The following is a 144,179-nucleotide window of genomic DNA, read 5'->3' on the forward strand; positions in this document are numbered from 1 at the left end:
ACATGTAACCCGCACCTTACATAAGCTTGCACCAATTTGCAAACATTCAGACTCAGTCCAGCCAATCACGAATGAGAATTTCCAGGTAAAAAATCTTTTGATAGCATGCCCAGTGTTTCTTGTTCCCGAGTTCTGGGCCACCCCATACGTCTGCTGTGCAGGTCTGCTGTCCTCGGCTCTGCTCACCTAATGCTCGCCTCCCTTGCGGCCTCCTCTTTGTGTATATTCCCCAATGATTAACACCTGATCAGAAATCACAAGATTTTGGGGGTAACACCCTGGAAAATCAGCCACGGAATGTGTCCTGATTCTTCCCTGTCAATAATCTATTGCCACTAGTTGCTCTAATGGATTGAAGTTCTCTTCAGTTACTTTAGGGAGACAACTCACAATCATACTAAAGAATGAAGAAACAGTTTAGACAACCAAGACATTGGGGGCGGGGTGACTAGAGGGGATTCTGATTCTGGGGTAACTGTAACTGCACGACCTAATGAAAGCAGGAAGAAATCGCCTCATCCCCGCAACACCAGGTACAATATCAGAGAGACTAACCACTGATGGAGCAAGCGATCAGATGATGAGAATGTTTATCATCCCTTCTGGATTTTGGCTTGGTGATACTCTTAGTTATTGCCTAACTAACCAGAAAGCCATGTGCACTGCTTCCAAAGGCCAGTAGTTGGAGTCAGCCCTCCTCTGATGTCACATCAAAGAACCTCTAATACAGCAATACAGCAAGCAACTCTGGCCGGGTGCTGTGGCGTGTGCCTGTAATCCCAGCCACTTGGGAGGCTGAGGCTGTCGGATCACTTGAGTCCAGGAGTTCTGGGCTGCTGTGTGCTATGTCGATCGGGTGTCCACACTAAGTTTGGCATCGATATGGTGATTCTGTGGGAGCACTGAATAACCAGGTTGTCTAAGGCGGGGTGAATCGGCCCAGGTCGGAAACGGAGCAGGTCAAAACCCCCGTGCTGATCAGTAGTGGGTTCGCGCCTGTGAATAGCCACTGTAAACCAGCCTGGGCAAGACAGTGAGACACAGTCTTTTTTTTGTGCTCTATGAAGTCAGTTCATCCCAAACACACCTTACAAAGAAAATCACAGAGAATTCCACATTCAGCACACGCCAGAATAAATATACTCTTAAAGCGTGCATCTTATGATTGCTTGCCTATACATTATATTATCTGTAAACAAGATTATCCATTTAAATTTAAAAAAGCACTCTCAATGCCTGCATTTCGGGCTTTCGTGTAGGCAAGGGAAAAGCACTTGCCAGGCAGATCCATGGTGGTATTAACTGCCCATTGATGGTAGCGGGTGCAAAAATGCTGCACTACCTGGTTATATAATAGCAGTACCTTGCAAATGCTTAAAACTTAGACACAAGTCAAAACCAGTGACTTTGCCAATGCTTGTTTTTAACCCGACTTATTTCATTTATTTATTTATTGTGCATTGCGCTTATACAGCAAAAAAATGTGTTTCAAAGCGCTCACATGGAACATGGGAACAAAGGCAGTAGAATACAATAATGAACACAATAGAGATGGTCCTACTAGGCCTTGTGAGCATTCGGATCGTGCAAGTGCAGAGAGAGAGAGGGGGGGGGTTTGGGGGGGGGGTAACTTCTGAGGAGATCCCCCTGGGAGCGGGGGGGGGGGGCGAAGTGCCATGGGGTGAGTTCCAGTAAAGTGCTAGGCAGGGGTCGCATAGAAAGAATGCTCATCTGCCGACACAAATTGCAGTCCTGTGTGGGAACACAGACCAATGGGTGCCCAAGGGCAAGTGCTAGGAGTGGGAGGGGCTGCAGGTGACTGGTAAAATGGCCATGAGGCAAGAGGACACATGAGGGCCAAGGCCACCAATCTCAGTGACTGAAGGGTTTAGCAAGGGAGGGGAAGGTGGAAGGAGGTGAAGAGGAGAGTCTTAAGGCGCTACTGGAATTTGAGGAGAGCCGGCTCACGACAGAGAGGGAGGGGGAGGCTGTTCCAGAGGAGGGAGCCAACCGAGGAAAGAGATCACTCCTCAAATGACATTTCTCCCTATCTGTACTCTAATGCCATAATTTTGGCTTATAGGTGTCGCAAACGCCAAACCTATTAGTCCAAACTAAAAATATATAGAAACATGTAACCCGCACCTTACATAAGCTTGCACCAATTTGCAAACATTCAGACTCAGTCCAGCCAATCACGAATGAGAATTTCCAGGTAAAAAATCTTTTGATAGCATGCCCAGTGTTTCTTGTTCCCGAGTTCTGGGCCACCCCATACGTCTGCTGTGCAGGTCTGCTGTCCTCGGCTCTGCTCACCTAATGCTCGCCTCCCTTGCGGCCTCCTCTTTGTGTATATTCCCCAATGATTAACACCTGATCAGAAATCACAAGATTTTGGGGGTAACACCCTGGAAAATCAGCCACGGAATGTGTCCTGATTCTTCCCTGTCAATAATCTATTGCCACTAGTTGCTCTAATGGATTGAAGTTCTCTTCAGTTACTTTAGGGAGACAACTCACAATCATACTAAAGAATGAAGAAACAGTTTAGACAACCAAGACATTGGGGGCGGGGTGACTAGAGGGGATTCTGATTCTGGGGTAACTGTAACTGCACGACCTAATGAAAGCAGGAAGAAATCGCCTCATCCCCGCAACACCAGGTACAATATCAGAGAGACTAACCACTGATGGAGCAAGCGATCAGATGATGAGAATGTTTATCATCCCTTCTGGATTTTGGCTTGGTGATACTCTTAGTTATTGCCTAACTAACCAGAAAGCCATGTGCACTGCTTCCAAAGGCCAGTAGTTGGAGTCAGCCCTCCTCTGATGTCACATCAAAGAACCTCTAATACAGCAATACAGCAAGCAACTCTGGCCGGGTGCTGTGGCGTGTGCCTGTAATCCCAGCCACTTGGGAGGCTGAGGCTGTCGGATCACTTGAGTCCAGGAGTTCTGGGCTGCTGTGTGCTATGTCGATCGGGTGTCCACACTAAGTTTGGCATCGATATGGTGATTCTGTGGGAGCACTGAATAACCAGGTTGTCTAAGGCGGGGTGAATCGGCCCAGGTCGGAAACGGAGCAGGTCAAAACCCCCGTGCTGATCAGTAGTGGGTTCGCGCCTGTGAATAGCCACTGTAAACCAGCCTGGGCAAGACAGTGAGACACAGTCTTTTTTTTTGTGCTCTATGAAGTCAGTTCATCCCAAACACACCTTACAAAGAAAATCACAGAGAATTCCACATTCAGCACACGCCAGAATAAATATACTCTTAAAGCGTGCATCTTATGATTGCTTGCCTATACATTATATTATCTGTAAACAAGATTATCCATTTAAATTTAAAAAAGCACTCTCAATGCCTGCATTTCGGGCTTTCGTGTAGGCAAGGGAAAAGCACTTGCCAGGCAGATCCATGGTGGTATTAACTGCCCATTGATGGTAGCGGGTGCAAAAATGCTGCACTACCTGGTTATATAATAGCAGTACCTTGCAAATGCTTAAAACTTAGACACAAGTCAAAACCAGTGACTTTGCCAATGCTTGTTTTTAACCCGACTTATTTCATTTATTTATTTATTGTGCATTGCGCTTATACAGCAAGAAAATGTGTTTCAAAGCGCCCACATGGAACATGGGAACAAAGGCAGTAGAATACAATAATGAACACAATAGAGATGGTCCTACTAGGCCTTGTGAGCATTCGGATCGTGCAAGTGCAGAGAGAGAGAGGGGGGGGGGGGTAACTTCTGAGGAGATCCCCCTGGGAGCGGGGGGGGGGCGAAGTGCCATGGGGTGAGTTCCAGTAAAGTGCTAGGCAGGGGTCGCATAGAAAGAATGCTCATCTGCCGACACAAATTGCAGTCCTGTGTGGGAACACAGACCAATGGGTGCCCAAGGGCAAGTGCTAGGAGTGGGAGGGGCTGCAGGTGACTGGTAAAATGGCCATGAGGCAAGAGGACACATGAGGGCCAAGGCCACCAATCTCAGTGACTGAAGGGTTTAGCAAGGGAGGGGAAGGTGGAAGGAGGTGAAGAGGAGAGTCTTAAGGCGCTACTGGAATTTGAGGAGAGCCGGCTCACGACAGAGAGGGAGGGGGAGGCTGTTCCAGAGGAGGGAGCCAACCGAGGAAAGAGATCACTCCTCAAATGACATTTCTCCCTATCTGTACTCTAATGCCATAATTTTGGCTTATAGGTGTCGCAAACGCCAAACCTATTAGTCCAAACTAAAAATATATAGAAACATGTAACCCGCACCTTACATAAGCTTGCACCAATTTGCAAACATTCAGACTCAGTCCAGCCAATCACGAATGAGAATTTCCAGGTAAAAAATCTTTTGATAGCATGCCCAGTGTTTCTTGTTCCCGAGTTCTGGGCCACCCCATACGTCTGCTGTGCAGGTCTGCTGTCCTCGGCTCTGCTCACCTAATGCTCGCCTCCCTTGCGGCCTCCTCTTTGTGTATATTCCCCAATGATTAACACCTGATCAGAAATCACAAGATTTTGGGGGTAACACCCTGGAAAATCAGCCACGGAATGTGTCCTGATTCTTCCCTGTCAATAATCTATTGCCACTAGTTGCTCTAATGGATTGAAGTTCTCTTCAGTTACTTTAGGGAGACAACTCACAATCATACTAAAGAATGAAGAAACAGTTTAGACAACCAAGACATTGGGGGCGGGGTGACTAGAGGGGATTCTGATTCTGGGGTAACTGTAACTGCACGACCTAATGAAAGCAGGAAGAAATCGCCTCATCCCCGCAACACCAGGTACAATATCAGAGAGACTAACCACTGATGGAGCAAGCGATCAGATGATGAGAATGTTTATCATCCCTTCTGGATTTTGGCTTGGTGATACTCTTAGTTATTGCCTAACTAACCAGAAAGCCATGTGCACTGCTTCCAAAGGCCAGTAGTTGGAGTCAGCCCTCCTCTGATGTCACATCAAAGAACCTCTAATACAGCAATACAGCAAGCAACTCTGGCCGGGTGCTGTGGCGTGTGCCTGTAATCCCAGCCACTTGGGAGGCTGAGGCTGTCGGATCACTTGAGTCCAGGAGTTCTGGGCTGCTGTGTGCTATGTCGATCGGGTGTCCACACTAAGTTTGGCATCGATATGGTGATTCTGTGGGAGCACTGAATAACCAGGTTGTCTAAGGCGGGGTGAATCGGCCCAGGTCGGAAACGGAGCAGGTCAAAACCCCCGTGCTGATCAGTAGTGGGTTCGCGCCTGTGAATAGCCACTGTAAACCAGCCTGGGCAAGACAGTGAGACACAGTCTTTTTTTTGTGCTCTATGAAGTCAGTTCATCCCAAACACACCTTACAAAGAAAATCACAGAGAATTCCACATTCAGCACACGCCAGAATAAATATACTCTTAAAGCGTGCATCTTATGATTGCTTGCCTATACATTATATTATCTGTAAACAAGATTATCCATTTAAATTTAAAAAAGCACTCTCAATGCCTGCATTTCGGGCTTTCGTGTAGGCAAGGGAAAAGCACTTGCCAGGCAGATCCATGGTGGTATTAACTGCCCATTGATGGTAGCGGGTGCAAAAATGCTGCACTACCTGGTTATATAATAGCAGTACCTTGCAAATGCTTAAAACTTAGACACAAGTCAAAACCAGTGACTTTGCCAATGCTTGTTTTTAACCCGACTTATTTCATTTATTTATTTATTGTGCATTGCGCTTATACAGCAAAAAAATGTGTTTCAAAGCGCCCACATGGAACATGGGAACAAAGGCAGTAGAATACAATAATGAACACAATAGAGATGGTCCTACTAGGCCTTGTGAGCATTCGGATCGTGCAAGTGCAGAGAGAGAGAGGGGGGGGTTTGGGGGGGGGGTAACTTCTGAGGAGATCCCCCTGGGAGCGGGGGGGGGGGGCGAAGTGCCATGGGGTGAGTTCCAGTAAAGTGCTAGGCAGGGGTCGCATAGAAAGAATGCTCATCTGCCGACACAAATTGCAGTCCTGTGTGGGAACACAGACCAATGGGTGCCCAAGGGCAAGTGCTAGGAGTGGGAGGGGCTGCAGGTGACTGGTAAAATGGCCATGAGGCAAGAGGACACATGAGGGCCAAGGCCACCAATCTCAGTGACTGAAGGGTTTAGCAAGGGAGGGGAAGGTGGAAGGAGGTGAAGAGGAGAGTCTTAAGGCGCTACTGGAATTTGAGGAGAGCCGGCTCACGACAGAGAGGGAGGGGGAGGCTGTTCCAGAGGAGGGAGCCAACCGAGGAAAGAGATCACTCCTCAAATGACATTTCTCCCTATCTGTACTCTAATGCCATAATTTTGGCTTATAGGTGTCGCAAACGCCAAACCTATTAGTCCAAACTAAAAATATATAGAAACATGTAACCCGCACCTTACATAAGCTTGCACCAATTTGCAAACATTCAGACTCAGTCCAGCCAATCACGAATGAGAATTTCCAGGTAAAAAATCTTTTGATAGCATGCCCAGTGTTTCTTGTTCCCGAGTTCTGGGCCACCCCATACGTCTGCTGTGCAGGTCTGCTGTCCTCGGCTCTGCTCACCTAATGCTCGCCTCCCTTGCGGCCTCCTCTTTGTGTATATTCCCCAATGATTAACACCTGATCAGAAATCACAAGATTTTGGGGGTAACACCCTGGAAAATCAGCCACGGAATGTGTCCTGATTCTTCCCTGTCAATAATCTATTGCCACTAGTTGCTCTAATGGATTGAAGTTCTCTTCAGTTACTTTAGGGAGACAACTCACAATCATACTAAAGAATGAAGAAACAGTTTAGACAACCAAGACATTGGGGGCGGGGTGACTAGAGGGGATTCTGATTCTGGGGTAACTGTAACTGCACGACCTAATGAAAGCAGGAAGAAATCGCCTCATCCCCGCAACACCAGGTACAATATCAGAGAGACTAACCACTGATGGAGCAAGCGATCAGATGATGAGAATGTTTATCATCCCTTCTGGATTTTGGCTTGGTGATACTCTTAGTTATTGCCTAACTAACCAGAAAGCCATGTGCACTGCTTCCAAAGGCCAGTAGTTGGAGTCAGCCCTCCTCTGATGTCACATCAAAGAACCTCTAATACAGCAATACAGCAAGCAACTCTGGCCGGGTGCTGTGGCGTGTGCCTGTAATCCCAGCCACTTGGGAGGCTGAGGCTGTCGGATCACTTGAGTCCAGGAGTTCTGGGCTGCTGTGTGCTATGTCGATCGGGTGTCCACACTAAGTTTGGCATCGATATGGTGATTCTGTGGGAGCACTGAATAACCAGGTTGTCTAAGGCGGGGTGAATCGGCCCAGGTCGGAAACGGAGCAGGTCAAAACCCCCGTGCTGATCAGTAGTGGGTTCGCGCCTGTGAATAGCCACTGTAAACCAGCCTGGGCAAGACAGTGAGACACAGTCTTTTTTTTTGTGCTCTATGAAGTCAGTTCATCCCAAACACACCTTACAAAGAAAATCACAGAGAATTCCACATTCAGCACACGCCACAATAAATATACTCTTAAAGCGTGCATCTTATGATTGCTTGCCTATACATTATATTATCTGTAAACAAGATTATCCATTTAAATTTAAAAAAGCACTCTCAATGCCTGCATTTCGGGCTTTCGTGTAGGCAAGGGAAAAGCACTTGCCAGGCAGATCCATGGTGGTATTAACTGCCCATTGATGGTAGCGGGTGCAAAAATGCTGCACTACCTGGTTATATAATAGCAGTACCTTGCAAATGCTTAAAACTTAGACACAAGTCAAAACCAGTGACTTTGCCAATGCTTGTTTTTAACCCGACTTATTTCATTTATTTATTTATTGTGCATTGCGCTTATACAGCAAGAAAATGTGTTTCAAAGCGCCCACATGGAACATGGGAACAAAGGCAGTAGAATACAATAATGAACACAATAGAGATGGTCCTACTAGGCCTTGTGAGCATTCGGATCGTGCAAGTGCAGAGAGAGAGAGAGGTGGGGTTGGGGGGGGGGTAAGTTCTGAGGAGATCCCCCTGGGAGCGGGGGGGGGGCGAAGTGCCATGGGGTGAGTTCCAGTAAAGTGCTAGGCAGGGGTCGCATAGAAAGAATGCTCATCTGCCGATACAAATTGCAGTCCTGTGTGGGAACACAGACCAATGGGTGCCCAAGGGCAAGTGCTAGGAGTGGGAGGGGCTGCAGGTGACTGGTAAAATGGCCATGAGGCAAGAGGACACATGAGGGCCAAGGCCACCAATCTCAGTGACTGAAGGGTTTAGCAAGGGAGGGGAAGGTGGAAGGAGGTGAAGAGGAGAGTCTTAAGGCGCTACTGGAATTTGAGGACAGCCGGCTCACGACAGAGAGGGAGGGGGAGGCTGTTCCAGAGGAGGGAGCCAACCGAGGAAAGAGATCACTCCTCAAATGACATTTCTCCCTATCTGTACTCTAATGCCATAATTTTGGCTTATAGGTGTCGCAAACGCCAAACCTATTAGTCCAAACTAAAAATATATAGAAACATGTAACCCGCACCTTACATAAGCTTGCACCAATTTGCAAACATTCAGACTCAGTCCAGCCAATCACGAATGAGAATTTCCAGGTAAAAAATCTTTTGATAGCATGCCCAGTGTTTCTTGTTCCCGAGTTCTGGGCCACCCCATACGTCTGCTGTGCAGGTCTGCTGTCCTCGGCTCTGCTCACCTAATGCTCGCCTCCCTTGCGGCCTCCTCTTTGTGTATATTCCCCAATGATTAACACCTGATCAGAAATCACAAGATTTTGGGGGTAACACCCTGGAAAATCAGCCACGGAATGTGTCCTGATTCTTCCCTGTCAATAATCTATTGCCACTAGTTGCTCTAATGGATTGAAGTTCTCTTCAGTTACTTTAGGGAGACAACTCACAATCATACTAAAGAATGAAGAAACAGTTTAGACAACCAAGACATTGGGGGCGGGGTGACTAGAGGGGATTCTGATTCTGGGGTAACTGTAACTGCACGACCTAATGAAAGCAGGAAGAAATCGCCTCATCCCCGCAACACCAGGTACAATATCAGAGAGACTAACCACTGATGGAGCAAGCGATCAGATGATGAGAATGTTTATCATCCCTTCTGGATTTTGGCTTGGTGATACTCTTAGTTATTGCCTAACTAACCAGAAAGCCATGTGCACTGCTTCCAAAGGCCAGTAGTTGGAGTCAGCCCTCCTCTGATGTCACATCAAAGAACCTCTAATACAGCAATACAGCAAGCAACTCTGGCCGGGTGCTGTGGCGTGTGCCTGTAATCCCAGCCACTTGGGAGGCTGAGGCTGTCGGATCACTTGAGTCCAGGAGTTCTGGGCTGCTGTGTGCTATGTCGATCGGGTGTCCACACTAAGTTTGGCATCGATATGGTGATTCTGTGGGAGCACTGAATAACCAGGTTGTCTAAGGCGGGGTGAATCGGCCCAGGTCGGAAACGGAGCAGGTCAAAACCCCCGTGCTGATCAGTAGTGGGTTCGCGCCTGTGAATAGCCACTGTAAACCAGCCTGGGCAAGACAGTGAGACACAGTCTTTTTTTTGTGCTCTATGAAGTCAGTTCATCCCAAACACACCTTACAAAGAAAATCACAGAGAATTCCACATTCAGCACACGCCAGAATAAATATACTCTTAAAGCGTGCATCTTATGATTGCTTGCCTATACATTATATTATCTGTAAACAAGATTATCCATTTAAATTTAAAAAAGCACTCTCAATGCCTGCATTTCGGGCTTTCGTGTAGGCAAGGGAAAAGCACTTGCCAGGCAGATCCATGGTGGTATTAACTGCCCATTGATGGTAGCGGGTGCAAAAATGCTGCACTACCTGGTTATATAATAGCAGTACCTTGCAAATGCTTAAAACTTAGACACAAGTCAAAACCAGTGACTTTGCCAATGCTTGTTTTTAACCCGACTTATTTCATTTATTTATTTATTGTGCATTGCGCTTATACAGCAAAAAAATGTGTTTCAAAGCGCCCACATGGAACATGGGAACAAAGGCAGTAGAATACAATAATGAACACAATAGAGATGGTCCTACTAGGCCTTGTGAGCATTCGGATCGTGCAAGTGCAGAGAGAGAGAGGGGGGGGGTTTGGGGGGGGGGTAACTTCTGAGGAGATCCCCCTGGGAGCGGGGGGGGGGGGCGAAGTGCCATGGGGTGAGTTCCAGTAAAGTGCTAGGCAGGGGTCGCATAGAAAGAATGCTCATCTGCCGACACAAATTGCAGTCCTGTGTGGGAACACAGACCAATGGGTGCCCAAGGGCAAGTGCTAGGAGTGGGAGGGGCTGCAGGTGACTGGTAAAATGGCCATGAGGCAAGAGGACACATGAGGGCCAAGGCCACCAATCTCAGTGACTGAAGGGTTTAGCAAGGGAGGGGAAGGTGGAAGGAGGTGAAGAGGAGAGTCTTAAGGCGCTACTGGAATTTGAGGAGAGCCGGCTCACGACAGAGAGGGAGGGGGAGGCTGTTCCAGAGGAGGGAGCCAACCGAGGAAAGAGATCACTCCTCAAATGACATTTCTCCCTATCTGTACTCTAATGCCATAATTTTGGCTTATAGGTGTCGCAAACGCCAAACCTATTAGTCCAAACTAAAAATATATAGAAACATGTAACCCGCACCTTACATAAGCTTGCACCAATTTGCAAACATTCAGACTCAGTCCAGCCAATCACGAATGAGAATTTCCAGGTAAAAAATCTTTTGATAGCATGCCCAGTGTTTCTTGTTCCCGAGTTCTGGGCCACCCCATACGTCTGCTGTGCAGGTCTGCTGTCCTCGGCTCTGCTCACCTAATGCTCGCCTCCCTTGCGGCCTCCTCTTTGTGTATATTCCCCAATGATTAACACCTGATCAGAAATCACAAGATTTTGGGGGTAACACCCTGGAAAATCAGCCACGGAATGTGTCCTGATTCTTCCCTGTCAATAATCTATTGCCACTAGTTGCTCTAATGGATTGAAGTTCTCTTCAGTTACTTTAGGGAGACAACTCACAATCATACTAAAGAATGAAGAAACAGTTTAGACAACCAAGACATTGGGGGCGGGGTGACTAGAGGGGATTCTGATTCTGGGGTAACTGTAACTGCACGACCTAATGAAAGCAGGAAGAAATCGCCTCATCCCCGCAACACCAGGTACAATATCAGAGAGACTAACCACTGATGGAGCAAGCGATCAGATGATGAGAATGTTTATCATCCCTTCTGGATTTTGGCTTGGTGATACTCTTAGTTATTGCCTAACTAACCAGAAAGCCATGTGCACTGCTTCCAAAGGCCAGTAGTTGGAGTCAGCCCTCCTCTGATGTCACATCAAAGAACCTCTAATACAGCAATACAGCAAGCAACTCTGGCCGGGTGCTGTGGCGTGTGCCTGTAATCCCAGCCACTTGGGAGGCTGAGGCTGTCGGATCACTTGAGTCCAGGAGTTCTGGGCTGCTGTGTGCTATGTCGATCGGGTGTCCACACTAAGTTTGGCATCGATATGGTGATTCTGTGGGAGCACTGAATAACCAGGTTGTCTAAGGCGGGGTGAATCGGCCCAGGTCGGAAACGGAGCAGGTCAAAACCCCCGTGCTGATCAGTAGTGGGTTCGCGCCTGTGAATAGCCACTGTAAACCAGCCTGGGCAAGACAGTGAGACACAGTCTTTTTTTTTGTGCTCTATGAAGTCAGTTCATCCCAAACACACCTTACAAAGAAAATCACAGAGAATTCCACATTCAGCACACGCCAGAATAAATATACTCTTAAAGCGTGCATCTTATGATTGCTTGCCTATACATTATATTATCTGTAAACAAGATTATCCATTTAAATTTAAAAAAGCACTCTCAATGCCTGCATTTCGGGCTTTCGTGTAGGCAAGGGAAAAGCACTTGCCAGGCAGATCCATGGTGGTATTAACTGCCCATTGATGGTAGCGGGTGCAAAAATGCTGCACTACCTGGTTATATAATAGCAGTACCTTGCAAATGCTTAAAACTTAGACACAAGTCAAAACCAGTGACTTTGCCAATGCTTGTTTTTAACCCGACTTATTTCATTTATTTATTTATTGTGCATTGCGCTTATACAGCAAGAAAATGTGTTTCAAAGCGCCCACATGGAACATGGGAACAAAGGCAGTAGAATACAATAATGAACACAATAGAGATGGTCCTACTAGGCCTTGTGAGCATTCGGATCGTGCAAGTGCAGAGAGAGAGAGAGGTGGGGTTGGGGGGGGGGTAAGTTCTGAGGAGATCCCCCTGGGAGCGGGGGGGGGGCGAAGTGCCATGGGGTGAGTTCCAGTAAAGTGCTAGGCAGGGGTCGCATAGAAAGAATGCTCATCTGCCGATACAAATTGCAGTCCTGTGTGGGAACACAGACCAATGGGTGCCCAAGGGCAAGTGCTAGGAGTGGGAGGGGCTGCAGGTGACTGGTAAAATGGCCATGAGGCAAGAGGACACATGAGGGCCAAGGCCACCAATCTCAGTGACTGAAGGGTTTAGCAAGGGAGGGGAAGGTGGAAGGAGGTGAAGAGGAGAGTCTTAAGGCGCTACTGGAATTTGGGGAGAGCCGGCTCACGACAGAGAGGGAGGGGGAGGCTGTTCCAGAGGAGGGAGCCAACCGAGGAAAGAGATCACTCCTCAAATGACATTTCTCCCTATCTGTACTCTAATGCCATAATTTTGGCTTATAGGTGTCGCAAACGCCAAACCTATTAGTCCAAACTAAAAATATATAGAAACATGTAACCCGCACCTTACATAAGCTTGCACCAATTTGCAAACATTCAGACTCAGTCCAGCCAATCACGAATGAGAATTTCCAGGTAAAAAATCTTTTGATAGCATGCCCAGTGTTTCTTGTTCCCGAGTTCTGGGCCACCCCATACGTCTGCTGTGCAGGTCTGCTGTCCTCGGCTCTGCTCACCTAATGCTCGCCTCCCTTGCGGCCTCCTCTTTGTGTATATTCCCCAATGATTAACACCTGATCAGAAATCACAAGATTTTGGGGGTAACACCCTGGAAAATCAGCCACGGAATGTGTCCTGATTCTTCCCTGTCAATAATCTATTGCCACTAGTTGCTCTAATGGATTGAAGTTCTCTTCAGTTACTTTAGGGAGACAACTCACAATCATACTAAAGAATGAAGAAACAGTTTAGACAACCAAGACATTGGGGGCGGGGTGACTAGAGGGGATTCTGATTCTGGGGTAACTGTAACTGCACGACCTAATGAAAGCAGGAAGAAATCGCCTCATCCCTGCAACACCAGGTACAATATCAGAGAGACTAACCACTGATGGAGCAAGCGATCAGATGATGAGAATGTTTATCATCCCTTCTGGATTTTGGCTTGGTGATACTCTTAGTTATTGCCTAACTAACCAGAAAGCCATGTGCACTGCTTCCAAAGGCCAGTAGTTGGAGTCAGCCCTCCTCTGATGTCACATCAAAGAACCTCTAATACAGCAATACAGCAAGCAACTCTGGCCGGGTGCTGTGGCGTGTGCCTGTAATCCCAGCCACTTGGGAGGCTGAGGCTGTCGGATCACTTGAGTCCAGGAGTACTGGGCTGCTGTGTGCTATGTCGATCGGGTGTCCACACTAAGTTTGGCATCGATATGGTGATTCTGTGGGAGCACTGAATAACCAGGTTGTCTAAGGTGGGGTGAATCGGCCCAGGTCGGAAACGGAGCAGGTCAAAACCCCCGTGCTGATCAGTAGTGGGTTCGCGCCTGTGAATAGCCACTGTAAACCAGCCTGGGCAAGACAGTGAGACACAGTCTTTTTTTTTGTGCTCTATGAAGTCAGTTCATCCCAAACACACCTTACAAAGAAAATCACAGAGAATTCCACATTCAGCACACGCCACAATAAATATACTCTTAAAGCGTGCATCTTATGATTGCTTGCCTATACATTATATTATCTGTAAACAAGATTATCCATTTAAATTTAAAAAAGCACTCTCAATGCCTGCATTTCGGGCTTTCGTGTAGGCAAGGGAAAGGCACTTGCCAGGCAGATCCATGGTGGTATTAACTGCCCATTGATGGTAGCGGGTGCAAAAATGCTGCACTACCTGGTTATATAATAGCAGTACCTTGCAAATGCTTAAAACTTAGACACAAGTCAAAACCAGTGACTTTGCCAATGCTTGTTTTTAACCCGACTTATTTCATTTATTTATTTATTGTGCATTGCGCTTATACAGCAAGAAAATGTGTTTCAAAGCGCCCACATGGAACATGGGAACAAAGGCAGTAGAATACAATAATGAACACAATAGAGATGGTCCTACTAGGCCTTGTGAGCATTCGGATCGTGCAAGTGCAGAGAGAGAGAGAGGTGGGGTTGGGGGGGGGTAAGTTCTGAGGAGATCCCCCTGGGAGCGGGGGGGGGGCGAAGTGCCATGGGGTGAGTTCCAGTAAAGTGCTAGGCAGGGGTCGCATAGAAAGAATGCTCATCTGCCGATACAAATTGCAGTCCTGTGTGGGAACACAGACCAATGGGTGCCCAAGGGCAAGTGCTAGGAGTGGGAGGGGCTGCAGGTGACTGGTAAAATGGCCATGAGGCAAGAGGACACATGAGGGCCAAGGCCACCAATCTCAGTGACTGAAGGGTTTAGCAAGGGAGGGGAAGGTGGAAGGAGGTGAAGAGGAGAGTCTTAAGGCGCTACTGGAATTTGGGGAGAGCCGGCTCACGACAGAGAGGGAGGGGGAGGCTGTTCCAGAGGAGGGAGCCAACCGAGGAAAGAGATCACTCCTCAAATGACATTTCTCCCTATCTGTACTCTAATGCCATAATTTTGGCTTATAGGTGTCGCAAACGCCAAACCTATTAGTCCAAACTAAAAATATATAGAAACATGTAACCCGCACCTTACATAAGCTTGCACCAATTTGCAAACATTCAGACTCAGTCCAGCCAATCACGAATGAGAATTTCCAGGTAAAAAATCTTTTGATAGCATGCCCAGTGTTTCTTGTTCCCGAGTTCTGGGCCACCCCATACGTCTGCTGTGCAGGTCTGCTGTCCTCGGCTCTGCTCACCTAATGCTCGCCTCCCTTGCGGCCTCCTCTTTGTGTATATTCCCCAATGATTAACACCTGATCAGAAATCACAAGATTTTGGGGGTAACACCCTGGAAAATCAGCCACGGAATGTGTCCTGATTCTTCCCTGTCAATAATCTATTGCCACTAGTTGCTCTAATGGATTGAAGTTCTCTTCAGTTACTTTAGGGAGACAACTCACAATCATACTAAAGAATGAAGAAACAGTTTAGACAACCAAGACATTGGGGGCGGGGTGACTAGAGGGGATTCTGATTCTGGGGTAACTGTAACTGCACGACCTAATGAAAGCAGGAAGAAATCGCCTCATCCCCGCAACACCAGGTACAATATCAGAGAGACTAACCACTGATGGAGCAAGCGATCAGATGATGAGAATGTTTATCATCCCTTCTGGATTTTGGCTTGGTGATACTCTGAGTTATTGCCTAACTAACCAGAAAGCCATGTGAACTGCTTCCAAAGGCCAGTAGTTGGAGTCAGCCCTCCTCTGATGTCACATCAAAGAACCTCTAATACAGCAATACAGCAAGCAACTCTGGCCGGGTGCTGTGGCGTGTGCCTGTAATCCCAGCCACTTGGGAGGCTGAGGCTGTCGGATCACTTGAGTCCAGGAGTACTGGGCTGCTGTGTGCTATGTCGATCGGGTGTCCACACTAAGTTTGGCATCGATATGGTGATTCTGTGGGAGCACTGAATAACCAGGTTGTCTAAGGTGGGGTGAATCGGCCCAGGTCGGAAACGGAGCAGGTCAAAACCCCCGTGCTGATCAGTAGTGGGTTCGCGCCTGTGAATAGCCACTGTAAACCAGCCTGGGCAAGACAGTGAGACACAGTCTTTTTTTTTGTGCTCTATGAAGTCAGTTCATCCCAAACACACCTTACAAAGAAAATCACAGAGAATTCCACATTCAGCACACGCCACAATAAATATACTCTTAAAGCGTGCATCTTATGATTGCTTGCCTATACATTATATTATCTGTAAACAAGATTATCCATTTAAATTTAAAAAAGCACTCTCAATGCCTGCATTTCGGGCTTTCGTGTAGGCAAGGGAAAGGCACTTGCCAGGCAGATCCATGGTGGTATTAACTGCCCATTGATGGTAGCGGGTGCAAAAATGCTGCACTACCTGGTTATATAATAGCAGTACCTTGCAAATGCTTAAAACTTAGACACAAGTCAAAACCAGTGACTTTGCCAATGCTTGTTTTTAACCCGACTTATTTCATTTATTTATTTATTGTGCATTGCGCTTATACAGCAAGAAAATGTGTTTCAAAGCGCCCACATGGAACATGGGAACAAAGGCAGTAGAATACAATAATGAACACAATAGAGATGGTCCTACTAGGCCTTGTGAGCATTCGGATCGTGCAAGTGCAGAGAGAGAGAGAGGTGGGGTTGGGGGGGGGTAAGTTCTGAGGAGATCCCCCTGGGAGCGGGGGGGGGGGGCGAAGTGCCATGGGGTGAGTTCCAGTAAAGTGCTAGGCAGGGGTCGCATAGAAAGAATGCTCATCTGCCGATACAAATTGCAGTCCTGTGTGGGAACACAGACCAATGGGTGCCCAAGGGCAAGTGCTAGGAGTGGGAGGGGCTGCAGGTGACTGGTAAAATGGCCATGAGGCAAGAGGACACATGAGGGCCAAGGCCACCAATCTCAGTGACTGAAGGGTTTAGCAAGGGAGGGGAAGGTGGAAGGAGGTGAAGAGGAGAGTCTTAAGGCGCTACTGGAATTTGGGGAGAGCCGGCTCACGACAGAGAGGGAGGGGGAGGCTGTTCCAGAGGAGGGAGCCAACCGAGGAAAGAGATCACTCCTCAAATGACATTTCTCCCTATCTGTACTCTAATGCCATAATTTTGGCTTATAGGTGTCGCAAACGCCAAACCTATTAGTCCAAACTAAAAATATATAGAAACATGTAACCCGCACCTTACATAAGCTTGCACCAATTTGCAAACATTCAGACTCAGTCCAGCCAATCACGAATGAGAATTTCCAGGTAAAAAATCTTTTGATAGCATGCCCAGTGTTTCTTGTTCCCGAGTTCTGGGCCACCCCATACGTCTGCTGTGCAGGTCTGCTGTCCTCGGCTCTGCTCACCTAATGCTCGCCTCCCTTGCGGCCTCCTCTTTGTGTATATTCCCCAATGATTAACACCTGATCAGAAATCACAAGATTTTGGGGGTAACACCCTGGAAAATCAGCCACGGAATGTGTCCTGATTCTTCCCTGTCAATAATCTATTGCCACTAGTTGCTCTAATGGATTGAAGTTCTCTTCAGTTACTTTAGGGAGACAACTCACAATCATACTAAAGAATGAAGAAACAGTTTAGACAACCAAGACATTGGGGGCGGGGTGACTAGAGGGGATTCTGATTCTGGGGTAACTGTAACTGCACGACCTAATGAAAGCAGGAAGAAATCGCCTCATCCCCGCAACACCAGGTACAATATCAGAGAGACTAACCACTGATGGAGCAAGCGATCAGATGATGAGAATGTTTATCATCCCTTCTGGATTTTGGCTTGGTGATACTCTTAGTTATTGCCTAACTAACCAGAAAGCCATGTGCACTGCTTCCAAAGGCCAGTAGTTGGAGTCAGCCCTCCTCTGATGTCACATCAAAGAACCTCTAATACAGCAATACAGCAAGCAACTCTGGCTGGGTGCTGTGGCGTGTGCCTGTAATCCCAGCCACTTGGGAGGCTGAGGCTGTCGGATCACTTGAGTCCAGGAGTACTGGGCTGCTGTGTGCTATGTCGATCGGGTGTCCACACTAAGTTTGGCATCGATATGGTGATTCTGTGGGAGCACTGAATAACCAGGTTGTCTAAGGTGGGGTGAATCGGCCCAGGTCGGAAACGGAGCAGGTCAAAACCCCCGTGCTGATCAGTAGTGGGTTCGCGCCTGTGAATAGCCACTGTAAACCAGCCTGGGCAAGACAGTGAGACACAGTCTTTTTTTTTGTGCTCTATGAAGTCAGTTCATCCCAAACACACCTTACAAAGAAAATCACAGAGAATTCCACATTCAGCACACGCCACAATAAATATACTCTTAAAGCGTGCATCTTATGATTGCTTGCCTATACATTATATTATCTGTAAACAAGATTATCCATTTAAATTTAAAAAAGCACTCTCAATGCCTGCATTTCGGGCTTTCGTGTAGGCAAGGGAAAGGCACTTGCCAGGCAGATCCATGGTGGTATTAACTGCCCATTGATGGTAGCGGGTGCAAAAATGCTGCACTACCTGGTTATATAATAGCAGTACCTTGCAAATGCTTAAAACTTAGACACAAGTCAAAACCAGTGACTTTGCCAATGCTTGTTTTTAACCCGACTTATTTCATTTATTTATTTATTGTGCATTGCGCTTATACAGCAAGAAAATGTGTTTCAAAGCGCCCACATGGAACATGGGAACAAAGGCAGTAGAATACAATAATGAACACAATAGAGATGGTCCTACTAGGCCTTGTGAGCATTCGGATCGTGCAAGTGCAGAGAGAGAGAGAGGTGGGGTTGGGGGGGGGTAAGTTCTGAGGAGATCCCCCTGGGAGCGGGGGGGGGGGCGAAGTGCCATGGGGTGAGTTCCAGTAAAGTGCTAGGCAGGGGTCGCATAGAAAGAATGCTCATCTGCCGATACAAATTGCAGTCCTGTGTGGGAACACAGACCAATGGGTGCCTAAGGGCAAGTGCTAGGAGTGGGAGGGGCTGCAGGTGACTGGTAAAATGGCCATGAGGCAAGAGGACACATGAGGGCCAAGGCCACCAATCTCAGTGACTGAAGGGTTTAGCAAGGGAGGGGAAGGTGGAAGGAGGTGAAGAGGAGAGTCTTAAGGCGCTACTGGAATTTGGGGAGAGCCGGCTCACGACAGAGAGGGAGGGGGAGGCTGTTCCAGAGGAGGGAGCCAACCGAGGAAAGAGATCACTCCTCAAATGACATTTCTCCCTATCTGTACTCTAATGCCATAATTTTGGCTTATAGGTGTCGCAAACGCCAAACCTATTAGTCCAAACTAAAAATATATAGAAACATGTAACCCGCACCTTACATAAGCTTGCACCAATTTGCAAACATTCAGACTCAGTCCAGCCAATCACGAATGAGAATTTCCAGGTAAAAAATCTTTTGATAGCATGCCCAGTGTTTCTTGTTCCCGAGTTCTGGGCCACCCCATACGTCTGCTGTGCAGGTCTGCTGTCCTCGGCTCTGCTCACCTAATGCTCGCCTCCCTTGCGGCCTCCTCTTTGTGTATATTCCCCAATGATTAACACCTGATCAGAAATCACAAGATTTTGGGGGTAACACCCTGGAAAATCAGCCACGGAATGTGTCCTGATTCTTCCCTGTCAATAATCTATTGCCACTAGTTGCTCTAATGGATTGAAGTTCTCTTCAGTTACTTTAGGGAGACAACTCACAATCATACTAAAGAATGAAGAAACAGTTTAGACAACCAAGACATTGGGGGCGGGGTGACTAGAGGGGATTCTGATTCTGGGGTAACTGTAACTGCACGACCTAATGAAAGCAGGAAGAAATCGCCTCATCCCCGCAACACCAGGTACAATATCAGAGAGACTAACCACTGATGGAGCAAGCGATCAGATGATGAGAATGTTTATCATCCCTTCTGGATTTTGGCTTGGTGATACTCTTAGTTATTGCCTAACTAACCAGAAAGCCATGTGCACTGCTTCCAAAGGCCAGTAGTTGGAGTCAGCCCTCCTCTGATGTCACATCAAAGAACCTCTAATACAGCAATACAGCAAGCAACTCTGGCCGGGTGCTGTGGCGTGTGCCTGTAATCCCAGCCACTTGGGAGGCTGAGGCTGTCGGATCACTTGAGTCCAGGAGTACTGGGCTGCTGTGTGCTATGTCGATCGGGTGTCCACACTAAGTTTGGCATCGATATGGTGATTCTGTGGGAGCACTGAATAACCAGGTTGTCTAAGGTGGGGTGAATCGGCCCAGGTCGGAAACGGAGCAGGTCAAAACCCCCGTGCTGATCAGTAGTGGGTTCGCGCCTGTGAATAGCCACTGTAAACCAGCCTGGGCAAGACAGTGAGACACAGTCTTTTTTTTTGTGCTCTATGAAGTCAGTTCATCCCAAACACACCTTACAAAGAAAATCACAGAGAATTCCACATTCAGCACACGCCACAATAAATATACTCTTAAAGCGTGCATCTTATGATTGCTTGCCTATACATTATATTATCTGTAAACAAGATTATCCATTTAAATTTAAAAAAGCACTCTCAATGCCTGCATTTCGGGCTTTCGTGTAGGCAAGGGAAAGGCACTTGCCAGGCAGATCCATGGTGGTATTAACTGCCCATTGATGGTAGCGGGTGCAAAAATGCTGCACTACCTGGTTATATAATAGCAGTACCTTGCAAATGCTTAAAACTTAGACACAAGTCAAAACCAGTGACTTTGCCAATGCTTGTTTTTAACCCGACTTATTTCATTTATTTATTTATTGTGCATTGCGCTTATACAGCAAGAAAATGTGTTTCAAAGCGCCCACATGGAACATGGGAACAAAGGCAGTAGAATACAATAATGAACACAATAGAGATGGTCCTACTAGGCCTTGTGAGCATTCGGATCGTGCAAGTGCAGAGAGAGAGAGAGGTGGGGTTGGGGGGGGGTAAGTTCTGAGGAGATCCCCCTGGGAGCGGGGGGGGGGGGCGAAGTGCCATGGGGTGAGTTCCAGTAAAGTGCTAGGCAGGGGTCGCATAGAAAGAATGCTCATCTGCCGATACAAATTGCAGTCCTGTGTGGGAACACAGACCAATGGGTGCCCAAGGGCAAGTGCTAGGAGTGGGAGGGGCTGCAGGTGACTGGTAAAATGGCCATGAGGCAAGAGGACACATGAGGGCCAAGGCCACCAATCTCAGTGACTGAAGGGTTTAGCAAGGGAGGGGAAGGTGGAAGGAGGTGAAGAGGAGAGTCTTAAGGCGCTACTGGAATTTGGGGAGAGCCGGCTCACGACAGAGAGGGAGGGGGAGGCTGTTCCAGAGGAGGGAGCCAACCGAGGAAAGAGATCACTCCTCAAATGACATTTCTCCCTATCTGTACTCTAATGCCATAATTTTGGCTTATAGGTGTCGCAAACGCCAAACCTATTAGTCCAAACTAAAAATATATAGAAACATGTAACCCGCACCTTACATAAGCTTGCACCAATTTGCAAACATTCAGACTCAGTCCAGCCAATCACGAATGAGAATTTCCAGGTAAAAAATCTTTTGATAGCATGCCCAGTGTTTCTTGTTCCCGAGTTCTGGGCCACCCCATACGTCTGCTGTGCAGGTCTGCTGTCCTCGGCTCTGCTCACCTAATGCTCGCCTCCCTTGCGGCCTCCTCTTTGTGTATATTCCCCAATGATTAACACCTGATCAGAAATCACAAGATTTTGGGGGTAACACCCTGGAAAATCAGCCACGGAATGTGTCCTGATTCTTCCCTGTCAATAATCTATTGCCACTAGTTGCTCTAATGGATTGAAGTTCTCTTCAGTTACTTTAGGGAGACAACTCACAATCATACTAAAGAATGAAGAAACAGTTTAGACAACCAAGACATTGGGGGCGGGGTGACTAGAGGGGATTCTGATTCTGGGGTAACTGTAACTGCACGACCTAATGAAAGCAGGAAGAAATCGCCTCATCCCCGCAACACCAGGTACAATATCAGAGAGACTAACCACTGATGGAGCAAGCGATCAGATGATGAGAATGTTTATCATCCCTTCTGGATTTTGGCTTGGTGATACTCTTAGTTATTGCCTAACTAACCAGAAAGCCATGTGCACTGCTTCCAAAGGCCAGTAGTTGGAGTCAGCCCTCCTCTGATGTCACATCAAAGAACCTCTAATACAGCAATACAGCAAGCAACTCTGGCCGGGTGCTGTGGCGTGTGCCTGTAATCCCAGCCACTTGGGAGGCTGAGGCTGTCGGATCACTTGAGTCCAGGAGTTCTGGGCTGCTGTGTGCTATGTCGATCGGGTGTCCACACTAAGTTTGGCATCGATATGGTGATTCTGTGGGAGCACTGAATAACCAGGTTGTCTAAGGTGGGGTGAATCGGCCCAGGTCGGAAACGGAGCAGGTCAAAACCCCCGTGCTGATCAGTAGTGGGTTCGCGCCTGTGAATAGCCACTGTAAACCAGCCTGGGCAAGACAGTGAGACACAGTCTTTTTTTTGTGCTCTATGAAGTCAGTTCATCCCAAACACACCTTACAAAGAAAATCACAGAGAATTCCACATTCAGCACACGCCAGAATAAATATACTCTTAAAGCGTGCATCTTATGATTGCTTGCCTATACATTATATTATCTGTAAACAAGATTATCCATTTAAATTTAAAAAAGCACTCTCAATGCCTGCATTTCGGGCTTTCGTGTAGGCAAGGGAAAAGCACTTGCCAGGCAGATCCATGGTGGTATTAACTGCCCATTGATGGTAGCGGGTGCAAAAATGCTGCACTACCTGGTTATATAATAGCGGTACCTTGCAAATGCTTAAAACTTAGACACAAGTCAAAACCAGTGACTTTGCCAATGCTTGTTTTTAACCCGACTTATTTCATTTATTTATTTATTGTGCATTGCGCTTATACAGCAAAAAAATGTGTTTCAAAGCGCCCACATGGAACATGGGAACAAAGGCAGTAGAATACAATAATGAACACAATAGAGATGGTCCTACTAGGCCTTGTGAGCATTCGGATCGTGCAAGTGCAGAGAGAGAGAGGGGGGGGGGGTTGGGGGGGGGGTAACTTCTGAGGAGATCCCCCTGGGAGCGGGGGGGGGGGCGAAGTGCCATGGGGTGAGTTCCAGTAAAGTGCTAGGCAGGGGTCGCATAGAAAGAATGCTCATCTGCCGACACAAATTGCAGTCCTGTGTGGGAACACAGACCAATGGGTGCCCAAGGGCAAGTGCTAGGAGTGGGAGGGGCTGCAGGTGACTGGTAAAATGGCCATGAGGCAAGAGGACACATGAGGGCCAAGGCCACCAATCTCAGTGACTGAAGGGTTTAGCAAGGGAGGGGAAGGTGGAAGGAGGTGAAGAGGAGAGTCTTAAGGCGCTACTGGAATTTGAGGAGAGCCGGCTCACGACAGAGAGGGAGGGGTAGGCTGTTCCAGAGGAGGGAGCCAACCGAGGAAAGAGATCACTCCTCAAATGACATTTCTCCCTATCTGTACTCTAATGCCATAATTTTGGCTTATAGGTGTCGCAAACGCCAAACCTATTAGTCCAAACTAAAAATATATAGAAACATGTAACCCGCACCTTACATAAGCTTGCACCAATTTGCAAACATTCAGACTCAGTCCAGCCAATCACGAATGAGAATTTCCAGGTAAAAAATCTTTTGATAGCATGCCCAGTGTTTCTTGTTCCCGAGTTCTGGGCCACCCCATACGTCTGCTGTGCAGGTCTGCTGTCCTCGGCTCTGCTCACCTAATGCTCGCCTCCCTTGCGGCCTCCTCTTTGTGTATATTCCCCAATGATTAACACCTGATCAGAAATCACAAGATTTTGGGGGTAACACCCTGGAAAATCAGCCACGGAATGTGTCCTGATTCTTCCCTGTCAATAATCTATTGCCACTAGTTGCTCTAATGGATTGAAGTTCTCTTCAGTTACTTTAGGGAGACAACTCACAATCATACTAAAGAATGAAGAAACAGTTTAGACAACCAAGACATTGGGGGCGGGGTGACTAGAGGGGATTCTGATTCTGGGGTAACTGTAACTGCACGACCTAATGAAAGCAGGAAGAAATCGCCTCATCCCCGCAACACCAGGTACAATATCAGAGAGACTAACCACTGATGGAGCAAGCGATCAGATGATGAGAATGTTTATCATCCCTTCTGGATTTTGGCTTGGTGATACTCTTAGTTATTGCCTAACTAACCAGAAAGCCATGTGCACTGCTTCCAAAGGCCAGTAGCTGGAGTCAGCCCTCCTCTGATGTCACATCAAAGAACCTCTAATACAGCAATACAGCAAGCAACTCTGGCCGGGTGCTGTGGCGTGTGCCTGTAATCCCAGCCACTTGGGAGGCTGAGGCTGTCGGATCACTTGAGTCCAGGAGTTCTGGGCTGCTGTGTGCTATGTCGATCCGGTGTCCACACTAAGTTTGGCATCGATATGGTGATTCTGTGGGAGCACTGAATAACCAGGTTGTCTAAGGCGGGGTGAATCGGCCCAGGTCGGAAACGGAGCAGGTCAAAACCCCCGTGCTGATCAGTAGTGGGTTCGCGCCTGTGAATAGCCACTGTAAACCAGCCTGGGCAAGACAGTGAGACACAGTCTTTTTTTTTGTGCTCTATGAAGTCATTTCATCCCAAACACACCTTACAAAGAAAATCACAGAGAATTCCACATTCAGCACACGCCAGAATAAATATACTCTTAAAGCGTGCATCTTATGATTGCTTGCCTATACATTATATTATCTGTAAACAAGATTATCCATTTAAATTTAAAAAAGCACTCTCAATGCCTGCATTTCGGGCTTTCGTGTAGGCAAGGGAAAAGCACTTGCCAGGCAGATCCATGGTGGTATTAACTGCCCATTGATGGTAGCGGGTGCAAAAATGCTGCACTACCTGGTTATATAATAGCAGTACCTTGCAAATGCTTAAAACTTAGACACAAGTCAAAACCAGTGACTTTGCCAATGCTTGTTTTTAACCCGACTTATTTCATTTATTTATTTATTGTGCATTGCGCTTATACAGCAAAAAAATGTGTTTCAAAGCGCCCACATGGAACATGGGAACAAAGGCAGTAGAATACAATAATGAACACAATAGAGATGGTCCTACTAGGCCTTGTGAGCATTCGGATCGTGCAAGTGCAGAGAGAGAGAGGGGGGGGGTTGGGGGGGGTAACTTCTGAGGAGATCCCCCTGGGAGCGGGGGGGGGGGGGCGAAGTGCCATGGGGTGAGTTCCAGTAAAGTGCTAGGCAGGGGTCGCATAGAAAGAATGCTCATCTGCCGACACAAATTGCAGTCCTGTGTGGGAACACAGACCAATGGGTGCCCAAGGGCAAGTGCTAGGAGTGGGAGGGGCTGCAGGTGACTGGTAAAATGGCCATGAGGCAAGAGGACACATGAGGGCCAAGGCCACCAATCTCAGTGACTGAAGGGTTTAGCAAGGGAGGGGAAGGTGGAAGGAGGTGAAGAGGAGAGTCTTAAGGCGCTACTGGAATTTGAGGAGAGCCGGCTCACGACAGAGAGGGAGGGGGAGGCTGTTCCAGAGGAGGGAGCCAACCGAGGAAAGAGATCACTCCTCAAATGACATTTCTCCCTATCTGTACTCTAATGCCATAATTTTGGCTTATAGGTGTCGCAAACGCCAAACCTATTAGTCCAAACTAAAAATATATAGAAACATGTAACCCGCACCTTACATAAGCTTGCACCAATTTGCAAACATTCAGACTCAGTCCAGCCAATCACGAATGAGAATTTCCAGGTAAAAAATCTTTTGATAGCATGCCCAGTGTTTCTTGTTCCCGAGTTCTGGGCCACCCCATACGTCTGCTGTGCAGGTCTGCTGTCCTCGGCTCTGCTCACCTAATGCTCGCCTCCCTTGCGGCCTCCTCGTTGTGTATATTCCCCAATGATTAACACCTGATCAGAAATCACAAGATTTTGGGGGTAACACCCTGGAAAATCAGCCACGGAATGTGTCCTGATTCTTCCCTGTCAATAATCTATTGCCACTAGTTGCTCTAATGGATTGAAGTTCTCTTCAGTTACTTTAGGGAGACAACTCACAATCATACTAAAGAATGAAGAAACAGTTTAGACAACCAAGACATTGGGGGCGGGGTGACTAGAGGGGATTCTGATTCTGGGGTAACTGTAACTGCACGACCTAATGAAAGCAGGAAGAAATCGCCTCATCCCCGCAACACCAGGTACAATATCAGAGAGACTAACCACTGATGGAGCAAGCGATCAGATGATGAGAATGTTTATCATCCCTTCTGGATTTTGGCTTGGTGATACTCTTAGTTATTGCCTAACTAACCAGAAAGCCATGTGCACTGCTTCCAAAGGCCAGTAGTTGGAGTCAGCCCTCCTCTGATGTCACATCAAAGAACCTCTAATACAGCAATACAGCAAGCAACTCTGGCCGGGTGCTGTGGCGTGTGCCTGTAATCCCAGCCACTTGGGAGGCTGAGGCTGTCGGATCACTTGAGTCCAGGAGTACTGGGCTGCTGTGTGCTATGTCGATCGGGTGTCCACACTAAGTTTGGCATCGATATGGTGATTCTGTGGGAGCACTGAATAACCAGGTTGTCTAAGGTGGGGTGAATCGGCCCAGGTCGGAAACGGAGCAGGTCAAAACCCCCGTGCTGATCAGTAGTGGGTTCGCGCCTGTGAATAGCCACTGTAAACCAGCCTGGGCAAGACAGTGAGACACAGTCTTTTTTTTTGTGCTCTATGAAGTCAGTTCATCCCAAACACACCTTACAAAGAAAATCACAGAGAATTCCACATTCAGCACACGCCACAATAAATATACTCTTAAAGCGTGCATCTTATGATTGCTTGCCTATACATTATATTATCTGTAAACAAGATTATCCATTTAAATTTAAAAAAGCACTCTCAATGCCTGCATTTCGGGCTTTCGTGTAGGCAAGGGAAAGGCACTTGCCAGGCAGATCCATGGTGGTATTAACTGCCCATTGATGGTAGCGGGTGCAAAAATGCTGCACTACCTGGTTATATAATAGCAGTACCTTGCAAATGCTTAAAACTTAGACACAAGTCAAAACCAGTGACTTTGCCAATGCTTGTTTTTAACCCGACTTATTTCATTTATTTATTTATTGTGCATTGCGCTTATACAGCAAGAAAATGTGTTTCAAAGCGCCCACATGGAACATGGGAACAAAGGCAGTAGAATACAATAATGAACACAATAGAGATGGTCCTACTAGGCCTTGTGAGCATTCGGATCGTGCAAGTGCAGAGAGAGAGAGAGGTGGGGTTGGGGGGGGGTAAGTTCTGAGGAGATCCCCCTGGGAGCGGGGGGGGGGGCGAAGTGCCATGGGGTGAGTTCCAGTAAAGTGCTAGGCAGGGGTCGCATAGAAAGAATGCTCATCTGCCGATACAAATTGCAGTCCTGTGTGGGAACACAGACCAATGGGTGCCCAAGGGCAAGTGCTAGGAGTGGGAGGGGCTGCAGGTGACTGGTAAAATGGCCATGAGGCAAGAGGACACATGAGGGCCAACGCCACCAATCTCAGTGACTGAAGGGTTTAGCAAGGGAGGGGAAGGTGGAAGGAGGTGAAGAGGAGAGTCTTAAGGCGCTACTGGAATTTGGGGAGAGCCGGCTCACGACAGAGAGGGAGGGGGAGGCTGTTCCAGAGGAGGGAGCCAACCGAGGAAAGAGATCACTCCTCAAATGACATTTCTCCCTATCTGTACTCTAATGCCATAATTTTGGCTTATAGGTGTCGCAAACGCCAAACCTATTAGTCCAAACTAAAAATATATAGAAACATGTAACCCGCACCTTACATAAGCTTGCACCAATTTGCAAACATTCAGACTCAGTCCAGCCAATCACGAATGAGAATTTCCAGGTAAAAAATCTTTTGATAGCATGCCCAGTGTTTCTTGTTCCCGAGTTCTGGGCCACCCCATACGTCTGCTGTGCAGGTCTGCTGTCCTCGGCTCTGCTCACCTAATGCTCGCCTCCCTTGCGGCCTCCTCTTTGTGTATATTCCCCAATGATTAACACCTGATCAGAAATCACAAGATTTTGGGGGTAACACCCTGGAAAATCAGCCACGGAATGTGTCCTGATTCTTCCCTGTCAATAATCTATTGCCACTAGTTGCTCTAATGGATTGAAGTTCTCTTCAGTTACTTTAGGGAGACAACTCACAATCATACTAAAGAATGAAGAAACAGTTTAGACAACCAAGACATTGGGGGCGGGGTGACTAGAGGGGATTCTGATTCTGGGGTAACTGTAACTGCACGACCTAATGAAAGCAGGAAGAAATCGCCTCATCCCCGCAACACCAGGTACAATATCAGAGAGACTAACCACTGATGGAGCAAGCGATCAGATGATGAGAATGTTTATCATCCCTTCTGGATTTTGGCTTGGTGATACTCTTAGTTATTGCCTAACTAACCAGAAAGCCATGTGCACTGCTTCCAAAGGCCAGTAGTTGGAGTCAGCCCTCCTCTGATGTCACATCAAAGAACCTCTAATACAGCAATACAGCAAGCAACTCTGGCCGGGTGCTGTGGCGTGTGCCTGTAATCCCAGCCACTTGGGAGGCTGAGGCTGTCGGATCACTTGAGTCCAGGAGTTCTGGGCTGCTGTGTGCTATGTCGATCGGGTGTCCACACTAAGTTTGGCATCGATATGGTGATTCTGTGGGAGCACTGAATAACCAGGTTGTCTAAGGTGGGGTGAATCGGCCCAGGTCGGAAACGGAGCAGGTCAAAACCCCCGTGCTGATCAGTAGTGGGTTCGCGCCTGTGAATAGCCACTGTAAACCAGCCTGGGCAAGACAGTGAGACACAGTCTTTTTTTTGTGCTCTATGAAGTCAGTTCATCCCAAACACACCTTACAAAGAAAATCACAGAGAATTCCACATTCAGCACACGCCAGAATAAATATACTCTTAAAGCGTGCATCTTATGATTGCTTGCCTATACATTATATTATCTGTAAACAAGATTATCCATTTAAATTTAAAAAAGCACTCTCAATGCCTGCATTTCGGGCTTTCGTGTAGGCAAGGGAAAGGCACTTGCCAGGCAGATCCATGGTGGTATTAACTGCCCATTGATGGTAGCGGGTGCAAAAATGCTGCACTACCTGGTTATATAATAGCAGTACCTTGCAAATGCTTAAAACTTAGACACAAGTCAAAACCAGTGACTTTGCCAATGCTTGTTTTTAACCCGACTTATTTCATTTATTTATTTATTGTGCATTGCGCTTATACAGCAAGAAAATGTGTTTCAAAGCGCCCACATGGAACATGGGAACAAAGGCAGTAGAATACAATAATGAACACAATAGAGATGGTCCTACTAGGCCTTGTGAGCATTCGGATCGTGCAAGTGCAGAGAGAGAGAGAGGTGGGGTTGGGGGGGGGTAAGTTCTGAGGAGATCCCCCTGGGAGCGGGGGGGGGGGCGAAGTGCCATGGGGTGAGTTCCAGTAAAGTGCTAGGCAGGGGTCGCATAGAAAGAATGCTCATCTGCCGATACAAATTGCAGTCCTGTGTGGGAACACAGACCAATGGGTGCCCAAGGGCAAGTGCTAGGAGTGGGAGGGGCTGCAGGTGACTGGTAAAATGGCCATGAGGCAAGAGGACACATGAGGGCCAAGGCCACCAATCTCAGTGACTGAAGGGTTTAGCAAGGGAGGGGAAGGTGGAAGGAGGTGAAGAGGAGAGTCTTAAGGCGCTACTGGAATTTGGGGAGAGCCGGCTCACGACAGAGAGGGAGGGGGAGGCTGTTCCAGAGGAGGGAGCCAACCGAGGAAAGAGATCACTCCTCAAATGACATTTCTCCCTATCTGTACTCTAATGCCATAATTTTGGCTTATAGGTGTCGCAAACGCCAAACCTATTAGTCCAAACTAAAAATATATAGAAACATGTAACCCGCACCTTACATAAGCTTGCACCAATTTGCAAACATTCAGACTCAGTCCAGCCAATCACGAATGAGAATTTCCAGGTAAAAAATCTTTTGATAGCATGCCCAGTGTTTCTTGTTCCCGAGTTCTGGGCCACCCCATACGTCTGCTGTGCAGGTCTGCTGTCCTCGGCTCTGCTCACCTAATGCTCGCCTCCCTTGCGGCCTCCTCTTTGTGTATATTCCCCAATGATTAACACCTGATCAGAAATCACAAGATTTTGGGGGTAACACCCTGGAAAATCAGCCACGGAATGTGTCCTGATTCTTCCCTGTCAATAATCTATTGCCACTAGTTGCTCTAATGGATTGAAGTTCTCTTCAGTTACTTTAGGGAGACAACTCACAATCATACTAAAGAATGAAGAAACAGTTTAGACAACCAAGACATTGGGGGCGGGGTGACTAGAGGGGATTCTGATTCTGGGGTAACTGTAACTGCACGACCTAATGAAAGCAGGAAGAAATCGCCTCATCCCCGCAACACCAGGTACAATATCAGAGAGACTAACCACTGATGGAGCAAGCGATCAGATGATGAGAATGTTTATCATCCCTTCTGGATTTTGGCTTGGTGATACTCTTAGTTATTGCCTAACTAACCAGAAAGCCATGTGCACTGCTTCCAAAGGCCAGTAGTTGGAGTCAGCCCTCCTCTGATGTCACATCAAAGAACCTCTAATACAGCAATACAGCAAGCAACTCTGGCCGGGTGCTGTGGCGTGTGCCTGTAATCCCAGCCACTTGGGAGGCTGAGGCTGTCGGATCACTTGAGTCCAGGAGTACTGGGCTGCTGTGTGCTATGTCGATCGGGTGTCCACACTAAGTTTGGCATCGATATGGTGATTCTGTGGGAGCACTGAATAACCAGGTTGTCTAAGGTGGGGTGAATCGGCCCAGGTCGGAAACGGAGCAGGTCAAAACCCCCGTGCTGATCAGTAGTGGGTTCGCGCCTGTGAATAGCCACTGTAAACCAGCCTGGGCAAGACAGTGAGACACAGTCTTTTTTTTTGTGCTCTATGAAGTCAGTTCATCCCAAACACACCTTACAAAGAAAATCACAGAGAATTCCACATTCAGCACACGCCACAATAAATATACTCTTAAAGCGTGCATCTTATGATTGCTTGCCTATACATTATATTATCTGTAAACAAGATTATCCATTTAAATTTAAAAAAGCACTCTCAATGCCTGCATTTCGGGCTTTCGTGTAGGCAAGGGAAAGGCACTTGCCAGGCAGATCCATGGTGGTATTAACTGCCCATTGATGGTAGCGGGTGCAAAAATGCTGCACTACCTGGTTATATAATAGCAGTACCTTGCAAATGCTTAAAACTTAGACACAAGTCAAAACCAGTGACTTTGCCAATGCTTGTTTTTAACCCGACTTATTTCATTTATTTATTTATTGTGCATTGCGCTTATACAGCAAGAAAATGTGTTTCAAAGCGCCCACATGGAACATGGGAACAAAGGCAGTAGAATACAATAATGAACACAATAGAGATGGTCCTACTAGGCCTTGTGAGCATTCGGATCGTGCAAGTGCAGAGAGAGAGAGAGGTGGGGTTGGGGGGGGGTAAGTTCTGAGGAGATCCCCCTGGGAGCGGGGGGGGGGCGAAGTGCCATGGGGTGAGTTCCAGTAAAGTGCTAGGCAGGGGTCGCATAGAAAGAATGCTCATCTGCCGATACAAATTGCAGTCCTGTGTGGGAACACAGACCAATGGGTGCCTAAGGGCAAGTGCTAGGAGTGGGAGGGGCTGCAGGTGACTGGTAAAATAGCCATGAGGCAAGAGGACACATGAGGGCCAAGGCCACCAATCTCAGTGACTGAAGGGTTTAGCAAGGGAGGGGAAGGTGGAAGGAGGTGAAGAGGAGAGTCTTAAGGCGCTACTGGAATTTGGGGAGAGCCGGCTCACGACAGAGAGGGAGGGGGAGGCTGTTCCAGAGGAGGGAGCCAACCGAGGAAAGAGATCACTCCTCAAATGACATTTCTCCCTATCTGTACTCTAATGCCATAATTTTGGCTTATAGGTGTCGCAAACGCCAAACCTATTAGTCCAAACTAAAAATATATAGAAACATGTAACCCGCACCTTACATAAGCTTGCACCAATTTGCAAACATTCAGACTCAGTCCAGCCAATCACGAATGAGAATTTCCAGGTAAAAAATCTTTTGATAGCATGCCCAGTGTTTCTTGTTCCCGAGTTCTGGGCCACCCCATACGTCTGCTGTGCAGGTCTGCTGTCCTCGGCTCTGCTCACCTAATGCTCGCCTCCCTTGCGGCCTCCTCTTTGTGTATATTCCCCAATGATTAACACCTGATCAGAAATCACAAGATTTTGGGGGTAACACCCTGGAAAATCAGCCACGGAATGTGTCCTGATTCTTCCCTGTCAATAATCTATTGCCACTAGTTGCTCTAATGGATTGAAGTTCTCTTCAGTTACTTTAGGGAGACAACTCACAATCATACTAAAGAATGAAGAAACAGTTTAGACAACCAAGACATTGGGGGCGGGGTGACTAGAGGGGATTCTGATTCTGGGGTAACTGTAACTGCACGACCTAATGAAAGCAGGAAGAAATCGCCTCATCCCCGCAACACCAGGTACAATATCAGAGAGACTAACCACTGATGGAGCAAGCGATCAGATGATGAGAATGTTTATCATCCCTTCTGGATTTTGGCTTGGTGATACTCTTAGTTATTGCCTAACTAACCAGAAAGCCATGTGCACTGCTTCCAAAGGCCAGTAGTTGGAGTCAGCCCTCCTCTGATGTCACATCAAAGAACCTCTAATACAGCAATACAGCAAGCAACTCTGGCCGGGTGCTGTGGCGTGTGCCTGTAATCCCAGCCACTTGGGAGGCTGAGGCTGTCGGATCACTTGAGTCCAGGAGTACTGGGCTGCTGTGTGCTATGTCGATCGGGTGTCCACACTAAGTTTGGCATCGATATGGTGATTCTGTGGGAGCACTGAATAACCAGGTTGTCTAAGGTGGGGTGAATCGGCCCAGGTCGGAAACGGAGCAGGTCAAAACCCCCGTGCTGATCAGTAGTGGGTTCGCGCCTGTGAATAGCCACTGTAAACCAGCCTGGGCAAGACAGTGAGACACAGTCTTTTTTTTTGTGCTCTATGAAGTCAGTTCATCCCAAACACACCTTACAAAGAAAATCACAGAGAATTCCACATTCAGCACACGCCACAATAAATATACTCTTAAAGCGTGCATCTTATGATTGCTTGCCTATACATTATATTATCTGTAAACAAGATTATCCATTTAAATTTAAAAAAGCACTCTCAATGCCTGCATTTCGGGCTTTCGTGTAGGCAAGGGAAAGGCACTTGCCAGGCAGATCCATGGTGGTATTAACTGCCCATTGATGGTAGCGGGTGCAAAAATGCTGCACTACCTGGTTATATAATAGCAGTACCTTGCAAATGCTTAAAACTTAGACACAAGTCAAAACCAGTGACTTTGCCAATGCTTGTTTTTAACCCGACTTATTTCATTTATTTATTTATTGTGCATTGCGCTTATACAGCAAGAAAATGTGTTTCAAAGCGCCCACATGGAACATGGGAACAAAGGCAGTAGAATACAATAATGAACACAATAGAGATGGTCCTACTAGGCCTTGTGAGCATTCGGATCGTGCAAGTGCAGAGAGAGAGAGAGGTGGGGTTGGGGGGGGGTAAGTTCTGAGGAGATCCCCCTGGGAGCGGGGGGGGGGCGAAGTGCCATGGGGTGAGTTCCAGTAAAGTGCTAGGCAGGGGTCGCATAGAAAGAATGCTCATCTGCCGATACAAATTGCAGTCCTGTGTGGGAACACAGACCAATGGGTGCCCAAGGGCAAGTGCTAGGAGTGGGAGGGGCTGCAGGTGACTGGTAAAATGGCCATGAGGCAAGAGGACACATGAGGGCCAAGGCCACCAATCTCAGTGACTGAAGGGTTTAGCAAGGGAGGGGAAGGTGGAAGGAGGTGAAGAGGAGAGTCTTAAGGCGCTACTGGAATTTGGGGAGAGCCGGCTCACGACAGAGAGGGAGGGGGAGGCTGTTCCAGAGGAGGGAGCCAACCGAGGAAAGAGATCACTCCTCAAATGACATTTCTCCCTATCTGTACTCTAATGCCATAATTTTGGCTTATAGGTGTCGCAAACGCCAAACCTATTAGTCCAAACTAAAAATATATAGAAACATGTAACCCGCACCTTACATAAGCTTGCACCAATTTGCAAACATTCAGACTCAGTCCAGCCAATCACGAATGAGAATTTCCAGGTAAAAAATCTTTTGATAGCATGCCCAGTGTTTCTTGTTCCCGAGTTCTGGGCCACCCCATACGTCTGCTGTGCAGGTCTGCTGTCCTCGGCTCTGCTCACCTAATGCTCGCCTCCCTTGCGGCCTCCTCTTTGTGTATATTCCCCAATGATTAACACCTGATCAGAAATCACAAGATTTTGGGGGTAACACCCTGGAAAATCAGCCACGGAATGTGTCCTGATTCTTCCCTGTCAATAATCTATTGCCACTAGTTGCTCTAATGGATTGAAGTTCTCTTCAGTTACTTTAGGGAGACAACTCACAATCATACTAAAGAATGAAGAAACAGTTTAGACAACCAAGACATTGGGGGCGGGGTGACTAGAGGGGATTCTGATTCTGGGGTAACTGTAACTGCACGACCTAATGAAAGCAGGAAGAAATCGCCTCATCCCCGCAACACCAGGTACAATATCAGAGAGACTAACCACTGATGGAGCAAGCGATCAGATGATGAGAATGTTTATCATCCCTTCTGGATTTTGGCTTGGTGATACTCTTAGTTATTGCCTAACTAACCAGAAAGCCATGTGCACTGCTTCCAAAGGCCAGTAGTTGGAGTCAGCCCTCCTCTGATGTCACATCAAAGAACCTCTAATACAGCAATACAGCAAGCAACTCTGGCCGGGTGCTGTGGCGTGTGCCTGTAATCCCAGCCACTTGGGAGGCTGAGGCTGTCGGATCACTTGAGTCCAGGAGTTCTGGGCTGCTGTGTGCTATGTCGATCGGGTGTCCACACTAAGTTTGGCATCGATATGGTGATTCTGTGGGAGCACTGAATAACCAGGTTGTCTAAGGTGGGGTGAATCGGCCCAGGTCGGAAACGGAGCAGGTCAAAACCCCCGTGCTGATCAGTAGTGGGTTCGCGCCTGTGAATAGCCACTGTAAACCAGCCTGGGCAAGACAGTGAGACACAGTCTTTTTTTTGTGCTCTATGAAGTCAGTTCATCCCAAACACACCTTACAAAGAAAATCACAGAGAATTCCACATTCAGCACACGCCAGAATAAATATACTCTTAAAGCGTGCATCTTATGATTGCTTGCCTATACATTATATTATCTGTAAACAAGATTATCCATTTAAATTTAAAAAAGCACTCTCAATGCCTGCATTTCGGGCTTTCGTGTAGGCAAGGGAAAAGCACTTGCCAGGCAGATCCATGGTGGTATTAACTGCCCATTGATGGTAGCGGGTGCAAAAATGCTGCACTACCTGGTTATATAATAGCAGTACCTTGCAAATGCTTAAAACTTAGACACAAGTCAAAACCAGTGACTTTGCCAATGCTTGTTTTTAACCCGACTTATTTCATTTATTTATTTATTGTGCATTGCGCTTATACAGCAAAAAAATGTGTTTCAAAGCGCCCACATGGAACATGGGAACAAAGGCAGTAGAATACAATAATGAACACAATAGAGATGGTCCTACTAGGCCTTGTGAGCATTCGGATCGTGCAAGTGCAGAGAGAGAGAGGGGGGGGGGGGGTTGGGGGGGGGGTAACTTCTGAGGAGATCCCCCTGGGAGCGGGGGGGGGCGAAGTGCCATGGGGTGAGTTCCAGTAAAGTGCTAGGCAGGGGTCGCATAGAAAGAATGCTCATCTGCCGACACAAATTGCAGTCCTGTGTGGGAACACAGACCAATGGGTGCCCAAGGGCAAGTGCTAGGAGTGGGAGGGGCTGCAGGTGACTGGTAAAATGGCCATGAGGCAAGAGGACACATGAGGGCCAAGGCCACCAATCTCAGTGACTGAAGGGTTTAGCAAGGGAGGGGAAGGTGGAAGGAGGTGAAGAGGAGAGTCTTAAGGCGCTACTGGAATTTGAGGAGAGCCGGCTCACGACAGAGAGGGAGGGGGAGGCTGTTCCAGAGGAGGGAGCCAACCGAGGAAAGAGATCACTCCTCAAATGACATTTCTCCCTATCTGTACTCTAATGCCATAATTTTGGCTTATAGGTGTCGCAAACGCCAAACCTATTAGTCCAAACTAAAAATATATAGAAACATGTAACCCGCACCTTACATAAGCTTGCACCAATTTGCAAACATTCAGACTCAGTCCAGCCAATCACGAATGAGAATTTCCAGGTAAAAAATCTTTTGATAGCATGCCCAGTGTTTCTTGTTCCCGAGTTCTGGGCCACCCCATACGTCTGCTGTGCAGGTCTGCTGTCCTCGGCTCTGCTCACCTAATGCTCGCCTCCCTTGCGGCCTCCTCTTTGTGTATATTCCCCAATGATTAACACCTGATCAGAAATCACAAGATTTTGGGGGTAACACCCTGGAAAATCAGCCACGGAATGTGTCCTGATTCTTCCCTGTCAATAATCTATTGCCACTAGTTGCTCTAATGGATTGAAGTTCTCTTCAGTTACTTTAGGGAGACAACTCACAATCATACTAAAGAATGAAGAAACAGTTTAGACAACCAAGACATTGGGGGCGGGGTGACTAGAGGGGATTCTGATTCTGGGGTAACTGTAACTGCACGACCTAATGAAAGCAGGAAGAAATCGCCTCATCCCCGCAACACCAGGTACAATATCAGAGAGACTAACCACTGATGGAGCAAGCGATCAGATGATGAGAATGTTTATCATCCCTTCTGGATTTTGGCTTGGTGATACTCTTAGTTATTGCCTAACTAACCAGAAAGCCATGTGCACTGCTTCCAAAGGCCAGTAGTTGGAGTCAGCCCTCCTCTGATGTCACATCAAAGAACCTCTAATACAGCAATACAGCAAGCAACTCTGGCCGGGTGCTGTGGTGTGTGCCTGTAATCCCAGCCACTTGGGAGGCTGAGGCTGTCGGATCACTTGAGTCCAGGAGTTCTGGGCTGCTGTGTGCTATGTCGATCGGGTGTCCACACTAAGTTTGGCATCGATATGGTGATTCTGTGGGAGCACTGAATAACCAGGTTGTCTAAGGCGGGGTGAATCGGCCCAGGTCGGAAACGGAGCAGGTCAAAACCCCCGTGCTGATCAGTAGTGGGTTCGCGCCTGTGAATAGCCACTGTAAACCAGCCTGGGCAAGACAGTGAGACACAGTCTTTTTTTTTGTGCTCTATGAAGTCAGTTCATCCCAAACACACCTTACAAAGAAAATCACAGAGAATTCCACATTCAGCACACGCCAGAATAAATATACTCTTAAAGCGTGCATCTTATGATTGCTTGCCTATACATTATATTATCTGTAAACAAGATTATCCATTTAAATTTAAAAAAGCACTCTCAATGCCTGCATTTCGGGCTTTCGTGTAGGCAAGGGAAAAGCACTTGCCAGGCAGATCCATGGTGGTATTAACTGCCCATTGATGGTAGCGGGTGCAAAAATGCTGCACTACCTGGTTATATAATAGCAGTACCTTGCAAATGCTTAAAACTTAGACACAAGTCAAAACCAGTGACTTTGCCAATGCTTGTTTTTAACCCGACTTATTTCATTTATTTATTTATTGTGCATTGCGCTTATACAGCAAAAAAATGTGTTTCAAAGCGCCCACATGGAACATGGGAACAAAGGCAGTAGAATACAATAATGAACACAATAGAGATGGTCCTACTAGGCCTTGTGAGCATTCGGATCGTGCAAGTGCAGAGAGAGAGAGGGGGGGGGTTGGGGGGGGTAACTTCTGAGGAGATCCCCCTGGGAGCGGGGGGGGGGGGGCGAAGTGCCATGGGGTGAGTTCCAGTAAAGTGCTAGGCAGGGGTCGCATAGAAAGAATGCTCATCTGCCGACACAAATTGCAGTCCTGTGTGGGAACACAGACCAATGGGTGCCCAAGGGCAAGTGCTAGGAGTGGGAGGGGCTGCAGGTGACTGGTAAAATGGCCATGAGGCAAGAGGACACATGAGGGCCAAGGCCACCAATCTCAGTGACTGAAGGGTTTAGCAAGGGAGGGGAAGGTGGAAGGAGGTGAAGAGGAGAGTCTTAAGGCGCTACTGGAATTTGAGGAGAGCCGGCTCACGACAGAGAGGGAGGGGGAGGCTGTTCCAGAGGAGGGAGCCAACCGAGGAAAGAGATCACTCCTCAAATGACATTTCTCCCTATCTGTACTCTAATGCCATAATTTTGGCTTATAGGTGTCGCAAACGCCAAACCTATTAGTCCAAACTAAAAATATATAGAAACATGTAACCCGCACCTTACATAAGCTTGCACCAATTTGCAAACATTCAGACTCAGTCCAGCCAATCACGAATGAGAATTTCCAGGTAAAAAATCTTTTGATAGCATGCCCAGTGTTTCTTGTTCCCGAGTTCTGGGCCACCCCATACGTCTGCTGTGCAGGTCTGCTGTCCTCGGCTCTGCTCACCTAATGCTCGCCTCCCTTGCGGCCTCCTCTTTGTGTATATTCCCCAATGATTAACACCTGATCAGAAATCACAAGATTTTGGGGGTAACACCCTGGAAAATCAGCCACGGAATGTGTCCTGATTCTTCCCTGTCAATAATCTATTGCCACTAGTTGCTCTAATGGATTGAAGTTCTCTTCAGTTACTTTAGGGAGACAACTCACAATCATACTAAAGAATGAAGAAACAGTTTAGACAACCAAGACATTGGGGGCGGGGTGACTAGAGGGGATTCTGATTCTGGGGTAACTGTAACTGCACGACCTAATGAAAGCAGGAAGAAATCGCCTCATCCCCGCAACACCAGGTACAATATCAGAGAGACTAACCACTGATGGAGCAAGCGATCAGATGATGAGAATGTTTATCATCCCTTCTGGATTTTGGCTTGGTGATACTCTTAGTTATTGCCTAACTAACCAGAAAGCCATGTGCACTGCTTCCAAAGGCCAGTAGTTGGAGTCAGCCCTCCTCTGATGTCACATCAAAGAACCTCTAATAAAGCAATACAGCAAGCAACTCTGGCCGGGTGCTGTGGCGTGTGCCTGTAATCCCAGCCACTTGGGAGGCTGAGGCTGTCGGATCACTTGAGTCCAGGAGTTCTGGGCTGCTGTGTGCTATGTCGATCGGGTGTCCACACTAAGTTTGGCATCGATATGGTGATTCTGTGGGAGCACTGAATAACCAGGTTGTCTAAGGCGGGGTGAATCGGCCCAGGTCGGAAACGGAGCAGGTCAAAACCCCCGTGCTGATCAGTAGTGGGTTCGCGCCTGTGAATAGCCACTGTAAACCAGCCTGGGCAAGACAGTGAGACACAGTCTTTTTTTTTGTGCTCTATGAAGTCAGTTCATCCCAAACACACCTTACAAAGAAAATCACAGAGAATTCCACATTCAGCACACGCCACAATAAATATACTCTTAAAGCGTGCATCTTATGATTGCTTGCCTATACATTATATTATCTGTAAACAAGATTATCCATTTAAATTTAAAAAAGCACTCTCAATGCCTGCATTTCGGGCTTTCGTGTAGGCAAAGGAAAGGCACTTGCCAGGCAGATCCATGGTGGTATTAACTGCCCATTGATGGTAGCGGGTGCAAAAATGCTGCACTACCTGGTTATATAATAGCAGTACCTTGCAAATGCTTAAAACTTAGACACAAGTCAAAACCAGTGACTTTGCCAATGCTTGTTTTTAACCCGACTTATTTCATTTATTTATTTATTGTGCATTGCGCTTATACAGCAAAAAAATGTGTTTCAAAGCGCCCACATGGAACATGGGAACAAAGGCAGTAGAATACAATAATGAACACAATAGAGATGGTCCTACTAGGCCTTGTGAGCATTCGGATCGTGCAAGTGCAGAGAGAGAGAGGGGGGGGGGGTTTGGGGGGGGTAACTTCTGAGGAGATCCCCCTGGGAGCGGGGGGGGGGGGGGGGCGAAGTGCCATGGGGTGAGTTCCAGTAAAGTGCTAGGCAGGGGTCGCATAGAAAGAATGCTCATCTGCCGACACAAATTGCAGTCCTGTGTGGGAACACAGACCAATGGGTGCCCAAGGGCAAGTGCTAGGAGTGGGAGGGGCTGCAGGTGACTGGTAAAATGGCCATGAGGCAAGAGGACACATGAGGGCCAAGGCCACCAATCTCAGTGACTGAAGGGTTTAGCAAGGGAGGGGAAGGTGGAAGGAGGTGAAGAGGAGAGTCTTAAGGCGCTACTGGAATTTGAGGAGAGCCGGCTCACGACAGAGAGGGAGGGGGAGGCTGTTCCAGAGGAGGGAGCCAACCGAGGAAAGAGATCACTCCTCAAATGACATTTCTCCCTATCTGTACTCTAATGCCATAATTTTGGCTTATAGGTGTCGCAAACGCCAAACCTATTAGTCCAAACTAAAAATATATAGAAACATGTAACCCGCACCTTACATAAGCTTGCACCAATTTGCAAACATTCAGACTCAGTCCAGCCAATCACGAATGAGAATTTCCAGGTAAAAAATCTTTTGATAGCATGCCCAGTGTTTCTTGTTCCCGAGTTCTGGGCCACCCCATACGTCTGCTGTGCAGGTCTGCTGTCCTCGGCTCTGCTCACCTAATGCTCGCCTCCCTTGCGGCCTCCTCTTTGTGTATATTCCCCAATGATTAACACCTGATCAGCAATCACAAGATTTTGGGGGTAACACCCTGGAAAATCAGCCACGGAATGTGTCCTGATTCTTCCCTGTCAATAATCTATTGCCACTAGTTGCTCTAATGGATTGAAGTTCTCTTCAGTTACTTTAGGGAGACAACTCACAATCATACTAAAGAATGAAGAAACAGTTTAGACAACCAAGACATTGGGGGCGGGGTGACTAGAGGGGATTCTGATTCTGGGGTAACTGTAACTGCACGACCTAATGAAAGCAGGAAGAAATCGCCTCATCCCCGCAACACCAGGTACAATATCAGAGAGACTAACCACTGATGGAGCAAGCGATCAGATGATGAGAATGTTTATCATCCCTTCTGGATTTTGGCTTGGTGATACTCTTAGTTATTGCCTAACTAACCAGAAAGCCATGTGCACTGCTTCCAAAGGCCAGTAGTTGGAGTCAGCCCTCCTCTGATGTCACATCAAAGAACCTCTAATACAGCAATACAGCAAGCAACTCTGGCCGGGTGCTGTGGCGTGTGCCTGTAATCCCAGCCACTTGGGAGGCTGAGGCTGTCGGATCACTTGAGTCCAGGAGTACTGGGCTGCTGTGTGCTATGTCGATCGGGTGTCCACACTAAGTTTGGCATCGATATGGTGATTCTGTGGGAGCACTGAATAACCAGGTTGTCTAAGGTGGGGTGAATCGGCCCAGGTCGGAAACGGAGCAGGTCAAAACCCCCGTGCTGATCAGTAGTGGGTTCGCGCCTGTGAATAGCCACTGTAAACCAGCCTGGGCAAGACAGTGAGACACAGTCTTTTTTTTTGTGCTCTATGAAGTCAGTTCATCCCAAACACACCTTACAAAGAAAATCACAGAGAATTCCACATTCAGCACACGCCACAATAAATATACTCTTAAAGCGTGCATCTTATGATTGCTTGCCTATACATTATATTATCTGTAAACAAGATTATCCATTTAAATTTAAAAAAGCACTCTCAATGCCTGCATTTCGGGCTTTCGTGTAGGCAAGGGAAAGGCACTTGCCAGGCAGATCCATGGTGGTATTAACTGCCCATTGATGGTAGCGGGTGCAAAAATGCTGCACTACCTGGTTATATAATAGCAGTACCTTGCAAATGCTTAAAACTTAGACACAAGTCAAAACCAGTGACTTTGCCAATGCTTGTTTTTAACCCGACTTATTTCATTTATTTATTTATTGTGCATTGCGCTTATACAGCAAGAAAATGTGTTTCAAAGCGCCCACATGGAACATGGGAACAAAGGCAGTAGAATACAATAATGAACACAATAGAGATGGTCCTACTAGGCCTTGTGAGCATTCGGATCGTGCAAGTGCAGAGAGAGAGAGAGGTGGGGTTGGGGGGGGGTAAGTTCTGAGGAGATCCCCCTGGGAGCGGGGGGGGGGGGCGAAGTGCCATGGGGTGAGTTCCAGTAAAGTGCTAGGCAGGGGTCGCATAGAAAGAATGCTCATCTGCCGATACAAATTGCAGTCCTGTGTGGGAACACAGACCAATGGGTGCCCAAGGGCAAGTGCTAGGAGTGGGAGGGGCTGCAGGTGACTGGTAAAATGGCCATGAGGCAAGAGGACACATGAGGGCCAAGGCCACCAATCTCAGTGACTGAAGGGTTTAGCAAGGGAGGGGAAGGTGGAAGGAGGTGAAGAGGAGAGTCTTAAGGCGCTACTGGAATTTGGGGCGAGCCGGCTCACGACAGAGAGGGAGGGGGAGGCTGTTCCAGAGGAGGGAGCCAACCGAGGAAAGAGATCACTCCTCAAATGACATTTCTCCCTATCTGTACTCTAATGCCATAATTTTGGCTTATAGGTGTCGCAAACGCCAAACCTATTAGTCCAAACTAAAAATATATAGAAACATGTAACCCGCACCTTACATAAGCTTGCACCAATTTGCAAACATTCAGACTCAGTCCAGCCAATCACGAATGAGAATTTCCAGGTAAAAAATCTTTTGATAGCATGCCCAGTGTTTCTTGTTCCCGAGTTCTGGGCCACCCCATACGTCTGCTGTGCAGGTCTGCTGTCCTCGGCTCTGCTCACCTAATGCTCGCCTCCCTTGCGGCCTCCTCTTTGTGTATATTCCCCAATGATTAACACCTGATCAGAAATCACAAGATTTTGGGGGTAACACCCTGGAAAATCAGCCACGGAATGTGTCCTGATTCTTCCCTGTCAATAATCTATTGCCACTAGTTGCTCTAATGGATTGAAGTTCTCTTCAGTTACTTTAGGGAGACAACTCACAATCATACTAAAGAATGAAGAAACAGTTTAGACAACCAAGACATTGGGGGCGGGGTGACTAGAGGGGATTCTGATTCTGGGGTAACTGTAACTGCACGACCTAATGAAAGCAGGAAGAAATCGCCTCATCCCCGCAACACCAGGTACAATATCAGAGAGACTAACCACTGATGGAGCAAGCGATCAGATGATGAGAATGTTTATCATCCCTTCTGGATTTTGGCTTGGTGATACTCTTAGTTATTGCCTAACTAACCAGAAAGCCATGTGCACTGCTTCCAAAGGCCAGTAGTTGGAGTCAGCCCTCCTCTGATGTCACATCAAAGAACCTCTAATACAGCAATACAGCAAGCAACTCTGGCCGGGTGCTGTGGCGTGTGCCTGTAATCCCAGCCACTTGGGAGGCTGAGGCTGTCGGATCACTTGAGTCCAGGAGTACTGGGCTGCTGTGTGCTATGTCGATCGGGTGTCCACACTAAGTTTGGCATCGATATGGTGATTCTGTGGGAGCACTGAATAACCAGGTTGTCTAAGGTGGGGTGAATCGGCCCAGGTCGGAAACGGAGCAGGTCAAAACCCCCGTGCTGATCAGTAGTGGGTTCGCGCCTGTGAATAGCCACTGTAAACCAGCCTGGGCAAGACAGTGAGACACAGTCTTTTTTTTTGTGCTCTATGAAGTCAGTTCATCCCAAACACACCTTACAAAGAAAATCACAGAGAATTCCACATTCAGCACACGCCACAATAAATATACTCTTAAAGCGTGCATCTTATGATTGCTTGCCTATACATTATATTATCTGTAAACAAGATTATCCATTTAAATTTAAAAAAGCACTCTCAATGCCTGCATTTCGGGCTTTCGTGTAGGCAAGGGAAAGGCACTTGCCAGGCAGATCCATGGTGGTATTAACTGCCCATTGATGGTAGCGGGTGCAAAAATGCTGCACTACCTGGTTATATAATAGCAGTACCTTGCAAATGCTTAAAACTTAGATACAAGTCAAAACCAGTGACTTTGCCAATGCTTGTTTTTAACCCGACTTATTTCATTTATTTATTTATTGTGCATTGCGCTTATACAGCAAGAAAATGTGTTTCAAAGCGCCCACATGGAACATGGGAACAAAGGCAGTAGAATACAATAATGAACACAATAGAGATGGTCCTACTAGGCCTTGTGAGCATTCGGATCGTGCAAGTGCAGAGAGAGAGAGAGGTGGGGTTGGGGGGGGGTAAGTTCTGAGGAGATCCCCCTGGGAGCGGGGGGGGGGCGAAGTGCCATGGGGTGAGTTCCAGTAAAGTGCTAGGCAGGGGTCGCATAGAAAGAATGCTCATCTGCCGATACAAATTGCAGTCCTGTGTGGGAACACAGACCAATGGGTGCCTAAGGGCAAGTGCTAGGAGTGGGAGGGGCTGCAGGTGACTGGTAAAATGGCCATGAGGCAAGAGGACACATGAGGGCCAAGGCCACCAATCTCAGTGACTGAAGGGTTTAGCAAGGGAGGGGAAGGTGGAAGGAGGTGAAGAGGAGAGTCTTAAGGCGCTACTGGAATTTGGGGAGAGCCGGCTCACGACAGAGAGGGAGGGGGAGGCTGTTCCAGAGGAGGGAGCCAACCGAGGAAAGAGATCACTCCTCAAATGACATTTCTCCCTATCTGTACTCTAATGCCATAATTTTGGCTTATAGGTGTCGCAAACGCCAAACCTATTAGTCCAAACTAAAAATATATAGAAACATGTAACCCGCACCTTACATAAGCTTGCACCAATTTGCAAACATTCAGACTCAGTCCAGCCAATCACGAATGAGAATTTCCAGGTAAAAAATCTTTTGATAGCATGCCCAGTGTTTCTTGTTCCCGAGTTCTGGGCCACCCCATACGTCTGCTGTGCAGGTCTGCTGTCCTCGGCTCTGCTCACCTAATGCTCGCCTCCCTTGCGGCCTCCTCTTTGTGTATATTCCCCAATGATTAACACCTGATCAGAAATCACAAGATTTTGGGGGTAACACCCTGGAAAATCAGCCACGGAATGTGTCCTGATTCTTCCCTGTCAATAATCTATTGCCACTAGTTGCTCTAATGGATTGAAGTTCTCTTCAGTTACTTTAGGGAGACAACTCACAATCATACTAAAGAATGAAGAAACAGTTTAGACAACCAAGACATTGGGGGCGGGGTGACTAGAGGGGATTCTGATTCTGGGGTAACTGTAACTGCACGACCTAATGAAAGCAGGAAGAAATCGCCTCATCCCCGCAACACCAGGTACAATATCAGAGAGACTAACCACTGATGGAGCAAGCGATCAGATGATGAGAATGTTTATCATCCCTTCTGGATTTTGGCTTGGTGATACTCTTAGTTATTGCCTAACTAACCAGAAAGCCATGTGCACTGCTTCCAAAGGCCAGTAGTTGGAGTCAGCCCTCCTCTGATGTCACATCAAAGAACCTCTAATACAGCAATACAGCAAGCAACTCTGGCCGGGTGCTGTGGCGTGTGCCTGTAATCCCAGCCACTTGGGAGGCTGAGGCTGTCGGATCACTTGAGTCCAGGAGTACTGGGCTGCTGTGTGCTATGTCGATCGGGTGTCCACACTAAGTTTGGCATCGATATGGTGATTCTGTGGGAGCACTGAATAACCAGGTTGTCTAAGGTGGGGTGAATCGGCCCAGGTCGGAAACGGAGCAGGTCAAAACCCCCGTGCTGATCAGTAGTGGGTTCGCGCCTGTGAATAGCCACTGTAAACCAGCCTGGGCAAGACAGTGAGACACAGTCTTTTTTTTTGTGCTCTATGAAGTCAGTTCATCCCAAACACACCTTACAAAGAAAATCACAGAGAATTCCACATTCAGCACACGCCACAATAAATATACTCTTAAAGCGTGCATCTTATGATTGCTTGCCTATACATTATATTATCTGTAAACAAGATTATCCATTTAAATTTAAAAAAGCACTCTCAATGCCTGCATTTCGGGCTTTCGTGTAGGCAAGGGAAAGGCACTTGCCAGGCAGATCCATGGTGGTATTAACTGCCCATTGATGGTAGCGGGTGCAAAAATGCTGCACTACCTGGTTATATAATAGCAGTACCTTGCAAATGCTTAAAACTTAGACACAAGTCAAAACCAGTGACTTTGCCAATGCTTGTTTTTAACCCGACTTATTTCATTTATTTATTTATTGTGCATTGCGCTTATACAGCAAGAAAATGTGTTTCAAAGCGCCCACATGGAACATGGGAACAAAGGCAGTAGAATACAATAATGAACACAATAGAGATGGTCCTACTAGGCCTTGTGAGCATTCGGATCGTGCAAGTGCAGAGAGAGAGAGAGGTGGGGTTGGGGGGGGGTAAGTTCTGAGGAGATCCCCCTGGGAGCGGGGGGGGGGGCGAAGTGCCATGGGGTGAGTTCCAGTAAAGTGCTAGGCAGGGGTCGCATAGAAAGAATGCTCATCTGCCGATACAAATTGCAGTCCTGTGTGGGAACACAGACCAATGGGTGCCCAAGGGCAAGTGCTAGGAGTGGGAGGGGCTGCAGGTGACTGGTAAAATGGCCATGAGGCAAGAGGACACATGAGGGCCAAGGCCACCAATCTCAGTGACTGAAGGGTTTAGCAAGGGAGGGGAAGGTGGAAGGAGGTGAAGAGGAGAGTCTTAAGGCGCTACTGGAATTTGGGGAGAGCCGGCTCACGACAGAGAGGGAGGGGGAGGCTGTTCCAGAGGAGGGAGCCAACCGAGGAAAGAGATCACTCCTCAAATGACATTTCTCCCTATCTGTACTCTAATGCCATAATTTTGGCTTATAGGTGTCGCAAACGCCAAACCTATTAGTCCAAACTAAAAATATATAGAAACATGTAACCCGCACCTTACATAAGCTTGCACCAATTTGCAAACATTCAGACTCAGTCCAGCCAATCACGAATGAGAATTTCCAGGTAAAAAATCTTTTGATAGCATGCCCAGTGTTTCTTGTTCCCGAGTTCTGGGCCACCCCATACGTCTGCTGTGCAGGTCTGCTGTCCTCGGCTCTGCTCACCTAATGCTCGCCTCCCTTGCGGCCTCCTCTTTGTGTATATTCCCCAATGATTAACACCTGATCAGAAATCACAAGATTTTGGGGGTAACACCCTGGAAAATCAGCCACGGAATGTGTCCTGATTCTTCCCTGTCAATAATCTATTGCCACTAGTTGCTCTAATGGATTGAAGTTCTCTTCAGTTACTTTAGGGAGACAACTCACAATCATACTAAAGAATGAAGAAACAGTTTAGACAACCAAGACATTGGGGGCGGGGTGACTAGAGGGGATTCTGATTCTGGGGTAACTGTAACTGCACGACCTAATGAAAGCAGGAAGAAATCGCCTCATCCCCGCAACACCAGGTACAATATCAGAGAGACTAACCACTGATGGAGCAAGCGATCAGATGATGAGAATGTTTATCATCCCTTCTGGATTTTGGCTTGGTGATACTCTTAGTTATTGCCTAACTAACCAGAAAGCCATGTGCACTGCTTCCAAAGGCCAGTAGTTGGAGTCAGCCCTCCTCTGATGTCACATCAAAGAACCTCTAATACAGCAATACAGCAAGCAACTCTGGCCGGGTGCTGTGGCGTGTGCCTGTAATCCCAGCCACTTGGGAGGCTGAGGCTGTCGGATCACTTGAGTCCAGGAGTTCTGGGCTGCTGTGTGCTATGTCGATCGGGTGTCCACACTAAGTTTGGCATCGATATGGTGATTCTGTGGGAGCACTGAATAACCAGGTTGTCTAAGGTGGGGTGAATCGGCCCAGGTCGGAAACGGAGCAGGTCAAAACCCCCGTGCTGATCAGTAGTGGGTTCGCGCCTGTGAATAGCCACTGTAAACCAGCCTGGGCAAGACAGTGAGACACAGTCTTTTTTTTGTGCTCTATGAAGTCAGTTCATCCCAAACACACCTTACAAAGAAAATCACAGAGAATTCCACATTCAGCACACGCCAGAATAAATATACTCTTAAAGCGTGCATCTTATGATTGCTTGCCTATACATTATATTATCTGTAAACAAGATTATCCATTTAAATTTAAAAAAGCACTCTCAATGCCTGCATTTCGGGCTTTCGTGTAGGCAAGGGAAAAGCACTTGCCAGGCAGATCCATGGTGGTATTAACTGCCCATTGATGGTAGCGGGTGCAAAAATGCTGCACTACCTGGTTATATAATAGCAGTACCTTGCAAATGCTTAAAACTTAGACACAAGTCAAAACCAGTGACTTTGCCAATGCTTGTTTTTAACCCGACTTATTTCATTTATTTATTTATTGTGCATTGCGCTCATACAGCAAAAAAATGTGTTTCAAAGCGCCCACATGGAACATGGGAACAAAGGCAGTAGAATACAATAATGAACACAATAGAGATGGTCCTACTAGGCCTTGTGAGCATTCGGATCGTGCAAGTGCAGAGAGAGAGAGGGGGGGGGGGGGTTGGGGGGGGGGTAACTTCTGAGGAGATCCCCCTGGGAGCGGGGGGGGGGGGCGAAGTGCCATGGGGTGAGTTCCAGTAAAGTGCTAGGCAGGGGTCGCATAGAAAGAATGCTCATCTGCCGACACAAATTGCAGTCCTGTGTGGGAACACAGACCAATGGGTGCCCAAGGGCAAGTGCTAGGAGTGGGAGGGGCTGCAGGTGACTGGTAAAATGGCCATGAGGCAAGAGGACACATGAGGGCCAAGGCCACCAATCTCAGTGACTGAAGGGTTTAGCAAGGGAGGGGAAGGTGGAAGGAGGTGAAGAGGAGAGTCTTAAGGCGCTACTGGAATTTGAGGAGAGCCGGCTCACGACAGAGAGGGAGGGGGAGGCTGTTCCAGAGGAGGGAGCCAACCGAGGAAAGAGATCACTCCTCAAATGACATTTCTCCCTATCTGTACTCTAATGCCATAATTTTGGCTTATAGGTGTCGCAAACGCCAAACCTATTAGTCCAAACTAAAAATATATAGAAACATGTAACCCGCACCTTACATAAGCTTGCACCAATTTGCAAACATTCAGACTCAGTCCAGCCAATCACGAATGAGAATTTCCAGGTAAAAAATCTTTTGATAGCATGCCCAGTGTTTCTTGTTCCCGAGTTCTGGGCCACCCCATACGTCTGCTGTGCAGGTCTGCTGTCCTCGGCTCTGCTCACCTAATGCTCGCCTCCCTTGCGGCCTCCTCTTTGTGTATATTCCCCAATGATTAACACCTGATCAGAAATCACAAGATTTTGGGGGTAACACCCTGGAAAATCAGCCACGGAATGTGTCCTGATTCTTCCCTGTCAATAATCTATTGCCACTAGTTACTCTAATGGATTGAAGTTCTCTTCAGTTACTTTAGGGAGACAACTCACAATCATACTAAAGAATGAAGAAACAGTTTAGACAACCAAGACATTGGGGGCGGGGTGACTAGAGGGGATTCTGATTCTGGGGTAACTGTAACTGCACGACCTAATGAAAGCAGGAAGAAATCGCCTCATCCCCGCAACACCAGGTACAATATCAGAGAGACTAACCACTGATGGAGCAAGCGATCAGATGATGAGAATGTTTATCATCCCTTCTGGATTTTGGCTTGGTGATACTCTTAGTTATTGCCTAACTAACCAGAAAGCCATGTGCACTGCTTCCAAAGGCCAGTAGTTGGAGTCAGCCCTCCTCTGATGTCACATCAAAGAACCTCTAATACAGCAATACAGCAAGCAACTCTGGCCGGGTGCTGTGGCGTGTGCCTGTAATCCCAGCCACTTGGGAGGCTGAGGCTGTCGGATCACTTGAGTCCAGGAGTTCTGGGCTGCTGTGTGCTATGTCGATCGGGTGTCCACACTAAGTTTGGCATCGATATGGTGATTCTGTGGGAGCACTGAATAACCAGGTTGTCTAAGGCGGGGTGAATCGGCCCAGGTCGGAAACGGAGCAGGTCAAAACCCCCGTGCTGATCAGTAGTGGGTTCGCGCCTGTGAATAGCCACTTTAAACCAGCCTGGGCAAGACAGTGAGACACAGTCTTTTTTTTTGTGCTCTATGAAGTCAGTTCATCCCAAACACACCTTACAAAGAAAATCACAGAGAATTCCACATTCAGCACACGCCACAATAAATATACTCTTAAAGCGTGCATCTTATGATTGCTTGCCTATACATTATATTATCTGTAAACAAGATTATCCATTTAAATTTAAAAAAGCACTCTCAATGCCTGCATTTCGGGCTTTCGTGTAGGCAAGGGAAAAGCACTTGCCAGGCAGATCCATGGTGGTATTAACTGCCCATTGATGGTAGCGGGTGCAAAAATGCTGCACTACCTGGTTATATAATAGCAGTACCTTGCAAATGCTTAAAACTTAGACACAAGTCAAAACCAGTGACTTTGCCAATGCTTGTTTTTAACCCGACTTATTTCATTTATTTATTTATTGTGCATTGCGCTTATACAGCAAAAAAATGTGTTTCAAAGCGCCCACATGGAACATGGGAACAAAGGCAGTAGAATACAATAATGAACACAATAGAGATGGTCCTACTAGGCCTTGTGAGCATTCGGATCGTGCAAGTGCAGAGAGAGAGAGGGGGGGGGGGTTGGGGGGGGGTAACTTCTGAGGAGATCCCCCTGGGAGCGGGGGGGGGGGGCGAAGTGCCATGGGGTGAGTTCCAGTAAAGTGCTAGGCAGGGGTCGCATAGAAAGAATGCTCATCTGCCGACACAAATTGCAGTCCTGTGTGGGAACACAGACCAATGGGTGCCCAAGGGCAAGTGCTAGGAGTGGGAGGGGCTGCAGGTGACTGGTAAAATGGCCATGAGGCAAGAGGACACATGAGGGCCAAGGCCACCAATCTCAGTGACTGAAGGGTTTAGCAAGGGAGGGGAAGGTGGAAGGAGGTGAAGAGGAGAGTCTTAAGGCGCTACTGGAATTTGAGGAGAGCCGGCTCACGACAGAGAGGGAGGGGGAGGCTGTTCCAGAGGAGGGAGCCAACCGAGGAAAGAGATCACTCCTCAAATGACATTTCTCCCTATCTGTACTCTAATGCCATAATTTTGGCTTATAGGTGTCGCAAACGCCAAACCTATTAGTCCAAACTAAAAATATATAGAAACATGTAACCCGCACCTTACATAAGCTTGCACCAATTTGCAAACATTCAGACTCAGTCCAGCCAATCACGAATGAGAATTTCCAGGTAAAAAATCTTTTGATAGCATGCCCAGTGTTTCTTGTTCCCGAGTTCTGGGCCACCCCATACGTCTGCTGTGCAGGTCTGCTGTCCTCGGCTCTGCTCACCTAATGCTCGCCTCCCTTGCGGCCTCCTCTTTGTGTATATTCCCCAATGATTAACACCTGATCAGAAATCACAAGGTTTTGGGGGTAACACCCTGGAAAATCAGCCACGGAATGTGTCCTGATTCTTCCCTGTCAATAATCTATTGCCACTAGTTGCTCTAATGGATTGAAGTTCTCTTCAGTTACTTTAGGGAGACAACTCACAATCATACTAAAGAATGAAGAAACAGTTTAGACAACCAAGACATTGGGGGCGGGGTGACTAGAGGGGATTCTGATTCTGGGGTAACTGTAACTGCACGACCTAATGAAAGCAGGAAGAAATCGCCTCATCCCCGCAACACCAGGTACAATATCAGAGAGACTAACCACTGATGGAGCAAGCGATCAGATGATGAGAATGTTTATCATCCCTTCTGGATTTTGGCTTGGTGATACTCTTAGTTATTGCCTAACTAACCAGAAAGCCATGTGCACTGCTTCCAAAGGCCAGTAGTTGGAGTCAGCCCTCCTCTGATGTCACATCAAAGAACCTCTAATACAGCAATACAGCAAGCAACTCTGGCCGGGTGCTGTGGCGTGTGCCTGTAATCCCAGCCACTTGGGAGGCTGAGGCTGTCGGATCACTTGAGTCCAGGAGTTCTGGGCTGCTGTGTGCTATGTCGATCGGGTGTCCACACTAAGTTTGGCATCGATATGGTGATTCTGTGGGAGCACTGAATAACCAGGTTGTCTAAGGCGGGGTGAATCGGCCCAGGTCGGAAACGGAGCAGGTCAAAACCCCCGTGCTGATCAGTAGTGGGTTCGCGCCTGTGAATAGCCACTGTAAACCAGCCTGGGCAAGACAGTGAGACACAGTCTTTTTTTTTGTGCTCTATGAAGTCAGTTCATCCCAAACACACCTTACAAAGAAAATCACAGAGAATTCCACATTCAGCACACGCCACAATAAATATACTCTTAAAGCGTGCATCTTATGATTGCTTGCCTATACATTATATTATCTGTAAACAAGATTATCCATTTAAATTTAAAAAAGCACTCTCAATGCCTGCATTTCGGGCTTTCGTGTAGGCAAGGGAAAGGCACTTGCCAGGCAGATCCATGGTGGTATTAACTGCCCATTGATGGTAGCGGGTGCAAAAATGCTGCACTACCTGGTTATATAATAGCAGTACCTTGCAAATGCTTAAAACTTAGACACAAGTCAAAACCAGTGACTTTGCCAATGCTTGTTTTTAACCCGACTTATTTCATTTATTTATTTATTGTGCATTGCGCTTATACAGCAAGAAAATGTGTTTCAAAGCGCCCACATGGAACATGGGAACAAAGGCAGTAGAATACAATAATGAACACAATAGAGATGGTCCTACTAGGCCTTGTGAGCATTCGGATCGTGCAAGTGCAGAGAGAGAGAGAGGTGGGGTTGGGGGGGGGTAAGTTCTGAGGAGATCCCCCTGGGAGCGGGGGGGGGGGCGAAGTGCCATGGGGTGAGTTCCAGTAAAGTGCTAGGCAGGGGTCGCATAGAAAGAATGCTCATCTGCCGATACAAATTGCAGTCCTGTGTGGGAACACAGACCAATGGGTGCCCAAGGGCAAGTGCTAGGAGTGGGAGGGGCTGCAGGTGACTGGTAAAATGGCCATGAGGCAAGAGGACACATGAGGGCCAAGGCCACCAATCTCAGTGACTGAAGGGTTTAGCAAGGGAGGGGAAGGTGGAAGGAGGTGAAGAGGAGAGTCTTAAGGCGCTACTGGAATTTGGGGAGAGCCGGCTCACGACAGAGAGGGAGGGGGAGGCTGTTCCAGAGGAGGGAGCCAACCGAGGAAAGAGATCACTCCTCAAATGACATTTCTCCCTATCTGTACTCTAATGCCATAATTTTGGCTTATAGGTGTCGCAAACGCCAAACCTATTAGTCCAAACTAAAAATATATAGAAACATGTAACCCGCACCTTACATAAGCTTGCACCAATTTGCAAACATTCAGACTCAGTCCAGCCAATCACGAATGAGAATTTCCAGGTAAAAAATCTTTTGATAGCATGCCCAGTGTTTCTTGTTCCCGAGTTCTGGGCCACCCCATACGTCTGCTGTGCAGGTCTGCTGTCCTCGGCTCTGCTCACCTAATGCTCGCCTCCCTTGCGGCCTCCTCTTTGTGTATATTCCCCAATGATTAACACCTGATCAGAAATCACAAGATTTTGGGGGTAACACCCTGGAAAATCAGCCACGGAATGTGTCCTGATTCTTCCCTGTCAATAATCTATTGCCACTAGTTGCTCTAATGGATTGAAGTTCTCTTCAGTTACTTTAGGGAGACAACTCACAATCATACTAAAGAATGAAGAAACAGTTTAGACAACCAAGACATTGGGGGCGGGGTGACTAGAGGGGATTCTGATTCTGGGGTAACTGTAACTGCACGACCTAATGAAAGCAGGAAGAAATCGCCTCATCCCCGCAACACCAGGTACAATATCAGAGAGACTAACCACTGATGGAGCAAGCGATCAGATGATGAGAATGTTTATCATCCCTTCTGGATTTTGGCTTGGTGATACTCTTAGTTATTGCCTAACTAACCAGAAAGCCATGTGCACTGCTTCCAAAGGCCAGTAGTTGGAGTCAGCCCTCATCTGATGTCACATCAAAGAACCTCTAATACAGCAATACAGCAAGCAACTCTGGCCGGGTGCTGTGGCGTGTGCCTGTAATCCCAGCCACTTGGGAGGCTGAGGCTGTCGGATCACTTGAGTCCAGGAGTACTGGGCTGCTGTGTGCTATGTCGATCGGGTGTCCACACTAAGTTTGGCATCGATATGGTGATTCTGTGGGAGCACTGAATAACCAGGTTGTCTAAGGTGGGGTGAATCGGCCCAGGTCGGAAACGGAGCAGGTCAAAACCCCCGTGCTGATCAGTAGTGGGTTCGCGCCTGTGAATAGCCACTGTAAACCAGCCTGGGCAAGACAGTGAGACACAGTCTTTTTTTTTGTGCTCTATGAAGTCAGTTCATCCCAAACACACCTTACAAAGAAAATCACAGAGAATTCCACATTCAGCACACGCCACAATAAATATACTCTTAAAGCGTGCATCTTATGATTGCTTGCCTATACATTATATTATCTGTAAACAAGATTATCCATTTAAATTTAAAAAAGCACTCTCAATGCCTGCATTTCGGGCTTTCGTGTAGGCAAGGGAAAGGCACTTGCCAGGCAGATCCATGGTGGTATTAACTGCCCATTGATGGTAGCGGGTGCAAAAATGCTGCACTACCTGGTTATATAATAGCAGTACCTTGCAAATGCTTAAAACTTAGACACAAGTCAAAACCAGTGACTTTGCCAATGCTTGTTTTTAACCCGACTTATTTCATTTATTTATTTATTGTGCATTGCGCTTATACAGCAAGAAAATGTGTTTCAAAGCGCCCACATGGAACATGGGAACAAAGGCAGTAGAATACAATAATGAACACAATAGAGATGGTCCTACTAGGCCTTGTGAGCATTCGGATCGTGCAAGTGCAGAGAGAGAGAGAGGTGGGGTTGGGGGGGGGTAAGTTCTGAGGAGATCCCCCTGGGAGCGGGGGGGGGGGGCGAAGTGCCATGGGGTGAGTTCCAGTAAAGTGCTAGGCAGGGGTCGCATAGAAAGAATGCTCATCTGCCGATACAAATTGCAGTCCTGTGTGGGAACACAGACCAATGGGTGCCCAAGGGCAAGTGCTAGGAGTGGGAGGGGCTGCAGGTGACTGGTAAAATGGCCATGAGGCAAGAGGACACATGAGGGCCAAGGCCACCAATCTCAGTGACTGAAGGGTTTAGCAAGGGAGGGGAAGGTGGAAGGAGGTGAAGAGGAGAGTCTTAAGGCGCTACTGGAATTTGGGGAGAGCCGGCTCACGACAGAGAGGGAGGGGGAGGCTGTTCCAGAGGAGGGAGCCAACCGAGGAAAGAGATCACTCCTCAAATGACATTTCTCCCTATCTGTACTCTAATGCCATAATTTTGGCTTATAGGTGTCGCAAACGCCAAACCTATTAGTCCAAACTAAAAATATATAGAAACATGTAACCCGCACCTTACATAAGCTTGCACCAATTTGCAAACATTCAGACTCAGTCCAGCCAATCACGAATGAGAATTTCCAGGTAAAAAATCTTTTGATAGCATGCCCAGTGTTTCTTGTTCCCGAGTTCTGGGCCACCCCATACGTCTGCTGTGCAGGTCTGCTGTCCTCGGCTCTGCTCACCTAATGCTCGCCTCCCTTGCGGCCTCCTCTTTGTGTATATTCCCCAATGATTAACACCTGATCAGAAATCACAAGATTTTGGGGGTAACACCCTGGAAAATCAGCCACGGAATGTGTCCTGATTCTTCCCTGTCAATAATCTATTGCCACTAGTTGCTCTAATGGATTGAAGTTCTCTTCAGTTACTTTAGGGAGACAACTCACAATCATACTAAAGAATGAAGAAACAGTTTAGACAACCAAGACATTGGGGGCGGGGTGACTAGAGGGGATTCTGATTCTGGGGTAACTGTAACTGCACGACCTAATGAAAGCAGGAAGAAATCGCCTCATCCCCGCAACACCAGGTACAATATCAGAGAGACTAACCACTGATGGAGCAAGCGATCAGATGATGAGAATGTTTATCATCCCTTCTGGATTTTGGCTTGGTGATACTCTTAGTTATTGCCTAACTAACCAGAAAGCCATGTGCACTGCTTCCAAAGGCCAGTAGTTGGAGTCAGCCCTCCTCTGATGTCACATCAAAGAACCTCTAATACAGCAATACAGCAAGCAACTCTGGCCGGGTGCTGTGGCGTGTGCCTGTAATCCCAGCCACTTGGGAGGCTGAGGCTGTCGGATCACTTGAGTCCAGGAGTTCTGGGCTGCTGTGTGCTATGTCGATCGGGTGTCCACACTAAGTTTGGCATCGATATGGTGATTCTGTGGGAGCACTGAATAACCAGGTTGTCTAAGGTGGGGTGAATCGGCCCAGGTCGGAAACGGAGCAGGTCAAAACCCCCGTGCTGATCAGTAGTGGGTTCGCGCCTGTGAATAGCCACTGTAAACCAGCCTGGGCAAGACAGTGAGACACAGTCTTTTTTTGTGCTCTATGAAGTCAGTTCATCCCAAACACACCTTACAAAGAAAATCACAGAGAATTCCACATTCAGCACACGCCAGAATAAATATACTCTTAAAGCGTGCATCTTATGATTGCTTGCCTATACATTATATTATCTGTAAACAAGATTATCCATTTAAATTTAAAAAAGCACTCTCAATGCCTGCATTTCGGGCTTTCGTGTAGGCAAGGGAAAAGCACTTGCCAGGCAGATCCATGGTGGTATTAACTGCCCATTGATGGTAGCGGGTGCAAAAATGCTGCACTACCTGGTTATATAATAGCAGTACCTTGCAAATGCTTAAAACTTAGACACAAGTCAAAACCAGTGACTTTGCCAATGCTTGTTTTTAACCCGACTTATTTCATTTATTTATTTATTGTGCATTGCGCTTATACAGCAAAAAAATGTGTTTCAAAGCGCCCACATGGAACATGGGAACAAAGGCAGTAGAATACAATAATGAACACAATAGAGATGGTCCTACTAGGCCTTGTGAGCATTCGGATCGTGCAAGTGCAGAGAGAGAGAGGGGGGGGGGGTTGGGGGGGGTAACTTCTGAGGAGATCCCCCTGGGAGCGGGGGGGGGGCGAAGTGCCATGGGGTGAGTTCCAGTAAAGTGCTAGGCAGGGGTCGCATAGAAAGAATGCTCATCTGCCGACACAAATTGCAGTCCTGTGTGGGAACACAGACCAATGGGTGCCCAAGGGCAAGTGCTAGGAGTGGGAGGGGCTGCAGGTGACTGGTAAAATGGCCATGAGGCAAGAGGACACATGAGGGCCAAGGCCACCAATCTCAGTGACTGAAGGGTTTAGCAAGGGAGGGGAAGGTGGAAGGAGGTGAAGAGGAGAGTCTTAAGGCGCTACTGGAATTTGAGGAGAGCCGGCTCACGACAGAGAGGGAGGGGGAGGCTGTTCCAGAGGAGGGAGCCAACCGAGGAAAGAGATCACTCCTCAAATGACATTTCTCCCTATCTGTACTCTAATGCCATAATTTTGGCTTATAGGTGTCGCAAACGCCAAACCTATTAGTCCAAACTAAAAATATATAGAAACATGTAACCCGCACCTTACATAAGCTTGCACCAATTTGCAAACATTCAGACTCAGTCCAGCCAATCACGAATGAGAATTTCCAGGTAAAAAATCTTTTGATAGCATGCCCAGTGTTTCTTGTTCCCGAGTTCTGGGCCACCCCATACGTCTGCTGTGCAGGTCTGCTGTCCTCGGCTCTGCTCACCTAATGCTCGCCTCCCTTGCGGCCTCCTCTTTGTGTATATTCCCCAATGATTAACACCTGATCAGAAATCACAAGATTTTGGGGGTAACACCCTGGAAAATCAGCCACGGAATGTGTCCTGATTCTTCCCTGTCAATAATCTATTGCCACTAGTTGCTCTAATGGATTGAAGTTCTCTTCAGTTACTTTAGGGAGACAACTCACAATCATACTAAAGAATGAAGAAACAGTTTAGACAACCAAGACATTGGGGGCGGGGTGACTAGAGGGGATTCTGATTCTGGGGTAACTGTAACTGCACGACCTAATGAAAGCAGGAAGAAATCGCCTCATCCCCGCAACACCAGGTACAATATCAGAGAGACTAACCACTGATGGAGCAAGCGATCAGATGATGAGAATGTTTATCATCCCTTCTGGATTTTGGCTTGGTGATACTCTTAGTTATTGCCTAACTAACCAGAAAGCCATGTGCACTGCTTCCAAAGGCCAGTAGTTGGAGTCAGCCCTCCTCTGATGTCACATCAAAGAACCTCTAATACAGCAATACAGCAAGCAACTCTGGCCGGGTGCTGTGGCGTGTGCCTGTAATCCCAGCCACTTGGGAGGCTGAGGCTGTCGGATCACTTGAGTCCAGGAGTTCTGGGCTGCTGTGTGCTATGTCGATCGGGTGTCCACACTAAGTTTGGCATCGATATGGTGATTCTGTGGGAGCACTGAATAACCAGGTTGTCTAAGGCGGGGTGAATCGGCCCAGGTCGGAAACGGAGTAGGTCAAAACCCCCGTGCTGATCAGTAGTGGGTTCGCGCCTGTGAATAGCCACTGTAAACCAGCCTGGGCAAGACAGTGAGACACAGTCTTTTTTTTTGTGCTCTATGAAGTCAGTTCATCCCAAACACACCTTACAAAGAAAATCACAGAGAATTCCACATTCAGCACACGCCACAATAAATATACTCTTAAAGCGTGCATCTTATGATTGCTTGCCTATACATTATATTATCTGTAAACAAGATTATCCATTTAAATTTAAAAAAGCACTCTCAATGCCTGCATTTCGGGCTTTCGTGTAGGCAAGGGAAAAGCACTTGCCAGGCAGATCCATGGTGGTATTAACTGCCCATTGATGGTAGCGGGTGCAAAAATGCTGCACTACCTGGTTATATAATAGCAGTACCTTGCAAATGCTTAAAACTTAGACACAAGTCAAAACCAGTGACTTTGCCAATGCTTGTTTTTAACCCGACTTATTTCATTTATTTATTTATTGTGCATTGCGCTTATACAGCAAAAAAATGTGTTTCAAAGCGCCCACATGGAACATGGGAACAAAGGCAGTAGAATACAATAATGAACACAATAGAGATGGTCCTACTAGGCCTTGTGAGCATTCGGATCGTGCAAGTGCAGAGAGAGAGAGGGGGGGGGTTGGGGGGGGGTAAGTTCTGAGGAGATCCCCCTGGGAGCGGGAGGGGGGCGAAGTGCCATGGGGTGAGTTCCAGTAAAGTGCTAGGCAGGGGTCGCATAGAAAGAATGCTCATCTGCCGACACAAATTGCAGTCCTGTGTGGGAACACAGACCAATGGGTGCCCAAGGGCAAGTGCTAGGAGTGGGAGGGGCTGCAGGTGACTGGTAAAATGGCCATGAGGCAAGAGGACACATGAGGGCCAAGGCCACCAATCTCAGTGACTTAAGGGTTTAGCAAGGGAGGGGAAGGTGGAAGGAGGTGAAGAGGAGAGTCTTAAGGCGCTACTGGAATTTGAGGAGATCCGGCTCACGACAGAGAGGGAGGGGGAGGCTGTTCCAGAGGAGGGAGCCAACCGAGGAAAGAGATCACTCCTCAAATGACATTTCTCCCTATCTGTACTCTAATGCCATAATTTTGGCTTATAGGTGTCGCAAACGCCAAACCTATTAGTCCAAACTAAAAATATATAGAAACATGTAACCCGCACCTTACATAAGCTTGCACCAATTTGCAAACATTCAGACTCAGTCCAGCCAATCACGAATGAGAATTTCCAGGTAAAAAATCTTTTGATAGCATGCCCAGTGTTTCTTGTTCCCGAGTTCTGGGCCACCCCATACGTCTGCTGTGCAGGTCTGCTGTCCTCGGCTCTGCTCACCTAATGCTCGCCTCCCTTGCGGCCTCCTCTTTGTGTATATTCCCCAATGATTAACACCTGATCAGAAATCACAAGATTTTGGGGGTAACACCCTGGAAAATCAGCCACGGAATGTGTCCTGATTCTTCCCTGTCAATAATCTATTGCCACTAGATGCTCTAATGGATTGAAGTTCTCTTCAGTTACTTTAGGGAGACAACTCACAATCATACTAAAGAATGAAGAAACAGTTTAGACAACCAAGACATTGGGGGCGGGGTGACTAGAGGGGATTCTGATTCTGGGGTAACTGTAACTGCACGACCTGATGAAAGCAGGAAGAAATCGCCTCATCCCCGCAACACCAGGTACAATATCAGAGAGACTAACCACTGATGGAGCAAGCGATCAGATGATGAGAATGTTTATCATCCCTTCTGGATTTTGGCTTGGTGATACTCTTAGTTATTGCCTAACTAACCAGAAAGCCATGTGCACTGCTTCCAAAGGCCAGTAGTTGGAGTCAGCCCTCCTCTGATGTCACATCAAAGAACCTCTAATACAGCAATACAGCAAGCAACTCTGGCCGGGTGCTGTGGCGTGTGCCTGTAATCCCAGCCACTTGGGAGGCTGAGGCTGTCAGATCACTTGAGTCCAGGAGTTCTGGGCTGCTGTGTGCTATGTCGATCGTGTCCACACTAAGTTTGGCATCGATATGGTGATTCTGTGGGAGCACTGAATAACCAGGTTGTCTAAGGCGGGGTGAATCGGCCCAGGTCGGAAACGGAGCAGGTCAAAACCCCCGTGCTGATCAGTAGTGGGTTCGCGCCTGTGAATAGCCACTGTAAACCAGCCTGGGCAAGACAGTGAGACACAGTCTTTTTTTTTGTGCTCTATGAAGTCAGTTCATCCCAAACACACCTTACAAAGAAAATCACAGAGAATTCCACATTCAGCACACGCCACAATAAATATACTCTTAAAGCGTGCATCTTATGATTGCTTGCCTATACATTATATTATCTGTAAACAAGATTATCCATTTAAATTTAAAAAAGCACTCTCAATGCCTGCATTTCGGGCTTTCGTGTAGGCAAGGGAAAAGCACTTGCCAGGCAGATCCATGGTGGTATTAACTGCCCATTGATGGTAGCGGGTGCAAAAATGCTGCACTACCTGGTTATATAATAGCAGTACCTTGCAAATGCTTAAAACTTAGACACAAGTCAAAACCAGTGACTTTGCCAATGCTTGTTTTTAACCCGACTTATTTCATTTATTTATTTATTGTGCATTGCGCTTATACAGCAAGAAAATGTGTTTCAAAGCGCCCACATGGAACATGGGAACAAAGGCAGTAGAATACAATAATGAACACAATAGAGATGGTCCTACTAGGCCTTGTGAGCATTCGGATCGTGCAAGTGCAGAGAGAGAGAGAGGGGGGGTTGGGGGGGGGTAAGTTCTGAGGAGATCCCCCTGGGAGCGGGGGGGGGCGGGGGGGGATTGGGGGGGCGAAGTGCCATGGGGTGAGTTCCAGTAAAGTGCTAGGCAGGGGTCGCATAGAAAGAATGCTCATCTGCCGATACAAATTGCAGTCCTGTGTGGGAACACAGACCAATGGGTGCCCAAGGGCAAGTGCTAGGAGTGGGAGGGGCTGCAGGTGACTGGTAAAATGGCCATGAGGCAAGAGGACACATGAGGGCCAAGGCCACCAATCTCAGTGACTGAAGGGTTTAGCAAGGGAGGGGAAGGTGGAAGGAGGTGAAGAGGAGAGTCTTAAGGCGCTACTGGAATTTGAGGAGAGCCGGCTCACGACAGAGAGGGAGGGGGAGGCTGTTCCAGAGGAGGGAGCCAACCGAGGAAAGAGATCACTCCTCAAATGACATTTCTCCCTATCTGTACTCTAATGCCATAATTTTGGCTTATAGGTGTCGCAAACGCCAAACCTATTAGTCCAAACTAAAAATATATAGAAACATGTAACCCGCACCTTACATAAGCTTGCACCAATTTGCAAACATTCAGACTCAGTCCAGCCAATCACGAATGAGAATTTCCAGGTAAAAAATCTTTTGATAGCATGCCCAGTGTTTCTTGTTCACGAGTTCTGTGCCACCCCATACGTCTGCTGTGCAGGTCTGCTGTCCTCGGCTCTGCTCACCTAATGCTCGCCTCCCTTGCGGCCTCCTCTTTGTGTATATTCCCCAATGATTAACACCTGATCAGAAATCACAAGATTTTGGGGGTAACACCCTGGAAAATCAGCCACGGAATGTGTCCTGATTCTTCCCTGTCAATAATCTATTGCCACTAGTTGCTCTAATGGATTGAAGTTCTCTTCAGTTACTTTAGGGAGACAACTCACAATCATACTAAAGAATGAAGAAACAGTTTAGACAACCAAGACATTGGGGGCGGGGTGACTAGAGGGGATTCTGATTCTGGGGTAACTGTAACTGCACGACCTAATGAAAGCAGGAAGAAATCGCCTCATCCCCGCAACACCAGGTACAATATCAGAGAGACTAACCACTGATGGAGCAAGCGATCAGATGATGAGAATGTTTATCATCCCTTCTGGATTTTGGCTTGGTGATACTCTTAGTTATTGCCTAACTAACCAGAAAGCCATGTGCACTGCTTCCAAAGGCCAGTAGTTGGAGTCAGCCCTCCTCTGATGTCACATCAAAGAACCTCTAATACAGCAATACAGCAAGCAACTCTGGCCGGGTGCTGTGGCGTGTGCCTGTAATCCCAGCCACTTGGGAGGCTGAGGCTGTCGGATCACTTGAGTCCAGGAGTTCTGGGCTGCTGTGTGCTATGTCGATCGGGTGTCCACACTAAGTTTGGCATCGATATGGTGATTCTGTGGGAGCACTGAATAACCAGGTTGTCTAAGGCGGGGTGAATCGGCCCAGGTCGGAAACGGAGTAGGTCAAAACCCCCGTGCTGATCAGTAGTGGGTTCGCGCCTGTGAATAGCCACTGTAAACCAGCCTGGGCAAGACAGTGAGACACAGTCTTTTTTTTTGTGCTCTATGAAGTCAGTTCATCCCAAACACACCTTACAAAGAAAATCACAGAGAATTCCACATTCAGCACACGCCACAATAAATATACTCTTAAAGCGTGCATCTTATGATTGCTTCCCTATACATTATATTATCTGTAAACAAGATTATCCATTTAAATTTAAAAAAGCACTCTCAATGCCTGCATTTCGGGCTTTCGTGTAGGCAAGGGAAAGGCACTTGCCAGGCAGATCCATGGTGGTATTAACTGCCCATTGATGGTAGCGGGTGCAAAAATGCTGCACTACCTGGTTATATAATAGCAGTACCTTGCAAATGCTTAAAACTTAGACACAAGTCAAAACCAGTGACTTTGCCAATGCTTGTTTTTAACCCGACTTATTTCATTTATTTATTTATTGTGCATTGCGCTTATACAGCAAGAAAATGTGTTTCAAAGCGCCCACATGGAACATGGGAACAAAGGCAGTAGAATACAATAATGAACACAATAGAGATGGTCCTACTAGGCCTTGTGAGCATTCGGATCGTGCAAGTGCAGAGAGAGAGAGAGGTGGGGTTGGGGGGGGGTAAGTTCTGAGGAGATCCCCCTGGGAGCGGGGGGGGGGGCGAAGTGCCATGGGGTGAGTTCCAGTAAAGTGCTAGGCAGGGGTCGCATAGAAAGAATGCTCATCTGCCGATACAAATTGCAGTCCTGTGTGGGAACACAGACCAATGGGTGCCCAAGGGCAAGTGCTAGGAGTGGGAGGGGCTGCAGGTGACTGGTAAAATGGCCATGAGGCAAGAGGACACATGAGGGCCAAGGCCACCAATCTCAGTGACTGAAGGGTTTAGCAAGGGAGGGGAAGGTGGAAGGAGGTGAAGAGGAGAGTCTTAAGGCGCTACTGGAATTTGGGGAGAGCCGGCTCACGACAGAGAGGGAGGGGGAGGCTGTTCCAGAGGAGGGAGCCAACCGAGGAAAGAGATCACTCCTCAAATGACATTTCTCCCTATCTGTACTCTAATGCCATAATTTTGGCTTATAGGTGTCGCAAACGCCAAACCTATTAGTCCAAACTAAAAATATATAGAAACATGTAACCCGCACCTTACATAAGCTTGCACCAATTTGCAAACATTCAGACTCAGTCCAGCCAATCACGAATGAGAATTTCCAGGTAAAAAATCTTTTGATAGCATGCCCAGTGTTTCTTGTTCCCGAGTTCTGGGCCACCCCATACGTCTGCTGTGCAGGTCTGCTGTCCTCGGCTCTGCTCACCTAATGCTCGCCTCCCTTGCGGCCTCCTCTTTGTGTATATTCCCCAATGATTAACACCTGATCAGAAATCACAAGATTTTGGGGGTAACACCCTGGAAAATCAGCCACGGAATGTGTCCTGATTCTTCCCTGTCAATAATCTATTGCCACTAGTTGCTCTAATGGATTGAAGTTCTCTTCAGTTACTTTAGGGAGACAACTCACAATCATACTAAAGAATGAAGAAACAGTTTAGACAACCAAGACATTGGGGGCGGGGTGACTAGAGGGGATTCTGATTCTGGGGTAACTGTAACTGCACGACCTAATGAAAGCAGGAAGAAATCGCCTCATCCCCGCAACACCAGGTACAATATCAGAGAGACTAACCACTGATGGAGCAAGCGATCAGATGATGAGAATGTTTATCATCCCTTCTGGATTTTGGCTTGGTGATACTCTTAGTTATTGCCTAACTAACCAGAAAGCCATGTGCACTGCTTCCAAAGGCCAGTAGTTGGAGTCAGCCCTCCTCTGATGTCACATCAAAGAACCTCTAATACAGCAATACAGCAAGCAACTCTGGCCGGGTGCTGTGGCGTGTGCCTGTAATCCCAGCCACTTGGGAGGCTGAGGCTGTCGGATCACTTGAGTCCAGGAGTACTGGGCTGCTGTGTGCTATGTCGATCGGGTGTCCACACTAAGTTTGGCATCGATATGGTGATTCTGTGGGAGCACTGAATAACCAGGTTGTCTAAGGTGGGGTGAATCGGCCCAGGTCGGAAACGGAGCAGGTCAAAACCCCCGTGCTGATCAGTAGTGGGTTCGCGCCTGTGAATAGCCACTGTAAACCAGCCTGGGCAAGACAGTGAGACACAGTCTTTTTTTTGTGCTCTATGAAGTCAGTTCATCCCAAACACACCTTACAAAGAAAATCACAGAGAATTCCACATTCAGCACACGCCACAATAAATATACTCTTAAAGCGTGCATCTTATGATTGCTTGCCTATACATTATATTATCTGTAAACAAGATTATCCATTTAAATTTAAAAAAGCACTCTCAATGCCTGCATTTCGGGCTTTCGTGTAGGCAAGGGAAAGGCACTTGCCAGGCAGATCCATGGTGGTATTAACTGCCCATTGATGGTAGCGGGTGCAAAAATGCTGCACTACCTGGTTATATAATAGCAGTACCTTGCAAATGCTTAAAACATAGACACAAGTCAAAACCAGTGACTTTGCCAATGCTTGTTTTTAACCCGACTTATTTCATTTATTTATTTATTGTGCATTGCGCTTATACAGCAAGAAAATGTGTTTCAAAGCGCCCACATGGAACATGGGAACAAAGGCAGTAGAATACAATAATGAACACAATAGAGATGGTCCTACTAGGCCTTGTGAGCATTCGGATCGTGCAAGTGCAGAGAGAGAGAGAGGTGGGGTTGGGGGGGGGTAAGTTCTGAGGAGATCCCCCTGGGAGCGGGGGGGGGGGGGCGAAGTGCCATGGGGTGAGTTCCAGTAAAGTGCTAGGCAGGGGTCGCATAGAAAGAATGCTCATCTGCCGATACAAATTGCAGTCCTGTGTGGGAACACAGACCAATGGGTGCCCAAGGGCAAGTGCTAGGAGTGGGAGGGGCTGCAGGTGACTGGTAAAATGGCCATGAGGCAAGAGGACACATGAGGGCCAAGGCCACCAATCTCAGTGACTGAAGGGTTTAGCAAGGGAGGGGAAGGTGGAAGGAGGTGAAGAGGAGAGTCTTAAGGCGCTACTGGAATTTGGGGAGAGCCGGCTCACGACAGAGAGGGAGGGGGAGGCTGTTCCAGAGGAGGGAGCCAACCGAGGAAAGAGATCACTCCTCAAATGACATTTCTCCCTATCTGTACTCTAATGCCATAATTCTGGCTTATAGGTGTCGCAAACGCCAAACCTATTAGTCCAAACTAAAAATATATAGAAACATGTAACCCGCACCTTACATAAGCTTGCACCAATTAGCAAACATTCAGACTCAGTCCAGCCAATCACGAATGAGAATTTCCAGGTAAAAAATCTTTTGATAGCATGCCCAGTGTTTCTTGTTCCCGAGTTCTGGGCCACCCCATACGTCTGCTGTGCAGGTCTGCTGTCCTCGGCTCTGCTCACCTAATGCTCGCCTCCCTTGCGGCCTCCTCTTTGTGTATATTCCCCAATGATAAACACCTGATCAGAAATCACAAGATTTTGGGGGTAACACCCTGGAAAATCAGCCACGGAATGTGTCCTGATTCTTCCCTGTCAATAATCTATTGCCACTAGTTGCTCTAATGGATTGAAGTTCTCTTCAGTTACTTTAGGGAGACAACTCACAATCATACTAAAGAATGAAGAAACAGTTTAGACAACCAAGACATTGGGGGCGGGGTGACTAGAGGGGATTCTGATTCTGGGGTAACTGTAACTGCACGACCTAATGAAAGCAGGAAGAAATCGCCTCATCCCCGCAACACCAGGTACAATATCAGAGAGACTAACCACTGATGGAGCAAGCGATCAGATGATGAGAATGTTTATCATCCCTTCTGGATTTTGGCTTGGTGATACTCTTAGTTATTGCCTAACTAACCAGAAAGCCATGTGCACTGCTTCCAAAGGCCAGTAGTTGGAGTCAGCCCTCCTCTGATGTCACATCAAAGAACCTCTAATACAGCAATACAGCAAGCAACTCTGGCTGGGTGCTGTGGCGTGTGCCTGTAATCCCAGCCACTTGGGAGGCTGAGGCTGTCGGATCACTTGAGTCCAGGAGTTCTGGGCTGCTGTGTGCTATGTCGATCGGGTGTCCACACTAAGTTTGGCATCGATATGGTGATTCTGTGGGAGCACTGAATAACCAGGTTGTCTAAGGTGGGGTGAATCGGCCCAGGTCGGAAACGGAGCAGGTCAAAACCCCCGTGCTGATCAGTAGTGGGTTCGCGCCTGTGAATAGACACTGTAAACCAGCCTGGGCAAGACAGTGAGACGCAGTCTTTTTTTTGTGCTCTATGAAGTCAGTTCATCCCAAACACACCTTACAAAGAAAATCACAGAGAATTCCACATTCAGCACACGCCAGAATAAATATACTCTTAAAGCGTGCATCTTATGATTGCTTGCCTATACATTATATTATCTGTAAACAAGATTATCCATTTAAATTTAAAAAAGCACTCTCAATGCCTGCATTTCGGGCTTTCGTGTAGGCAAGGGAAAAGCACTTGCCAGGCAGATCCATGGTGGTATTAACTGCCCATTGATGGTAGCGGGTGCAAAAATGCTGCACTACCTGGTTATATAATAGCAGTACCTTGCAAATGCTTAAAACTTAGACACAAGTCAAAACCAGTGACTTTGCCAATGCTTGTTTTTAACCCGACTTATTTCATTTATTTATTTATTGTGCATTGCGCTTATACAGCAAAAAAATGTGTTTCAAAGCGCCCACATGGAACATGGGAACAAAGGCAGTAGAATACAATAATGAACACAATAGAGATGGTCCTACTAGGCCTTGTGAGCATTCGGATCGTGCAAGTGCAGAGAGAGAGAGGGGGGGGGTTGGGGGGGGTAACTTCTGAGGAGATCCCCCTGGGAGCGGGGGGGGGGGGCGAAGTGCCATGGGGTGAGTTCCAGTAAAGTGCTAGGCAGGGGTCGCATAGAAAGAATGCTCATCTGCCGACACAAATTGCAGTCCTGTGTGGGAACACAGACCAATGGGTGCCCAAGGGCAAGTGCTAGGAGTGGGAGGGGCTGCAGGTGACTGGTAAAATGGCCATGAGGCAAGAGGACACATGAGGGCCAAGGCCACCAATCTCAGTGACTGAAGGGTTTAGCAAGGGAGGGGAAGGTGGAAGGAGGTGAAGAGGAGAGTCTTAAGGCGCTACTGGAATTTGAGGAGAGCCGGCTCACGACAGAGAGGGAGGGGGAGGCTGTTCCAGAGGAGGGAGCCAACCGAGGAAAGAGATCACTCCTCAAATGACATTTCTCCCTATCTGTACTCTAATGCCATAATTTTGGCTTATAGGTGTCGCAAACGCCAAACCTATTAGTCCAAACTAAAAATATATAGAAACATGTAACCCGCACCTTACATAAGCTTGCACCAATTTGCAAACATTCAGACTCAGTCCAGCCAATCACGAATGAGAATTTCCAGGTAAAAAATCTTTTGATAGCATGCCCAGTGTTTCTTGTTCCCGAGTTCTGGGCCACCCCATACGTCTGCTGTGCAGGTCTGCTGTCCTCGGCTCTGCTCACCTAATGCTCGCCTCCCTTGCGGCCTCCTCTTTGTGTATATTCCCCAATGATTAACACCTGATCAGAAATCACAAGATTTTGGGGGTAACACCCTGGAAAATCAGCCACGGAATGTGTCCTGATTCTTCCCTGTCAATAATCTATTGCCACTAGTTGCTCTAATGGATTGAAGTTCTCTTCAGTTACTTTAGGGAGACAACTCACAATCATACTAAAGAATGAAGAAACAGTTTAGACAACCAAGACATTGGGGGCGGGGTGACTAGAGGGGATTCTGATTCTGGGGTAACTGTAACTGCACGACCTAATGAAAGCAGGAAGAAATCGCCTCATCCCCGCAACACCAGGTACAATATCAGAGAGACTAACCACTGATGGAGCAAGCGATCAGATGATGAGAATGTTTATCATCCCTTCTGGATTTTGGCTTGGTGATACTCTTAGTTATTGCCTAACTAACCAGAAAGCCATGTGCACTGCTTCCAAAGGCCAGTAGTTGGAGTCAGCCCTCCTCTGATGTCACATCAAAGAACCTCTAATACAGCAATACAGCAAGCAACTCTGGCCGGGTGCTGTGGCGTGTGCCTGTAATCCCAGCCACTTGGGAGGCTGAGGCTGTCGGATCACTTGAGTCCAGGAGTTCTGGGCTGCTGTGTGCTATGTCGATCGGGTGTCCACACTAAGTTTGGCATCGATATGGTGATTCTGTGGGAGCACTGAATAACCAGGTTGTCTAAGGCGGGGTGAATCGGCCCAGGTCGGAAACGGAGCAGGTCAAAACCCCCGTGCTGATCAGTAGTGGGTTCGCGCCTGTGAATAGCCACTGTAAACCAGCCTGGGCAAGACAGTGAGACACAGTCTTTATTTTTGTGCTCTATGAAGTCAGTTCATCCCAAACACACCTTACAAAGAAAATCACAGAGAATTCCACATTCAGCACACGCCAGAATAAATATACTCTTAAAGCGTGCATCTTATGATTGCTTGCCTATACATTATATTATCTGTAAACAAGATTATCCATTTAAATTTAAAAAAGCACTCTCAATGCCTGCATTTCGGGCTTTCGTGTAGGCAAGGGAAAAGCACTTGCCAGGCAGATCCATGGTGGTATTAACTGCCCATTGATGGTAGCGGGTGCAAAAATGCTGCACTACCTGGTTATATAATAGCAGTACCTTGCAAATGCTTAAAACTTAGACACAAGTCAAAACCAGTGACTTTGCCAATGCTTGTTTTTAACCCGACTTATTTCATTTATTTATTTATTGTGCATTGCGCTTATACAGCAAAAAAATGTGTTTCAAAGCGCCCACATGGAACATGGGAACAAAGGCAGTAGAATACAATAATGAACACAATAGAGATGGTCCTACTAGGCCTTGTGAGCATTCGGATCGTGCAAGTGCAGAGAGAGAGAGGGGGGGGGGTTGGGGGGGGGTAACTTCTGAGGAGATCCCCCTGGGAGCGGGGGGGGGGGGGCGAAGTGCCATGGGGTGAGTTCCAGTAAAGTGCTAGGCAGGGGTCGCATAGAAAGAATGCTCATCTGCCGACACAAATTGCAGTCCTGTGTGGGAACACAGACCAATGGGTGCCCAAGGGCAAGTGCTAGGAGTGGGAGGGGCTGCAGGTGACTGGTAAAATGGCCATGAGGCAAGAGGACACATGAGGGCCAAGGCCACCAATCTCAGTGACTGAAGGGTTTAGCAAGGGAGGGGAAGGTGGAAGGAGGTGAAGAGGAGAGTCTTAAGGCGCTACTGGAATTTGAGGAGAGCCGGCTCACGACAGAGAGGGAGGGGGAGGCTGTTCCAGAGGAGGGAGCCAACCGAGGAAAGAGATCACTCCTCAAATGACATTTCTCCCTATCTGTACTCTAATGCCATAATTTTGGCTTATAGGTGTCGCAAACGCCAAACCTATTAGTCCAAACTAAAAATATATAGAAACATGTAACCCGCACCTTACATAAGCTTGCACCAATTTGCAAACATTCAGACTCAGTCCAGCCAATCACGAATGAGAATTTCCAGGTAAAAAATCTTTTGATAGCATGCCCAGTGTTTCTTGTTCCCGAGTTCTGGGCCACCCCATACGTCTGCTGTGCAGGTCTGCTGTCCTCGGCTCTGCTCACCTAATGCTCGCCTCCCTTGCGGCCTCCTCTTTGTGTATATTCCCCAATGATTAACACCTGATCAGAAATCACAAGATTTTGGGGGTAACACCCTGGAAAATCAGCCACGGAATGTGTCCTGATTCTTCCCTGTCAATAATCTATTGCCACTAGTTGCTCTAATGGATTGAAGTTCTCTTCAGTTACTTTAGGGAGACAACTCACAATCATACTAAAGAATGAAGAAACAGTTTAGACAACCAAGACATTGGGGGCGGGGTGACTAGAGGGGATTCTGATTCTGGGGTAACTGTAACTGCACGACCTAATGAAAGCAGGAAGAAATCGCCTCATCCCCGCAACACCAGGTACAATATCAGAGAGACTAACCACTGATGGAGCAAGCGATCAGATGATGAGAATGTTTATCATCCCTTCTGGATTTTGGCTTGGTGATACTCTTAGTTATTGCCTAACTAACCAGAAAGCCATGTGCACTGCTTCCAAAGGCCAGTAGTTGGAGTCAGCCCTCCTCTGATGTCACATCAAAGAACCTCTAATACAGCAATACAGCAAGCAACTCTGGCCGGGTGCTGTGGCGTGTGCCTGTAATCCCAGCCACTTGGGAGGCTGAGGCTGTCGGATCACTTGAGTCCAGGAGTTCTGGGCTGCTGTGTGCTATGTCGATCGGGTGTCCACACTAAGTTTGGCATCGATATGGTGATTCTGTGGGAGCACTGAATAACCAGGTTGTCTAAGGCGGGGTGAATCGGCCCAGGTCGGAAACGGAGCAGGTCAAAACCCCCGTGCTGATCAGTAGTGGGTTCGCGCCTGTGAATAGCCTCTGTAAACCAGCCTGGGCAAGACAGTGAGACACAGTCTTTATTTTTGTGCTCTATGAAGTCAGTTCATCCCAAACACACCTTACAAAGAAAATCACAGAGAATTCCACATTCAGCACACGCCAGAATAAATATACTCTTAAAGCGTGCATCTTATGATTGCTTGCCTATACATTATATTATCTGTAAACAAGATTATCCATTTAAATTTAAAAAAGCACTCTCAATGCCTGCATTTCGGGCTTTCGTGTAGGCAAGGGAAAAGCACTTGCCAGGCAGATCCATGGTGGTATTAACTGCCCATTGATGGTAGCGGGTGCAAAAATGCTGCACTACCTGGTTATATAATAGCAGTACCTTGCAAATGCTTAAAACTTAGACACAAGTCAAAACCAGTGACTTTGCCAATGCTTGTTTTTAACCCGACTTATTTCATTTATTTATTTATTGTGCATTGCGCTTATACAGCAAAAAAATGTGTTTCAAAGCGCCCACATGGAACATGGGAACAAAGGCAGTAGAATACAATAATGAACACAATAGAGATGGTCCTACTAGGCCTTGTGAGCATTCGGATCGTGCAAGTGCAGAGAGAGAGAGGGGGGGGGGGTTGGGGGGGGGTAACTTCTGAGGAGATCCCCCTGGGAGCGGGGGGGGGGGCGAAGTGCCATGGGGTGAGTTCCAGTAAAGTGCTAGGCAGGGGTCGCATAGAAAGAATGCTCATCTGCCGACACAAATTGCAGTCCTGTGTGGGAACACAGACCAATGGGTGCCCAAGGGCAAGTGCTAGGAGTGGGAGGGGCTGCAGGTGACTGGTAAAATGGCCATGAGGCAAGAGGACACATGAGGGCCAAGGCCACCAATCTCAGTGACTGAAGGGTTTAGCAAGGGAGGGGAAGGTGGAAGGAGGTGAAGAGGAGAGTCTTAAGGCGCTACTGGAATTTGAGGAGAGCCGGCTCACGACAGAGAGGGAGGGGGAGGCTGTTCCAGAGGAGGGAGCCAACCGAGGAAAGAGATCACTCCTCAAATGACATTTCTCCCTATCTGTACTCTAATGCCATAATTTTGGCTTATAGGTGTCGCAAACGCCAAACCTATTAGTCCAAACTAAAAATATATAGAAACATGTAACCCGCACCTTACATAAGCTTGCACCAATTTGCAAACATTCAGACTCAGTCCAGCCAATCACGAATGAGAATTTCCAGGTAAAAAATCTTTTGATAGCATGCCCAGTGTTTCTTGTTCCCGAGTTCTGGGCCACCCCATACGTCTGCTGTGCAGGTCTGCTGTCCTCGGCTCTGCTCACCTAATGCTCGCCTCCCTTGCGGCCTCCTCTTTGTGTATATTCCCCAATGATTAACACCTGATCAGAAATCACAAGATTTTGGGGGTAACACCCTGGAAAATCAGCCACGGAATGTGTCCTGATTCTTCCCTGTCAATAATCTATTGCCACTAGTTGCTCTAATGGATTGAAGTTCTCTTCAGTTACTTTAGGGAGACAACTCACAATCATACTAAAGAATGAAGAAACAGTTTAGACAACCAAGACATTGGGGGCGGGGTGACTAGAGGGGATTCTGATTCTGGGGTAACTGTAACTGCACGACCTAATGAAAGCAGGAAGAAATCGCCTCATCCCCGCAACACCAGGTACAATATCAGAGAGACTAACCACTGATGGAGCAAGCGATCAGATGATGAGAATGTTTATCATCCCTTCTGGATTTTGGCTTGGTGATACTCTTAGTTATTGCCTAACTAACCAGAAAGCCATGTGCACTGCTTCCAAAGGCCAGTAGTTGGAGTCAGCCCTCCTCTGATGTCACATCAAAGAACCTCTAATACAGCAATACAGCAAGCAACTCTGGCCGGGTGCTGTGGCGTGTGCCTGTAATCCCAGCCACTTGGGAGGCTGAGGCTGTCGGATCACTTGAGTCCAGGAGTTCTGGGCTGCTGTGTGCTATGTCGATCGGGTGTCCACACTAAGTTTGGCATCGATATGGTGATTCTGTGGGAGCACTGAATAACCAGGTTGTCTAAGGCGGGGTGAATCGGCCCAGGTCGGAAACGGAGCAGGTCAAAACCCCCGTGCTGATCAGTAGTGGGTTCGCGCCTGTGAATAGCCACTGTAAACCAGCCTGGGCAAGACAGTGAGACACAGTCTTTTTTTTTGTGCTCTATGAAGTCAGTTCATCCCAAACACACCTTACAAAGAAAATCACAGAGAATTCCACATTCAGCACACGCCAGAATAAATATACTCTTAAAGCGTGCATCTTATGATTGCTTGCCTATACATTATATTATCTGTAAACAAGATTATCCATTTAAATTTAAAAAAGCACTCTCAATGCCTGCATTTCGGGCTTTCGTGTAGGCAAGGGAAAAGCACTTGCCAGGCAGATCCATGGTGGTATTAACTGCCCATTGATGGTAGCGGGTGCAAAAATGCTGCACTACCTGGTTATATAATAGCAGTACCTTGCAAATGCTTAAAACTTAGACACAAGTCAAAACCAGTGACTTTGCCAATGCTTGTTTTTAACCCGACTTATTTCATTTATTTATTTATTGTGCATTGCGCTTATACAGCAAAAAAATGTGTTTCAAAGCGCCCACATGGAACATGGGAACAAAGGCAGTAGAATACAATAATGAACACAATAGAGATGGTCCTACTAGGCCTTGTGAGCATTCGGATCGTGCAAGTGCAGAGAGAGAGAGGGGGGGGGGTTGGGGGGGGTAACTTCTGAGGAGATCCCCCTGGGAGCGGGGGGGGGGGCGAAGTGCCATGGGGTGAGTTCCAGTAAAGTGCTAGGCAGGGGTCGCATAGAAAGAATGCTCATCTGCCGACACAAATTGCAGTCCTGTGTGGGAACACAGACCAATGGGTGCCCAAGGGCAAGTGCTAGGAGTGGGAGGGGCTGCAGGTGACTGGTAAAATGGCCATGAGGCAAGAGGACACATGAGGGCCAAGGCCACCAATCTCAGTGACTGAAGGGTTTAGCAAGGGAGGGGAAGGTGGAAGGAGGTGAAGAGGAGAGTCTTAAGGCGCTACTGGAATTTGAGGAGAGCCGGCTCACGACAGAGAGGGAGGGGGAGGCTGTTCCAGAGGAGGGAGCCAACCGAGGAAAGAGATCACTCCTCAAATGACATTTCTCCCTATCTGTACTCTAATGCCATAATTTTGGCTTATAGGTGTCGCAAACGCCAAACCTATTAGTCCAAACTAAAAATATATAGAAACATGTAACCCGCACCTTACATAAGCTTGCACCAATTTGCAAACATTCAGACTCAGTCCAGCCAATCACGAATGAGAATTTCCAGGTAAAAAATCTTTTGATAGCATGCCCAGTGTTTCTTGTTCCCGAGTTCTGGGCCACCCCATACGTCTGCTGTGCAGGTCTGCTGTCCTCGGCTCTGCTCACCTAATGCTCGCCTCCCTTGCGGCCTCCTCTTTGTGTATATTCCCCAATGATTAACACCTGATCAGAAATCACAAGATTTTGGGGGTAACACCCTGGAAAATCAGCCACGGAATGTGTCCTGATTCTTCCCTGTCAATAATCTATTGCCACTAGTTGCTCTAATGGATTGAAGTTCTCTTCAGTTACTTTAGGGAGACAACTCACAATCATACTAAAGAATGAAGAAACAGTTTAGACAACCAAGACATTGGGGGCGGGGTGACTAGAGGGGATTCTGATTCTGGGGTAACTGTAACTGCACGACCTAATGAAAGCAGGAAGAAATCGCCTCATCCCCGCAACACCAGGTACAATATCAGAGAGACTAACCACTGATGGAGCAAGCGATCAGATGATGAGAATGTTTATCATCCCTTCTGGATTTTGGCTTGGTGATACTCTTAGTTATTGCCTAACTAACCAGAAAGCCATGTGCACTGCTTCCAAAGGCCAGTAGTTGGAGTCAGCCCTCCTCTGATGTCACATCAAAGAACCTCTAATACAGCAATACAGCAAGCAACTCTGGCCGGGTGCTGTGGCGTGTGCCTGTAATCCCAGCCACTTGGGAGGCTGAGGCTGTTGGATCACTTGAGTCCAGGAGTTCTGGGCTGCTGTGTGCTATGTCGATCGGGTGTCCACACTAAGTTTGGCATCGATATGGTGATTCTGTGGGAGCACTGAATAACCAGGTTGTCTAAGGCGGGGTGAATCGGCCCAGGTCGGAAACGGAGCAGGTCAAAACCCCCGTGCTGATCAGTAGTGGGTTCGCGCCTGTGAATAGCCACTGTAAACCAGCCTGGGCAAGACAGTGAGACACAGTCTTTTTTTTTGTGCTCTATGAAGTCAGTTCATCCCAAACACACCTTACAAAGAAAATCACAGAGAATTCCACATTCAGCACACGCCACAATAAATATACTCTTAAAGCGTGCATCTTATGATTGCTTGCCTATACATTATATTATCTGTAAACAAGATTATCCATTTAAATTTAAAAAAGCACTCTCAATGCCTGCATTTCGGGCTTTCGTGTAGGCAAGGGAAAGGCACTTGCCAGGCAGATCCATGGTGGTATTAACTGCCCATTGATGGTAGCGGGTGCAAAAATGCTGCACTACCTGGTTATATAATAGCAGTACCTTGCAAATGCTTAAAACTTAGACACAAGTCAAAACCAGTGACTTTGCCAATGCTTGTTTTTAACCCGACTTATTTCATTTATTTATTTATTGTGCATTGCGCTTATACAGCAAAAAAATGTGTTTCAAAGCGCCCACATGGAACATGGGAACAAAGGCAGTAGAATACAATAATGAACACAATAGAGATGGTCCTACTAGGCCTTGTGAGCATTCGGATCGTGCAAGTGCAGAGAGAGAGAGGGGGGGGGGGGGTTGGGGGGGGGGTAACTTCTGAGGAGATCCCCCTGGGAGCGGGGGGGGGGGGGCGAAGTGCCATGGGGTGAGTTCCAGTAAAGTGCTAGGCAGGGGTCGCATAGAAAGAATGCTCATCTGCCGACACAAATTGCAGTCCTGTGTGGGAACACAGACCAATGGGTGCCCAAGGGCAAGTGCTAGGAGTGGGAGGGGCTGCAGGTGACTGGTAAAATGGCCATGAGGCAAGAGGACACATGAGGGCCAAGGCCACCAATCTCAGTGACTGAAGGGTTTAGCAAGGGAGGGGAAGGTGGAAGGAGGTGAAGAGGAGAGTCTTAAGGCGCTACTGGAATTTGAGGAGAGCCGGCTCACGACAGAGAGGGAGGGGGAGGCTGTTCCAGAGGAGGGAGCCAACCGAGGAAAGAGATCACTCCTCAAATGACATTTCTCCCTATCTGTACTCTAATGCCATAATTTTGGCTTATAGGTGTCGCAAACGCCAAACCTATTAGTCCAAACTAAAAATATATAGAAACATGTAACCCGCACCTTACATAAGCTTGCACCAATTTGCAAACATTCAGACTCAGTCCAGCCAATCACGAATGAGAATTTCCAGGTAAAAAATCTTTTGATAGCATGCCCAGTGTTTCTTGTTCCCGAGTTCTGGGCCACCCCATACGTCTGCTGTGCAGGTCTGCTGTCCTCGGCTCTGCTCACCTAATGCTCGCCTCCCTTGCGGCCTCCTCTTTGTGTATATTCCCCAATGATTAACACCTGATCAGAAATCACAAGATTTTGGGGGTAACACCCTGGAAAATCAGCCACGGAATGTGTCCTGATTCTTCCCTGTCAATAATCTATTGCCACTAGTTGCTCTAATGGATTGAAGTTCTCTTCAGTTACTTTAGGGAGACAACTCACAATCATACTAAAGAATGAAGAAACAGTTTAGACAACCAAGACATTGGGGGCGGGGTGACTAGAGGGGATTCTGATTCTGGGGTAACTGTAACTGCACGACCTAATGAAAGCAGGAAGAAATCGCCTCATCCCCGCAACACCAGGTACAATATCAGAGAGACTAACCACTGATGGAGCAAGCGATCAGATGATGAGAATGTTTATCATCCCTTCTGGATTTTGGCTTGGTGATACTCTTAGTTATTGCCTAACTAACCAGAAAGCCATGTGCACTGCTTCCAAAGGCCAGTAGTTGGAGTCAGCCCTCCTCTGATGTCACATCAAAGAACCTCTAATACAGCAATACAGCAAGCAACTCTGGCCGGGTGCTGTGGCGTGTGCCTGTAATCCCAGCCACTTGGGAGGCTGAGGCTGTTGGATCACTTGAGTCCAGGAGTTCTGGGCTGCTGTGTGCTATGTCGATCGGGTGTCCACACTAAGTTTGGCATCGATATGGTGATTCTGTGGGAGCACTGAATAACCAGGTTGTCTAAGGCGGGGTGAATCGGCCCAGGTCGGAAACGGAGCAGGTCAAAACCCCCGTGCTGATCAGTACTGGGTTCGCGTCTGTGAATAGCCACTGTAAACCAGCCTGGGCAAGACAGTGAGACACAGTCTTTTTTTTTGTGCTCTATGAAGTCAGTTCATCCCAAACACACCTTACAAAGAAAATCACAGAGAATTCCACATTCAGCACACGCCACAATAAATATACTCTTAAAGCGTGCATCTTATGATTGCTTGCCTATACATTATATTATCTGTAAACAAGATTATCCATTTAAATTTAAAAAAGCACTCTCAATGCCTGCATTTCGGGCTTTCGTGTAGGCAAGGGAAAGGCACTTGCCAGGCAGATCCATGGTGGTATTAACTGCCCATTGATGGTAGCGGGTGCAAAAATGCTGCACTACCTGGTTATATAATAGCAGTACCTTGCAAATGCTTAAAACTTAGACACAAGTCAAAACCAGTGACTTTGCCAATGCTTGTTTTTAACCCGACTTATTTCATTTATTTATTTATTGTGCATTGCGCTTATACAGCAAGAAAATGTGTTTCAAAGCGCCCACATGGAACATGGGAACAAAGGCAGTAGAATACAATAATGAACACAATAGAGATGGTCCTACTAGGCCTTGTGAGCATTCGGATCGTGCAAGTGCAGAGAGAGAGAGAGGTGGGGTTGGGGGGGGGTAAGTTCTGAGGAGATCCCCCTGGGAGCGGGGGGGGGGGCGAAGTGCCATGGGGTGAGTTCCAGTAAAGTGCTAGGCAGGGGTCGCATAGAAAGAATGCTCATCTGCCGATACAAATTGCAGTCCTGTGTGGGAACACAGACCAATGGGTGCCCAAGGGCAAGTGCTAGGAGTGGGAGGGGCTGCAGGTGACTGGTAAAATGGCCATGAGGCAAGAGGACACATGAGGGCCAAGGCCACCAATCTCAGTGACTGAAGGGTTTAGCAAGGGAGGGGAAGGTGGAAGGAGGTGAAGAGGAGAGTCTTAAGGCGCTACTGGAATTTGGGGAGAGCCGGCTCACGACAGAGAGGGAGGGGGAGGCTGTTCCAGAGGAGGGAGCCAACCGAGGAAAGAGATCACTCCTCAAATGACATTTCTCCCTATCTGTACTCTAATGCCATAATTTTGGCTTATAGGTGTCGCAAACGCCAAACCTATTAGTCCAAACTAAAAATATATAGAAACATGTAACCCGCACCTTACATAAGCTTGCACCAATTTGCAAACATTCAGACTCAGTCCAGCCAATCACGAATGAGAATTTCCAGGTAAAAAATCTTTTGATAGCATGCCCAGTGTTTCTTGTTCCCGAGTTCTGGGCCACCCCATACGTCTGCTGTGCAGGTCTGCTGTCCTCGGCTCTGCTCACCTAATGCTCGCCTCCCTTGCGGCCTCCTCTTTGTGTATATTCCCCAATGATTAACACCTGATCAGAAATCACAAGATTTTGGGGGTAACACCCTGGAAAATCAGCCACGGAATGTGTCCTGATTCTTCCCTGTCAATAATCTATTGCCACTAGTTGCTCTAATGGATTGAAGTTCTCTTCAGTTACTTTAGGGAGACAACTCACAATCATACTAAAGAATGAAGAAACAGTTTAGACAACCAAGACATTGGGGGCGGGGTGACTAGAGGGGATTCTGATTCTGGGGTAACTGTAACTGCACGACCTAATGAAAGCAGGAAGAAATCGCCTCATCCCCGCAACACCAGGTACAATATCAGAGAGACTAACCACTGATGGAGCAAGCGATCAGATGATGAGAATGTTTATCATCCCTTCTGGATTTTGGCTTGGTGATACTCTTAGTTATTGCCTAACTAACCAGAAAGCCATGTGCACTGCTTCCAAAGGCCAGTAGTTGGAGTCAGCCCTCCTCTGATGTCACATCAAAGAACCTCTAATACAGCAATACAGCAAACAACTCTGGCCGGGTGCTGTGGCGTGTGCCTGTAATCCCAGCCACTTGGGAGGCTGAGGCTGTCGGATCACTTGAGTCCAGGAGTTCTGGGCTGCTGTGTGCTATGTCGATCGGGTGTCCACACTAAGTTTGGCATCGATATGGTGATTCTGTGGGAGCACTGAATAACCAGGTTGTCTAAGGTGGGGTGAATCGGCCCAGGTCGGAAACGGAGCAGGTCAAAACCCCCGTGCTGATCAGTAGTGGGTTCGCGCCTGTGAATAGCCACTGTAAACCAGCCTGGGCAAGACAGTGAGACACAGTCTTTTTTTTGTGCTCTATGAAGTCAGTTCATCCCAAACACACCTTACAAAGAAAATCACAGAGAATTCCACATTCAGCACACGCCAGAATAAATATACTCTTAAAGCGTGCATCTTATGATTGCTTGCCTATACATTATATTATCTGTAAACAAGATTATCCATTTAAATTTAAAAAAGCACTCTCAATGCCTGCATTTCGGGCTTTCGTGTAGGCAAGGGAAAAGCACTTGCCAGGCAGATCCATGGTGGTATTAACTGCCCATTGATGGTAGCGGGTGCAAAAATGCTGCACTACCTGGTTATATAATAGCAGTACCTTGCAAATGCTTAAAACTTAGACACAAGTCAAAACCAGTGACTTTGCCAATGCGTGTTTTTAACCCGACTTATTTCATTTATTTATTTATTGTGCATTGCGCTTATACAGCAAAAAAATGTGTTTCAAAGCGCCCACATGGAACATGGGAACAAAGGCAGTAGAATACAATAATGAACACAATAGAGATGGTCCTACTAGGCCTTGTGAGCATTCGGATCGTGCAAGTGCAGAGAGAGAGAGGGGGGGGGGTTGGGGGGGGGGTAACTTCTGAGGAGATCCCCCTGGGAGCGGGGGGGGGGCGAAGTGCCATGGGGTGAGTTCCAGTAAAGTGCTAGGCAGGGGTCGCATAGAAAGAATGCTCATCTGCCGACACAAATTGCAGTCCTGTGTGGGAACACAGACCAATGGGTGCCCAAGGGCAAGTGCTAGGAGTGGGAGGGGCTGCAGGTGACTGGTAAAATGGCCATGAGGCAAGAGGACACATGAGGGCCAAGGCCACCAATCTCAGTGACTGAAGGGTTTAGCAAGGGAGGGGAAGGTGGAAGGAGGTGAAGAGGAGAGTCTTAAGGCGCTACTGGAATTTGAGGAGAGCCGGCTCACGACAGAGAGGGAGGGGGAGGCTGTTCCAGAGGAGGGAGCCAACCGAGGAAAGAGATCACTCCTCAAATGACATTTCTCCCTATCTGTACTCTAATGCCATAATTTTGGCTTATAGGTGTCGCAAACGCCAAACCTATTAGTCCAAACTAAAAATATATAGAAACATGTAACCCGCACCTTACATAAGCTTGCACCAATTTGCAAACATTCAGACTCAGTCCAGCCAATCACGAATGAGAATTTCCAGGTAAAAAATCTTTTGATAGCATGCCCAGTGTTTCTTGTTCCCGAGTTCTGGGCCACCCCATACGTCTGCTGTGCAGGTCTGCTGTCCTCGGCTCTGCTCACCTAATGCTCGCCTCCCTTGCGGCCTCCTCTTTGTGTATATTCCCCAATGATTAACACCTGATCAGAAATCACAAGATTTTGGGGGTAACACCCTGGAAAATCAGCCACGGAATGTGTCCTGATTCTTCCCTGTCAATAATCTATTGCCACTAGTTGCTCTAATGGATTGAAGTTCTCTTCAGTTACTTTAGGGAGACAACTCACAATCATACTAAAGAATGAAGAAACAGTTTAGACAACCAAGACATTGGGGGCGGGGTGACTAGAGGGGATTCTGATTCTGGGGTAACTGTAACTGCATGACCTAATGAAAGCAGGAAGAAATCGCCTCATCCCCGCAACACCAGGTACAATATCAGAGAGACTAACCACTGATGGAGCAAGCGATCAGATGATGAGAATGTTTATCATCCCTTCTGGATTTTGGCTTGGTGATACTCTTAGTTATTGCCTAACTAACCAGAAAGCCATGTGCACTGCTTCCAAAGGCCAGTAGTTGGAGTCAGCCCTCCTCTGATGTCACATCAAAGAACCTCTAATACAGCAATACAGCAAGCAACTCTGGCCGGGTGCTGTGGCGTGTGCCTGTAATCCCAGCCACTTGGGAGGCTGAGGCTGTCGGATCACTTGAGTCCAGGAGTTCTGGGCTGCTGTGTGCTATGTCGATCGGGTGTCCACACTAAGTTTGGCATCGATATGGTGATTCTGTGGGAGCACTGAATAACCAGGTTGTCTAAGGCGGGGTGAATCGGCCCAGGTCGGAAACGGAGTAGGTCAAAACCCCCGTGCTGATCAGTAGTGGGTTCGCGCCTGTGAATAGCCACTGTAAACCAGCCTGGGCAAGACAGTGAGACACAGTCTTTTTTTTTGTGCTCTATGAAGTCAGTTCATCCCAAACACACCTTACAAAGAAAATCACAGAGAATTCCACATTCAGCACACGCCAGAATAAATATACTCTTAAAGCGTGCATCTTATGATTGCTTGCCTATACATTATATTATCTGTAAACAAGATTATCCATTTAAATTTAAAAAAGCACTCTCAATGCCTGCATTTCGGGCTTTCGTGTAGGCAAGGGAAAAGCACTTGCCAGGCAGATCCATGGTGGTATTAACTGCCCATTGATGGTAGCGGGTGCAAAAATGCTGCACTACCTGGTTATATAATAGCAGTACCTTGCAAATGCTTAAAACTTAGACACAAGTCAAAACCAGTGACTTTGCCAATGCTTGTTTTTAACCCGACTTATTTCATTTATTTATTTATTGTGCATTGCGCTTATACAGCAAAAAAATGTGTTTCAAAGCGCCCACATGGAACATGGGAACAAAGGCAGTAGAATACAATAATGAACACAATAGAGATGGTCCTACTAGGCCTTGTGAGCATTCGGATCGTGCAAGTGCAGAGAGAGAGAGGGGGGGGGGTTGGGGGGGGGGTAACTTCTGAGGAGATCCCCCTGGGAGCGGGGGGGGGGCGAAGTGCCATGGGGTGAGTTCCAGTAAAGTGCTAGGCAGGGGTCGCATAGAAAGAATGCTCATCTGCCGACACAAATTGCAGTCCTGTGTGGGAACACAGACCAATGGGTGCCCAAGGGCAAGTGCTAGGAGTGGGAGGGGCTGCAGGTGACTGGTAAAATGGCCATGAGGCAAGAGGACACATGAGGGCCAAGGCCACCAATCTCAGTGACTGAAGGGTTTAGCAAGGGAGGGGAAGGTGGAAGGAGGTGAAGAGGAGAGTCTTAAGGCGCTACTGGAATTTGAGGAGATCCGGCTCACGACAGAGAGGGAGGGGGAGGCTGTTCCAGAGGAGGGAGCCAACCGAGGAAAGAGATCACTCCTCAAATGACATTTCTCCCTATCTGTACTCTAATGCCATAATTTTGGCTTATAGGTGTCGCAAACGCCAAACCTATTAGTCCAAACTAAAAATATATAGAAACATGTAACCCGCACCTTACATAAGCTTGCACCAATTTGCAAACATTCAGACTCAGTCCAGCCAATCACGAATGAGAATTTCCAGGTAAAAAATCTTTTGATAGCATGCCCAGTGTTTCTTGTTCCCGAGTTCTGGGCCACCCCATACGTCTGCTGTGCAGGTCTGCTGTCCTCGGCTCTGCTCACCTAATGCTCGCCTCCCTTGCGGCCTCCTCTTTGTGTATATTCCCCAATGATTAACACCTGATCAGAAATCACAAGATTTTGGGGGTAACACCCTGGAAAATCAGCCACGGAATGTGTCCTGATTCTTCCCTGTCAATAATCTATTGCCACTAGATGCTCTAATGGATTGAAGTTCTCTTCAGTTACTTTAGGGAGACAACTCACAATCATACTAAAGAATGAAGAAACAGTTTAGACAACCAAGACATTGGGGGCGGGGTGACTAGAGGGGATTCTGATTCTGGGGTAACTGTAACTGCACGACCTGATGAAAGCAGGAAGAAATCGCCTCATCCCCGCAACACCAGGTACAATATCAGAGAGACTAACCACTGATGGAGCAAGCGATCAGATGATGAGAATGTTTATCATCCCTTCTGGATTTTGGCTTGGTGATACTCTTAGTTATTGCCTAACTAACCAGAAAGCCATGTGCACTGCTTCCAAAGGCCAGTAGTTGGAGTCAGCCCTCCTCTGATGTCACATCAAAGAACCTCTAATACAGCAATACAGCAAGCAACTCTGGCCGGGTGCTGTGGCGTGTGCCTGTAATCCCAGCCACTTGGGAGGCTGAGGCTGTCGGATCACTTGAGTCCAGGAGTTCTGGGCTGCTGTGTGCTATGTCGATCGGGTGTCCACACTAAGTTTGGCATCGATATGGTGATTCTGTGGGAGCACTGAATAACCAGGTTGTCTAAGGCGGGGTGAATCGGCCCAGGTCGGAAACGGAGCAGGTCAAAACCCCCGTGCTGATCAGTAGTGGGTTCGCGCCTGTGAATAGCCACTGTAAACCAGCCTGGGCAAGACAGTGAGACACAGTCTTTTTTTTTGTGCTCTATGAAGTCAGTTCATCCCAAACACACCTTACAAAGAAAATCACAGAGAATTCCACATTCAGCACACGCCAGAATAAATATACTCTTAAAGCGTGCATCTTATGATTGCTTGCCTATACATTATATTATCTGTAAACAAGATTATCCATTTAAATTTAAAAAAGCACTCTCAATGCCTGCATTTCGGGCTTTCGTGTAGGCAAGGGAAAAGCACTTGCCAGGCAGATCCATGGTGGTATTAACTGCCCATTGATGGTAGCGGGTGCAAAAATGCTGCACTACCTGGTTATATAATAGCAGTACCTTGCAAATGCTTAAAACTTAGACACAAGTCAAAACCAGTGACTTTGCCAATGCTTGTTTTTAACCCGACTTATTTCATTTATTTATTTATTGTGCATTGCGCTTATACAGCAAAAAAATGTGTTTCAAAGCGCCCACATGGAACATGGGAACAAAGGCAGTAGAATACAATAATGAACACAATAGAGATGGTCCTACTAGGCCTTGTGAGCATTCGGATCGTGCAAGTGCAGAGAGAGAGAGGGGGGGGGTTGGGGGGGGGGTAAGTTCTGAGGAGATCCCCCTGGGAGCGGGAGGGGGGCGAAGTGCCATGGGGTGAGTTCCAGTAAAGTGCTAGGCAGGGGTCGCATAGAAAGAATGCTCATCTGCCGACACAAATTGCAGTCCTGTGTGGGAACACAGACCAATGGGTGCCCAAGGGCAAGTGCTAGGAGTGGGAGGGGCTGCAGGTGACTGGTAAAATGGCCATGAGGCAAGAGGACACATGAGGGCCAAGGCCACCAATCTCAGTGACTGAAGGGTTTAGCAAGGGAGGGGAAGGTGGAAGGAGGTGAAGAGGAGAGTCTTAAGGCGCTACTGGAATTTGAGGAGATCCGGCTCACGACAGAGAGGGAGGGGGAGGCTGTTCCAGAGGAGGGAGCCAACCGAGGAAAGAGATCACTCCTCAAATGACATTTCTCCCTATCTGTACTCTAATGCCATAATTTTGGCTTATAGGTGTCGCAAACGCCAAACCTATTAGTCCAAACTAAAAATATATAGAAACATGTAACCCGCACCTTACATAAGCTTGCACCAATTTGCAAACATTCAGACTCAGTCCAGCCAATCACGAATGAGAATTTCCAGGTAAAAAATCTTTTGATAGCATGCCCAGTGTTTCTTGTTCCCGAGTTCTGGGCCACCCCATACGTCTGCTGTGCAGGTCTGCTGTCCTCGGCTCTGCTCACCTAATGCTCGCCTCCCTTGCGGCCTCCTCTTTGTGTATATTCCCCAATGATTAACACCTGATCAGAAATCACAAGATTTTGGGGGTAACACCCTGGAAAATCAGCCACGGAATGTGTCCTGATTCTTCCCTGTCAATAATCTATTGCCACTAGATGCTCTAATGGATTGAAGTTCTCTTCAGTTACTTTAGGGAGACAACTCACAATCATACTAAAGAATGAAGAAACAGTTTAGACAACCAAGACATTGGGGGCGGGGTGACTAGAGGGGATTCTGATTCTGGGGTAACTGTAACTGCACGACCTGATGAAAGCAGGAAGAAATCGCCTCATCCCCGCAACACCAGGTACAATATCAGAGAGACTAACCACTGATGGAGCAAGCGATCAGATGATGAGAATGTTTATCATCCCTTCTGGATTTTGGCTTGGTGATACTCTTAGTTATTGCCTAACTAACCAGAAAGCCATGTGCACTGCTTCCAAAGGCCAGTAGGTGGAGTCAGCCCTCCTCTGATGTCACATCAAAGAACCTCTAATACAGCAATACAGCAAGCAACTCTGGCCGGGTGCTGTGGCGTGTGCCTGTAATCCCAGCCACTTGGGAGGCTGAGGCTGTCGGATCACTTGAGTCCAGGAGTTCTGGGCTGCTGTGTGCTATGTCGATCGGGTGTCCACACTAAGTTTGGCATCGATATGGTGATTCTGTGGGAGCACTGAATAACCAGGTTGTCTAAGGCGGGGTGAATCGGCCCAGGTCGGAAACGGAGCAGGTCAAAACCCCCGTGCTGATCAGTAGTGGGTTCGCGCCTGTGAATAGCCACTGTAAACCAGCCTGGGCAAGACAGTGAGACACAGTCTTTTTTTTTGTGCTCTATGAAGTCAGTTCATCCCAAACACACCTTACAAAGAAAATCACAGAGAATTCCACATTCAGCACACGCCAGAATAAATATACTCTTAAAGCGTGCATCTTATGATTGCTTGCCTATACATTATATTATCTGTAAACAAGATTATCCATTTAAATTTAAAAAAGCACTCTCAATGCCTGCATTTCGGGCTTTCGTGTAGGCAAGGGAAAAGCACTTGCCAGGCAGATCCATGGTGGTATTAACTGCCCATTGATGGTAGCGGGTGCAAAAATGCTGCACTACCTGGTTATATAATAGCAGTACCTTGCAAATGCTTAAAACTTAGACACAAGTCAAAACCAGTGACTTTGCCAATGCTTGTTTTTAACCCGACTTATTTCATTTATTTATTTATTGTGCATTGCGCTTATACAGCAAGAAAATGTGTTTCAAAGCGCCCACATGGAACATGGGAACAAAGGCAGTAGAATACAATAATGAACACAATAGAGATGGTCCTACTAGGCCTTGTGAGCATTCGGATCGTGCAAGTGCAGAGAGAGAGAGAGGGGGGGTTGGGGGGGGGTAAGTTCTGAGGAGATCCCCCTGGGAGCGGGGGGGGGGGGGGGGGCGAAGTGCCATGGGGTGAGTTCCAGTAAAGTGCTAGGCAGGGGTCGCATAGAAAGAATGCTCATCTGCCGATACAAATTGCAGTCCTGTGTGGGAACACAGACCAATGGGTGCCCAAGGGCAAGTGCTAGGAGTGGGAGGGGCTGCAGGTGACTGGTAAAATGGCCATGAGGCAAGAGGACACATGAGGGCCAAGGCCACCAATCTCAGTGACTGAAGGGTTTAGCAAGGGAGGGGAAGGTGGAAGGAGGTGAAGAGGAGAGTCTTAAGGCGCTACTGGAATTTGAGGAGAGCCGGCTCACGACAGAGAGGGAGGGGGAGGCTGTTCCAGAGGAGGGAGCCAACCGAGGAAAGAGATCACTCCTCAAATGACATTTCTCCCTATCTGTACTCTAATGCCATAATTTTGGCTTATAGGTGTCGCAAACGCCAAACCTATTAGTCCAAACTAAAAATATATAGAAACATGTAACCCGCACCTTACATAAGCTTGCACCAATTTGCAAACATTCAGACTCAGTCCAGCCAATCACGAATGAGAATTTCCAGGTAAAAAATCTTTTGATAGCATGCCCAGTGTTTCTTGTTCCCGAGTTCTGTGCCACCCCATACGTCTGCTGTGCAGGTCTGCTGTCCTCGGCTCTGCTCACCTAATGCTCGCCTCCCTTGCGGCCTCCTCTTTGTGTATATTCCCCAATGATTAACACCTGATCAGAAATCACAAGATTTTGGGGGTAACACCCTGGAAAATCAGCCACGGAATGTGTCCTGATTCTTCCCTGTCAATAATCTATTGCCACTAGTTGCTCTAATGGATTGAAGTTCTCTTCAGTTACTTTAGGGAGACAACTCACAATCATACTAAAGAATGAAGAAACAGTTTAGACAACCAAGACATTGGGGGCGGGGTGACTAGAGGGGATTCTGATTCTGGGGTAACTGTAACTGCACGACCTAATGAAAGCAGGAAGAAATCGCCTCATCCCCGCAACACCAGGTACAATATCAGAGAGACTAACCACTGATGGAGCAAGCGATCAGATGATGAGAATGTTTATCATCCCTTCTGGATTTTGGCTTGGTGATACTCTTAGTTATTGCCTAACTAACCAGAAAGCCATGTGCACTGCTTCCAAAGGCCAGTAGTTGGAGTCAGCCCTCCTCTGATGTCACATCAAAGAACCTCTAATACAGGAATACAGCAAGCAACTCTGGCCGGGTGCTGTGGCGTGTGCCTGTAATCCCAGCCACTTGGGAGGCTGAGGCTGTCGGATCACTTGAGTCCAGGAGTTCTGGGCTGCTGTGTGCTATGTTGATCGGGTGTCCACACTAAGTTTGGCATCGATATGGTGATTCTGTGGGAGCACTGAATAACCAGGTTGTCTAAGGCGGGGTGAATCGGCCCAGGTCGGAAACGGAGCAGGTCAAAACCCCCATGCTGATCAGTAGTGGGTTCGCGCCTGTGAATAGCCACTGTAAACCAGCCTGGGCAAGACAGTGAGACACAGTCTTTTTTTTGTGCTCTATGAAGTCAGTTCATCCCAAACACACCTTACAAAGAAAATCACAGAGAATTCCACATTCAGCATACGCCAGAATAAATATACTCTTAAAGCGTGCATCTTATGATTGCTTGCCTATACATTATATTATCTGTAAACAAGATTATCCATTTAAATTTAAAAAAGCACTCTCAATGCCTGCATTTCGGGCTTTCGTGTAGGCAAGGGAAAAGCACTTGCCAGGCAGATCTATGGTGGTATTAACTGCCCATTGATGGTAGCGGGTGCAAAAATGCTGCACTACCTGGTTATATAATAGCAGTACCTTGCAAATGCTTAAAACTTAGACACAAGTCAAAACCAGTGACTTTGCCAATGCTTGTTTTTAACCCGACTTATTTCATTTATTTATTTATTGTGCATTGCGCTTATACAGCAAAAAAATGTGTTTCAAAGCGCCCACATGGAACATGGGAACAAAGGCAGTAGAATACAATAATGAACACAATAGAGATGGTCCTACTAGGCCTTGTGAGCATTCGGATCGTGCAAGTGCAGAGAGAGAGAGGGGGGGGGTTGGGGGGGGGGTAACTTCTGAGGAGATCCCCCTGGGAGCGGGGGGGGGGGCGAAGTGCCATGGGGTGAGTTCCAGTAAAGTGCTAGGCAGGGGTCGCATAGAAAGAATGCTCATCTGCCGACACAAATTGCAGTCCTGTGTGGGAACACAGACCAATGGGTGCCCAAGGGCAAGTGCTAGGAGTGGGAGGGGCTGCAGGTGACTGGTAAAATGGCCATGAGGCAAGAGGACACATGAGGGCCAAGGCCACCAATCTCAGTGACTGAAGGGTTTAGCAAGGGAGGGGAAGGTGGAAGGAGGTGAAGAGGAGAGTCTTAAGGCGCTACTGGAATTTGAGGAGAGCCGGCTCACGACAGAGAGGGAGGGGGAGGCTGTTCCAGAGGAGGGAGCCAACCGAGGAAAGAGATCACTCCTCAAATGACATTTCTCCCTATCTGTACTCTAATGCCATAATTTTGGCTTATAGGTGTCGCAAACGCCAAACCTATTAGTCCAAACTAAAAATATATAGAAACATGTAACCCGCACCTTACATAAGCTTGCACCAATTTGCAAACATTCAGACTCAGTCCAGCCAATCACGAATGAGAATTTCCAGGTAAAAAATCTTTTGATAGCATGCCCAGTGTTTCTTGTTCCCGAGTTCTGGGCCACCCCATACGTCTGCTGTGCAGGTCTGCTGTCCTCGGCTCTGCTCACCTAATGCTCGCCTCCCTTGCGGCCTCCTCTTTGTGTATATTCCCCAATGATTAACACCTGATCAGAAATCACAAGATTTTGGGGGTAACACCCTGGAAAATCAGCCACGGAATGTGTCCTGATTCTTCCCTGTCAATAATCTATTGCCACTAGTTGCTCTAATGGATTGAAGTTCTCTTCAGTTACTTTAGGGAGACAACTCACAATCATACTAAAGAATGAAGAAACAGTTTAGACAACCAAGACATTGGGGGCGGGGTGACTAGAGGGGATTCTGATTCTGGGGTAACTGTAACTGCACGACCTAATGAAAGCAGGAAGAAATCGCCTCATCCCCGCAACACCAGGTACAATATCAGAGAGACTAACCACTGATGGAGCAAGCGATCAGATGATGAGAATGTTTATCATCCCTTCTGGATTTTGGCTTGGTGATACTCTTAGTTATTGCCTAACTAACCAGAAAGCCATGTGCACTGCTTCCAAAGGCCAGTAGTTGGAGTCAGCCCTCCTCTGATGTCACATCAAAGAACCTCTAATACAGCAATACAGCAAGCAACTCTGGCCGGGTGCTGTGGCGTGTGCCTGTAATCCCAGCCACTTGGGAGGCTGAGGCTGTCGGATCACTTGAGTCCAGGAGTTCTGGGCTGCTGTGTGCTATGTCGATCGGGTGTCCACACTAAGTTTGGCATCGATATGGTGATTCTGTGGGAGCACTGAATAACCAGGTTGTCTAAGGCGGGGTGAATCGGCCCAGGTCGGAAACGGAGCAGGTCAAAACCCCCGTGCTGATCAGTAGTGGGTTCGCGCCTGTGAATAGCCACTGTAAACCAGCCTGGGCAAGACAGTGAGACACAGTCTTTTTTTTTGTGCTCTATGAAGTCAGTTCATCCCAAACACACCTTACAAAGAAAATCACAGAGAATTCCACATTCAGCACACGCCACAATAAATATACTCTTAAAGCGTGCATCTTATGATTGCTTGCCTATACATTATATTATCTGTAAACAAGATTATCCATTTAAATTTAAAAAAGCATTCTCAATGCCTGCATTTCGGGCTTTCGTGTAGGCAAGGGAAAGGCACTTGCCAGGCAGATCCATGGTGGTATTAACTGCCCATTGATGGTAGCGGGTGCAAAAATGCTGCACTACCTGGTTATATAATAGCAGTACCTTGCAAATGCTTAAAACTTAGACACAAGTCAAAACCAGTGACTTTGCCAATGCTTGTTTTTAACCCGACTTATTTCATTTATTTATTTATTGTGCATTGCGCTTATACAGCAAGAAAATGTGTTTCAAAGCGCCCACATGGAACATGGGAACAAAGGCAGTAGAATACAATAATGAACACAATAGAGATGGTCCTACTAGGCCTTGTGAGCATTCGGATCATGCAAGTGCAGAGAGAGAGAGAGGTGGGGTTGGGGGGGGGGGTAAGTTCTGAGGAGATCCCCCTGGGAGCGGGGGGGGGGCGAAGTGCCATGGGGTGAGTTCCAGTAAAGTGCTAGGCAGGGGTCGCATAGAAAGAATGCTCATCTGCCGATACAAATTGCAGTCCTGTGTGGGAACACAGACCAATGGGTGCCCAAGGGCAAGTGCTAGGAGTGGGAGGGGCTGCAGGTGACTGGTAAAATGGCCATGAGGCAAGAGGACACATGAGGGCCAAGGCCACCAATCTCAGTGACTGAAGGGTTTAGCAAGGGAGGGGAAGGTGGAAGGAGGTGAAGAGGAGAGTCTTAAGGCGCTACTGGAATTTGAGGAGAGCCGGCTCACGACAGAGAGGGAGGGGGAGGCTGTTCCAGAGGAGGGAGCCAACCGAGGAAAGAGATCACTCCTCAAATGACATTTCTCCCTATCTGTACTCTAATGCCATAATTTTGGCTTATAGGTGTCGCAAACGCCAAACCTATTAGTCCAAACTAAAAATATATAGAAACATGTAACCCGCACCTTACATAAGCTTGCACCAATTTGCAAACATTCAGACTCAGTCCAGCCAATCACGAATGAGAATTTCCAGGTAAAAAATCTTTTGATAGCATGCCCAGTGTTTCTTGTTCCCGAGTTCTGGGCCACCCCATACGTCTGCTGTGCAGGTCTGCTGTCCTCGGCTCTGCTCACCTAATGCTCGCCTCCCTTGCGGCCTCCTCTTTGTGTATATTCCCCAATGATTAACACCTGATCAGAAATCACAAGATTTTGGGGGTAACACCCTGGAAAATCAGCCACGGAATGTATCCTGATTCTTCCCTGTCAATAATCTATTGCCACTAGTTGCTCTAATGGATTGAAGTTCTCTTCAGTTACTTTAGGGAGACAACTCACAATCATACTAAAGAATGAAGAAACAGTTTAGACAACCAAGACATTGGGGGCGGGGTGACTAGAGGGGATTCTGATTCTGGGGTAACTGTAACTGCACGACCTAATGAAAGCAGGAAGAAATCGCCTCATCCCCGCAACACCAGGTACAATATCAGAGAGACTAACCACTGATGGAGCAAGCGATCAGATGATGAGAATGTTTATCATCCCTTCTGGATTTTGGCTTGGTGATACTCTTAGTTATTGCCTAACTAACCAGAAAGCCATGTGCACTGCTTCCAAAGGCCAGTAGTTGGAGTCAGCCCTCCTCTGATGTCACATCAAAGAACCTCTAATACAGCAATACAGCAAGCAACTCTGGCCGGGTGCTGTGGCGTGTGCCTGTAATCCCAGCCACGTGGGAGGCTGAGGCTGTCGGATCACTTGAGTCCAGGAGTTCTGGGCTGCTGTGTGCTATGTCGATCGGGTGTCCACACTAAGTTTGGCATCGATATGGTGATTCTGTGGGAGCACTGAATAACCAGGTTGTCTAAGGCGGGGTGAATCGGCCCAGGTCGGAAACGGAGCAGGTCAAAACCCCCGTGCTGATCAGTAGTGGGTTCGCGCCTGTGAATAGCCACTGTAAACCAGCCTGGGCAAGACAGTGAGACACAGTCTTTTTTTGTGCTCTATGAAGTCAGTTCATCCCAAACACACCTTACAAAGAAAATCACAGAGAATTCCACATTCAGCACACGCCAGAATAAATATACTCTTAAAGCGTGCATCTTATGATTGCTTGCCTATACATTATATTATCTGTAAACAAGATTATCCATTTAAATTTAAAAAAGCACTCTCAATGCCTGCATTTCGGGCTTTCGTGTAGGCAAGGGAAAAGCACTTGCCAGGCAGATCCATGGTGGTATTAACTGCCCATTGATGGTAGCGGGTGCAAAAATGCTGCACTACCTGGTTATATAATAGCAGTACCTTGCAAATGCTTAAAACTTAGACACAAGTCAAAACCAGTGACTTTGCCAATGCTTGTTTTTAACCCGACTTATTTCATTTATTTATTTATTGTGCATTGCGCTTATACAGCAAAAAAATGTGTTTCAAAGCGCCCACATGGAACATGGGAACAAAGGCAGTAGAATACAATAATGAACACAATAGAGATGGTCCTACTAGGCCTTGTGAGCATTCGGATCGTGCAAGTGCAGAGAGAGAGAGGGGGGGGGGGTTGGGGGGGGGGGTAAGTTCTGAGGAGATCCCCCTGGGAGCGGGAGGGGGGCGAAGTGCCATGGGGTGAGTTCCAGTAAAGTGCTAGGCAGGGGTCGCATAGAAAGAATGCTCATCTGCCGACACAAATTGCAGTCCTGTGTGGGAACACAGACCAATGGGTGCCCAAGGGCAAGTGCTAGGAGTGGGAGGGGCTGCAGGTGACTGGTAAAATGGCCATGAGGCAAGAGGACACATGAGGGCCAAGGCCACCAATCTCAGTGACTGAAGGGTTTAGCAAGGGAGGGGAAGGTGGAAGGAGGTGAAGAGGAGAGTCTTAAGGCGCTACTGGAATTTGAGGAGATCCGGCTCACGACAGAGAGGGAGGGGGAGGCTGTTCCAGAGGAGGGAGCCAACCGAGGAAAGAGATCACTCCTCAAATGACATTTCTCCCTATCTGTACTCTAATGCCATAATTTTGGCTTATAGGTGTCGCAAACGCCAAACCTATTAGTCCAAACTAAAAATATATAGAAACATGTAACCCGCACCTTACATAAGCTTGCACCAATTTGCAAACATTCAGACTCAGTCCAGCCAATCACGAATGAGAATTTCCAGGTAAAAAATCTTTTGATAGCATGCCCAGTGTTTCTTGTTCCCGAGTTCTGGGCCACCCCATACGTCTGCTGTGCAGGTCTGCTGTCCTCGGCTCTGCTCACCTAATGCTCGCCTCCCTTGCGGCCTCCTCTTTGTGTATATTCCCCAATGATTAACACCTGATCAGAAATCACAAGATTTTGGGGGTAACACCCTGGAAAATCAGCCACGGAATGTGTCCTGATTCTTCCCTGTCAATAATCTATTGCCACTAGATGCTCTAATGGATTGAAGTTCTCTTCAGTTACTTTAGGGAGACAACTCACAATCATACTAAAGAATGAAGAAACAGTTTAGACAACCAAGACATTGGGGGCGGGGTGACTAGAGGGGATTCTGATTCTGGGGTAACTGTAACTGCACGACCTGATGAAAGCAGGAAGAAATCGCCTCATCCCCGCAACACCAGGTACAATATCAGAGAGACTAACCACTGATGGAGCAAGCGATCAGATGATGAGAATGTTTATCATCCCTTCTGGATTTTGGCTTGGTGATACTCTTAGTTATTGCCTAACTAACCAGAAAGCCATGTGCACTGCTTCCAAAGGCCAGTAGTTGGAGTCAGCCCTCCTCTGATGTCACATCAAAGAACCTCTAATACAGCAATACAGCAAGCAACTCTGGCCGGGTGCTGTGGCGTGTGCCTGTAATCCCAGCCACTTGGGAGGCTGAGGCTGTCGGATCACTTGAGTCCAGGAGTTCTGGGCTGCTGTGTGCTATGTCGATCGGGTGTCCACACTAAGTTTGGCATCGATATGGTGATTCTGTGGGAGCACTGAATAACCAGGTTGTCTAAGGCGGGGTGAATCGGCCCAGGTCGGAAACGGAGCAGGTCAAAACCCCCGTGCTGATCAGTAGTGGGTTCGCGCCTGTGAATAGCCACTGTAAACCAGCCTGGGCAAGACAGTGAGACACAGTCTTTTTTTTTGTGCTCTATGAAGTCAGTTCATCCCAAACACACCTTACAAAGAAAATCACAGAGAATTCCACATTCAGCACACGCCACAATAAATATACTCTTAAAGCGTGCATCTTATGATTGCTTGCCTATACATTATATTATCTGTAAACAAGATTATCCATTTAAATTTAAAAAAGCACTCTCAATGCCTGCATTTCGGGCTTTCGTGTAGGCAAGGGAAAAGCACTTGCCAGGCAGATGCATGGTGGTATTAACTGCCCATTGATGGTAGCGGGTGCAAAAATGCTGCACTACCTGGTTATAAAATAGCAGTACCTTGCAAATGCTTAAAACTTAGACACAAGTCAAAACCAGTGACTTTGCCAATGCTTGTTTTTAACCCGACTTATTTCATTTATTTATTTATCGTGCATTGCGCTTATACAGCAAGAAAATGTGTTTCAAAGCGCCCACATGGAACATGGGAACAAAGGCAGTAGAATACAATAATGAACACAATAGAGATGGTCCTACTAGGCCTTGTGAGCATTCGGATCGTGCAAGTGCAGAGAGAGAGAGAGGGGGGGTTGGGGGGGGGTAAGTTCTGAGGAGATCCCCCTGGGAGCGGGGGGGGCGGGGGGGGGGCAAGTGCCATGGGGTGAGTTCCAGTAAAGTGCTAGGCAGGGGTCGCATAGAAAGAATGCTCATCTGCCGATACAAATTGCAGTCCTGTGTGGGAACACAGACCAATGGGTGCCCAAGGGCAAGTGCTAGGAGTGGGAGGGGCTGCAGGTGACGTAAAATGGCCATGAGGCAAGAGGACACATGAGGGCCAAGGCCACCAATCTCAGTGACTGAAGGGTTTAGCAAGGGAGGGGAAGGTGGAAGGAGGTGAAGAGGAGAGTCTTAAGGCGCTACTGGAATTTGAGGAGAGCCGGCTCACGACAGAGAGGGAGGGGGAGGCTGTTCCAGAGGAGGGAGCCAACCGAGGAAAGAGATCACTCCTCAAATGACATTTCTCCCTATCTGTACTCTAATGCCATAATTTTGGCTTATAGGTGTCGCAAACGCCAAACCTATTAGTCCAAACTAAAAATATATAGAAACATGTAACCCGCACCTTACATAAGCTTGCACCAATTTGCAAACATTCAGACTCAGTCCAGCCAATCACGAATGAGAATTTCCAGGTAAAAAATCTTTTGATAGCATGCCCAGTGTTTCTTGTTCCCGAGTTCTGTGCCACCCCATACGTCTGCTGTGCAGGTCTGCTGTCCTCGGCTCTGCTCACCTAATGCTCGCCTCCCTTGCGGCCTCCTCTTTGTGTATATTCCCCAATGATTAACACCTGATCAGAAATCACAAGATTTTGGGGGTAACACCCTGGAAAATCAGCCACGGAATGTGTCCTGATTCTTCCCTGTCAATAATCTATTGCCACTAGATGCTCTAATGGATTGAAGTTCTCTTCAGTTACTTTAGGGAGACAACTCACAATCATACTAAAGAATGAAGAAACAGTTTAGACAACCAAGACATTGGGGGCGGGGTGACTAGAGGGGATTCTGATTCTGGGGTAACTGTAACTGCACGACCTGATGAAAGCAGGAAGAAATCGCCTCATCCCCGCAACACCAGGTACAATATCAGAGAGACTAACCACTGATGGAGCAAGCGATCAGATGATGAGAATGTTTATCATCCCTTCTGGATTTTGGCTTGGTGATACTCTTAGTTATTGCCTAACTAACCAGAAAGCCATGTGCACTGCTTCCAAAGGCCAGTAGTTGGAGTCAGCCCTCCTCTGATGTCACATCAAAGAACCTCTAATACAGCAATACAGCAAGCAACTCTGGCCGGGTGCTGTGGCGTGTGCCTGTAATCCCAGCCACTTGGGAGGCTGAGGCTGTCGGATCACTTGAGTCCAGGAGTTCTGGGCTGCTGTGTGCTATGTCGATCGGGTGTCCACACTAAGTTTGGCATCGATATGGTGATTCTGTGGGAGCACTGAATAACCAGGTTGTCTAAGGCGGGGTGAATCGGCCCAGGTCGGAAACGGAGCAGGTCCAAACCCCCGTGCTGATCAGTAGTGGGTTCGCGCCTGTGAATAGCCACTGTAAACCAGCCTGGGCAAGACAGTGAGACACAGTCTTTTTTTTTGTGCTCTATGAAGTCAGTTCATCCCAAACACACCTTACAAAGAAAATCACAGAGAATTCCACATTCAGCACACGCCAGAATAAATATACTCTTAAAGCGTGCATCTTATGATTGCTTGCCTATACATTATATTATCTGTAAACAAGATTATCCATTTAAATTTAAAAAAGCACTCTCAATGCCTGCATTTCGGGCTTTCGTGTAGGCAAGGGAAAAGCACTTGCCAGGCAGATCCATGGTGGTATTAACTGCCCATTGATGGTAGCGGGTGCAAAAATGCTGCACTACTTGGTTATATAATAGCAGTACCTTGCAAATGCTTAAAACTTAGACACAAGTCAAAACCAGTGACTTTGCCAATGCTTGTTTTTAACCCGACTTATTTCATTTATTTATTTATTGTGCATTGCGCTTATACAGCAAGAAAATGTGTTTCAAAGCGCCCACATGGAACATGGGAACAAAGGCAGTAGAATACAATAATGAACACAATAGAGATGGTCCTACTAGGCCTTGTGAGCATTCGGATCGTGCAAGTGCAGAGAGAGAGAGAGGGGGGGTTGGGGGGGGGGTAAGTTCTGAGGAGATCCCCCTGGGAGCGGGGGGGGGGGGCGAAGTGCCATGGGGTGAGTTCCAGTAAAGTGCTAGGCAGGGGTCGCATAGAAAGAATGCTCATCTGCCGATACAAATTGCAGTCCTGTGTGGGAACACAGACCAATGGGTGCCCAAGGGCAAGTGCTAGGAGTGGGAGGGGCTGCAGGTGACTGGTAAAATGGCCATGAGGCAAGAGGACACATGAGGGCCAAGGCCACCAATCTCAGTGACTGAAGGGTTTAGCAAGGGAGGGGAAGGTGGAAGGAGGTGAAGAGGAGAGTCTTAAGGCGCTACTGGAATTTGAGGAGAGCCGGCTCACGACAGAGAGGGAGGGGGAGGCTGTTCCAGAGGAGGGAGCCAACCGAGGAAAGAGATCACTCCTCAAATGACATTTCTCCCTATCTGTACTCTAATGCCATAATTTTGGCTTATAGGTGTCGCAAACGCCAAACCTATTAGTCCAAACTAAAAATATATAGAAACATGTAACCCGCACCTTACATAAGCTTGCACCAATTTGCAAACATTCAGACTCAGTCCAGCCAATCACGAATGAGAATTTCCAGGTAAAAAATCTTTTGATAGCATGCCCAGTGTTTCTTGTTCCCGAGTTCTGTGCCACCCCCTACGTCTGCTGTGCAGGTCTGCTGTCCTCGGCTCTGCTCACCTAATGCTCGCCTCCCTTGCGGCCTCCTCTTTGTGTATATTCCCCAATGATTAACACCTGATCAGAAATCACAAGATTTTGGGGGTAACACCCTGGAAAATCAGCCACGGAATGTGTCCTGATTCTTCCCTGTCAATAATCTATTGCCACTAGTTGCTCTAATGGATTGAAGTTCTCTTCAGTTACTTTAGGGAGACAACTCACAATCATACTAAAGAATGAAGAAACAGTTTAGACAACCAAGACATTGGGGGCGGGGTGACTAGAGGGGATTCTGATTCTGGGGTAACTGTAACTGCACGACCTAATGAAAGCAGGAAGAAATCGCCTCATCCCCGCAACACCAGGTACAATATCAGAGAGACTAACCACTGATGGAGCAAGCGATCAGATGATGAGAATGTTTATCATCCCTTCTGGATTTTGGCTTGGTGATACTCTTAGTTATTGCCTAACTAACCAGAAAGCCATGTGCACTGCTTCCAAAGGCCAGTAGTTGGAGTCAGCCCTCCTCTGATGTCACATCAAAGAACCTCTAATACAGCAATACAGCAAGCAACTCCGGCCGGGTGCTGTGGCGTATGCCTGTAATCCCAGCCACTTGGGAGGCTGAGGCTGTCGGATCACTTGAGTCCAGGAGTTCTGGGCTGCTGTGTGCTATGTCGATCGGGTGTCCACACTAAGTTTGGCATCGATATGGTGATTCTGTGGGAGCACTGAATAACCAGGTTGTCTAAGGCGGGGTGAATCGGCCCAGGTCGGAAACGGAGCAGGTCAAAACCCCCGTGCTGATCAGTAGTGGGTTCGCGCCTGTGAATAGCCACTGTAAACCAGCCTGGGCAAGACAGTGAGACACAGTCTTTTTTTTGTGCTCTATGAAGTCAGTTCATCCCAAACACACCTTACAAAGAAAATCACAGAGAATTCCACATTCAGCACACGCCAGAATAAATATACTCTTAAAGCGTGCATCTTATGATTGCTTGCCTATACATTATATTATCTGTAAACAAGATTATCCATTTAAATTTAAAAAAGCACTCTCAATGCCTGCATTTCGGGCTTTCGTGTAGGCAAGGGAAAAGCACTTGCCAGGCAGATCTATGGTGGTATTAACTGCCCATTGATGGTAGCGGGTGCAAAAATGCTGCACTACCTGGTTATATAATAGCAGTACCTTGCAAATGCTTAAAACTTAGACACAAGTCAAAACCAGTGACTTTGCCAATGCTTGTTTTTAACCCGACTTATTTCATTTATTTATTTATTGTGCATTGCGCTTATACAGCAAAAAAATGTGTTTCAAAGCGCCCACATGGAACATGGGAACAAAGGCAGTAGAATACAATAATGAACACAATAGAGATGGTCCTACTAGGCCTTGTGAGCATTCGGATCGTGCAAGTGCAGAGAGAGAGAGGGGGGGTTTGGGGGGGGTAACTTCTGAGGAGATCCCCCTGGGAGCGGGGGGGGGGCGAAGTGCCATGGGGTGAGTTCCAGTAAAGTGCTAGGCAGGGGTCGCATAGAAAGAATGCTCATCTGCCGACACAAATTGCAGTCCTGTGTGGGAACACAGACCAATGGGTGCCCAAGGGCAAGTGCTAGGAGTGGGAGGGGCTGCAGGTGACTGGTAAAATGGCCATGAGGCAAGAGGACACATGAGGGCCAAGGCCACCAATCTCAGTGACTGAAGGGTTTAGCAAGGGAGGGGAAGGTGGAAGGAGGTGAAGAGGAGAGTCTTAAGGCGCTACTGGAATTTGAGGAGAGCCGGCTCACGACAGAGAGGGAGGGGGAGGCTGTTCCAGAGGAGGGAGCCAACCGAGGAAAGAGATCACTCCTCAAATGACATTTCTCCCTATCTGTACTCTAATGCCATAATTTTGGCTTATAGGTGTCGCAAACGCCAAACCTATTAGTCCAAACTAAAAATATATAGAAACATGTAACCCGCACCTTACATAAGCTTGCACCAATTTGCAAACATTCAGACTCAGTCCAGCCAATCACGAATGAGAATTTCCAGGTAAAAAATCTTTTGATAGCATGCCCAGTGTTTCTTGTTCCCGAGTTCTGGGCCACCCCATACGTCTGCTGTGCAGGTCTGCTGTCCTCGGCTCTGCTCACCTAATGCTCGCCTCCCTTGCGGCCTCCTCTTTGTGTATATTCCCCAATGATTAACACCTGATCAAAAATCACAAGATTTTGGGGGTAACACCCTGGAAAATCAGCCACGGAATGTGTCCTGATTCTTCCCTGTCAATAATCTATTGCCACTAGTTGCTCTAATGGATTGAAGTTCTCTTCAGTTACTTTAGGGAGACAACTCACAATCATACTAAAGAATGAAGAAACAGTTTAGACAACCAAGACATTGGGGGCGGGGTGACTAGAGGGGATTCTGATTCTGGGGTAACTGTAACTGCACGACCTAATGAAAGCAGGAAGAAATCGCCTCATCCCCGCAACACCAGGTACAATATCAGAGAGACTAACCACTGATGGAGCAAGCGATCAGATGATGAGAATGTTTATCATCCCTTCTGGATTTTGGCTTGGTGATACTCTTAGTTATTGCCTAACTAACCAGAAAGCCATGTGCACTGCTTCCAAAGGCCAGTAGTTGGAGTCAGCCCTCCTCTGATGTCACATCAAAGAACCTCTAATACAGCAATACAGCAAGCAACTCTGGCCGGGTGCTGTGGCGTGTGCCTGTAATCCCAGCCACTTGGGAGGCTGAGGCTGTCGGATCACTTGAGTCCAGGAGTTCTGGGCTGCTGTGTGCTATGTCGATCGGGTGTCCACACTAAGTTTGGCATCGATATGGTGATTCTGTGGGAGCACTGAATAACCAGGTTGTCTAAGGCGGGGTGAATCGGCCCAGGTCGGAAACGGAGCAGGTCAAAACCCCCGTGCTGATCAGTAGTGGGTTCGCGCCTGTGAATAGCCACTGTAAACCAGCCTGGGCAAGACAGTGAGACACAGTCTTTTTTTGTGCTCTATGAAGTCAGTTCATCCCAAACACACCTTACAAAGAAAATCACAGAGAATTCCACATTCAGCACACGCCACAATAAATATACTCTTAAAGCGTGCATCTTATGATTGCTTGCCTATACATTATATTATCTGTAAACAAGATTATCCATTTAAATTTAAAAAAGCACTCTCAATGCCTGCATTTCGGGCTTTCGTGTAGGCAAGGGAAAAGCACTTGCCAGGCAGATCCATGGTGGTATTAACTGCCCATTGATGGTAGCGGGTGCAAAAATGCTGCACTACCTGGTTATATAATAGCAGTACCTTGCAAATGCTTAAAACTTAGACACAAGTCAAAACCAGTGACTTTGCCAATGCTTGTTTTTAACCCGACTTATTTCATTTATTTATTTATTGTGCATTGCGCTTATACAGCAAAAAAATGTGTTTCAAAGCGCCCACATGGAACATGGGAACAAAGGCAGTAGAATACAATAATGAACACAATAGAGATGGTCCTACTAGGCCTTGTGAGCATTCGGATCGTGCAAGTGCAGAGAGAGAGAGGGGGGGGTTGGGGGGGGGGTAACTTCTGAGGAGATCCCCCTGGGAGCGGGGGGGGGCGAAGTGCCATGGGGTGAGTTCCAGTAAAGTGCTAGGCAGGGGTCGCATAGAAAGAATGCTCATCTGCCGACACAAATTGCAGTCCTGTGTGGGAACACAGACCAATGGGTGCCCAAGGGCAAGTGCTAGGAGTGGGAGGGGCTGCAGGTGACTGGTAAAATGGCCATGAGGCAAGAGGACACATGAGGGCCAAGGCCACCAATCTCAGTGACTGAAGGGTTTAGCAAGGGAGGGGAAGGTGGAAGGAGGTGAAGAGGAGAGTCTTAAGGCGCTACTGGAATTTGAGGAGAGCCGGCTCACGACAGAGAGGGAGGGGGAGGCTGTTCCAGAGGAGGGAGCCAACCGAGGAAAGAGATCACTCCTCAAATGACATTTCTCCCTATCTGTACTCTAATGCCATAATTTTGGCTTATAGGTGTCGCAAACGCCAAACCTATTAGTCCAAACTAAAAATATATAGAAACATGTAACCCGCACCTTACATAAGCTTGCACCAATTTGCAAACATTCAGACTCAGTCCAGCCAATCACGAATGAGAATTTCCAGGTAAAAAATCTTTTGATAGCATGCCCAGTGTTTCTTGTTCCCGAGTTCTGGGCCACCCCATACGTCTGCTGTGCAGGTCTGCTGTCCTCGGCTCTGCTCACCTAATGCTCGCCTCCCTTGCGGCCTCCTCTTTGTGTATATTCCCCAATGATTAACACCTGATCAGAAATCACAAGATTTTGGGGGTAACACCCTGGAAAATCAGCCACGGAATGTGTCCTGATTCTTCCCTGTCAATAATCTATTGCCACTAGTTGCTCTAATGGATTGAAGTTCTCTTCAGTTACTTTAGGGAGACAACTCACAATCATACTAAAGAATGAAGAAACAGTTTAGACAACCAAGACATTGGGGGCGGGGTGACTAGAGGGGATTCTGATTCTGGGGTAACTGTAACTGCACGACCTGATGAAAGCAGGAAGAAATCGCCTCATCCCCGCAACACCAGGTACAATATCAGAGAGACTAACCACTGATGGAGCAAGCGATCAGATGATGAGAATGTTTATCATCCCTTCTGGATTTTGGCTTGGTGATACTCTTAGTTATTGCCTAACTAACCAGAAAGCCATGTGCACTGCTTCCAAAGGCCAGTAGTTGGAGTCAGCCCTCCTCTGATGTCACATCAAAGAACCTCTAATACAGCAATACAGCAAGCAACTCTGGCCGGGTGCTGTGGCGTGTCCCTGTAATCCCAGCCACTTGGGAGGCTGAGGCTGTCGGATCACTTGAGTCCAGGAGTTCTGGGCTGCTGTGTGCTATGTCGATCGGGTGTCCACATAAGTTTGGCATCGATATGGTGATTCTGTGGGAGCACTGAATAACCAGGTTGTCTAAGGCGGGGTGAATCGGCCCAGGTCGGAAACGGAGCAGGTCAAAACCCCCGTGCTGATCAGTAGTGGGTTCGCGCCTGTGAATAGCCACTGTAAACCAGCCTGGGCAAGACAGTGAGACACAGTCTTTTTTTTTGTGCTCTATGAAGTCAGTTCATCCCAAACACACCTTACAAAGAAAATCACAGAGAATTCCACATTCAGCACACGCCACAATAAATATACTCTTAAAGCGTGCATCTTATGATTGCTTGCCTATACATTATATTATCTGTAAACAAGATTATCCATTAAATTTAAAAAAGCACTCTCAATGCCTGCATTTCGGGCTTTCGTGTAGGCAAGGGAAAAGCACTTGCCAGGCAGATCCATGGTGGTATTAACTGCCCATTGATGGTAGCGGGTGCAAAAATGCTGCACTACCTGGTTATATAATAGCAGTACCTTGCAAATGCTTAAAACTTAGACACAAGTCAAAACCAGTGACTTTGCCAATGCTTGTTTTTAACCCGACTTATTTCATTTATTTATTTATTGTGCATTGCGCTTATACAGCAAGAAAATGTGTTTCAAAGCGCCCACATGGAACATGGGAACAAAGGCAGTAGAATACAATAATGAACACAATAGAGATGGTCCTACTAGGCCTTGTGAGCATTCGGATCGTGCAAGTGCAGAGAGAGAGAGAGGGGGGGTTGGGGGGGGGTAAGTTCTGAGGAGATCCCCCTGGGAGCGGGGGGGGGGGGGGGCGAAGTGCCATGGGGTGAGTTCCAGTAAAGTGCTAGGCAGGGGTCGCATAGAAAGAATGCTCATCTGCCGATACAAATTGCAGTCCTGTGTGGGAACACAGACCAATGGGTGCCCAAGGGCAAGTGCTAGGAGTGGGAGGGGCTGCAGGTGACTGGTAAAATGGCCATGAGGCAAGAGGACACATGAGGGCCAAGGCCACCAATCTCAGTGACTGAAGGGTTTAGCAAGGGAGGGGAAGGTGGAAGGAGGTGAAGAGGAGAGTCTTAAGGCGCTACTGGAATTTGAGGAGAGCCGGCTCACGACAGAGAGGGAGGGGGAGGCTGTTCCAGAGGAGGGAGCCAACCGAGGAAAGAGATCACTCCTCAAATGACATTTCTCCCTATCTGTACTCTAATGCCATAATTTTGGCTTATAGGTGTCGCAAACGCCAAACCTATTAGTCCAAACTAAAAATATATAGAAACATGTAACCCGCACCTTACATAAGCTTGCACCAATTTGCAAACATTCAGACTCAGTCCAGCCAATCACGAATGAGAATTTCCAGGTAAAAAATCTTTTGATAGCATGCCCAGTGTTTCTTGTTCCCGAGTTCTGTGCCACCCCATACGTCTGCTGTGCAGGTCTGCTGTCCTCGGCTCTGCTCACCTAATGCTCGCCTCCCTTGCGGCCTCCTCTTTGTGTATATTCCCCAATGATTAACACCTGATCAGAAATCACAAGATTTTGGGGGTAACACCCTGGAAAATCAGCCACGGAATGTGTCCTGATTCTTCCCTGTCAATAATCTATTGCCACTAGTTGCTCTAATGGATTGAAGTTCTCTTCAGTTACTTTAGGGAGACAACTCACAATCATACTAAAGAATGAAGAAACAGTTTAGACAACCAAGACATTGGGGGCGGGGTGACTAGAGGGGATTCTGATTCTGGGGTAACTGTAACTGCACGACCTAATGAAAGCAGGAAGAAATCGCCTCATCCCCGCAACACCAGGTACAATATCAGAGAGACTAACCACTGATGGAGCAAGCGATCAGATGATGAGAATGTTTATCATCCCTTCTGGATTTTGGCTTGGTGATACTCTTAGTTATTGCCTAACTAACCAGAAAGCCATGTGCACTGCTTCCAAAGGCCAGTAGTTGGAGTCAGCCCTCCTCTGATGTCACATCAAAGAACCTCTAATACAGCAATACAGCAAGCAACTCTGGCCGGGTGCTGTGGCGTGTGCCTGTAATCCCAGCCACTTGGGAGGCTGAGGCTGTCGGATCACTTGAGTCCAGGAGTTCTGGGCTGCTGTGTGCTATGTGAATCGGCCCAGGTCGGAAACGGAGCAGGTCAAAACCCCCGTGCTGATCAGTAGTGGGTTCGCGCCTGTGAATAGCCACTGTAAACCAGCCTGGGCAAGACAGTGAGACACAGTCTTTTTTTTGTGCTCTATGAAGTCAGTTCATCCCAAACACACCTTACAAAGAAAATCACAGAGAATTCCACATTCAGCACACGCCAGAATAAATATACTCTTAAAGCGTGCATCTTATGATTGCTTGCCTATACATTATATTATCTGTAAACAAGATTATCCATTTAAATTTAAAAAAGCACTCTCAATGCCTGCATTTCGGGCTTTCGTGTAGGCCAGGGAAAAGCACTTGCCAGGCAGATCCATGGTGGTATTAACTGCCCATTGATGGTAGCGGGGGCAAAAATGCTGCACTACCTGGTTATATAATAGCAGTACCTTGCAAATGCTTAAAACTTAGACACAAATCAAAACCAGTGACTTTGCCAATGCTTGTTTTTAACCCGACTTATTTCATTTATTTATTTATTGTGCATTGCGCTTATACAGCAAAAAAATGTGTTTCAAAGCGCCCACATGGAACATGGGAACAAAGGCAGTAGAATACAATAATGAACACAATAGAGATGGTCCTACTAGGCCTTGTGAGCATTCGGATCGTGCAAGTGCAGAGAGAGAGAGAGGGGGGGGTTGGGGGGGGGTAAGTTCTGAGGAGATCCCCCTGGGAGCGGGGGGGGGGCGAAGTGCCATGGGGTGAGTTCCAGTAAAGTGCTAGGCAGGGGTCGCATAGAAAGAATGCTCATCTGCCGACACAAATTGCAGTCCTGTGTGGGAACACAGACCAATGGGTGCCCAAGGGCAAGTGCTAGGAGTGGGAGGGGCTGCAGGTGACTGGTAAAATGGCCATGAGGCAAGAGGACACATGAGGGCCAAGGCCACCAATCTCAGTGACTGAAGGGTTTAGCAAGGGAGGGGAAGGTGGAAGGAGGTGAAGAGGAGAGTCTTAAGGCGCTACTGGAATTTGAGGAGAGCCGGCTCATGACAGAGAGGGAGGGGGAGGCTGTTCCAGAGGAGGGAGCCAACCGAGGAAAGAGATCACTCCTCAAATGACATTTCTCCCTATCTGTACTCTAATGCCATAATTTTGGCTTATAGGTGTCGCAAACGCCAAACCTATTAGTCCAAACTAAAAATATATAGAAACATGTAACCCGCACCTTACATAAGCTTGCACCAATTTGCAAACATTCAGACTCAGTCCAGCCAATCACGAATGAGAATTTCCAGGTAAAAAATCTTTTGATAGCATGCCCAGTGTTTCTTGTTCCCGAGTTCTGGGCCACCCCATACGTCTGCTGTGCAGGTCTGCTGTCCTCGGCTCTGCTCACCTAATGCTCGCCTCCCTTGCGGCCTCCTCTTTGTGTATATTCCCCAATGATTAACACCTGATCAGAAATCACAAGATTTTGGGGGTAACACCCTGGAAAATCAGCCACGGAATGTGTCCTGATTCTTCCCTGTCAATAATCTATTGCCACTAGTTGCTCTAATGGATTGAAGTTCTCTTCAGTTACTTTAGGGAGACAACTCACAATCATACTAAAGAATGAAGAAACAGTTTAGACAACCAAGACATTGGGGGCGGGGTGACTAGAGGGGATTCTGATTCTGGGGTAACTGTAACTGCACGACCTAATGAAAGCAGGAAGAAATCGCCTCATCCCCGCAACACCAGGTACAATATCAGAGAGACTAACCACTGATGGAGCAAGCGATCAGATGATGAGAATGTTTATCATCCCTTCTGGATTTTGGCTTGGTGATACTCTTAGTTATTGCCTAACTAACCAGAAAGCCATGTGCACTGCTTCCAAAGGCCAGTAGTTGGAGTCAGCCCTCCTCTGATGTCACATCAAAGAACCTCTAATACAGCAATACAGCAAGCAACTCTGGCCGGGTGCTGTGGCGTGTGCCTGTAATCCCAGCCACTTGGGAGGCTGAGGCTGTCGGATCACTTGAGTCCAGGAGTTCTGGGCTGCTGTGTGCTATGTCGATCGGGTGTCCACACTAAGTTTGGCATCGATATGGTGATTCTGTGGGAGCACTGAATAACCAGGTTGTCTAAGGCGGGGTGAATCGGCCCAGGTCGGAAACGGAGCAGGTCAAAACCCCCGTGCTGATCAGTAGTGGGTTCGCGCCTGTGAATAGCCACTGTAAACCAGCCTGGGCAAGACAGTGAGACACAGTCTTTTTTTTGTGCTCTATGAAGTCAGTTCATCCCAAACACACCTTACAAAGAAAATCACAGAGAATTCCACATTCAGCACACGCCACAATAAATATACTCTTAAAGCGTGCATCTTATGATTGCTTGCCTATACATTATATTATCTGTAAACAAGATTATCCATTTAAATTTAAAAAAGCACTCTCAATGCCTGCATTTCGGGCTTTCGTGTAGGCAAGGGAAAGGCACTTGCCAGGCAGATCCATGGTGGTATTAACTGCCCATTGATGGTAGCGGGTGCAAAAATGCTGCACTACCTGGTTATATAATAGCAGTACCTTGCAAATGCTTAAAACTTAGACACAAGTCAAAACCAGTGACTTTGCCAATGCTTGTTTTTAACCCGACTTATTTCATTTATTTATTTATTGTGCATTGCGCTTATACAGCAAGAAAATGTGTTTCAAAGCGCCCACATGGAACATGGGAACAAAGGCAGTAGAATACAATAATGAACACAATAGAGATGGTCCTACTAGGCCTTGTGAGCATTCGGATCGTGCAAGTGCAGAGAGAGAGAGAGGTGGGGTTGGGGGGGGGTAAGTTCTGAGGAGATCCCCCTGGGAGCGGGGGGGGGGGGCGAAGTGCCATGGGGTGAGTTCCAGTAAAGTGCTAGGCAGGGGTCGCATAGAAAGAATGCTCATCTGCCGATACAAATTGCAGTCCTGTGTGGGAACACAGACCAATGGGTGCCCAAGGGCAAGTGCTAGGAGTGGGAGGGGCTGCAGGTGACTGGTAAAATGGCCATGAGGCAAGAGGACACATGAGGGCCAAGGCCACCAATCTCAGTGACTGAAGGGTTTAGCAAGGGAGGGGAAGGTGGAAGGAGGTGAAGAGGAGAGTCTTAAGGCGCTACTGGAATTTGAGGAGAGCCGGCTCACGACAGAGAGGGAGGGGGAGGCTGTTCCAGAGGAGGGAGCCAACCGAGGAAAGAGATCACTCCTCAAATGACATTTCTCCCTATCTGTACTCTAATGCCATAATTTTGGCTTATAGGTGTCGCAAACGCCAAACCTATTAGTCCAAACTAAAAATATATAGAAACATGTAACCCGCACCTTACATAAGCTTGCACCAATTTGCAAACATTCAGACTCAGTCCAGCCAATCACGAATGAGAATTTCCAGGTAAAAAATCTTTTGATAGCATGCCCAGTGTTTCTTGTTCCCGAGTTCTGGGCCACCCCATACGTCTGCTGTGCAGGTCTGCTGTCCTCGGCTCTGCTCACCTAATGCTCGCCTCCCTTGCGGCCTCCTCTTTGTGTATATTCCCCAATGATTAACACCTGATCAGAAATCACAAGATTTTGGGGGTAACACCCTGGAAAATCAGCCACGGAATGTGTCCTGATTCTTCCCTGTCAATAATCTATTGCCACTAGTTGCTCTAATGGATTGAAGTTCTCTTCAGTTACTTTAGAGAGACAACTCACAATCATACTAAAGAATGAAGAAACAGTTTAGACAACCAAGACATTGGGGGCGGGGTGACTAGAGGGGATTCTGATTCTGGGGTAACTGTAACTGCACGACCTAATGAAAGCAGGAAGAAATCGCCTCATCCCCGCAACACCAGGTACAATATCAGAGAGACTAACCACTGATGGAGCAAGCGATCAGATGATGAGAATGTTTATCATCCCTTCTGGATTTTGGCTTGGTGATACTCTTAGTTATTGCCTAACTAACCAGAAAGCCATGTGCACTGCTTCCAAAGGCCAGTAGTTGGAGTCACCCCTCCTCTGATGTCACATCAAAGAACCTCTAATACAGCAATACAGCAAACAACTCTGGCCGGGTGCTGTGGCGTGTGCCTGTAATCCCAGCCACTTGGGAGGCTGAGGCTGTCGGATCACTTGAGTCCAGGAGTTCTGGGCTGCTGTGTGCTATGTCGATCGGGTGTCCACACTAAGTTTGGCATCGATATGGTGATTCTGTGGGAGCACTGAATAACCAGGTTGTCTAAGGCGGGGTGAATCGGCCCAGGTCGGAAACGGAGCAGGTCAAAACCCCCGTGCTGATCAGTAGTGGGTTCGCGCCTGTGAATAGCCACTGTAAACCAGCCTGGGCAAGACAGTGAGACACAGTCTTTTTTTGTGCTCTATGAAGTCAGTTCATCCCAAACACACCTTACAAAGAAAATCACAGAGAATTCCACATTCAGCACACGCCAGAATAAATATACTCTTAAAGCGTGCATCTTATGATTGCTTGCCTATACATTATATTATCTGTAAACAAGATTATCCATTTAAATTTAAAAAAGCACTCTCAATGCCTGCATTTCGGGCTTTCGTGTAGGCAAGGGAAAAGCACTTGCCAGGCAGATCCATGGTGGTATTAACTGCCCATTGATGGTAGCGGGTGCAAAAATGCTGCACTACCTGGTTATATAATAGCAGTACCTTGCAAATGCTTAAAACTTAGACACAAGTCAAAACCAGTGACTTTGCCAATGCTTGTTTTTAACCCGACTTATTTCATTTATTTATTTATTGTGCATTGCGCTTATACAGCAAAAAAATGTGTTTCAAAGCGCCCACATGGAACATGGGAACAAAGGCAGTAGAATACAATAATGAACACAATAGAGATGGTCCTACTAGGCCTTGTGAGCATTCGGATCGTGCAAGTGCAGAGAGAGAGAGGGGGGGGGGTTGGGGGGGGTAACTTCTGAGGAGATCCCCCTGGGAGCGGGGGGGGGGCGAAGTGCCATGGGGTGAGTTCCAGTAAAGTGCTAGGCAGGGGTCGCATAGAAAGAATGCTCATCTGCCGACACAAATTGCAGTCCTGTGTGGGAACACAGACCAATGGGTGCCCAAGGGCAAGTGCTAGGAGTGGGAGGGGCTGCAGGTGACTGGTAAAATGGCCATGAGGCAAGAGGACACATGAGGGCCAAGGCCACCAATCTCAGTGACTGAAGGGTTTAGCAAGGGAGGGGAAGGTGGAAGGAGGTGAAGAGGAGAGTCTTAAGGCGCTACTGGAATTTGAGGAGAGCCGGCTCACGACAGAGAGGGAGGGGGAGGCTGTTCCAGAGGAGGGAGCCAACCGAGGAAAGAGATCACTCCTCAAATGACATTTCTCCCTATCTGTACTCTAATGCCATAATTTTGGCTTATAGGTGTCGCAAACGCCAAACCTATTAGTCCAAACTAAAAATATATAGAAACATGTAACCCGCACCTTACATAAGCTTGCACCAATTTGCAAACATTCAGACTCAGTCCAGCCAATCACGAATGAGAATTTCCAGGTAAAAAATCTTTTGATAGCATGCCCAGTGTTTCTTGTTCCCGAGTTCTGGGCCACCCCATACGTCTGCTGTGCAGGTCTGCTGTCCTCGGCTCTGCTCACCTAATGCTCGCCTCCCTTGCGGCCTCCTCTTTGTGTATATTCCCCAATGATTAACACCTGATCAGAAATCACAAGATTTTGGGGGTAACACCCTGGAAAATCAGCCACGGAATGTGTCCTGATTCTTCCCTGTCAATAATCTATTGCCACTAGTTGCTCTAATGGATTGAAGTTCTCTTCAGTTACTTTAGGGAGACAACTCACAATCATACTAAAGAATGAAGAAACAGTTTAGACAACCAAGACATTGGGGGCGGGGTGACTAGAGGGGATTCTGATTCTGGGGTAACTGTAACTGCACGACCTGATGAAAGCAGGAAGAAATCGCCTCATCCCCGCAACACCAGGTACAATATCAGAGAGACTAACCACTGATGGAGCAAGCGATCAGATGATGAGAATGTTTATCATCCCTTCTGGATTTTGGCTTGGTGATACTCTTAGTTATTGCCTAACTAACCAGAAAGCCATGTGCACTGCTTCCAAAGGCCAGTAGTTGGAGTCAGCCCTCCTCTGATGTCACATCAAAGAACCTCTAATACAGCAATACAGCAAGCAACTCTGGCCGGGTGCTGTGGCGTGTCCCTGTAATCCCAGCCACTTGGGAGGCTGAGGCTGTCGGATCACTTGAGTCCAGGAGTTCTGGGCTGCTGTGTGCTATGTCGATCGGGTGTCCACACTAAGTTTGGCATCGATATGGTGATTCTGTGGGAGCACTGAATAACCAGGTTGTCTAAGGCGGGGTGAATCGGCCCAGGTCGGAAACGGAGCAGGTCAAAACCCCCGTGCTGATCAGTAGTGGGTTCGCGCCTGTGAATAGCCACTGTAAACCAGCCTGGGCAAGACAGTGAGACACAGTCTTTTTTTTTGTGCTCTATGAAGTCAGTTCATCCCAAACACACCTTACAAAGAAAATCACAGAGAATTCCACATTCAGCACACGCCACAATAAATATACTCTTAAAGCGTGCATCTTATGATTGCTTGCCTATACATTATATTATCTGTAAACAAGATTATCCATTAAATTTAAAAAAGCACTCTCAATGCCTGCATTTCGGGCTTTCGTGTAGGCAAGGGAAAAGCACTTGCCAGGCAGATCCATGGTGGTATTAACTGCCCATTGATGGTAGCGGGTGCAAAAATGCTGCACTACCTGGTTATATAATAGCAGTACCTTGCAAATGCTTAAAACTTAGACACAAGTCAAAACCAGTGACTTTGCCAATGCTTGTTTTTAACCCGACTTATTTCATTTATTTATTTATTGTGCATTGCGCTTATACAGCAAGAAAATGTGTTTCAAAGCGCCCACATGGAACATGGGAACAAAGGCAGTAGAATACAATAATGAACACAATAGAGATGGTCCTACTAGGCCTTGTGAGCATTCGGATCGTGCAAGTGCAGAGAGAGAGAGGGGGGGGTTGGGGGGGGGTAAGTTCTGAGGAGATCCCCCTGGGAGCGGGGGGGGGGGGGCGAAGTGCCATGGGGTGAGTTCCAGTAAAGTGCTAGGCAGGGGTCGCATAGAAAGAATGCTCATCTGCCGATACAAATTGCAGTCCTGTGTGGGAACACAGACCAATGGGTGCCCAAGGGCAAGTGCTAGGAGTGGGAGGGGCTGCAGGTGACTGGTAAAATGGCCATGAGGCAAGAGGACACATGAGGGCCAAGGCCACCAATCTCAGTGACTGAAGGGTTTAGCAAGGGAGGGGAAGGTGGAAGGAGGTGAAGAGGAGAGTCTTAAGGCGCTACTGGAATTTGAGGAGAGCCGGCTCACGACAGAGAGGGAGGGGGAGGCTGTTCCAGAGGAGGGAGCCAACCGAGGAAAGAGATCACTCCTCAAATGACATTTCTCCCTATCTGTACTCTAATGCCATAATTTTGGCTTATAGGTGTCGCAAACGCCAAACCTATTAGTCCAAACTAAAAATATATAGAAACATGTAACCCGCACCTTACATAAGCTTTCACCAATTTGCAAACATTCAGACTCAGTCCAGCCAATCACGAATGAGAATTTCCAGGTAAAAAATCTTTTGATAGCATGCCCAGTGTTTCTTGTTCCCGAGTTCTGTGCCACCCCATACGTCTGCTGTGCAGGTCTGCTGTCCTCGGCTCTGCTCACCTAATGCTCGCCTCCCTTGCGGCCTCCTCTTTGTGTATATTCCCCAATGATTAACACCTGATCAGAAATCACAAGATTTTGGGGGTAACACCCTGGAAAATCAGCCACGGAATGTGTCCTGATTCTTCCCTGTCAATAATCTATTGCCACTAGTTGCTCTAATGGATTGAAGTTCTCTTCAGTTACTTTAGGGAGACAACTCACAATCATACTAAAGAATGAAGAAACAGTTTAGACAACCAAGACATTGGGGGCGGGGTGACTAGAGGGGATTCTGATTCTGGGGTAACTGTAACTGCACGACCTAATGAAAGCAGGAAGAAATCGCCTCATCCCCGCAACACCAGGTACAATATCAGAGAGACTAACCACTGATGGAGCAAGCGATCAGATGATGAGAATGTTTATCATCCCTTCTGGATTTTGGCTTGGTGATACTCTTAGTTATTGCCTAACTAACCAGAAAGCCATGTGCACTGCTTCCAAAGGCCAGTAGTTGGAGTCAGCCCTCCTCTGATGTCACATCAAAGAACCTCTAATACAGCAATACAGCAAACAACTCTGGCCGGGTGCTGTGGCGTGTGCCTGTAATCCCAGCCACTTGGGAGGCTGAGGCTGTCGGATCACTTGAGTCCAGGAGTTCTGGGCTGCTGTGTGCTATGTCGATCGGGTGTCCACACTAAGTTTGGCATCGATATGGTGATTCTGTGGGAGCACTGAATAACCAGGTTGTCTAAGGCGGGGTGAATCGGCCCAGGTCGGAAACGGAGCAGGTCAAAACCCCCGTGCTGATCAGTAGTGGGTTCGCGCCTGTGAATAGCCACTGTAAACCAGCCTGGGCAAGACAGTGAGACACAGTCTTTTTTTTGTGCTCTATGAAGTCAGTTCATCCCAAACACACCTTACAAAGAAAATCACAGAGAATTCCACATTCAGCACACGCCAGAATAAATATACTCTTAAAGTGTGCATCTTATGATTGCTTGCCTATACATTATATTATCTGTAAACAAGATTATCCATTTAAATTTAAAAAAGCACTCTCAATGCCTGCATTTCGGGCTTTCGTGTAGGCAAGGGAAAAGCACTTGCCAGGCAGATCCATGGTGGTATTAACTGCCCATTGATGGTAGCGGGGGCAAAAATGCTGCACTACCTGGTTATATAATAGCAGTACCTTGCAAATGCTTAAAACTTAGACACAAATCAAAACCAGTGACTTTGCCAATGCTTGTTTTTAACCCGATTTATTTCATTTATTTATTTATTGTGCATTGCGCTTATACAGCAAAAAAATGTGTTTCAAAGCGCCCACATGGAACATGGGAACAAAGGCAGTAGAATACAATAATGAACACAATAGAGATGGTCCTACTAGGCCTTGTGAGCATTCGGATCGTGCAAGTGCAGAGAGAGAGAGAGGGGGGGGTGTTGGGGGGGGGGGTAAGTTCTGAGGAGATCCCCCTGGGAGCGGGGGGGGGGCGAAGTGCCATGGGGTGAGTTCCAGTAAAGTGCTAGGCAGGGGTCGCATAGAAAGAATGCTCATCTGCCGACACAAATTGCAGTCCTGTGTGGGAACACAGACCAATGGGTGCCCAAGGGCAAGTGCTAGGAGTGGGAGGGGCTGCAGGTGACTGGTAAAATGGCCATGAGGCAAGAGGACACATGAGGGCCAAGGCCACCAATCTCAGTGACTGAAGGGTTTAGCAAGGGAGGCGAAGGTGGAAGGAGGTGAAGAGGAGAGTCTTAAGGCGCTACTGGAATTTGAGGAGAGCCGGCTCATGACAGAGAGGGAGGGGGAGGCTGTTCCAGAGGAGGGAGCCAACCGAGGAAAGAGATCACTCCTCAAATGACATTTCTCCCTATCTGTACTCTAATGCCATAATTTTGGCTTATAGGTGTCGCAAACGCCAAACCTATTAGTCCAAACTAAAAATATATAGAAACATGTAACCCGCACCTTACATAAGCTTGCACCAATTTGCAAACATTCAGACTCAGTCCAGCCAATCACGAATGAGAATTTCCAGGTAAAAAATCTTTTGATAGCATGCCCAGTGTTTCTTGTTCCCGAGTTCTGGGCCACCCCATACGTCTGCTGTGCAGGTCTGCTGTCCTCGGCTCTGCTCACCTAATGCTCGCCTCCCTTGCGGCCTCCTCTTTGTGTATATTCCCCAATGATTAACACCTGATCAGAAATCACAAGATTTTGGGGGTAACACCCTGGAAAATCAGCCACGGAATGTGTCCTGATTCTTCCCTGTCAATAATCTATTGCCACTAGTTGCTCTAATGGATTGAAGTTCTCTTCAGTTACTTTAGGGAGACAACTCACAATCATACTAAAGAATGAAGAAACAGTTTAGACAACCAAGACATTGGGGGCGGGGTGACTAGAGGGGATTCTGATTCTGGGGTAACTGTAACTGCACGACCTGATGAAAGCAGGAAGAAATCGCCTCATCCCCGCAACACCAGGTACAATATCAGAGAGACTAACCACTGATGGAGCAAGCGATCAGATGATGAGAATGTTTATCATCCCTTCTGGATTTTGGCTTGGTGATACTCTTAGTTATTGCCTAACTAACCAGAAAGCCATGTGCACTGCTTCCAAAGGCCAGTAGTTGGAGTCAGCCCTCCTCTGATGTCACATCAAAGAACCTCTAATACAGCAATACAGCAAGCAACTCTGGCCGGGTGCTGTGGCGTGTGCCTGTAATCCCAGCCACTTGGGAGGCTGAGGCTGTCGGATCACTTGAGTCCAGGAGTTCTGGGCTGCTGTGTGCTATGTCGATCGTGTTTCCACACTAAGTTTGGCATCGATATGGTGATTCTGTGGGAGCACTGAATAGGCGGGGTGAATCGGCCCAGGTCGGAAACGGAGCAGGTCAAAACCCCCGTGCTGATCAGTAGTGGGTTCGCGCCTGTGAATAGCCACTGTAAACCAGCCTGGGCAAGACAGTGAGACACAGTCTTTTTTTTGTGCTCTATGAATTCAGTTCATCCCAAACACACCTTACAAAGAAAATCACAGAGAATTCCACATTCAGCACACGCCAGAATAAATATACTCTTAAAGCGTGCATCTTATGATTGCTTGCCTATACATTATATTATCTGTAAACAAGATTATCCATTTAAATTTAAAAAAGCACTCTCAATGCCTGCATTTCGGGCTTTCGTGTAGGCAAGGGAAAAGCACTTGCCAGGCAGATCCATGGTGGTATTAACTGCCCATTGATGGTAGCGGGTGCAAAAATGCTGCACTACCTGGTTATATAATAGCAGTACCTTGCAAATGCTTAAAACTTAGACACAAGTCAAAACCAGTGACTTTGCCAATGCTTGTTTTTAACCCGACTTATTTCATTTATTTATTTATTGTGCATTGCGCTTATACAGCAAAAAAATGTGTTTCAAAGCGCCCACATGGAACATGGGAACAAAGGCAGTAGAATACAATAATGAACACAATAGAGATGGTCCTACTAGGCCTTGTGAGCATTCGGATCGTGCAAGTGCAGAGAGAGAGAGGGGGGGGGTTGGGGGGGGGTAAGTTCTGAGGAGATCCCCCTGGGAGCGGGGGGGGGGCGAAGTGCCATGGGGTGAGTTCCAGTAAAGTGCTAGGCAGGGGTCGCATAGAAAGAATGCTCATCTGCCGACACAAATTGCAGTCCTGTGTGGGAACACAGACCAATGGGTGCCCAAGGGCAAGTGCTAGGAGTGGGAGGGGCTGCAGGTGACTGGTAAAATGGCCATGAGGCAAGAGGACACATGAGGGCCAAGGCCACCAATCTCAGTGACTGAAGGGTTTAGCAAGGGAGGGGAAGGTGGAAGGAGGTGAAGAGGAGAGTCTTAAGGCGCTACTGGAATTTGAGGAGATCCGGCTCACGACAGAGAGGGAGGGGGAGGCTGGTCCAGAGGAGGGAGCCAACCGAGGAAAGAGATCACTCCTCAAATGACATTTCTCCCTATCTGTACTCTAATGCCATAATTTTGGCTTATAGGTGTCGCAAACGCCAAACCTATTAGTCCAAACTAAAAATATATAGAAACATGTAACCCGCACCTTACATAAGCTTGCACCAATTTGCAAACATTCAGACTCAGTCCAGCCAATCACGAATGAGAATTTCCAGGTAAAAAATCTTTTGATAGCATGCCCAGTGTTTCTTGTTCCCGAGTTCTGGGCCACCCCATACGTCTGCTGTGCAGGTCTGCTGTCCTCGGCTCTGCTCACCTAATGCTCGCCTCCCTTGCGGCCTCCTCTTTGTGTATATTCCCCAATGATTAACACCTGATCAGAAATCACAAGATTTTGGGGGTAACACCCTGGAAAATCAGCCACGGAATGTGTCCTGATTCTTCCCTGTCAATAATCTATTGCCACTAGTTGCTCTAATGGATTGAAGTTCTCTTCAGTTACTTTAGGGAGACAACTCACAATCATACTAAAGAATGAAGAAACAGTTTAGACAACCAAGACATTGGGGGCGGGGTGACTAGAGGGGATTCTGATTCTGGGGTAACTGTAACTGCACGACCTGATGAAAGCAGGAAGAAATCGCCTCATCCCCGCAACACCAGGTACAATATCAGAGAGACTAACCACTGATGGAGCAAGCGATCAGATGATGAGAATGTTTATCATCCCTTCTGGATTTTGGCTTGGTGATACTCTTAGTTATTGCCTAACTAACCAGAAAGCCATGTGCACTGCTTCCAAAGGCCAGTAGTTGGAGTCAGCCCTCCTCTGATGTCACATCAAAGAACCTCTAATACAGCAATACAGCAAGCAACTCTGGCCGGGTGCTGTGGCGTGTGCCTGTAATCCCAGCCACTTGGGAGGCTGAGGCTGTCGGATCACTTGAGTCCAGGGGTTCTGGGCTGCTGTGTGCTATGTCGATCGGGTGTCCACACTAAGTTTGGCATCAATATGGTGATTCTGTGGGAGCACTGAATAACCAGGTTGTCTAAGGCGGGGTGAATCGGCCTAGGTCGGAAACGGAGCAGGTCAAAACCCCCGTGCTGATCAGTAGTGGGTTCGCGCCTGTGAATAGCCACTGTAAACCAGCCTGGGTGAGACACAGTCTTTTTTTTTGTGCTCTATGAAGTCAGTTCATCCCAAACACACCTTACAAAGAAAATCACAGAGAATTCCACATTCAGCACACGCCACAATAAATATACTCTTAAAGCGTGCATCTTATGATTGCTTGCCTATACATTATATTATCTGTAAACAAGATTATCCATTTAAATTTAAAAAAGCACTCTCAATGCCTGCATTTCGGGCTTTCGTGTAGGCAAGGGAAAAGCACTTGCCAGGCAGATCCATGGTGGTATTAACTGCCCATTGATGGTAGCGGGTGCAAAAATGCTGCACTAACTGGTTATATAATAGCAGTACCTTGCAAATGCTTAAAACTTAGACACAAGTCAAAACCAGTGACTTTGCCAATGCTTGTTTTTAACCCGACTTATTTCATTTATTTATTTATTGTGCATTGCGCTTATACAGCAAAAAAATGTGTTTCAAAGCGCCCACATGGAACATGGGAACAAAGGCAGTAGAATACAATAATGAACACAATAGAGATGGTCCTACTAGGCCTTGTGAGCATTCGGATCGTGCAAGTGCAGAGAGAGAGAGGGGGGGGGGGGTTGGGGGGGGGGTAAGTTCTGAGGAGATCCCCCTGGGAGCGGGGGGGGGGCGAAGTGCCATGGGGTGAGTTCCAGTAAAGTGCTAGGCAGGGGTCGCATAGAAAGAATGCTCATCTGCCGACACAAATTGCAGTCCTGTGTGGGAACACAGACCAATGGGTGCCCAAGATCAAGTGCTAGGAGTGGGAGGGGCTGCAGGTGACTGGTAAAATGGCCATGAGGCAAGAGGACACATGAGGGCCAAGGCCACCAATCTCAGTGACTGAAGGGTTTAGCAAGGGAGGGGAAGGTGGAAGGAGGTGAAGAGGAGAGTCTTAAGGCGCCACTGGAATTTGAGGAGATCCGGCTCACGACAGAGAGGGAGGGGGAGGCTGTTCCAGAGGAGGGAGCCAACCGAGGAAAGAGATCACTCCTCAAATGACATTTCTCCCTATCTGTACTCTAATGCCATAATTTTGGCTTATAGGTGTCGCAAACGCCAAACCTATTAGTCCAAACTAAAAATATATAGAAACATGTAACCCGCACCTTACATAAGCTTGCACCAATTTGCAAACATTCAGACTCAGTCCAGCCAATCACGAATGAGAATTTCCAGGTAAAAAATCTTTTGATAGCATGCCCAGTGTTTCTTGTTCCCGAGTTCTGGGCCACCCCATACGTCTGCTGTGCAGGTCTGCTGTCCTCGGCTCTGCTCACCTAATGCTCGCCTCCCTTGCGGCCTCCTCTTTGTGTATATTCCCCAATGATTAACACCTGATCAGAAATCACAAGATTTTGGGGGTAACACCCTGGAAAATCAGCCACGGAATGTGTCCTGATTCTTCCCTGTCAATAATCTATTGCCACTAGTTGCTCTAATGGATTGAAGTTCTCTTCAGTTACTTTAGGGAGACAACTCACAATCATACTAAAGAATGAAGAAACAGTTTAGACAACCAAGACATTGGGGGCGGGGTGACTAGAGGGGATTCTGATTCTGGGGTAACTGTAACTGCACGACCTGATGAAAGCAGGAAGAAATCGCCTCATCCCCGCAACACCAGGTACAATATCAGAGAGACTAACCACTGATGGAGCAAGCGATCAGATGATGAGAATGTTTATCATCCCTTCTGGATTTTGGCTTGGTGATACTCTTAGTTATTGCCTAACTAACCAGAAAGCCATGTGCACTGCTTCCAAAGGCCAGTAGTTGGAGTCAGCCCTCCTCTGATGTCACATCAAAGAACCTCTAATACAGCAATACAGCAAGCAACTCTGGCCGGGTGCTGTGGCGTGTGCCTGTAATCCCAGCCACTTGGGAGGCTGAGGCTGTCGGATCACTTGAGTCCAGGAGTTCTGGGCTGCTGTGTGCTATGTCGATCGGGTGTCCACACTAAGTTTGGCATCGATATGGTGATTCTGTGGGAGCACTGAATAACCAGGTTGTCTAAGGCGGGGTGAATCGGCCCAGGTCGGAAACGGAGCAGGTCAAAACCCCCGTGCTGATCAGTAGTGGGTTCGCGCCTGTGAATAGCCACTGTAAACCAGCCTGGGCAAGACAGTGAGACACAGTCTTTTTTTTGTGCTCTATGAAGTCAGTTCATCCCAAACACACCTTACAAAGAAAATCACAGAGAATTCCACATTCAGCACACGCCAGAATAAATATACTCTTAAAGCGTGCATCTTATGATTGCTTGCCTATACATTATATTATCTGTAAACAAGATTATCCATTTAAATTTAAAAAAGCACTCTCAATGCCTGCATTTCGGGCTTTCGTGTAGGCAAGGGAAAAGCACTTGCCAGGCAGATCCATGGTGGTATTAACTGCCCATTGATGGTAGCGGGTGCAAAAATGCTGCACTACCTGGTTATATAATAGCAGTACCTTGCAAATGCTTAAAACTTAGACACAAGTCAAAACCAGTGACTTTGCCAATGCTTGTTTTTAACCCGACTTATTTCATTTATTTATTTATTGTGCATTGCGCTCATACAGCAAAAAAATGTGTTTCAAAGCGCCCACATGGAACATGGGAACAAAGGCAGTAGAATACAATAATGAACACAATAGAGATGGTCCTACTAGGCCTTGTGAGCATTCGGATCGTGCAAGTGCAGAGAGAGAGAGGGGGGGGGGGGGTTGGGGGGGGGGTAACTTCTGAGGAGATCCCCCTGGGAGCGGGGGGGGGGGCGAAGTGCCATGGGGTGAGTTCCAGTAAAGTGCTAGGCAGGGGTCGCATAGAAAGAATGCTCATCTGCCGACACAAATTGCAGTCCTGTGTGGGAACACAGACCAATGGGTGCCCAAGGGCAAGTGCTAGGAGTGGGAGGGGCTGCAGGTGACTGGTAAAATGGCCATGAGGCAAGAGGACACATGAGGGCCAAGGCCACCAATCTCAGTGACTGAAGGGTTTAGCAAGGGAGGGGAAGGTGGAAGGAGGTGAAGAGGAGAGTCTTAAGGCGCTACTGGAATTTGAGGAGAGCCGGCTCACGACAGAGAGGGAGGGGGAGGCTGTTCCAGAGGAGGGAGCCAACCGAGGAAAGAGATCACTCCTCAAATGACATTTCTCCCTATCTGTACTCTAATGCCATAATTTTGGCTTATAGGTGTCGCAAACGCCAAACCTATTAGTCCAAACTAAAAATATATAGAAACATGTAACCCGCACCTTACATAAGCTTGCACCAATTTGCAAACATTCAGACTCAGTCCAGCCAATCACGAATGAGAATTTCCAGGTAAAAAATCTTTTGATAGCATGCCCAGTGTTTCTTGTTCCCGAGTTCTGGGCCACCCCATACGTCTGCTGTGCAGGTCTGCTGTCCTCGGCTCTGCTCACCTAATGCTCGCCTCCCTTGCGGCCTCCTCTTTGTGTATATTCCCCAATGATTAACACCTGATCAGAAATCACAAGATTTTGGGGGTAACACCCTGGAAAATCAGCCACGGAATGTGTCCTGATTCTTCCCTGTCAATAATCTATTGCCACTAGTTACTCTAATGGATTGAAGTTCTCTTCAGTTACTTTAGGGAGACAACTCACAATCATACTAAAGAATGAAGAAACAGTTTAGACAACCAAGACATTGGGGGCGGGGTGACTAGAGGGGATTCTGATTCTGGGGTAACTGTAACTGCACGACCTAATGAAAGCAGGAAGAAATCGCCTCATCCCCGCAACACCAGGTACAATATCAGAGAGACTAACCACTGATGGAGCAAGCGATCAGATGATGAGAATGTTTATCATCCCTTCTGGATTTTGGCTTGGTGATACTCTTAGTTATTGCCTAACTAACCAGAAAGCCATGTGCACTGCTTCCAAAGGCCAGTAGTTGGAGTCAGCCCTCCTCTGATGTCACATCAAAGAACCTCTAATACAGCAATACAGCAAGCAACTCTGGCCGGGTGCTGTGGCGTGTGCCTGTAATCCCAGCCACTTGGGAGGCTGAGGCTGTCGGATCACTTGAGTCCAGGAGTTCTGGGCTGCTGTGTGCTATGTCGATCGGGTGTCCACACTAAGTTTGGCATCGATATGGTGATTCTGTGGGAGCACTGAATAACCAGGTTGTCTAAGGCGGGGTGAATCGGCCCAGGTCGGAAACGGAGCAGGTCAAAACCCCCGTGCTGATCAGTAGTGGGTTCGCGCCTGTGAATAGCCACTTTAAACCAGCCTGGGCAAGACAGTGAGACACAGTCTTTTTTTTTGTGCTCTATGAAGTCAGTTCATCCCAAACACACCTTACAAAGAAAATCACAGAGAATTCCACATTCAGCACACGCCACAATAAATATACTCTTAAAGCGTGCATCTTATGATTGCTTGCCTATACATTATATTATCTGTAAACAAGATTATCCATTTAAATTTAAAAAAGCACTCTCAATGCCTGCATTTCGGGCTTTCGTGTAGGCAAGGGAAAAGCACTTGCCAGGCAGATCCATGGTGGTATTAACTGCCCATTGATGGTAGCGGGTGCAAAAATGCTGCACTACCTGGTTATATAATAGCAGTACCTTGCAAATGCTTAAAACTTAGACACAAGTCAAAACCAGTGACTTTGCCAATGCTTGTTTTTAACCCGACTTATTTCATTTATTTATTTATTGTGCATTGCGCTTATACAGCAAAAAAATGTGTTTCAAAGCGCCCACATGGAACATGGGAACAAAGGCAGTAGAATACAATAATGAACACAATAGAGATGGTCCTACTAGGCCTTGTGAGCATTCGGATCGTGCAAGTGCAGAGAGAGAGAGGGGGGGGGGTTGGGGGGGGGTAACTTCTGAGGAGATCCCCCTGGGAGCGGGGGGGGGGGGCGAAGTGCCATGGGGTGAGTTCCAGTAAAGTGCTAGGCAGGGGTCGCATAGAAAGAATGCTCATCTGCCGACACAAATTGCAGTCCTGTGTGGGAACACAGACCAATGGGTGCCCAAGGGCAAGTGCTAGGAGTGGGAGGGGCTGCAGGTGACTGGTAAAATGGCCATGAGGCAAGAGGACACATGAGGGCCAAGGCCACCAATCTCAGTGACTGAAGGGTTTAGCAAGGGAGGGGAAGGTGGAAGGAGGTGAAGAGGAGAGTCTTAAGGCGCTACTGGAATTTGAGGAGAGCCGGCTCACGACAGAGAGGGAGGGGGAGGCTGTTCCAGAGGAGGGAGCCAACCGAGGAAAGAGATCACTCCTCAAATGACATTTCTCCCTATCTGTACTCTAATGCCATAATTTTGGCTTATAGGTGTCGCAAACGCCAAACCTATTAGTCCAAACTAAAAATATATAGAAACATGTAACCCGCACCTTACATAAGCTTGCACCAATTTGCAAACATTCAGACTCAGTCCAGCCAATCACGAATGAGAATTTCCAGGTAAAAAATCTTTTGATAGCATGCCCAGTGTTTCTTGTTCCCGAGTTCTGGGCCACCCCATACGTCTGCTGTGCAGGTCTGCTGTCCTCGGCTCTGCTCACCTAATGCTCGCCTCCCTTGCGGCCTCCTCTTTGTGTATATTCCCCAATGATTAACACCTGATCAGAAATCACAAGATTTTGGGGGTAACACCCTGGAAAATCAGCCACGGAATGTGTCCTGATTCTTCCCTGTCAATAATCTATTGCCACTAGTTGCTCTAATGGATTGAAGTTCTCTTCAGTTACTTTAGGGAGACAACTCACAATCATACTAAAGAATGAAGAAACAGTTTAGACAACCAAGACATTGGGGGCGGGGTGACTAGAGGGGATTCTGATTCTGGGGTAACTGTAACTGCACGACCTAATGAAAGCAGGAAGAAATCGCCTCATCCCCGCAACACCAGGTACAATATCAGAGAGACTAACCACTGATGGAGCAAGCGATCAGATGATGAGAATGTTTATCATCCCTTCTGGATTTTGGCTTGGTGATACTCTTAGTTATTGCCTAACTAACCAGAAAGCCATGTGCACTGCTTCCAAAGGCCAGTAGTTGGAGTCAGCCCTCCTCTGATGTCACATCAAAGAACCTCTAATACAGCAATACAGCAAGCAACTCTGGCCGGGTGCTGTGGCGTGTGCCTGTAATCCCAGCCACTTGGGAGGCTGAGGCTGTCGGATCACTTGAGTCCAGGAGTTCTGGGCTGCTGTGTGCTATGTCGATCGGGTGTCCACACTAAGTTTGGCATCGATATGGTGATTCTGTGGGAGCACTGAATAACCAGGTTGTCTAAGGCGGGGTGAATCGGCCCAGGTCGGAAACGGAGCAGATCAAAACCCCCGTGCTGATCAGTAGTGGGTTCGCGCCTGTGAATAGCCACTGTAAACCAGCCTGGGCAAGACAGTGAGACACAGTCTTTTTTTTTGTGCTCTATGAAGTCAGTTCATCCCAAACACACCTTACAAAGAAAATCACAGAGAATTCCACATTCAGCACACGCCACAATAAATATACTCTTAAAGCGTGCATCTTATGATTGCTTGCCTATACATTATATTATCTGTAAACAAGATTATCCATTTAAATTTAAAAAAGCACTCTCAATGCCTGCATTTCGGGCTTTCGTGTAGGCAAGGGAAAGGCACTTGCCAGGCAGATCCATGGTGGTATTAACTGCCCATTGATGGTAGCGGGTGCAAAAATGCTGCACTACCTGGTTATATAATAGCAGTACCTTGCAAATGCTTAAAACTTAGACACAAGTCAAAACCAGTGACTTTGCCAATGCTTGTTTTTAACCCGACTTATTTCATTTATTTATTTATTGTGCATTGCGCTTATACAGCAAGAAAATGTGTTTCAAAGCGCCCACATGGAACATGGGAACAAAGGCAGTAGAATACAATAATGAACACAATAGAGATGGTCCTACTAGGCCTTGTGAGCATTCGGATCGTGCAAGTGCAGAGAGAGAGAGAGGTGGGGTTGGGGGGGGGTAAGTTCTGAGGAGATCCCCCTGGGAGCGGGGGGGGGGCGAAGTGCCATGGGGTGAGTTCCAGTAAAGTGCTAGGCAGGGGTCGCATAGAAAGAATGCTCATCTGCCGATACAAATTGCAGTCCTGTGTGGGAACACAGACCAATGGGTGCCCAAGGGCAAGTGCTAGGAGTGGGAGGGGCTGCAGGTGACTGGTAAAATGGCCATGAGGCAAGAGGACACATGAGGGCCAAGGCCACCAATCTCAGTGACTGAAGGGTTTAGCAAGGGAGGGGAAGGTGGAAGGAGGTGAAGAGGAGAGTCTTAAGGCGCTACTGGAATTTGGGGAGAGCCGGCTCACGACAGAGAGGGAGGGGGAGGCTGTTCCAGAGGAGGGAGCCAACCGAGGAAAGAGATCACTCCTCAAATGACATTTCTCCCTATCTGTACTCTAATGCCATAATTTTGGCTTATAGGTGTCGCAAACGCCAAACCTATTAGTCCAAACTAAAAATATATAGAAACATGTAACCCGCACCTTACATAAGCTTGCACCAATTTGCAAACATTCAGACTCAGTCCAGCCAATCACGAATGAGAATTTCCAGGTAAAAAATCTTTTGATAGCATGCCCAGTGTTTCTTGTTCCCGAGTTCTGGGCCACCCCATACGTCTGCTGTGCAGGTCTGCTGTCCTCGGCTCTGCTCACCTAATGCTCGCCTCCCTTGCGGCCTCCTCTTTGTGTATATTCCCCAATGATTAACACCTGATCAGAAATCACAAGATTTTGGGGGTAACACCCTGGAAAATCAGCCACGGAATGTGTCCTGATTCTTCCCTGTCAATAATCTATTGCCACTAGTTGCTCTAATGGATTGAAGTTCTCTTCAGTTACTTTAGGGAGACAACTCACAATCATACTAAAGAATGAAGAAACAGTTTAGACAACCAAGACATTGGGGGCGGGGTGACTAGAGGGGATTCTGATTCTGGGGTAACTGTAACTGCACGACCTAATGAAAGCAGGAAGAAATCGCCTCATCCCCGCAACACCAGGTACAATATCAGAGAGACTAACCACTGATGGAGCAAGCGATCAGATGATGAGAATGTTTATCATCCCTTCTGGATTTTGGCTTGGTGATACTCTTAGTTATTGCCTAACTAACCAGAAAGCCATGTGCACTGCTTCCAAAGGCCAGTAGTTGGAGTCAGCCCTCATCTGATGTCACATCAAAGAACCTCTAATACAGCAATACAGCAAGCAACTCTGGCCGGGTGCTGTGGCGTGTGCCTGTAATCCCAGCCACTTGGGAGGCTGAGGCTGTCGGATCACTTGAGTCCAGGAGTACTGGGCTGCTGTGTGCTATGTCGATCGGGTGTCCACACTAAGTTTGGCATCGATATGGTGATTCTGTGGGAGCACTGAATAACCAGGTTGTCTAAGGTGGGGTGAATCGGCCCAGGTCGGAAACGGAGCAGGTCAAAACCCCCGTGCTGATCAGTAGTGGGTTCGCGCCTGTGAATACCCACTGTAAACCAGCCTGGGCAAGACAGTGAGACACAGTCTTTTTTTTTGTGCTCTATGAAGTCAGTTCATCCCAAACACACCTTACAAAGAAAATCACAGAGAATTCCACATTCAGCACACGCCACAATAAATATACTCTTAAAGCGTGCATCTTATGATTGCTTGCCTATACATTATATTATCTGTAAACAAGATTATCCATTTAAATTTAAAAAAGCACTCTCAATGCCTGCATTTCGGGCTTTCGTGTAGGCAAGGGAAAGGCACTTGCCAGGCAGATCCATGGTGGTATTAACTGCCCATTGATGGTAGCGGGTGCAAAAATGCTGCACTACCTGGTTATATAATAGCAGTACCTTGCAAATGCTTAAAACTTAGACACAAGTCAAAACCAGTGACTTTGCCAATGCTTGTTTTTAACCCGACTTATTTCATTTATTTATTTATTGTGCATTGCGCTTATACAGCAAGAAAATGTGTTTCAAAGCGCCCACATGGAACATGGGAACAAAGGCAGTAGAATACAATAATGAACACAATAGAGATGGTCCTACTAGGCCTTGTGAGCATTCGGATCGTGCAAGTGCAGAGAGAGAGAGAGGTGGGGTTGGGGGGGGGTAAGTTCTGAGGAGATCCCCCTGGGAGCGGGGGGGGGGGGCGAAGTGCCATGGGGTGAGTTCCAGTAAAGTGCTAGGCAGGGGTCGCATAGAAAGAATGCTCATCTGCCGATACAAATTGCAGTCCTGTGTGGGAACACAGACCAATGGGTGCCCAAGGGCAAGTGCTAGGAGTGGGAGGGGCTGCAGGTGACTGGTAAAATGGCCATGAGGCAAGAGGACACATGAGGGCCAAGGCCACCAATCTCAGTGACTGAAGGGTTTAGCAAGGGAGGGGAAGGTGGAAGGAGGTGAAGAGGAGAGTCTTAAGGCGCTACTGGAATTTGGGGAGAGCCGGCTCACGACAGAGAGGGAGGGGGAGGCTGTTCCAGAGGAGGGAGCCAACCGAGGAAAGAGATCACTCCTCAAATGACATTTCTCCCTATCTGTACTCTAATGCCATAATTTTGGCTTATAGGTGTCGCAAACGCCAAACCTATTAGTCCAAACTAAAAATATATAGAAACATGTAACCCGCACCTTACATAAGCTTGCACCAATTTGCAAACATTCAGACTCAGTCCAGCCAATCACGAATGAGAATTTCCAGGTAAAAAATCTTTTGATAGCATGCCCAGTGTTTCTTGTTCCCGAGTTCTGGGCCACCCCATACGTCTGCTGTGCAGGTCTGCTGTCCTCGGCTCTGCTCACCTAATGCTCGCCTCCCTTGCGGCCTCCTCTTTGTGTATATTCCCCAATGATTAACACCTGATCAGAAATCACAAGATTTTGGGGGTAACACCCTGGAAAATCAGCCACGGAATGTGTCCTGATTCTTCCCTGTCAATAATCTATTGCCACTAGTTGCTCTAATGGATTGAAGTTCTCTTCAGTTACTTTAGGGAGACAACTCACAATCATACTAAAGAATGAAGAAACAGTTTAGACAACCAAGACATTGGGGGCGGGGTGACTAGAGGGGATTCTGATTCTGGGGTAACTGTAACTGCACGACCTAATGAAAGCAGGAAGAAATCGCCTCATCCCCGCAACACCAGGTACAATATCAGAGAGACTAACCACTGATGGAGCAAGCGATCAGATGATGAGAATGTTTATCATCCCTTCTGGATTTTGGCTTGGTGATACTCTTAGTTATTGCCTAACTAACCAGAAAGCCATGTGCACTGCTTCCAAAGGCCAGTAGTTGGAGTCAGCCCTCCTCTGATGTCACATCAAAGAACCTCTAATACAGCAATACAGCAAGCAACTCTGGCCGGGTGCTGTGGCGTGTGCCTGTAATCCCAGCCACTTGGGAGGCTGAGGCTGTCGGATCACTTGAGTCCAGGAGTTCTGGGCTGCTGTGTGCTATGTCGATCGGGTGTCCACACTAAGTTTGGCATCGATATGGTGATTCTGTGGGAGCACTGAATAACCAGGTTGTCTAAGGTGGGGTGAATCGGCCCAGGTCGGAAACGGAGCAGGTCAAAACCCCCGTGCTGATCAGTAGTGGGTTCGCGCCTGTGAATAGCCACTGTAAACCAGCCTGGGCAAGACAGTGAGACACAGTCTTTTTTTGTGCTCTATGAAGTCAGTTCATCCCAAACACACCTTACAAAGAAAATCACAGAGAATTCCACATTCAGCACACGCCAGAATAAATATACTCTTAAAGCGTGCATCTTATGATTGCTTGCCTATACATTATATTATCTGTAAACAAGATTATCCATTTAAATTTAAAAAAGCACTCTCAATGCCTGCATTTCGGGCTTTCGTGTAGGCAAGGGAAAAGCACTTGCCAGGCAGATCCATGGTGGTATTAACTGCCCATTGATGGTAGCGGGTGCAAAAATGCTGCACTACCTGGTTATATAATAGCAGTACCTTGCAAATGCTTAAAACTTAGACACAAGTCAAAACCAGTGACTTTGCCAATGCTTGTTTTTAACCCGACTTATTTCATTTATTTATTTATTGTGCATTGCGCTTATACAGCAAAAAAATGTGTTTCAAAGCGCCCACATGGAACATGGGAACAAAGGCAGTAGAATACAATAATGAACACAATAGAGATGGTCCTACTAGGCCTTGTGAGCATTCGGATCGTGCAAGTGCAGAGAGAGAGAGGGGGGGGGGTTGGGGGGGGTAACTTCTGAGGAGATCCCCCTGGGAGCGGGGGGGGGGCGAAGTGCCATGGGGTGAGTTCCAGTAAAGTGCTAGGCAGGGGTCGCATAGAAAGAATGCTCATCTGCCGACACAAATTGCAGTCCTGTGTGGGAACACAGACCAATGGGTGCCCAAGGGCAAGTGCTAGGAGTGGGAGGGGCTGCAGGTGACTGGTAAAATGGCCATGAGGCAAGAGGACACATGAGGGCCAAGGCCACCAATCTCAGTGACTGAAGGGTTTAGCAAGGGAGGGGAAGGTGGAAGGAGGTGAAGAGGAGAGTCTTAAGGCGCTACTGGAATTTGAGGAGAGCCGGCTCACGACAGAGAGGGAGGGGGAGGCTGTTCCAGAGGAGGGAGCCAACCGAGGAAAGAGATCACTCCTCAAATGACATTTCTCCCTATCTGTACTCTAATGCCATAATTTTGGCTTATAGGTGTCGCAAACGCCAAACCTATTAGTCCAAACTAAAAATATATAGAAACATGTAACCCGCACCTTACATAAGCTTGCACCAATTTGCAAACATTCAGACTCAGTCCAGCCAATCACGAATGAGAATTTCCAGGTAAAAAATCTTTTGATAGCATGCCCAGTGTTTCTTGTTCCCGAGTTCTGGGCCACCCCATACGTCTGCTGTGCAGGTCTGCTGTCCTCGGCTCTGCTCACCTAATGCTCGCCTCCCTTGCGGCCTCCTCTTTGTGTATATTCCCCAATGATTAACACCTGATCAGAAATCACAAGATTTTGGGGGTAACACCCTGGAAAATCAGCCACGGAATGTGTCCTGATTCTTCCCTGTCAATAATCTATTGCCACTAGTTGCTCTAATGGATTGAAGTTCTCTTCAGTTACTTTAGGGAGACAACTCACAATCATACTAAAGAATGAAGAAACAGTTTAGACAACCAAGACATTGGGGGCGGGGTGACTAGAGGGGATTCTGATTCTGGGGTAACTGTAACTGCACGACCTAATGAAAGCAGGAAGAAATCGCCTCATCCCCGCAACACCAGGTACAATATCAGAGAGACTAACCACTGATGGAGCAAGCGATCAGATGATGAGAATGTTTATCATCCCTTCTGGATTTTGGCTTGGTGATACTCTTAGTTATTGCCTAACTAACCAGAAAGCCATGTGCACTGCTTCCAAAGGCCAGTAGTTGGAGTCAGCCCTCCTCTGATGTCACATCAAAGAACCTCTAATACAGCAATACAGCAAGCAACTCTGGCCGGGTGCTGTGGCGTGTGCCTGTAATCCCAGCCACTTGGGAGGCTGAGGCTGTCGGATCACTTGAGTCCAGGAGTTCTGGGCTGCTGTGTGCTATGTCGATCGGGTGTCCACACTAAGTTTGGCATCGATATGGTGATTCTGTGGGAGCACTGAATAACCAGGTTGTCTAAGGCGGGGTGAATCGGCCCAGGTCGGAAACGGAGTAGGTCAAAACCCCCGTGCTGATCAGTAGTGGGTTCGCGCCTGTGAATAGCCACTGTAAACCAGCCTGGGCAAGACAGTGAGACACAGTCTTTTTTTTTGTGCTCTATGAAGTCAGTTCATCCCAAACACACCTTACAAAGAAAATCACAGAGAATTCCACATTCAGCACACGCCACAATAAATATACTCTTAAAGCGTGCATCTTATGATTGCTTGCCTATACATTATATTATCTGTAAACAAGATTATCCATTTAAATTTAAAAAAGCACTCTCAATGCCTGCATTTCGGGCTTTCGTGTAGGCAAGGGAAAAGCACTTGCCAGGCAGATCCATGGTGGTATTAACTGCCCATTGATGGTAGCGGGTGCAAAAATGCTGCACTACCTGGTTATATAATAGCAGTACCTTGCAAATGCTTAAAACTTAGACACAAGTCAAAACCAGTGACTTTGCCAATGCTTGTTTTTAACCCGACTTATTTCATTTATTTATTTATTGTGCATTGCGCTTATACAGCAAAAAAATGTGTTTCAAAGCGCCCACATGGAACATGGGAACAAAGGCAGTAGAATACAATAATGAACACAATAGAGATGGTCCTACTAGGCCTTGTGAGCATTCGGATCGTGCAAGTGCAGAGAGAGAGAGGGGGGGGGTTGGGGGGGGGGGTAAGTTCTGAGGAGATCCCCCTGGGAGCGGGAGGGGGGCGAAGTGCCATGGGGTGAGTTCCAGTAAAGTGCTAGGCAGGGGTCGCATAGAAAGAATGCTCATCTGCCGACACAAATTGCAGTCCTGTGTGGGAACACAGACCAATGGGTGCCCAAGGGCAAGTGCTAGGAGTGGGAGGGGCTGCAGGTGACTGGTAAAATGGCCATGAGGCAAGAGGACACATGAGGGCCAAGGCCACCAATCTCAGTGACTTAAGGGTTTAGCAAGGGAGGGGAAGGTGGAAGGAGGTGAAGAGGAGAGTCTTAAGGCGCTACTGGAATTTGAGGAGATCCGGCTCACGACAGAGAGGGAGGGGGAGGCTGTTCCAGAGGAGGGAGCCAACCGAGGAAAGAGATCACTCCTCAAATGACATTTCTCCCTATCTGTACTCTAATGCCATAATTTTGGCTTATAGGTGTCGCAAACGCCAAACCTATTAGTCCAAACTAAAAATATATAGAAACATGTAACCCGCACCTTACATAAGCTTGCACCAATTTGCAAACATTCAGACTCAGTCCAGCCAATCACGAATGAGAATTTCCAGGTAAAAAATCTTTTGATAGCATGCCCAGTGTTTCTTGTTCCCGAGTTCTGGGCCACCCCATACGTCTGCTGTGCAGGTCTGCTGTCCTCGGCTCTGCTCACCTAATGCTCGCCTCCCTTGCGGCCTCCTCTTTGTGTATATTCCCCAATGATTAACACCTGATCAGAAATCACAAGATTTTGGGGGTAACACCCTGGAAAATCAGCCACGGAATGTGTCCTGATTCTTCCCTGTCAATAATCTATTGCCACTAGATGCTCTAATGGATTGAAGTTCTCTTCAGTTACTTTAGGGAGACAACTCACAATCATACTAAAGAATGAAGAAACAGTTTAGACAACCAAGACATTGGGGGCGGGGTGACTAGAGGGGATTCTGATTCTGGGGTAACTGTAACTGCACGACCTGATGAAAGCAGGAAGAAATCGCCTCATCCCCGCAACACCAGGTACAATATCAGAGAGACTAACCACTGATGGAGCAAGCGATCAGATGATGAGAATGTTTATCATCCCTTCTGGATTTTGGCTTGGTGATACTCTTAGTTATTGCCTAACTAACCAGAAAGCCATGTGCACTGCTTCCAAAGGCCAGTAGTTGGAGTCAGCCCTCCTCTGATGTCACATCAAAGAACCTCTAATACAGCAATACAGCAAGCAACTCTGGCCGGGTGCTGTGGCGTGTGCCTGTAATCCCAGCCACTTGGGAGGCTGAGGCTGTCAGATCACTTGAGTCCAGGAGTTCTGGGCTGCTGTGTGCTATGTCGATCGGGTGTCCACACTAAGTTTGGCATCGATATGGTGATTCTGTGGGAGCACTGAATAACCAGGTTGTCTAAGGCGGGGTGAATCGGCCCAGGTCGGAAACGGAGCAGGTCAAAACCCCCGTGCTGATCAGTAGTGGGTTCGCGCCTGTGAATAGCCACTGTAAACCAGCCTGGGCAAGACAGTGAGACACAGTCTTTTTTTTTGTGCTCTATGAAGTCAGTTCATCCCAAACACACCTTACAAAGAAAATCACAGAGAATTCCACATTCAGCACACGCCACAATAAATATACTCTTAAAGCGTGCATCTTATGATTGCTTGCCTATACATTATATTATCTGTAAACAAGATTATCCATTTAAATTTAAAAAAGCACTCTCAATGCCTGCATTTCGGGCTTTCGTGTAGGCAAGGGAAAAGCACTTGCCAGGCAGATCCATGGTGGTATTAACTGCCCATTGATGGTAGCGGGTGCAAAAATGCTGCACTACCTGGTTATATAATAGCAGTACCTTGCAAATGCTTAAAACTTAGACACAAGTCAAAACCAGTGACTTTGCCAATGCTTGTTTTTAACCCGACTTATTTCATTTATTTATTTATTGTGCATTGCGCTTATACAGCAAGAAAATGTGTTTCAAAGCGCCCACATGGAACATGGGAACAAAGGCAGTAGAATACAATAATGAACACAATAGAGATGGTCCTACTAGGCCTTGTGAGCATTCGGATCGTGCAAGTGCAGAGAGAGAGAGAGGGGGGGTTGGGGGGGGGTAAGTTCTGAGGAGATCCCCCTGGGAGCGGGGGGGGGGGGCGGGGGGGGATTGGGGGGGCGAAGTGCCATGGGGTGAGTTCCAGTAAAGTGCTAGGCAGGGGTCGCATAGAAAGAATGCTCATCTGCCGATACAAATTGCAGTCCTGTGTGGGAACACAGACCAATGGGTGCCCAAGGGCAAGTGCTAGGAGTGGGAGGGGCTGCAGGTGACTGGTAAAATGGCCATGAGGCAAGAGGACACATGAGGGCCAAGGCCACCAATCTCAGTGACTGAAGGGTTTAGCAAGGGAGGGGAAGGTGGAAGGAGGTGAAGAGGAGAGTCTTAAGGCGCTACTGGAATTTGAGGAGAGCCGGCTCACGACAGAGAGGGAGGGGGAGGCTGTTCCAGAGGAGGGAGCCAACCGAGGAAAGAGATCACTCCTCAAATGACATTTCTCCCTATCTGTACTCTAATGCCATAATTTTGGCTTATAGGTGTCGCAAACGCCAAACCTATTAGTCCAAACTAAAAATATATAGAAACATGTAACCCGCACCTTACATAAGCTTGCACCAATTTGCAAACATTCAGACTCAGTCCAGCCAATCACGAATGAGAATTTCCAGGTAAAAAATCTTTTGATAGCATGCCCAGTGTTTCTTGTTCACGAGTTCTGTGCCACCCCATACGTCTGCTGTGCAGGTCTGCTGTCCTCGGCTCTGCTCACCTAATGCTCGCCTCCCTTGCGGCCTCCTCTTTGTGTATATTCCCCAATGATTAACACCTGATCAGAAATCACAAGATTTTGGGGGTAACACCCTGGAAAATCAGCCACGGAATGTGTCCTGATTCTTCCCTGTCAATAATCTATTGCCACTAGTTGCTCTAATGGATTGAAGTTCTCTTCAGTTACTTTAGGGAGACAACTCACAATCATACTAAAGAATGAAGAAACAGTTTAGACAACCAAGACATTGGGGGCGGGGTGACTAGAGGGGATTCTGATTCTGGGGTAACTGTAACTGCACGACCTAATGAAAGCAGGAAGAAATCGCCTCATCCCCGCAACACCAGGTACAATATCAGAGAGACTAACCACTGATGGAGCAAGCGATCAGATGATGAGAATGTTTATCATCCCTTCTGGATTTTGGCTTGGTGATACTCTTAGTTATTGCCTAACTAACCAGAAAGCCATGTGCACTGCTTCCAAAGGCCAGTAGTTGGAGTCAGCCCTCCTCTGATGTCACATCAAAGAACCTCTAATACAGCAATACAGCAAGCAACTCTGGCCGGGTGCTGTGGCGTGTGCCTGTAATCCCAGCCACTTGGGAGGCTGAGGCTGTCGGATCACTTGAGTCCAGGAGTTCTGGGCTGCTGTGTGCTATGTCGATCGGGTGTCCACACTAAGTTTGGCATCGATATGGTGATTCTGTGGGAGCACTGAATAACCAGGTTGTCTAAGGCGGGGTGAATCGGCCCAGGTCGGAAACGGAGTAGGTCAAAACCCCCGTGCTGATCAGTAGTGGGTTCGCGCCTGTGAATAGCCACTGTAAACCAGCCTGGGCAAGACAGTGAGACACAGTCTTTTTTTTTGTGCTCTATGAAGTCAGTTCATCCCAAACACACCTTACAAAGAAAATCACAGAGAATTCCACATTCAGCACACGCCACAATAAATATACTCTTAAAGCGTGCATCTTATGATTGCTTCCCTATACATTATATTATCTGTAAACAAGATTATCCATTTAAATTTAAAAAAGCACTCTCAATGCCTGCATTTCGGGCTTTCGTGTAGGCAAGGGAAAGGCACTTGCCAGGCAGATCCATGGTGGTATTAACTGCCCATTGATGGTAGCGGGTGCAAAAATGCTGCACTACCTGGTTATATAATAGCAGTACCTTGCAAATGCTTAAAACTTAGACACAAGTCAAAACCAGTGACTTTGCCAATGCTTGTTTTTAACCCGACTTATTTCATTTATTTATTTATTGTGCATTGCGCTTATACAGCAAGAAAATGTGTTTCAAAGCGCCCACATGGAACATGGGAACAAAGGCAGTAGAATACAATAATGAACACAATAGAGATGGTCCTACTAGGCCTTGTGAGCATTCGGATCGTGCAAGTGCAGAGAGAGAGAGAGGTGGGGTTGGGGGGGGGTAAGTTCTGAGGAGATCCCCCTGGGAGCGGGGGGGGGGCGAAGTGCCATGGGGTGAGTTCCAGTAAAGTGCTAGGCAGGGGTCGCATAGAAAGAATGCTCATCTGCCGATACAAATTGCAGTCCTGTGTGGGAACACAGACCAATGGGTGCCCAAGGGCAAGTGCTAGGAGTGGGAGGGGCTGCAGGTGACTGGTAAAATGGCCATGAGGCAAGAGGACACATGAGGGCCAAGGCCACCAATCTCAGTGACTGAAGGGTTTAGCAAGGGAGGGGAAGGTGGAAGGAGGTGAAGAGGAGAGTCTTAAGGCGCTACTGGAATTTGGGGAGAGCCGGCTCACGACAGAGAGGGAGGGGGAGGCTGTTCCAGAGGAGGGAGCCAACCGAGGAAAGAGATCACTCCTCAAATGACATTTCTCCCTATCTGTACTCTAATGCCATAATTTTGGCTTATAGGTGTCGCAAACGCCAAACCTATTAGTCCAAACTAAAAATATATAGAAACATGTAACCCGCACCTTACATAAGCTTGCACCAATTTGCAAACATTCAGACTCAGTCCAGCCAATCACGAATGAGAATTTCCAGGTAAAAAATCTTTTGATAGCATGCCCAGTGTTTCTTGTTCCCGAGTTCTGGGCCACCCCATACGTCTGCTGTGCAGGTCTGCTGTCCTCGGCTCTGCTCACCTAATGCTCGCCTCCCTTGCGGCCTCCTCTTTGTGTATATTCCCCAATGATTAACACCTGATCAGAAATCACAAGATTTTGGGGGTAACACCCTGGAAAATCAGCCACGGAATGTGTCCTGATTCTTCCCTGTCAATAATCTATTGCCACTAGTTGCTCTAATGGATTGAAGTTCTCTTCAGTTACTTTAGGGAGACAACTCACAATCATACTAAAGAATGAAGAAACAGTTTAGACAACCAAGACATTGGGGGCGGGGTGACTAGAGGGGATTCTGATTCTGGGGTAACTGTAACTGCACGACCTAATGAAAGCAGGAAGAAATCGCCTCATCCCCGCAACACCAGGTACAATATCAGAGAGACTAACCACTGATGGAGCAAGCGATCAGATGATGAGAATGTTTATCATCCCTTCTGGATTTTGGCTTGGTGATACTCTTAGTTATTGCCTAACTAACCAGAAAGCCATGTGCACTGCTTCCAAAGGCCAGTAGTTGGAGTCAGCCCTCCTCTGATGTCACATCAAAGAACCTCTAATACAGCAATACAGCAAGCAACTCTGGCCGGGTGCTGTGGCGTGTGCCTGTAATCCCAGCCACTTGGGAGGCTGAGGCTGTCGGATCACTTGAGTCCAGGAGTACTGGGCTGCTGTGTGCTATGTCGATCGGGTGTCCACACTAAGTTTGGCATCGATATGGTGATTCTGTGGGAGCACTGAATAACCAGGTTGTCTAAGGTGGGGTGAATCGGCCCAGGTCGGAAACGGAGCAGGTCAAAACCCCCGTGCTGATCAGTAGTGGGTTCGCGCCTGTGAATAGCCACTGTAAACCAGCCTGGGCAAGACAGTGAGACACAGTCTTTTTTTTGTGCTCTATGAAGTCAGTTCATCCCAAACACACCTTACAAAGAAAATCACAGAGAATTCCACATTCAGCACACGCCACAATAAATATACTCTTAAAGCGTGCATCTTATGATTGCTTGCCTATACATTATATTATCTGTAAACAAGATTATCCATTTAAATTTAAAAAAGCACTCTCAATGCCTGCATTTCGGGCTTTCGTGTAGGCAAGGGAAAGGCACTTGCCAGGCAGATCCATGGTGGTATTAACTGCCCATTGATGGTAGCGGGTGCAAAAATGCTGCACTACCTGGTTATATAATAGCAGTACCTTGCAAATGCTTAAAACATAGACACAAGTCAAAACCAGTGACTTTGCCAATGCTTGTTTTTAACCCGACTTATTTCATTTATTTATTTATTGTGCATTGCGCTTATACAGCAAGAAAATGTGTTTCAAAGCGCCCACATGGAACATGGGAACAAAGGCAGTAGAATACAATAATGAACACAATAGAGATGGTCCTACTAGGCCTTGTGAGCATTCGGATCGTGCAAGTGCAGAGAGAGAGAGAGGTGGGGTTGGGGGGGGGTAAGTTCTGAGGAGATCCCCCTGGGAGCGGGGGGGGGGGGGCGAAGTGCCATGGGGTGAGTTCCAGTAAAGTGCTAGGCAGGGGTCGCATAGAAAGAATGCTCATCTGCCGATACAAATTGCAGTCCTGTGTGGGAACACAGACCAATGGGTGCCCAAGGGCAAGTGCTAGGAGTGGGAGGGGCTGCAGGTGACTGGTAAAATGGCCATGAGGCAAGAGGACACATGAGGGCCAAGGCCACCAATCTCAGTGACTGAAGGGTTTAGCAAGGGAGGGGAAGGTGGAAGGAGGTGAAGAGGAGAGTCTTAAGGCGCTACTGGAATTTGGGGAGAGCCGGCTCACGACAGAGAGGGAGGGGGAGGCTGTTCCAGAGGAGGGAGCCAACCGAGGAAAGAGATCACTCCTCAAATGACATTTCTCCCTATCTGTACTCTAATGCCATAATTCTGGCTTATAGGTGTCGCAAACGCCAAACCTATTAGTCCAAACTAAAAATATATAGAAACATGTAACCCGCACCTTACATAAGCTTGCACCAATTAGCAAACATTCAGACTCAGTCCAGCCAATCACGAATGAGAATTTCCAGGTAAAAAATCTTTTGATAGCATGCCCAGTGTTTCTTGTTCCCGAGTTCTGGGCCACCCCATACGTCTGCTGTGCAGGTCTGCTGTCCTCGGCTCTGCTCACCTAATGCTCGCCTCCCTTGCGGCCTCCTCTTTGTGTATATTCCCCAATGATTAACACCTGATCAGAAATCACAAGATTTTGGGGGTAACACCCTGGAAAATCAGCCACGGAATGTGTCCTGATTCTTCCCTGTCAATAATCTATTGCCACTAGTTGCTCTAATGGATTGAAGTTCTCTTCAGTTACTTTAGGGAGACAACTCACAATCATACTAAAGAATGAAGAAACAGTTTAGACAACCAAGACATTGGGGGCGGGGTGACTAGAGGGGATTCTGATTCTGGGGTAACTGTAACTGCACGACCTAATGAAAGCAGGAAGAAATCGCCTCATCCCCGCAACACCAGGTACAATATCAGAGAGACTAACCACTGATGGAGCAAGCGATCAGATGATGAGAATGTTTATCATCCCTTCTGGATTTTGGCTTGGTGATACTCTTAGTTATTGCCTAACTAACCAGAAAGCCATGTGCACTGCTTCCAAAGGCCAGTAGTTGGAGTCAGCCCTCCTCTGATGTCACATCAAAGAACCTCTAATACAGCAATACAGCAAGCAACTCTGGCCGGGTGCTGTGGCGTGTGCCTGTAATCCCAGCCACTTGGGAGGCTGAGGCTGTCGGATCACTTGAGTCCAGGAGTTCTGGGCTGCTGTGTGCTATGTCGATCGGGTGTCCACACTAAGTTTGGCATCGATATGGTGATTCTGTGGGAGCACTGAATAACCAGGTTGTCTAAGGTGGGGTGAATCGGCCCAGGTCGGAAACGGAGCAGGTCAAAACCCCCGTGCTGATCAGTAGTGGGTTCGCGCCTGTGAATAGCCACTGTAAACCAGCCTGGGCAAGACAGTGAGACGCAGTCTTTTTTTTGTGCTCTATGAAGTCAGTTCATCCCAAACACACCTTACAAAGAAAATCACAGAGAATTCCACATTCAGCACACGCCAGAATAAATATACTCTTAAAGCGTGCATCTTATGATTGCTTGCCTATACATTATATTATCTGTAAACAAGATTATCCATTTAAATTTAAAAAAGCACTCTCAATGCCTGCATTTCGGGCTTTCGTGTAGGCAAGGGAAAAGCACTTGCCAGGCAGATCCATGGTGGTATTAACTGCCCATTGATGGTAGCGGGTGCAAAAATGCTGCACTACCTGGTTATATAATAGCAGTACCTTGCAAATGCTTAAAACTTAGACACAAGTCAAAACCAGTGACTTTGCCAATGCTTGTTTTTAACCCGACTTATTTCATTTATTTATTTATTGTGCATTGCGCTTATACAGCAAAAAAATGTGTTTCAAAGCGCCCACATGGAACATGGGAACAAAGGCAGTAGAATACAATAATGAACACAATAGAGATGGTCCTACTAGGCCTTGTGAGCATTCGGATCGTGCAAGTGCAGAGAGAGAGAGGGGGGGGGGTTGGGGGGGGTAACTTCTGAGGAGATCCCCCTGGGAGCGGGGGGGGGGGCGAAGTGCCATGGGGTGAGTTCCAGTAAAGTGCTAGGCAGGGGTCGCATAGAAAGAATGCTCATCTGCCGACACAAATTGCAGTCCTGTGTGGGAACACAGACCAATGGGTGCCCAAGGGCAAGTGCTAGGAGTGGGAGGGGCTGCAGGTGACTGGTAAAATGGCCATGAGGCAAGAGGACACATGAGGGCCAAGGCCACCAATCTCAGTGACTGAAGGGTTTAGCAAGGGAGGGGAAGGTGGAAGGAGGTGAAGAGGAGAGTCTTAAGGCGCTACTGGAATTTGAGGAGAGCCGGCTCACGACAGAGAGGGAGGGGGAGGCTGTTCCAGAGGAGGGAGCCAACCGAGGAAAGAGATCACTCCTCAAATGACATTTCTCCCTATCTGTACTCTAATGCCATAATTTTGGCTTATAGGTGTCGCAAACGCCAAACCTATTAGTCCAAACTAAAAATATATAGAAACATGTAACCCGCACCTTACATAAGCTTGCACCAATTTGCAAACATTCAGACTCAGTCCAGCCAATCACGAATGAGAATTTCCAGGTAAAAAATCTTTTGATAGCATGCCCAGTGTTTCTTGTTCCCGAGTTCTGGGCCACCCCATACGTCTGCTGTGCAGGTCTGCTGTCCTCGGCTCTGCTCACCTAATGCTCGCCTCCCTTGCGGCCTCCTCTTTGTGTATATTCCCCAATGATTAACACCTGATCAGAAATCACAAGATTTTGGGGGTAACACCCTGGAAAATCAGCCACGGAATGTGTCCTGATTCTTCCCTGTCAATAATCTATTGCCACTAGTTGCTCTAATGGATTGAAGTTCTCTTCAGTTACTTTAGGGAGACAACTCACAATCATACTAAAGAATGAAGAAACAGTTTAGACAACCAAGACATTGGGGGCGGGGTGACTAGAGGGGATTCTGATTCTGGGGTAACTGTAACTGCACGACCTAATGAAAGCAGGAAGAAATCGCCTCATCCCCGCAACACCAGGTACAATATCAGAGAGACTAACCACTGATGGAGCAAGCGATCAGATGATGAGAATGTTTATCATCCCTTCTGGATTTTGGCTTGGTGATACTCTTAGTTATTGCCTAACTAACCAGAAAGCCATGTGCACTGCTTCCAAAGGCCAGTAGTTGGAGTCAGCCCTCCTCTGATGTCACATCAAAGAACCTCTAATACAGCAATACAGCAAGCAACTCTGGCCGGGTGCTGTGGCGTGTGCCTGTAATCCCAGCCACTTGGGAGGCTGAGGCTGTCGGATCACTTGAGTCCAGGAGTTCTGGGCTGCTGTGTGCTATGTCGATCGGGTGTCCACACTAAGTTTGGCATCGATATGGTGATTCTGTGGGAGCACTGAATAACCAGGTTGTCTAAGGCGGGGTGAATCGGCCCAGGTCGGAAACGGAGCAGGTCAAAACCCCCGTGCTGATCAGTAGTGGGTTCGCGCCTGTGAATAGCCACTGTAAACCAGCCTGGGCAAGACAGTGAGACACAGTCTTTATTTTTGTGCTCTATGAAGTCAGTTCATCCCAAACACACCTTACAAAGAAAATCACAGAGAATTCCACATTCAGCACACGCCAGAATAAATATACTCTTAAAGCGTGCATCTTATGATTGCTTGCCTATACATTATATTATCTGTAAACAAGATTATCCATTTAAATTTAAAAAAGCACTCTCAATGCCTGCATTTCGGGCTTTCGTGTAGGCAAGGGAAAAGCACTTGCCAGGCAGATCCATGGTGGTATTAACTGCCCATTGATGGTAGCGGGTGCAAAAATGCTGCACTACCTGGTTATATAATAGCAGTACCTTGCAAATGCTTAAAACTTAGACACAAGTCAAAACCAGTGACTTTGCCAATGCTTGTTTTTAACCCGACTTATTTCATTTATTTATTTATTGTGCATTGCGCTTATACAGCAAAAAAATGTGTTTCAAAGCGCCCACATGGAACATGGGAACAAAGGCAGTAGAATACAATAATGAACACAATAGAGATGGTCCTACTAGGCCTTGTGAGCATTCGGATCGTGCAAGTGCAGAGAGAGAGAGGGGGGGGGGTTGGGGGGGGGTAACTTCTGAGGAGATCCCCCTGGGAGCGGGGGGGGGGGGCGAAGTGCCATGGGGTGAGTTCCAGTAAAGTGCTAGGCAGGGGTCGCATAGAAAGAATGCTCATCTGCCGACACAAATTGCAGTCCTGTGTGGGAACACAGACCAATGGGTGCCCAAGGGCAAGTGCTAGGAGTGGGAGGGGCTGCAGGTGACTGGTAAAATGGCCATGAGGCAAGAGGACACATGAGGGCCAAGGCCACCAATCTCAGTGACTGAAGGGTTTAGCAAGGGAGGGGAAGGTGGAAGGAGGTGAAGAGGAGAGTCTTAAGGCGCTACTGGAATTTGAGGAGAGCCGGCTCACGACAGAGAGGGAGGGGGAGGCTGTTCCAGAGGAGGGAGCCAACCGAGGAAAGAGATCACTCCTCAAATGACATTTCTCCCTATCTGTACTCTAATGCCATAATTTTGGCTTATAGGTGTCGCAAACGCCAAACCTATTAGTCCAAACTAAAAATATATAGAAACATGTAACCCGCACCTTACATAAGCTTGCACCAATTTGCAAACATTCAGACTCAGTCCAGCCAATCACGAATGAGAATTTCCAGGTAAAAAATCTTTTGATAGCATGCCCAGTGTTTCTTGTTCCCGAGTTCTGGGCCACCCCATACGTCTGCTGTGCAGGTCTGCTGTCCTCGGCTCTGCTCACCTAATGCTCGCCTCCCTTGCGGCCTCCTCTTTGTGTATATTCCCCAATGATTAACACCTGATCAGAAATCACAAGATTTTGGGGGTAACACCCTGGAAAATCAGCCACGGAATGTGTCCTGATTCTTCCCTGTCAATAATCTATTGCCACTAGTTGCTCTAATGGATTGAAGTTCTCTTCAGTTACTTTAGGGAGACAACTCACAATCATACTAAAGAATGAAGAAACAGTTTAGACAACCAAGACATTGGGGGCGGGGTGACTAGAGGGGATTCTGATTCTGGGGTAACTGTAACTGCACGACCTAATGAAAGCAGGAAGAAATCGCCTCATCCCCGCAACACCAGGTACAATATCAGAGAGACTAACCACTGATGGAGCAAGCGATCAGATGATGAGAATGTTTATCATCCCTTCTGGATTTTGGCTTGGTGATACTCTTAGTTATTGCCTAACTAACCAGAAAGCCATGTGCACTGCTTCCAAAGGCCAGTAGTTGGAGTCAGCCCTCCTCTGATGTCACATCAAAGAACCTCTAATACAGCAATACAGCAAGCAACTCTGGCCGGGTGCTGTGGCGTGTGCCTGTAATCCCAGCCACTTGGGAGGCTGAGGCTGTCGGATCACTTGAGTCCAGGAGTTCTGGGCTGCTGTGTGCTATGTCGATCGGGTGTCCACACTAAGTTTGGCATCGATATGGTGATTCTGTGGGAGCACTGAATAACCAGGTTGTCTAAGGCGGGGTGAATCGGCCCAGGTCGGAAACGGAGCAGGTCAAAACCCCCGTGCTGATCAGTAGTGGGTTCGCGCCTGTGAATAGCCACTGTAAACCAGCCTGGGCAAGACAGTGAGACACAGTCTTTTTTTTTGTGCTCTATGAAGTCAGTTCATCCCAAACACACCTTACAAAGAAAATCACAGAGAATTCCACATTCAGCACACGCCAGAATAAATATACTCTTAAAGCGTGCATCTTATGATTGCTTGCCTATACATTATATTATCTGTAAACAAGATTATCCATTTAAATTTAAAAAAGCACTCTCAATGCCTGCATTTCGGGCTTTCGTGTAGGCAAGGGAAAAGCACTTGCCAGGCAGATCCATGGTGGTATTAACTGCCCATTGATGGTAGCGGGTGCAAAAATGCTGCACTACCTGGTTATATAATAGCAGTACCTTGCAAATGCTTAAAACTTAGACACAAGTCAAAACCAGTGACTTTGCCAATGCTTGTTTTTAACCCGACTTATTTCATTTATTTATTTATTGTGCATTGCGCTTATACAGCAAAAAAATGTGTTTCAAAGCGCCCACATGGAACATGGGAACAAAGGCAGTAGAATACAATAATGAACACAATAGAGATGGTCCTACTAGGCCTTGTGAGCATTCGGATCGTGCAAGTGCAGAGAGAGAGAGGGGGGGGGGGTTGGGGGGGGGTAAC

Source organism: Ambystoma mexicanum, chromosome 14, assembly GCF_040938575.1.
Source record: "Ambystoma mexicanum isolate Mex_15411 chromosome 14, UKY_AmexF1_1, whole genome shotgun sequence".
Taxonomy (NCBI): domain Eukaryota; kingdom Metazoa; phylum Chordata; class Amphibia; order Caudata; family Ambystomatidae; genus Ambystoma; species Ambystoma mexicanum.